Source organism: Drosophila subpulchrella, chromosome 3L, assembly GCF_014743375.2.
Source record: "Drosophila subpulchrella strain 33 F10 #4 breed RU33 chromosome 3L, RU_Dsub_v1.1 Primary Assembly, whole genome shotgun sequence".
Taxonomy (NCBI): domain Eukaryota; kingdom Metazoa; phylum Arthropoda; class Insecta; order Diptera; family Drosophilidae; genus Drosophila; species Drosophila subpulchrella.
Window position 1 is genome coordinate 15,095,732 of NC_050612.1, and position 123,560 is coordinate 15,219,291.

The 123,560-nt window shown below is 40.5% G+C and overlaps 4 protein-coding genes and 1 long non-coding RNA gene across 11 annotated transcripts; 2 read left to right on the top strand and 3 right to left on the bottom strand.

The window, feature by feature from the left end:
* Positions 1–2,798: 2,798 nt before the first annotated feature.
* LOC119553012 (protein bric-a-brac 1) lies at positions 2,799–70,386 on the top strand. 4 transcript variants are annotated; one of them, XM_037863057.1, is made up of 4 exons: positions 2,799–5,299; positions 66,339–66,396; positions 66,474–66,898; positions 67,627–70,386. In XM_037863057.1, exons 1-4 carry the CDS (start codon positions 3,749–3,751, stop codon positions 68,587–68,589), a joined length of 2,997 nt encoding a protein of 998 aa, XP_037718985.1. In that variant the 5' UTR covers positions 2,799–3,748; the 3' UTR covers positions 68,590–70,386. The 4 variants fall into 4 exon arrangements, with proteins under 4 accessions (XP_037718985.1, XP_037718984.1, XP_037718983.1 ...); XM_037863056.1 differs by having other exon boundaries at positions 2,802–5,299; positions 66,471–66,898; XM_037863055.1 differs by having other exon boundaries at positions 2,802–5,299; positions 67,609–70,386.
* A 108-nt stretch (positions 70,387–70,494) lies between these two features.
* Positions 70,495–71,651, bottom strand: LOC119553013 (oxysterol-binding protein-related protein 11). Its single transcript, XM_037863058.1, has 3 exons — positions 71,253–71,651; positions 70,800–71,196; positions 70,495–70,741 (listed from the first exon to the last, which is right to left on the bottom strand). The coding sequence occupies exons 1-3, from the start codon at positions 71,338–71,340 to the stop codon at positions 70,552–70,554; spliced, it is 675 nt and encodes a 224-aa protein (XP_037718986.1). The 5' UTR covers positions 71,341–71,651; the 3' UTR covers positions 70,495–70,551.
* Positions 71,652–72,276: 625 nt separating this feature from the next.
* On the top strand, positions 72,277–116,015 carry LOC119554948 (kalirin). 4 transcript variants are annotated; one of them, XM_037866058.1, is made up of 17 exons: positions 72,277–72,404; positions 72,999–73,420; positions 79,058–79,601; positions 80,452–82,554; positions 82,615–84,507; positions 84,627–84,830; positions 101,148–101,442; positions 101,511–101,568; positions 107,219–107,312; positions 107,384–107,638; positions 112,442–112,507; positions 112,574–112,669; positions 112,731–112,846; positions 112,907–113,023; positions 113,090–113,279; positions 113,376–113,756; positions 113,819–116,015. In XM_037866058.1, exons 2-17 carry the CDS (start codon positions 73,242–73,244, stop codon positions 114,017–114,019), a joined length of 6,792 nt encoding a protein of 2,263 aa, XP_037721986.1. In that variant the 5' UTR covers positions 72,277–72,404; positions 72,999–73,241; the 3' UTR covers positions 114,020–116,015. The 4 variants fall into 4 exon arrangements, with proteins under 4 accessions (XP_037721986.1, XP_037721987.1, XP_037721988.1 ...); XM_037866059.1 differs by lacking the exons at positions 72,277–72,404; positions 72,999–73,420; positions 79,058–79,601; ... (1 more) ...; positions 82,615–84,507; positions 84,627–84,830 and adding exons at positions 86,322–86,539; positions 90,481–91,195; XM_037866060.1 differs by lacking the exons at positions 72,277–72,404; positions 72,999–73,420; positions 79,058–79,601; ... (3 more) ...; positions 101,148–101,442; positions 101,511–101,568 and adding an exon at positions 103,127–103,628.
* On the bottom strand, positions 109,407–109,921 carry LOC119554950. Its single transcript, XR_005219849.1, has 2 exons — positions 109,630–109,921; positions 109,407–109,566 (listed from the first exon to the last, which is right to left on the bottom strand). It is a non-coding gene; the product is annotated as an uncharacterized LOC119554950 (long non-coding RNA).
* A 1,528-nt stretch (positions 116,016–117,543) lies between the features above and the next one.
* On the bottom strand, positions 117,544–119,368 carry LOC119554949 (divergent protein kinase domain 1C). The gene is made up of 5 exons (XM_037866063.1): positions 119,219–119,368; positions 119,012–119,164; positions 118,807–118,944; positions 118,349–118,557; positions 117,544–118,282 (listed from the first exon to the last, which is right to left on the bottom strand). Exons 1-5 carry the CDS (start codon positions 119,366–119,368, stop codon positions 117,709–117,711), a joined length of 1,224 nt encoding a protein of 407 aa, XP_037721991.1. The 3' UTR covers positions 117,544–117,708.
* Between the last annotated feature and the right edge of the window lie 4,192 nt (positions 119,369–123,560).

A 123,560-nucleotide genomic window follows, 5' to 3' on the forward strand; every position in this document is an offset into this window, starting at 1 on the left:
CATGTGTGTGGGTCAGACGGCGACCTCCGCCCCTCCCTTCCGCAACTTTGTCTGTTTGGCTCAAATGTTGTCATCTTTCCCCGCACACACACACACTCTCACTACACACTACACCCCCTTAAGCCCCCAAAAACACCCCGGCCCACCCACTTTCGGCCTTTCGCAGAGGCTTTCGTCGCTTTTTTGGACATCCGCAGCCAGTGGATTCTTCCTATCCTCCGAACCACCGCATCTGCGATGTCCTTTCACGTCCGCGTCATCGTTTTGCTCGTCAGCGTCGTCGTCACCAGTTAAATACATAAATTTTCGTATAAACGTGTTCTGCAGTCGCGAGCCTAGCAGCCATTTCCCATTTTCCATTTCCCAGGGCCCGCTTTCCCCGCCTTTCGCCTCCCCCCTTTCACTAGATGGCGAGCAACAACAAACAACTTAGAGAATGCGTGATGCATTTTCGTGTTCCTGCGTTTGATCCAAATTTTGTTTGCTGCAATTCATTTGTTGCTATAAGCCAAATACAGTGGGATCTAATTGGGATGGTTGGATGGGAAATTTAACCAGAAATAACAAATATAATAAAGATGTTCAAAGATAACACGTATATAAGAAAATTCATAAATTATAAATGCTTTGAAAATCAACACACAAAATAAAAAGCAGAAATATAAACTTGTTCAAGTGATTGTCGGGAAAAAACATAATATAAGTTTCTTAAATCTATATTATAAACAAAACATGGATTTAAATATTACACAATTATAATAGGTAAACAATATATCATTTATCCAGCTGTTAAATAATGTTCAATTTACCAGTTGGATTATTATTAATCATATTCTTATTGTATCACAGTGAACACAAAAATCGGACCTGGTAAAATCAAAAAGACTGTTTAGATCTAGATGTATCTCAAAGTATCTGTTATATACTCAGAGAAAGATCTATTTGGGCTATTATTAAAATTAGACAAGTAAGATTTTTGTACCTGGTACTTAAGTAACATGCTGTGCCAATGCTTTTTCCAATCAAATTACTGGATTTATTACCCTCTATATTTAAGAAAACTTATCCCAACCGAATACAAAAAGACCCATATGAATAATAAATTAGTTAATGACACATATTCATTGAAATAATAGCGATACAACAGTACAAAGACACAATTCCACAAAACAATTTCGAGGGCTAGCCATTAATAAGCAAAAGTATCACTTAGCGTCATTAAAACGGCGGAAATGAGTGAGTAAAAGGCATTAAAATCGCATTCGGAGTTGCCAGGTGAATACTGAATACTGAGCAAACCGATCGAAGGAGAATACCTGACGATCGCGTATTTTTTCCCCTTTTTCGCGATTCGATTCATGGCCGATGTTTATTATAATGTAACCGAACTGAAAAAGCAGCCGCCATTTGCCAGTCACGAAAAAAATTATGCATAATTTATGACTGGCTGTGGTGGACACCCCCCCTCCTCGACCCCTCTCGCTCGCTCACCTTGATTGTACCGCTATAGCTTCGTCCCGCTCGCACTTGTGCGAATTTATTTATTTTCGCTGGATTTGTATTTCTTTATTTTATGTTTTTGCATATTATAAATGCGCAAGGCAATAAAAAAATACGAATAGTCGTAAACACATATAGGGGAATCACCCACACAGAGGCGGAAAATCGAGGCTGACCAGTCTCAAACGCCAGTGCCCCGCCCTCCGCCCCTTCGGCCCCCTGCCACCCCAAAAAACCCCCTCCCCCCAGAGAGAGAGCGAGGAAAAATAGTGGAAAACTGCAGGTGCAGCCAAAGGCTGAAAGAAAGAGAAACATCTCTTAAGTGCCGTCTCTCTCGCGAAAGAGAGAGCACGACTCGACTTTCCAAATTCGCCGCACATCTTGTTTTCGCCTAAGCATTTGTTTACAATGCACGAGCGGCAGCGACGTTGGCAGAGGCGTCGACAGCGAAGAGAGTTTTTCAGGGGGGGGCTATGGCCGAAGGAGGTGTTTAGTGGGAGGGGGTAGGATGGGGTACCCCTCGAACGGAACTAATTAATGAAGCATCTTTCAGCCGAGTTTTGTTTCTAGTCGGAGGAGAAATGCGTGAGGGGAGGAAAAAAAAAAGGGGGGGGGGTGTCTATTGGAGAAGAACAGAAAGAGAGGGGCTATAATTTGAAAGAGTGATCACTGTTCCTGGACTTTTTTCCTAATAACTATCAATATTTTTTAATAAAAAAATATTTTTTACTAAAAAAAATTTATATATTGAATTAAATTGTGTATAATTTTAAAAAATATTCCTATAAATATTCCTTACTATAATCTTAAAACATAGAAATTATTTCGATTTCTTATATAGCTTCCCCTATAACATCCTTGCTTACTCAAACTCCTTGCCGATATCAACCATATTTTCGCCGCTTTCCCACTTTCTGAAGACCCCCGAAATTTCGGCCGGGGTACTGGTCGGCGGGCCTGGCTCCACCCTCTCCTGCCCAGCGCCTCTGAAAAATATTAGGCCTAAGCCCGCACTCGCACTTAAAATCGCAATCGCAATGGCAATCGCCGTCGCTCTTCGCTGCATTTTCGGGGCAACTTCCGTTTCCTCACGCACGCACACACTTGCGACGCATCCTTTTGCACGCAATGGTAGTGGTGCAGTAGCGCCAAAGCGCCAAAATATATTTGGGGGTTGCAACGGCGAGAGGCCGAGAACGAGGACGAGTTCGAGCATGTCGAGATACGAGATGGGATATGGGAGATACGAGGCGAGGACGAAGGACGAGTCGTTTGCCGATTTCGATTTTGAGTTCGAGGAGAGCCAAACCAAAACGCAGCGCAGGAGCAAAGGAATGCGGTGCCGTCAGCCGGCGTTTTTTGGCGCCTACAGCTCGCCGTTTTCAGCCATTTTCCCACTGCCGTTCGACTCTGCCTCAGTCGAAGTCTCTGTCTCTGCCGTCGGTTCTCAGTGCCCAGTTCCCAGTTCCCAGTGCCCAGCTCCCAGTTCTCAGTTCTCAGCCGCATCGCATTTTCCTTTCGCAAACGGAACGCAACGAAACGCCGGCAGAGCAGTTCGCGAACTATTCGCAACTTCGTCGCGAACTCAGTCGCCGCCTGAGAGCAACAACTACAAAGCGGCGGCAGTGGCAGTGGCAGTTGTTGCCTGCAACATCGGCGCTGCCCCTCGGCGGCCCTCAGTTTTCCACAGCCATCGCCAACGCCACATCCACATCCACAGCCACGTCGTCGTGGGCCTTCGTCGTCGTCGTGTGTTAAGTTTGTTTTGAGTTTTTCCGTATCAAAATGTGCAAAACGATTTCAGTCTAATTCAGACGCTCGTGCTGAGAAGACTTTTGGCCCTGTTTGTTGGCCAACATAGAGCCATATCACACTGCAACGGAACTGAAAGCACCACTCACATTGAACACGACGACGAAAAACGAAACGAACTGAACAGAACTGAATTGAAAGAACGAAAGGCGGGCTAATTGCCAAATGACCACGTAGTGCGCGTAGTAACGTAACGAAAACGTAACACAGACACACACACTGACACCCACACACACACACACAGAGACAGCACACACACAGATACTCACATGTACATGCCCACTCTCAGTTAAAAGCGTCGTAAATGTCGCGGTTTTCATTCAAAACACTTTCAAAAAACGCTATGTGAAGAGCGAACGTCGCGTGACGTAACGTAACGTTTAACGACCGATCGTAACGGTGATCAACGATCAGCGATCAGCTGTAGCAAAACAAAATGGCGTCGGCGCAGGCGGAAACGAAGGTTGGAATGGCGCCCGAACAGGGAGCAGTGACGCAGAGGCAGCGCAAGGGCTCGGGATCGGGAGCGGGTTCGCCGAAGAGCAGCCGCAGTTCGCCCAGCCAGCAGGAGGAGAAGCCGAGCAGGAAGAGCGAGGATCGCACCTCACCCACGGGCGGTGGGTCAAAGGACGAGGACAAGGAGGGTCAAGGTCACGCGGCCGGAGGAGGAGGAGGAGGAGGCTCCTCGCCGGTGAGTTCGCCCCAAGGACGCAGCTCCTCGGTGGCCTCGCCCAGTTCCACGTCCCAGCAGTTCTGCCTGCGATGGAACAACTACCAGACGAATCTCACGACCATCTTCGATCAGCTGCTCCAGAACGAGTGCTTCGTGGACGTGACCTTGGCCTGCGACGGTCGCTCCATGAAGGCCCACAAGATGGTCCTCTCGGCCTGTTCGCCCTACTTCCAAACCCTGCTGGCCGAGACACCCTGCCAGCATCCCATTGTGATCATGCGGGATGTGAACTGGTCGGATCTGAAGGCCATTGTGGAGTTTATGTACCGCGGCGAGATCAATGTGAGCCAGGATCAGATTGGCCCGCTGCTCAGGATAGCCGAGATGCTGAAAGTGCGCGGCCTGGCGGATGTGACCCACATGGAGGCGGCCACGGCAGCGGCGGCGGCGGCCTCCTCCTCCGAACGGATGCCCTCCTCCTCCCCCAAAGAGGGGGGCACTTCCACGTCCAGGACTGATAATGAGCGCGAACGCGAGGCGGAGGAGCTTCTGGCCTTTATGCAGCCCGAGAAGAAGCTGCGCACGGACTGGGATCCCGCTGAGCTGAGACTCTCGCCGCTGGAGCGCCAGCAGGGCAGGAACGTTAGGAAGCGGCGGTGGCCCTCGGCGGACACGATCTTCAATCCACCTGCACCACCCAGTCCGCTGAGCAGCCTGATAGCCGCCGAGCGAATGGAGCTGGAACAGAAGGAGAGGGAGCGGCAGCGGGACTGTTCGCTGATGACTCCGCCACCCAAGCCACCACTGAGCAGTGGTTCGGGGGCGGGGGGAGCCTCGAGACGCCTGGAGACCGCCATCCATGCCCTGGACATGCCCTCGCCGGCCGCCACGCCCGGACCCCTCTCCCGATCCTCGCGACCCCACTCGCAGAGTCCCCAGCAGCAGCAGCAGCAGGGCCAGCTTCCCCTCTCGCTGCCCCTACACACACACCACCATGCACCACCCGCCCCACATCCCGCCCAGACCTCGGGATCCACCCACCATCCGCATCCGCCATCGCCCGCTGGAGACTCCCGCTTTCCCCTGGGTCCAGCCGCTGCCATGGCCGCCGCCATGGAACTGAGTGGTTTGGGACCTGGACCGCCTGCCGAGCCACGCCTACCGCCTCCACCGCCGCACCACCACGGCGCCGGAGTGGGCGGAGGAGGCGTGGGCGGCGGTGCAGGCGGAGTGGGCTCGAGCGGAGGATCGTCGCTGGCCGATGACATGGAGATCAAGCCCGGTATCGCCGAGATGATCCGAGAGGAAGAAAGGGTGAGTGGATTTTTATATTAAACAAACCATATTTGATTTTACAAAGATTCAACACTATATTCTTTTGGATATTTTCTGACTTGGAAGTTTGATACAATAGAATCAATATATTATACCAATCTATAAGATCTTTATATCCTCATACCACCTTGTGCTCTTTGTGTTAATAAAGCAAAACATCGAATAAATCTTACAGTTTTTAAAGGCCAATCAAAAACCAAATGCTTAATACTCCAAATTTTGTTTTTTTTTCCAACTAACATCCCTCTGATGAGCAAATGGTAGTGTCAAAAATTCAATACACAAATATATTGCGTCTTAGGATTAGCAGTAAGTTTTAGACACTCGTATATTACTCAAGATAAATATTTATACACACTTAAGACTAGCAGTTTCGATTTATAGTATGATATTTGTCTTTCAAAATGTTAAAAACAATATGTCTTGAGTTTGTTAAGAGACTTATCTCATGCACAAGTCTCTTCTCTTCAATTCTTCAATCGCAATTCTACGAAGAGAGCGGTAGACTCTCTTCTGCTGCTGCCGCGCTGCAACGGCGCAGCTGCAGCGCTGCTTGCCTCTCCTGCTCATAGACTACTTATCTCTTACACTCTCCGATCTTTTCCCTCGGTTTGTTTTGATTCACGATTCGCGATCTTCAATCTTCGGCAGCGAAGAATTCTGCCGGCGGCATTTCGCCTCGTGTCGTGACGTCACAGCGCGGAATGCGGAGCTCCAGTCCCACCGATTTTGAACCCCCCCTCCAAACATCCATTGGGTCCACTCCATGGAATGATTGACAGCATTCACGTGCTCCACGTCGCCCATTGTTCGCTCTCTCTTTGCCCGCTCTTTCTCCCCGCGGAGATTTGCTCCACATTCTACTCCCCTTTCGTAGGTCAGATCCCCCGATTCTTCGGTTCTCGGGGAGCAGTCACTGGAACGCTTTGGTGACCAAGAGGTGATTGAAATTCCTGTGGCCTGCGGTTGATTTCGATCTATGGAGCATTTTGTCACTTGTTGTGGTTCGCTAAGTGTGCTTCAATTAGGGCAGCGGCGAAAGAGGTCTGCACAGGAAAAATATGGGGGTCAAATCAAATGGTAATGTGTATGGCTTCCATTATGGATAAACCCAAATTCGGAACGATTAAGATACTAAGAATATTTGATTGATAATTTTAAGGTCTCTCCTTGATCTCTGAAAGTCGTTACCATTTTTAAAAGCTAGTTATAAATATTACAGTGTTACTATTTTAGAAGCAGTTGATTTTGATAATATTAAGCCTATATATGTCATTGATGTTATAAGTTAATTTTTATTTTTAAGAGGAGTTATCAAATTTATCTTCTTACCTCCCAAAATAATGTGAAAATAATTTATAAAAGAAATCTATTTACTAAAATATTCTGTGTTAAAATATCTGTTATGGTAATAACTTGGAATACAGTATGGCGATACAATATTTTTGCCAGTTTAGCTCCTTTCAGGGGGCAAACCTAGCGACCGGTTCGAGTTCGACTGCATTAGCACTGAGCTCACCGCAGAATTCGCACTTTAATAAAAATTTGTATTTATTTATCCAATAGACGTCGACGACGTTCACTCCAGAACCCAGATCTCTGGCGGTGGAGATGGAGTTCCATTCAGAGTCCCAGTTCGAGTCCCCGTTCCTTGGCAAGTCGAAGATCAATCGGAATGCGATATTTGTTTGTCTGGAAAGAAACTGCAAAAGAAACTCCTTGTTCTCCCGCGGTCCCGGTTCTTGGCCATGTTCCATGTTCCGTGTTTATTGTCGCTTTCGAGTGCATTAATCAAATAGCCCGGCTATATGTGCATTAGCCTGCTCATGTGTTCAATTTTGAAGCCGTTTGTTTGCCCCATCTGATCGCCGCGGCGTTGGCTCGTTAGCGTCTCTTTTCAATAAATATTTTGTTTTTATGCTTTTTTAAATATTTTCCCAACTGACCGTTTGCTTTGCTTTTTATGTGCTTAGAAATTCTTTGGAAAATGCATCTGCATCTGCATCTGAATCCGCTGCGGCATCTGTATCTGCATCTTTGTTTGTTTGCCTGGGTATTAGTGTTGCCGGCCGTGTTTATGCTTTCCTGCTGTTTGCCTTTCCGATTGTTCTCCGCACTGCCCCCGCCACCCATATCCCATCGCCCATCATATATTTCCCAACGTTTATTCACACATTTCATTTATTATTAAAAATTGATGCATTTTTCGTTGCTTCGCGGCGATCGCATCAAGGCAATGCCATATAGGCACACGGAAAAAAACAGATTAATATTTAATTTATGTTATAAATCTCCCCTTAAAAAATACTGATGTTTTGGCTAAGTTATGATGTAATATTTAACATTATTTATTATTGACAACACTTTATCTGACTTCATTTTTACAATTTCTGCAAGCCAAAAAGATCACAAGATTAAAACCATTTTTCTTTCCCATGTAAAAATCAAATATTGACAGGCAGCATCCTCGGCCCCACGATTCCACCAGCTTCTTTAATATTTATAATTCCTTTCCATTTATATTTATATGGTTGTGTGGATGCATCTCCGATTTATTCCGCCTTTTCTCCCTTCACATAAGCAGATAAAGCCGATAAGTGTCAGTCGCCGTGGTCCAGGGGTCTCAGATCTCAGTTCTGAGTTCTGAGTTCTGAGTTCTGAGTTCTGAGTTCTCGGTTCTGGCCGTCTGGGCCCTCGGTTTCTGGTGATTAATTGCACTTTTATTTGTCTGCCTTCGCCTTTGTTAAAAATCATTTTTTCTCCTTTACGCGTTTTTTGTTCTTCAGTTTTTCATATTTTATTGCCAGCGCATTTAGATTGTGTGTGCGAGTGTGCATCATTAGAGGTTGTATATTATTATTGGTTTCCTCTCCAGCCTCTCGATCAGTTCACTGAACTTTTTGCGGAGCGTGGGCGCAGAGGAAGTTTTTATTAGGCACAATAAGTCGATTGAAACCCATCCAAAGGGGAAGTACGATTTTGTCTACAGTTTATAGTTCTAAGAGTCATTTATAGGTAATTTTCCTTTATTAAGCTCAAAGAGGAAAAATTTTAAAGCCATTAAAATACATTTTACTACAACTTATCATTTTGGAAAATATTGTTTTACATTTATAACCAACAAAATATCTTTTTCATTGGAATGTAAAAGTAAATTCTTTTTACATAATAAAGAAGTTTTCTAAATTTAAAACTCAAAAAATATTACAAAATGTGTAGATCAATGATATTATTTTTAGAAAATAAAACAGGTTTAGAAATTCTCCAACTCCCTAGAACAATTGAGATACATGCGGCTACTGATTGTAATCAATTCCGCATCCCGCAGACTTTTCCCTTTCGATTTCCTAGCCACTTTCCCACTCAATTAGTCCGCAGATGAGGGCCAGACCGCAGGGAGAAAAGAGGAGAGTGTCCAGAGAAAAAGGGAGAGAATCTGCGAGAATCTCACACTCATGATTAGCGTGTGTCGCTTACCTTTTTTAGCAGCCGGCAAAAACTGCAGCCGAACTGCCGGAAAAAAACGATGCAGACAAATTACCGCAGGGAGGGGGAAATGCTAAACGTGCCACATTCAAACTACTTGAACAAAACCCAGGCAAAAAGGTGAAGAATCAGGAAAAGGGAGCGAGTGGCGTGCATAAAAATTGAAAAAGATGCACACAGCTCGAAAAAGGAATCTCGCATCTCGGAGTGAAGGAAGCCAACAAGCCACTTAACCCAATCGACAAAAGTCATTACACTCGTCACTCTTTCAGACGATGAAGATGAAGCAGACGACCCCACAGCTTCCGCTGTGCACGCCAGTATCTCGAAGATACTTCTCTGTGTGCCACGGATTCCGATTCCCGCGGCTAACGTCGGGGGTTGCATTATATAAAATAATATAAATAATACAATTTATTACGTGGCCCAGCATGTTCGGTTCTCTTTTTTTTTCTCGTACCTCCAGCTGCATCTGTTGCATCTATGCCCGAGCATTTTGTATTTTCTTTTGTATACAACATCTTCGTGGAAAGTAAATAAATAAAATAAAAATGAAGAAATATATATGAGTTCAGCGCGGCCAAACAAACCCGAAAGCCAAAGAACACAAAAGAGAACGAATCCCCAGCCGAGGAATAAAAGCAAAAATAAATTGTATAATCCGCTTTGATGTATCGCCTTCTGTTTTATATTATTCAGTCATATTTTATATATGCGCACCGATCCGATACGAAGCGATCCCAAAAACCAAAGCGATCCCCACATGGAGAATTCTGAATTCGGAATACAACAACAACACAAAAGCGGGCCATTCAAGTACTCCCCAAGTAGTTTTTACAGCATCCTATGTTCGTAAAGATGCAAAGCAGATTTGAATGTGAATTTGAATTTGAATTTGAATTCGGCCCTGGTCGATTTAGTTTAAATGCTTGGCATAAACATTTAATTAAATTCGAAAAGCGGCCATAACAGAGCGATTTTAATGTTTATATTTTCAAATACTTGGCGGAAAATTTTCATTTTTATGGCTAAGCCAAATAAATCGTATACGATGTGGAAATGAAAATGGGAAATGGTATTGCGGCAACAGCTGCACAAGTAATTCGTTGATTAATCTATAAAAATAAATTTGTATCTATGGACTGTGCGCTGTGAAGTATCTTGTGGCAGGGGCCTCCTTGTAGCAGGCATTTTCTAATCGGATTTAGTTGGCCGGCTTCATTTATTTTATTTATTTTTATGCCCGTAATGCGGCATAAATAATTTATGCTGATAAATAACCCCAAATGCCCCCCTCTGAGGCATCATCATAAAGCAAAACAACACACACCGACAGCAGGAAACGAGAAATAGGAGCGGAGCGGCCGCCTTTTCAATCTCATGTATCCTTCTAAAAATATTTATTTATTTATTTTTCAACTCGCACACACACACTCACTGCTACACTGGGACTCGCAGAGGTCTGCCCACATTTATTTGTAACCCTGTATAAATTTATTATATTGCATTAGTTGTAAGTCAGACCCAGACTGCGCTGAAACCCAAATACATCTGGGGTAGGGTAGAAGTTGTGGCCTGCTGAGTGTCTTACTCCTGCTCCTCGATTTCCTGGCTCTTTTCTCGGTCTTTGAAGTGCGTGGGTCTGGGGAGGGGGAACAGGGAGGATTGGGCCGAGAAGGTGCGTGAAAAAACTTATTATAAATTACCGTATAAAATATAACAAAGTTGCTGCGAGGGAGCGGCACCTCTGCCACCTCTGAGAAACATTCTCGGTGGAGATGGAGTGTGGCAAGGAAGAAGGCGCGGTCAGGATTAGCGAGTGGAATGAAGCTGCTACACGGGGGAAAATGTATATAAGTTATATGGAAGATATTTTAGTCATTACCATTTCTAAAATGTAGTTAGTCATTCAAAACAGTTGGTTTGACCATAACATCAATAAATATAGTGCTACGATAGAGAGCCATAAAATTACTGGACAAATATTTTATATTTACGACTACTTAAGACTACTATAAAAATAAAACAAAAAGCAGTCATGATTTATTGAAATTATATTGCAGCTTAAAATCTCTCAAAATTATATTCAAATTATGAAATTAGTTTTGCAAGTCACTTAAATATTAAAATATTTGGAACTTAAATCATATATAAAAAAATATGTAGAGTTTTGAGTACATATACAATTTGTTATTATTTTCGATCTTAATAAATGACATGATATTATGATATTTTTTTCCGTGTGCTAACACTGTGAATCATCGAAAAGGACTTGTATGCAAAGGAGGGAAATAAGCGTTAAGTTAGGGAGTTGTAAGTGCATGAATGATGGAGCAACCATCGAATTAGCGAGAGCTGGAGATCGCCTCTAATTGATGTGGGGCATCGGGCACCTCGCTCCCCCACTTCCTATAAGCCATAATGGAAATGCAGGCTCTCAATCAATTATTGATGAGCCCGGATTAGATCCCGCCCGGGTGTGAATGTCTTAATCCCGTTGCCATTTTTCCTTTTTGCATTTTAAATATGCATAGTATGTGCAAAAAGCAGCGGGCCGCACCCAACTCTTTTTAGTAAATGAAAAGAACAAATCTCGAGAGGAGTTTCAAAGGGGACGAGTCGTCTGAGGAGAAGGAGGATAAGCTCCAGGTCCCTGGCAACAAACTAAAGACAAATATTTACAATGAGCGGCCGATTAATCAAACGCACAGCCAGGCAATACAAAAAAGTATTAAATAAATAAATAAATGGCAGTCCGCCGGGCCGACAACAAAGATCGGCTCCATCAGCAGTTGCCGTTGAAGGAGGCGAAATATCATGTGTATCTGAAAGATACAAGTTTGTCTTGGCTTTTGTCTTTGTGCAAGACCGCCTCTCTCTCCCCTCTGCCCCCTCGCAATTTATATCGAACGAAAATAAATTAATTAAAAATGCAGTCGAGCGGACAGAGGGAGATACATATTTTTTTACATTTATTTTTGTGTTGTTTGCTTTTGTTTTGTAATTTATTAAAAGACGACCGAGTCAACGGCTGCAGCGGCAATTTTTATAATTGCATTTATTTATTTACAATAATTGCGCGGCTGGCTGGCTTTTCTTTTCTTTTTTTTATTTATTTATGGAGCACGCACGTGATTGTCATCAGAAATCGATTGAATTTCAAATTTTGACCCGTCATTCCGGCAGTGCATCGATAAGATAGTGTTAGCTAGGGATTGGGTAACCCAAGAAGTTGGCTGAAGTGCACGGGCTGATTGATTGGGAACGGTGAAACGGGAAAGCCGGGGGAGGTGTTCAGGTGTTGGCTTTGGCGATTAGCCCACTTAAAGCGACTGAAAGATACTCGGATACCGAGATACCGAGGTACGGAGGTACTCAACCTTTCAGATACTTGCGGTCGCCCTCGTCATCGTCATCGTCATCCTCATCGCCGTCATCACCAAACTCAAACAGCTGTTGACGACGCGTCGCACCTCGCTTTCGGCCATTGTGTCTGCTGTTTTGTATCTGCGGCTGAATGAGTGACGTTGTGTGTGCCAAAGTGTGCTTGTGGCGGGCCATAACCTGCCGCAACTCGAAAGCTCACACACAGCAGCGGGACGGCTGAGAAAGGCCAAAAACGGGGAACCGATTCCACGATACACTCCCTCAAAGCCCTTTTTATACTTGCGTCCTAGGGAAATTACTAGAAGTAAGCAGCAATATATTTTAAGTGGTAAAGTCCTATTGATTTATGACAAATGACAATGTTACTTTTTAATTTTTTCATAGACACTTACAAAAATACTTTAAGCTTATTCGACAACCCTCTTAATATATTTTCTCTGATTTATTTAGGTGATATCTGCGTTTTATAAAATAACTTTATTTTATAACCTTTTATCTGCTGAATTATATAAATGTATATGATCATAAAAGCAAATGCCTTAGTGTCATAAAATTGATAAGGGGCTTTTATCAAAATGACTTGAGAAAATATCAATTAATCATTGGTAAATGTTAAAATTGACCAACAGCCATAAAATATTGTTTGTTGATAGCACTTATGGCTGAAGTAATACTACAAAGAGTAATAAAAAGTTTCGAAAATATTCTTCTAAAATATTTCCTGATAAGATTTTAGTGCGACTCAAAAAAGTGACTAGGAGAAAATCAATTAATCTAGGCTAAACGTTTTAATCGAACAAGAAGTTATAAATTATATTTTACTGCCAAAACTGATACGCAATTCGGGGTAATATTAAAAAAAAAGGTAATAAAAATTATTGAAATTATTTTTTTTTTTAAATTTATTGTTGATAAGTCTTTGAAAAGGTTAAATCAGTTAGGTTCAACTTTTCAAATGGATGAATGCGATTTAAACACTAAGCTTGTCTTATGACAAATTGAATTCAAATTTAAATTGTGAAATACTTGATGAAGGAACTTAAAGTAGAGCCTTTGTAAAATATATTAAAAATACTTTTCAAGAAATTTTAAAGTTGCTTATTTGGATTTTATATGTTTGTTTTTCGAAAAATCTCTTTAAATACATGAACCAACTGATGGACCCGGTTTTCAATGGGAATCCACCGAAAACGAGGAAATCAAAATTCGCAGCGCCGTCGACTTTGACTTTGATGCGTTGGCCGCACGCTTCATTCACATCCACATTCACACTCGCACAATGCGATTCACATTCATTCGCACGCTCTACTAACAGCAGGGGGTGGGGCATGGGCATGCGGGGGTTAAGTCAGCAACAGGGGGGTTAAGGGTAGTAAGCTGCGGCTGCGTGTTTGGAGCAAATAGCTCGCTACGTCGCTTTCATTCAATTAGACACATTTGTATCTTATGACATGTATTTTCACACCTTGTGCGCTTTCTTTAATTATTGCCGTATCTCGAAGATACTTTATGCTCTGCCACAAAATCCAAAACTCCACGGCTGCATGGTGCAATAAAAGTAAATACGTTTTGGATTTTTATAACATTTAACATTGTTCGCAGCGCATTTGGGTTTGTTATTTATGAGGGCAGCGAAGCCGAAGAAACCGAGAAGAAGTTATGGCCCCGCCCCCCTCGCATTTCCCGCTTTTATTTCTCTCTCTGTGTGCGTGTGTACCTACGTTTAAATTTTTTATGAGTTCGTAATAAAGTTTCAACATTTTTCATCATTAAAATAAAATATAAAGCCGAAATTATATTTTATCGTCTTTGCATCATTCTTTTTCCTTAAATACACGGGCGCACACACACTGGCCGCCGCGAAGATACAAAGATACAGAAAGAGATACCGAGATACGGATACAAAGTTGAAGTTATGTGTAGCAGCGTCGCCGTCGCGGCCATAATAATGAATATATATGGAGAGAGACAAGAAACCGCACTTTAAATGAAGACGGGGCTGCAGCAACCCGGCAAATACATATAATAAATAAAATAAGAAATAACAACAAAAAGAGATGTGAATAAAATACAAAAAATGGAAAGACGCTGCCAAAGAAATATTCTTTAATTTAGACCGCGCCCCTCCTTTCAGGCAAGCAAAGTGACTGGAGAAAAGGGGAAATAAAAATAAAACGAGAAGCGTAATATAAAATAAATATTTCAAGAAACTCGACTTGGTTGCTGTTGTTCTTGTTCGTGGCATTGTTGTTGTTGTTGTTGTTGCTTCTGCCGCCGATGTTGCGGTTGCTGTTGTTGTTGCTGTTGCTGTAGTAATTTATAATATTCCTTAACGATGTGCAAAGGGCAAAAACTGAGCAAGCTGGGCACAGTGGGGTTAAGCGGGGCAAAATGGATGTAAATATAATAATAAGTTATGGGGTGTATTCCGTACCTGGAGTACACACTCGCAAAACTTTCTGAAGATTTTTTATAAAACCAAATATTTGAAATCAAAAATGATGAAATTAAAACATACAAAATTTGTAGGTTGATATACTATACAAGTATATGTATTATTTAAAAAAAAAATTGTAGGTTGATATACAATATATGTATTATTTTAAGTATAAGCTTCAAATATTTCTAACAAATTTATATAAATAATGTGTCTATTCCTAATGAAACTAAAATAGAATAAATAAATCTTTAGAAAAGTTTTTAGTAAAAAAAATATTTTCATGTAAAGATCAAATATTAAAATACACTTAAAAGTTGCTCTTAACAAAAATATATTTCCTTACCCGAAAGTGAGGGAAAGCCGATGGAAAATTTCCCCCAAGTGCCCCACACCTGACTCTCCAATTTCCCAGTGAGTGTCCAATAGTGACAACATTTATTTGCCCCCATTCCCGAACTCGCAGCACTGACATATTTGCCTAACTTGTGCTTTGCTTGGACATCAGGCATCAATCAGCAGCTTGCGATTGTCCAACTGACAAATGACTTTGGGAAGGTGAAGGGGCTACACACATGGGGCTGCGGCTGGGGCTGATTTACAATATCTCGATTTCTGGGGAAGGTATTGCAAATCATGCCCACTGTGTGGAGCCTTAATTCATTTTATTCATTTTTATTGTTGCCGTTCTTTATTTTTCTGCTTTCTGTATTTTTTTAATGCGCAGCTGCTAAGGAAATGATTTTCGAAAATTGAAGTTTATGACGATGAATGGAATGATTTTTTTTTTTATTATTATTCTTATATCTCCTCCCCACACACATCGTCTGTCTGCCAGTGTATTTGTGTGTGTGTGAGCTTGCCACAACCATTTATATTAATATAAACAATAATTTTAAGCGCTGTAAACTTAAGTTGGGCATTGAACCCTGGCCGGCAAGTTAGCAATCGTGGCTGCATTTTAAATATATATTTCTTCATCTTCGGCGGCTGACTGCAATTTGGCTTAATTGCGTGCAAGTCGCCGCTGCTATCTCATTATTATCAGACGGCAGTGACGTCGCACGATTAATCAAATCAAACGAAATCGAATCAAAGACGATTTACATGCACATGCGAAATGCGAAGTGTGTGTGCTCAGTCCCACACACAACCCATCCCTATCCCTGCACGTATATATATATATAGCCATCCATATCTGTATCTGAATCTCTGCCCCTTTGCTCCGAACTGAAGTATCCAAGGGGTTTGGAGCTATGACAAAGCATTTTTAAGCCATTTGATTGACTGACGTTAAAATATTCACGAGCGGTGCATGCAGCGATTTTAATCGCTAGCTCGCCCCATTCCTTCGCCACTCTTCAGTTCTCTATGCAAAAAATAATAATTATTAAAAAACCATATGAGCACGGGGCTCGCTGTGTGCAGAGCTTAGCAGGAGAAGAAGTGCACGCAGAAAATTAATGTCGCCCTTATTGGTTAGCAAAGGAATGGTACTTATATAAAATAGGTAACCTAAGTGATAGATAAAAAAAAAATATATACTTTGAAGATGTAAATAAAGAAACGCATCATTGAAAGACATTTTTATGATTGAAAGATTGCCAGCTTTGTAAGAAAATATTCCTACGAATAAATAATCCTTTATCCTTTATTTTCAGACCTAAACTATAAAAGAACATTGTGATTTTATTATCTTTTAAACTTGCATTTTGAAAAGGTAACAGAAATTAGATCTGGTAAAGACAAAAATAATACATTTTTTAAAATATAATGAAAAAAAAAAAACCTAGTTATTTCCCTCTGTGTAAGATAAAAAATCGAGTGCAGGGACAGATGACGGTGTTGCAGTTGCAGTTGCAATGTTGCTGGGGCGCTGCCTTTGGGCCCGGCCTAAGTATCTGTATCTGCGAGCACATATATCTATATATCTGCATCTGTGAGCCGTGTGCTGTGGGGCATTTGTTGTTGGCAGCCAAGGAGAAGAAGAGCGAGGGTGGGGGTGGGATTAATGAATTTGATATAATGACATTTTAGATTGCATCTGCATAACATTTAATTGTGTTTGCTTGTTTGGCACCGGCAGACACGCGCTTTCCGCCTCGTCATTCCCAAAAGAATGGGCCAAAAGGCGAAAGGCATTGAAATATTGAAATATTGAAGTATGGTTAAGGGGAAGCCCATTTCCCCGTTTCGCGAGTGGGTGCAATTCGATCGATTTTGTTCCTAAACTTTTCGCAGTTGCCCATATGCAAATGGCGCGTAATGGGCGCCTCATTAAAGTTTAAGGCTTGCAACAAATGGACAATCATTTTTTCTGCTCCTGCCCTCTGTCCTCGTCTGTGCTTTCTCCCTTTTTCCAGTGCCATTTCGCTGACGGACTGTTTTCTCCTGCTCAGGGCTCACTCAATTAAAATGTAGAGCCCGCCGCACTGGGCTGCAATTGCAGTCGCCTCTGCGCTGTGTTTGTTGCCTAATTTGCCAATTAACTTAATAGGCATTTATTATTTAGCAATAAAATATGCAAAGCAATTGTTCAAAATGTGGCACACACAGAAGCACACACACACACATTAAGAGCCAGGGCCGGGGGCCAAGGGGGTGCAACAATAACTCGGCCAACTGTACCGGTGGCCACAATCAACAGAAAACTGAAAACTGAACACAGAAAACAGAAAACAGCCGCAGCAACTGGCATAATAACTTTTGAAATGACAGCGAACAAACAAAAAATATTGAGAAGCCAGGAGGAGCGAGCAGCTGGCCAAGGACGAAGTAGGAATACCCTGCAGTAGGACACTGAGAAAAAACAAATTTATTATACTGTGTATGTTGGCAAAACGGCGGCAATGCAAAGTATAAATTAAATATTATAAAAAATATAAATCTCTAAATATTTGTTTAGTTTCTAAAAGGTCGTTATTTAAATGAACCGTTTGTAATTACATAAACAATATTTATGGTATTTATTTTAAAACTAAATTGGTTCCAATAGATATACTCAATTTGTAACCCCTCCTACCCTAACCTGACATGTTTGGCTATGTTTTACCCCCAGTGCAAAAACCCCTTTCCAGGCCAAGTGCCTCGTCTTTCTTCAGTTGCACTACCAACTTCGACTTCAACTTCGATGCCTCGGCGACTGCAAAAACAGAAAACATAATTTACTTTGGGCTGCATAAACAATGCAATAAAATAAAAGAACCGATGCGAGAAGCGCGCGGAGCGAGGGGTGGAATAAAATATATGGCATTGGAATAAAATATTTGTAACAATAATAACGCAGAGCCAGAACGAGTCGGGATCTTAGAGTTGGGTATCTTAGAGACAGAGACACGCACACTCAAAACAAATTGGCCGGGACCCGGGACCCCAAGAAGAAAAGCCGGCGGAATGGAGAGCAGAGGCGGCAACTCTACTCAGTTATTAGGGGCAATCAAAATGAGCAGGAATTCAGAAATTATTATCCATACGCCATCCGCAGTTGGCAGCCAAGAAACGCAGGACATGGCTGTGGAAAAAAGAGGGGTCGGGGTCCAAATAGGTGGACTTAAAGGGGGCTAAGATGGAGCGGAGGCAGCGGTGAGGTTGGTCCGCACGTTTCGATTTTGTGCGATTTGTTTTGTGGATAAAAGTTTTCAAATGTATCTGTATCTGCGGCTGCAGTCGTATCTGTACACGGAAAGAAATAAGTGGTGTTTGGATTTGTTTAACTATTTTGCAGAGTATTGAATATAAAAGTAAAATGTAACGAATTTATGATTTTAGTATTGGAACTCAATTCATAAATCATGACAGGTTCAATTAACTTACAAAGGTGACTAAAAGAATGCAACAATATTTTTAGAATGAATACAACATACTTTTTGTTTATTTTGTAAATATCCTTTATCTTTTATCCTTTGAATATCAAAAAGATCTTGAGCCCATTTTTTATCGGTGCAGTTGTATCTGCAGCGGTGTTCTGGGTCCGCAGAACTTTTCTAGACCAGCTTCGTTACCTTTTGGCCAAAGTACAAGCAGAATATATACGTGGCCCAATAAATTTCGGGTCTGCTTCCCCATTTTCGATTTCTTTCTAGATACATATATTTGATAAATTATTACTTGTGCGCAATTGGTTTGTTATTTTAAATATGTATTTTGGCCGTTTCGCATTTTTATTGCATTTAGTTTTTCGCGTTGAATTTATATTTATGCGCTTATGAAATAAATTACGCATACGCAGGGGCACACACATCCACTCGCAGCGAATTCCTCAAATAGTTTTCGCATCATTTTCGGGTGCATTAAATTTTATTTGCAATTTCTTAACGACTTACTTGTACTTGAGGCACTACTTATATTTAATTTATTATGTTTTCCCAATTCGATTGAGAGAGATGAAGAAGGAGCAATGGCAATGAAAAATTATGAGCTCGATTTATTGGCCATTGGATGGGCGAATAACAAAGCAATCTACATGGCGATGGTTTCCTCTAAATAACATTGTAAATTTTTGTCAAAGAAGAGCTCGTTATAGTAGGTAAGACAATAAAAATAAATAATATTACAGGTGTTATAAATGGTAGATAGATTTTGCGTATATCAAAAGATATACAACTCACGCCATCACCTCTAATATCCCCCATCGCATCACCATAATTAACTCCAACTTGCGACTGAATTAAAAAAGTTTCCATTGGCACCAAAACAAAGCGACTTAACTAAATAAAAACACTCAAAGCGGGGCGCAATTGAAAGCGTTAAAATAAATATGAGATGCAAATAAATAATAAGTTAAAACACTCGGGTAAATATTGTAAATGGCACAGAGACGACGACCTCCCTCGATCTCCGATCTCCGGTCCCCGGTCTCCGAATCCGTATCTCCATCTCCGCCAGCTATTTGCCTTGAGTCTATGTCTCTAGTTTGCCATCGGGTTGATCAAATATTTGGCCCCCTAGCGTTTTAAAACTTAAAATTATTGTCTAAATAGAAACGCGGGTAAATATCATCGCACTGGCTGCGTGTGTGTATCTTTGTGTGTTTTCCTATTACGACAGCCCACAGGCCTACATTCGGTTAATGTAATGATACCAAATGGTATACAACAAAAACAAAATGACAAAAAACATCATGAAGAAACTGAAAAAACAACCTCTCGTACACGTTCGACCCATTAATAAAATGGCAAAAGTTACGGATTTCGAATTATTATTATAACAATAACATTAATAACGTTATTACTACTGCTTGCGACAGTTGAAAACGGAGCTCGAGACTGGGTATTTGAATTTCTATTTGTGTCTAGGGGGTTGGAAATCCAATACAACTTGGAAGATAATTATTATTTATATTCTAACAAAATGCATAAAGTTTTATGGCTTCTTCCTCCCCACAAAAGCCCCATCCCTTCGCCCCAAAAAGCCAAGGGGACAAAGCCGTTGACAAAACTGCGCATAAAACGAAATTACATTCTACCTATAAAGGCGATAAGCAATGGGATGGCAATATATGCATATATACACGTCTATATAGTTGCCCACATATATATAATGTATATGAGTGGCTATATAACTATAGCAAAATATTGCACAATTTATATTTTATTACGAACACTTTATGAGGCCTTCTCGGTTAGCGACGCTTTGACGTTATAAAAGAACCAACATGGGGTAAAGGGACTCAAGGGGAACGGGGTTGCAAGATGGGGCTCTGGAAAATCGATGGGAAGAAATATTTATTTGTGTTAAGGGTCCACAAAGTGAGAAATTAATAAGATGTTTTTTAAGGCTTTAAGGAAATATTTTGGAAACACCGTTGTTAAAAAGATTTTATTTTTGGTTTAATTTGGCAAATACATAATTATTACATTGTATTATATTATATTATTACATCACCTTAACCATGGACTAAAAATTTAACTCACGTTAAAAAGATAACAATTTTTCATGTAGAATATTAGAGTTGTAACTCAACCATAAATTTATAGAGTTATCAAACGTCTAAATCGGGATACAATAACTCAAGTTATGGAATTTAGAAGACAAGTTTTGGGCTCCCATTTTGAATGCTATTAGAATTACGCAAAAATCAAAATAAAATTTTGACCATCGTCAAAAAGAAATATTTTAATGTAGAATATTAGAGAATTCACCCACAAACTCATAGAGGTATCACACGTCAAAATCGGACTCCACTGACTCAAGTTATGGAATTTAGAAGTGCAGTTTTTGGTCCCCATTCGGAAACCTATTGGAATTACGGAAAAATCGAACATGAAAATGGGTTAAAATTTTAACCATCGTCAAAAAGACAACTTTTGATGTAGAATATTAGAGAATTCATCCACAAACTCATAGAGATATCACACGTCGAAATCCAATAACTAATGTTATGGAATCTACAAGTGAAGTTTTGGGTTCCCATTCTGAAAGCTATTGGAACTACGGAAAAATCAATCATGAAAATGGGTTAAATTTTGGACTTTCTTTTAAAAGGAATATTTAAATGTAATATGTTAGAGAACTAAACCACAATCTCATAGAGGTATCCCACGTCTAAGTCGGGAACCAATTATCCAAGTTATGAAATTTAGAAGTAAAATTATGGGTTCCCACAATGGTATTTTGAAAGCCATTGGGATTGCGGAAAAAACAAACATGAAAATGGGCAAAAAATTGTACTATCGTTTACAAGAAACATTTTAATGTTGAATATTAGAGAATTCAACCATAAATTCAAAGAGGTATCCCACGTCTAAATCGGGATCCAAAAGCTCAAGTTATAGAATTTGAAAGTGCAGGAGACAAGTCTGATACCCTTATTTGTATAGGTTATCCTTAAAAAATCTTGATATCTTAGTATATCGGATATTAATACACATATATGAAATAAAAAGTTCTACAGAACTCCGCAATTAATTAAATTTTCATCAAAAATTTTCTTTATAAAGAAAGCAATAAATTAAACCCATTTAAAAACGGAATTAGATCGTAATTCAAGTCTGGTCGAAGTGTCAGAAGACTTGTTGTACCCATAAGCGGATTACGCATTTCATATTTTCTCCGTTTCCGTTTCGAGCGGCTTTCGAGGGTCGTAAAAAGCAGCCCACTCCTGAAACCTGAAGCCTGAAGCCCGATAGAATGGCCGGATACAAAGAGCAAATCTAAACATATCTGGCCCATCGGCCACGCCCTTAATCAACTAAGTAAGTGATATAAAAAACGCCTCGTAAAAGTGCGAGAATGCAGCAAATGCAACATTGTTGCGCCAGGCAAGCGGAGCAATGCGAAAAGTTGTGGCTCAAATGGTAAAATGGTAAAATTGTAAAATGACCAAATGGCAAAAACAGCAAATAACTACCACAATTAACTTGCGCCAATTTTTATGTGCCACTACAAGGGGCGCCACACGGCCAAAATCCACATCACATCACATCGCCTGGCAACCACTCCACTTTGCCTCGGCACTCTTTTTATTGGCCTCAGCGCTCAGTCAGCGGCCTTATTCAAGTCGCATATAATTAGAATTAATCATTAAAATGTAATAATAATACGAATAAATGCAGCAACAATGTTGCGGCCAAACGGAGACCGCAGAGCAAGAAATTATTTTACGATGTTGCTGCTGTGTTTCTGTGGCTGTGGATGTGGATGTTGCAGGGGCAACTTGGGAACTTGGCAACCGGCAACATGCCTCCTGCAATTTTTTATGACCGCGTGCATTTTTACAGCTGGCCCGCTCTTCTAGCCAGCTTTTTTATATTAAAAGTAATAAAAGTTAAAATGGCAGAGAGTGCGGGAGAGCGGTCTGAATTTATGGTCTTAAAACTAATTTAACTTTTATAAAATTACCAAACACGCATAAACACAATTTTAATGCCGGACGCACGCTGCAAGTTCGTCTTCTTTTCTTCGGGTGTTGCAACAAACTCGACCCGCCAATGAACCCGAGATGCATTCGCATTCTCGGGCACTTACTGTGCACTGAGAGAAGTAGCATTAAATTGGGCCAGATGTTATTTATAAAATTATATTTAAAATAAAGTAACTATTATAATAAAAATAAATAAAATAAATACCATTTGTAAATACAATATGATGACAAGCATTCTAATTATATCAAATACCTATATATTTTAGGGAAATCTAATGTGATCGTGCAGAAATTTTCCTCAGTGCACAGCTGAGCCAGGGCAGTAAACTGTTGTTGTTGCTGCTGCTGATGCTTCTTTTAGCTGCTTTTTGTTATTCATATAAATTTTATTCCATGCCATTCTGTTGTTCTCTTTTTGTTTGCAATTTTTTATGGGGCCAAGGCAAGTTTGTTGCTGATTTTTATGTGAGCTGCAGCAAATGGCCGAGAAAGCACAGCGCATCTCATCAGCTGGCCCACAAGATTGGCGAAGAGCTTAGCTTTTTGGCTAATTGCAGGTGGACAGGTACTGGAACAGGTGATTCCCATCTCGCATTCCCCGTTCCCCGTTCCCGGTTCTCCGATCCTCTCTAATTACCCGGCATATTCGCAATGTATAGGTATTCGAGCCGAACTGAGATACAATTTCGTAAACGGAAGCAATTAACGTGGCCCCATAACAGCTTGTAATTAAAATTATAATAAGATGCCTGGCCAAAGATATAGAAAATAATACATGCGAATGAGATACGTGGATGTGGCTCTGTTTCTGTATCTGTAACTGAATATGTCGCTCTTGCTGTGCCAGCTCAGCATATACAGCTAAAGATACAGACACATATTCGTGGAAGTACATTTATCGAACTGTGCAAGTCAGCAAGTCGCTAGACAATTATTTCAAACAAAATAGCGGCGATAAATTTCAATATCTGAGCGGTACACGTACGTAGAAATGGAGAAATAATAACAATAATAACTAAAAACGACTCGAGACGAGCGGCAAATGCGCACCCATCAGATACAAAGATACGCGATGACAGGCGGCGCAAGAAACGTAACAAAACCAGAACACAGAACAAAAAACTAAAAACGCTGTAATTAAATTCGTGTGCCTCTAACTGTTGTTGTCGTTAGTTGTATTGCATATTCCTTATACCGTGGGTACATCTAACAAATACTTGCTGGAGATGGGCGCGTGAATCATCGTCATTTAATACAATTTATTTTATTTTTCTTTAATATATAAAATTGTTATAATTTACTAAATTTGATGTAGGTATATTGTAAGAGATGTGATCAATTTAGGGATCAGCTTTGACTATGGTAAGTGAGTAATTTATTATAATGATGTAATTTATAATAAGATATTTTAACCATAGTTAATTATCATTATTAATAATGAGAACATTTTGGTTGAGATAAGAAATAACGGAAAAACACTCTGTAACCAATAGTGAATTATATCAAAGATCAATTGTTCAGCTACATGAGCCTTAGCCTTAATTTATTAAAGCAAATAAAAGTTCCAAGGGCTAAAATTCCCTTACAATCCCATCACGAGGTACCAAACCAGCTGGCTCCCTCACGCAAATACAGATGGAGATACATTGCATTTAACTAAGTGCTGCACTTCGTATTTAATTTTATTTCCACTTGTAAGACAACAAACTAAAGTAGGCTAATTGTTTTTGTTGTAGGAGCTGCGGCACAAGTATCTGCAAGATACGAAAATAACAAAAGAGCCCCACAAAAGCGCGGAGAAAGAAAAACAAACTCGTACTCAAGATACAAAAAAAAAAGAAATAGACGGCTAAAGGAAAGCCTGTTCTTTGCTCATTTATTTGCTTCATTTCTGTTTCTGTATCTGTATCTGGATTCATTATGGTTATTATTATATGATGTTGCCGTTGCCGCTGCTTTCTTAGAAATAATGTACAACGAAAATTAATATTATGCAGCATGTTGCGCGATGCAAAGATACAGAGATACACAGATACACAGCCGGAGATACATTTGGCGTAATTAATGTCGGGAAATGCAGACGAGCCGGGCCATAAAAACTACATCGAAACGGAGGCGGGGTTATTATATGGGGGCAGAGGCATCAAGAGAAATTGTTGTAATATTTAATTGAATTTTTCCAAGTCAGCTTTATCCGCTTCATTTGCTGCCCCTTCTGCATTTCTGTTGCTCTTCCCAGTGAGTCATTAGAAAACATAAAATTTAATAAAAATCATAAGTGCTCGGCGGCGGCGGCGTCAATTTGATGTTCAACTCTCGAGGCCATGGGATCGTGGATTGTGGACTGCGGAGCGAAGACCATGTGTTGTAATTTATAAAATGCATCTAGATGCAATTAAGTAAAGCATAAAAGTAAATTACAAACAAATGCGGAAGATGCAGTGCCCCGCCGCAGCGGAAAGCCAAAAGTATTTATAAGTTGATTTTGATATTAAAAAATATCTCTCTGCCACATCCATTCGGCGGGGAAATGATTTACAAATTAAGGCAGCTGGCTTAGGGAGTGGCTGGGGTAGGGGATAGGGGATAGGGCCTAGGGCCAGACGAACCAACCAGACCAGACACCACATCTTTATTATTTTTAGATAAATATCTTTCGATTTCGCCAGCTGCACTTCCTCCTTTCGGCCGCCATTCAATTATTTATTTACTTTACTTTTAATACATTTTTAATGCGCGGGAAACCCTTTTTGGCATACGCGCAACTCATCTGGCACTCGATTTATTCCCGTCAGATATCTGGATGTAGGTATGTTTGTGTACATAGCGATTTAGATGTGAGAGGGGTATGTTGCAGCGGATGGGATGCTGCACCTCATCATCAATTAGATGTGCCACGAGCTGTGGCAGCGTTTGAAGTTGGCATCGCGATGCTGATGGGAAATTAAGAGTGCAGCTCCTAGAAGGTGCAAAGATGGGGAAATAATGCGGATAATTCGCCCGCAGATCCATCAGCCAGTGGCGAATGGAAACAAGCATGTGGTCTAATCGAAATCTGAATTTATTTCGTTTAAAGGTCGGACTTTAAGCAGGAGTCATGCGACTTAGTTTAAAAATAATTTAAAAGCTGAAGACTACAATTTTTCTTCATTTTGAAAAACTCAGTAGAAAAAATTAGAAATATTTAGAATTATTTTATTTTAAGACATTTATTGGCATGTTAAATTTCCACTTCAAAATATTTAAAAATATATTTTTCAATTTGGGACGTGGATTACTGACCATTTCACCACTCATTTCCCATTTTCTCTTCTGTTCCCAACTATATTTGCCATCAAATATGCAGCTGGCTAAAATGCAACTAAACTAAAGCAAATTAGGCGCAGCGCACATATTTGATTTAGTTACTTGCATTTAATATGCGCCGGGCCCCAAATGCCAAAGCCTTAAAAGCCCATAAATGTCAGGCCACGTCACAGAATCGCCTGGAAATTCATAGATGTGGGGGTTTTTGGGGGGGTTCCTCTGCCGGCTCGTCGACAAGTTGAAATGTCGAAAGCAATTAAAAATGTAGAAAATTCAATCGGAAAAATCTAATTCGATTTCTATGCCGCGTTTTTGCCATTGCCTCGTAGTCGTTCGCTTTTCCAACTTGCTGGAATGTTCAACACTCTGGCAAAGCACACACACCCACACATTGATGGATAGAGAGGCAATAACTGCCATTCTGTGTAGGCCAAGAAAAAATATGGATTCAGCTCGGTCAAGAACGGCTCGAAAAAAGAGCCGCTCTTGGCTGGGCGGATTTAGAAAAATACTAATGAAATTATATGCCGGCGGATGGCATATATCCTGTCCAGGACGAAGGACAAAGAGTGCAGGCCAATAATAGAATTTTCCAAATGGGGAAATTAAAATTCTCGCCGTCTTTTCAGACGATTTATTTTAGATAAAGTGGAGATGATCTTGGCTTGAGTCTGGACTACTTCCGATCGATTATCTCTTACAATTAACTATTAGAAAAATATTCGAAACTCAAAATAATGAGTAATGGTATTAATTAAATTGACAAATAGTATCAAAACAAAAATTAATAATTAGTTAGTCTTCAAACGTTGTTAGATTAATTTTTTGAAAGGAGATACAATATTTAAATAAATTCGTTAGGTATTTATTATCCCTAAGTTGTTTGTACAATAATAACGTGTTTATTAATTTTAGTTTTATGAGAACATATATTTTTCTTTATTTTTTTGTAGTTTTAAAATAGTGCGAATTATCTATTAATAATGCAGCTTTCTATGAATATATGGAATATATTCCTACTTAGACTTTATCTTCGTAAGGCAATTTTCTTTTCAGTGTATTGTTAGCTATTGTTAACGGATCTTCTGTTTCCCTCCACATTTAAGTCGGCTCCGAAAGAGGGAAAGTTGCAGGGGCCACCGGTGGAGAGTGCTGTATGTTTTATGGCTCTCGAATGCGTTTCATTAACACGTTGGCAAAAGGTGCGTAGTAAAGCCCTCCGCCAGGAACCTCCCTTAACCCTTTTAGCCACCCCACCCAAACTCATCCCGCAGGCCATGTGATTTAGCTTTACAAATGAATGCGTCTGGCTAGTGCGAGAAGTTGGAAAAACCCGGTGGGGAAACGGGCAATGTGGGGGCAACTCCTCTAGTCTGGTCAAAGGAAAAAAGCTGAACGAACAAAACGTTGCGCCTGTTATTGGCAACTTCTGTATCTGTAAAAGGGTATGTGTTGTGCGGCAGTGTGTGTTTGGGCCACCCACACACAGGGCTATTTGAACATGGCCAACAGGCATCGCCAGGTCCTGGATTCTCCATGGCTTCTCTTCTCTTCTCCTGCGCCTTTTGCCAAAAGCCTCGAGTTGCACATGCACCTAATGCAAATACACACACACACACACGCGAATAGGTGGGGGGGGGGGGTGAAGGGGGTGGAGGGGAGGTGGCTCAAAGGGTGTGGGTGGTTTAGGAGCCATCGCCTAACCAAATCGAGCCGTGTGTCTGCTGCGGTCGCCGTCAGCAACGCGTTGTCGGCGCTGCGTTTTCTATATACAGTGAACTCCCGTCTTAGCAGACCCTTGGAAAATAATCTTGAACATTTTTCAAAAATCTTAAAACATTAAAATGGGATGAGAAAGGGTCATGAAAAAATCTGACTTTTATAAAGATTTCCCCAAGACTTTCATTTACTAAGAAAATATTTCGACCCTTGGAAAATAATCTTAAGCTTTTTTTGAAAATATTAAAAACATAAAAATGGGATGAGAAAAGATCATGAAAAAATCTGACTTTTATAAAGACTTCTCCAAGACTTTTATTTACTAAGAAAATATTTAGACCCTTGGAAAATAATCTTAAGCTTATTTTGAAAATATTAAAAACATAAAAATGGTATGAGAAAAGGTCATGAAAAAATCTGACTTTTATAAAGATTTCCCCAAGACTTTTATTTACTAAGAAAATATTTCGGAAAATGTACATAAATAAAAACTTTAGAAAATAATGATACTAACGTAATCAACTTTGTTTTTAATCCGAAATTTCGAAAGAACACTTTGATTTTTATTGCATACTTTTGGACACCTGTTATAAAACGATATTTATTAGACGAGGCAACTCTAATGACTTTTTTGCAACTAGAAGCATTAAATGCAAACAATCTGTAGTAAACAGCTTACTCGTCATAAATGAATTGATATAAGTTCTTCACACATTACGCAGATACCACTGTACATATATTTGATAGCGTACACGTTAGGAAAATGCATTTATCTCGGCCTATTGCCTGGGCACGAATTTGCAACTTCAGCTGAGGGTGGGAGTTGCTTCTGTCTCGTTTTTGGCAGGCGCGCAACGAAAAATTCCGGGGATTTCCCCCCCGGCGAGGGGAAAATCGGGGAAATTCTACGGGGAAAGGGGGTGGTGTATGTGGAGGGGCTGGAGCTCAAGCCGCAGTTGCCCGTAGACTACAGTCTGAAGTATATAGTATAGTAGCGACTGCAGCACAACGGCATTTTGTTCGCATTGCGTATACGCAACATAAAATGCACACACACACAACAGCCTCACACAAGCACTCACACACACACATGAACACCCGAAATTCGCGCCCAGAAATAGGCAGCAATATTTTCCCATTATTAAAATCCTTCTTTTCGTTTCTCTCTATCGTTACAGGTAAGTTCCAGTGGTGATTTTACCTTGGGTAACGTAAGTACCGAGCATTTGTATTAATAAACTCTAATTGACGACAAGTCTGCACACCTCAAAAGTAAATTTTTGACGTGCAAATTGGTTACGTTAAATATGGGGTTCCTGAAAAAAGGAGGAAAATCCCGAAAGGGGCACCAATTAAATGCTATGTAAAGTGCAAGTTAATGAACAGCGGCGCCAAGAAGCAAGAAACAAGAATAATAATAACAAATCACCGACTGAGGTCGATGGTAAATGCAACAAACTGCACAAAACCCTCGACCATTCCCCCCTCCCATCCAACGATCCTAACTGCCCGTTCTATATGCGATATGTAAATGATTTCAATGGAAGCCCAACACAGTCAACACTGCGCTTTGTCCGCAAACTATAACTACATCTACAACTGCAGAAAACTAATAACAAATTACAACAAGCGGCACAGCGGAAAAGCCAACTGGAATCAAGAAAATGGGACTAGTTTCCGTTAACGAAGATTGCAATGCCCTTAAAATATACAATTCTTTCTAGACTTTACTAAACTAAGAGAACAGGATTTTTTTGCTAGTGATGCACATCTTTAATATAATAATTGATTGATGATTTTATTATTATTATTATCGAATTTACCTTTCATATTAAAAGAAAATATGTTTTATAAGAACTAAATGAGGGTCTCATAATTGGAAATAAATCCCTGAAACAATAACGATTTTCCAATACCCTAGCAATTATAAGCCCTACGAAGCCAAACCCAATGACTGTCCACTTTCCGCACCCCTCCTGCTTTTGAGCCACTGCAAACAGGAAAATAATTATACCCTCTCTCAATAGGGCAGCTCAAAGTAGAAATACCAAACTGTGGAAGGGGCGAAAAAAAATTAATTCATATCCGGTGCATGATTATGCACCAAAACTCTAAGAAATCTATGTGTAATTTGCGTTATTTTTCTGCTCCTCATTCCGCACTCGCAGTGAAAGAAATAACCATGTGTAATTAGGTGGACGGGGGTTTTTGGGCCATCGGTTAGGGGTGTGAAATATGTAAAATATGAGAGGTAGAAATCGCAAATAAGCCAGCGTAGAGTTGACAGAGATACTCGGGGTTTTTTAAAGAAGGGATGGGGGCTGGACAACCCCTGAAAACCGCCACGCAACGGGGATCAAAAGCCCTCGGGGTATGGTCTTTGAGCTTTGGTATTAAGAATATATAGAACATCCACACTCGTGTCAACACCAAAAAAAATATTACAAATCAAGGTTGATATTTTTATATATTTGACATATTTGATAGCCAAAAAAAAATTGTTTTTATAAAAAGTAACAAAAACTTATCTTTACTTATCAAGATTTTGAGTTTTTCTTATATAAACATTTTTTTAATTTATAAATTTAGACGATTGTTTACAGTGCACGAAAAGAATAAAATATTTCGATATAGTAATCGCCTGCGAAACAAATGCCGGTGACTCCTCACAGATGGCTGAGAGATGGTGGATACGATATAAACGAACTCGGTCGGTGGTTGTACTTGTGAATTTATTATGTGTAATATTTAAATGTATTTCGCATTCACAATCATCAAAAGCAACCCGATCCTCCACTTTTGGTGTGGTCTGGATTTCCAGCCAGTTGGGCACATATTTCTGCCACATGTGTCCAGTTTTGTTATTTTTATTTAATTGCATTTTGTTTGATACTTTTAAGTCTTTATATAGGAAAGTGGGAGAAGCTTACAACTTTTTGCTACATTTTCTTCTGCCAGCTCGTAAAATATCCCTCGTTGACCTTCTCTGAACCCATGAGCTCATAAAGTGCATTGCCTTCAATATATTCTTTTCTGCTACCCATTTGCCACCCACTGAGACAATAATTCATAAGCAAAACTTTTGCAAATATAATAATTCAACTTAGAAAAATAACAAAGAACTATGATTGGTTTATAGGTATGAACATTAAAATACCCTGGAAAAATGTACTTAAAATAAATTTTAATATGTTTTGGTGCATCTAAACCACGCAATTTTAAATTACAATGTATCTATTTAAAAAAGCTTAGACCATTTAGGTACTTTTTAAAATTTGTATACACCATTTATTTGGGTGGGGTATTAAAAACCTAAAGAAATTGTCTGAGAAGTAAACAAAGAGCAGCAAAAATAATTTGCTCAGCATCTAAAATGCAACTTTTCGCAAAACTTTCTCACACATTGCCCCTCGGACCAACTACTTCCACTTCCCCCGCCAAAAAAAAACGCATAAATTTGAAAACGCGCACTCATAAATACAAAGGATTTCAACAACTCACGCAGAAGCAATTTTGGAAGGGAAAACTAAGAAAATAAATGGGGAGGGGCGGCACCTGCAAGTCGAAGTAGCGGATAAAATCGATACTTACGCAGGAGCTGCCGAAAAAAAGGAAATCAGCAGTAACTGGCACTGCATCCTTACACTCGTATATCCCTGTTCCCCTGCCCAATTCTTTTTGGGCAATGCATTTTTACGCCAACCCCTCTGATGTGCGAATTTTTTGCTCCCCCGCCGAGCGACTGCATTTCGCAAAAATGCAGTCGAATGCACAGACTGCGCCGGGAACAGGCGCCCAGAAATCGCAGACGGAGAACAGCGGCTTTTGCTGCACTGGCACTGCATCTTCAGGTTCCGAGTTCCCATTTCGTGGGTCCCAAGTTCCCATCCCAAGTTCCCCGGCACAAGTACGATAGCAAGTACAAGTACAAGTCGAAGTCGAAGTCGCTGGGCCCCGAAGATGTGCGCCAAAAAGACTGAGAAAAGCGCGCGCAAAATTCGCGTCGCCTCTTTGTGGCTGTGTGTTTGTGTGTGTGTATCTGTGTGAGTGTGCCCCAAGTTTGGGGCAAGTTTTCTGACTGACTGCGTTTGCGAACGGAGGAGGTGGGGCAGGTTAGGGGTCTCTGACGCACTTGCAACGCACAAAGAAATGGGGAAAAGTGAGAGCTTACACAGAACCACACAGGCTCGTTTTCACTTTCTTAGAATTTGCTAAGGGGATTACACATATTTTCAATATGACATAAGAATTTAGATTTTAAGCCATGTTAATAAGCAACCATACACAATCTGAATCTTATTTATAATATTTAACTAACATAAAATCTCTTTAAGAAGAAAAAGATACATATTTAAATCGATAAATCTATCTATAAGTTTAAGTATTCTATACTTATTAATAAACCCCATTGAATGCCTTGTATAAAGTGCCACCGGTTTATGATTCAATTAACTTGCCCAAAAATCGAAACCATAAATTTTTAAAAGAACGTAACTTGCCCCATTACATCACGAAATTAACCGAGAAAGCAATTTAATCTACAAACTTAAAAGTGCCACCGAAGGGAAATCGACTTGCCCGCTCCCCACCTCAAATTACAGCCCCTATTTGTCCATGGCCATTATTGCATGTCGTGTTCGTGTGCTGCTGTCCTATACAAATAATCAATAAATCTAATTCAATTATTATTATAATTATATTTTGAACATTCATAGACATTTGTATAAGGCTGACTAAGCATTTTCTTGGTAAATAACATATAATATTATTATGTGCCATAACGTGCGTACACCCTCGCCCACTTGGCGCCCAATCCCAATATATGTGCATGTGTAATGGCTGAGAGTGGCACCCTCGTTAATTATTCAAAAGCCAAGCACCCACAACAGACCCACTAATGGTGTATGGTATAGAACCCCCGCCCCCTATAGGTTCCCCCGTCTATTGTTCCACCCAATATCGAATAGATATACAGATAGCCAGTAGTCCGTGTGTTGGGAGGAAAATTCATTAGTCTGCATAATGAATAAACATAAAGACAAATAAAATTATTCCAATTAAAATAAATTGCGCACCAATATTAAAATAAATTTACGTTCAAGGCATGCTCCTACCCGAAGGCCACCCACTCTGCATGTAATTAAGGGCAGTTTGTACTGAATGTGTATATCTACGGTCCAAAATAAATAAATCGGACTGCAAGTATATTAAGGGGAAGTTGCGGTAACTCAAACAAAATTATTATCAATAATAATGAAGCGACTTGTATATATTTTTTAATTTATTAGATACATTTTACACCTGGGTATTGTTAATCACAAACTTAAAGGAACTCATTTATTTTCCAAATACAACTTCTCTTATCAATCGGAAAAATGTTAGGATAAAGGCAAAGTCTTAAATACCCCTTAATAATAATATAATTGGATTTTCTTAAAAATAGAAATAGTAATCTTTTAAAATACCTTAGAATATATTAAGATGATTTTATTTATCTGGACCTGTCTCGTGTAACAAACTATCCAATTTCTGCTGCATTCCAAGTGCAGAGACCAGTTTCAGACATTGACATTAGGCGCAATAAATCCCAATGAAATGTGGAAATGCTGAAAGTATATCGAAGACGTTTAAGTGCTTTTGCCCATCGGGGGGAACCAACAGGGGGACTGGGAAAAGGAAAGGGGTGGGGCACATAGTTGGCTGTAACTTTGTGGCAGCTGCACCTGCCCCACATCCACAAACCATCTTTACCAACTCGACTCGGCCCCCATGACAATTAAACTTTTACAATGCAGTGCAGAGGCAGCTTATGGCCTTCTTTCCACTTCTAATGTTGCAACTATAAAACATACTTTGTTGCTGAATTATATTTAATCAATTTTTATTGCACGCCGACTTCATTAAAGTATAAAAACATTGTGTGTGTGTGGTGCGGAGTGCCACACATATTGCATTTGCAACAAAATACCCACCCAGCACTGTAAACCCGAGCAACTGGCCCCCCAGTTGGAAAGGAAAACTCGGAAAACATACAAAAGACACAGCCACATCGTCATTTTCATTTGGCGTCTTGGCGGCCATAAAAGCATTTCTAGCTTGTTTAATGTTTATTTTATAGTTTAAGTTTGCATTTATTTGGTCTTTTGGTTTTTATTTGTCGCCGCTGCAGTCGCATTAAATGGCAAAAACAAAGCTGAACGAGAACGAAATGGCACACGGCAAAAAATAAGTGCTGTGAAGTTAACTTTATGGCTTATAGAGAGCGTTTAAATTTTTAATAGGCTTATCCTTCAAAATAAAATTTAATATTAAGGAATAAATTAAGTCAGAACTTTTTGATCACTTTTCCTACGCAATTAAAGAGATATTAAAGCACTAGGGAGCATAATGAAAATTATTTAGTAAATTCTGATCAGTTAGTTTATAAATTTAAAGAGAAAGGCATACCTTTTTGTGTAAGAAGTGTTCCTTGAACCTCTTCAGAGGACTTGAGTGTCCTCTAATTAATCGTCTTTAACTGGCGTCTGCTTTCTCCGAATAGCATTTAATTTTATTATCTATCTAACCAACATCCCCTGCACTTTCCCCACAATTACCACTAAGAAAACCCAGAGAAAGTGCAACAATTTGGGAGGAAAACAAGGTGGAAAATGTCGAGGGGGCGGAGTCAGCCGAATCAATGCGCTGCGTAGGCAGAATGACTTTGCCTATGGCTGGCAATTAACTATTTGCCTTTGAAACAAATCAACGGAAGCACTTTATTTGCTCAGCCCTAATTACAACAAACAATTACACCGAATAGCCGGGGCTAAAGTAAAACACACGGGGAAATTGGAAGAAAAGAGCCAACCCCCTGAAAAGCGAACAGACAAACTGCATAGTGGGGCAATAATAACAATAACCCACGGAAATGACAGAAAAAAAACATAGGGAAATCAACCAAAATGCCGGCATTTAGTTTAAATACGGGGACAATGCACACAGCCACAAATTGAGACTCATTTACTATAAACATTATACACATATTTGAGTTAATTATATTGCAAGAACAACAAAAGCTGGCAGCGGGCAAATGACAATCAACAAACGGCAAAAAAAATCAACTAAGACGAGCAAATAGAAAAGCGGGGAAAACTTAATTTACAGGCGATTTTTACCTTGTTCTAGATAGTGAAAAAAAGAGGGCCACACTCGCCTGCTGCCTCAAATTACAATAAATTATTAAACGTGCCACACGGTCACATGATTGTTGTTATTTATATTTTATATTCGAGATGGAACGGTGAAGTAACGTGTCACGAATATTTTTTATATTTAATTTTTAAATATAAATGGAGATCTATTTGCATGAACAAGTTTTCTGACCATACCAAAAATATTAACCGCCAATTAAAGTCACTGAAAATATTATTGCTTGTAACAAGTGATTAAAAAAATCCTTAAACAAAAATGAATAAATAATAATTATATAAAAATAATATATTAATAGAATCACATTAAAATAAATACTTTTAAAGTTATGATAGACAGGTAGATGTACAGAAATCATTAATTCACCAAAATATTTTTTGGAGACATTTTGTTAAGGTCCTTAAACATTCCAATACGAGTCCACCCCTACATTTTATTACAACTGGTTGCCTTCCTTTTGTATTTGTTTTTGGCACATTTTATTGTATTTTTTTCGTTTCGTTACTGTTTTTATCGAGTCAATTTTAACATTGTATTTACCCTGTCTGGGCTTTTGGTAGCAGCGCGGCTCATTTGGCTTAAATATCTCGTGTCAAGCAGACATTTGACATAAATTTTATGTTTGCATTTAAATACACATATTGAAGGCGGGCAACGGAATCAAAAGGTCCACAAATGCAGCCAAGCCAGACCATTTAAATATAATAAATAAGTAAATTATTTTTTATCTGAATGGAAATCTTTAAGAGGACCTCCACTCACCGCAAAATGTGTGCCAAAATTAAATTTCCTCAGCTCGTCAGAGAACATATATATATAAGTATGCATGAAAGGAAAGCAACTTTCTCCCGAGGTCGGGCAAAAACTGAGACAGACTGGGCGAAAAAGAAAGGAGGGTGCTGCATATAAATTATTAGCAGTCATAAATATGCCATAATGTCATTTATTATATACGTTTTCATTTTATTTTTTGTCGCGCTCTCTCGCTCGTCGTTTTGCATTTTTCCTGCGCTCGCATGGGGAAAAGGCGAAAACTTTTATTGCCAAGTTTAATGAAAAATTATAAAAGGCGTCGCAGCCGCGGTCGGGAAAATTCAAATTGAAGGCAGCATAGTTCACCTTCCTGTCTAGTCCCTTGCACAAACCCCGCCCCTTTTGTAGTGGGTATTATTTAAATTATAAATTATTGAATATTTTCCGCGTCGCATTTTGGCAAGTCGCAATCGCAGGGCCCTTGGCCCAGCGTTCTGGGTTCTGGGCTCGCGTCTAGCCCGGGAATCATTATATTTTATATTACGTATATAAATATTAGATGATGGCGATGTCGGCAATTTTTCACCGCGCCCCAGTCAGCCAGGACTTTCTTCTTTTTTTAACCGGGAGTCAGGACTTTGGCATTCGGTTGGTAACCTAAGAAAGCTAAACTATATAAATCGATAAATTATGATCGGTATTGCAACCTTACATTTAAGTATTATTATGATCTAAGCCCTTTTAAAATTGTTGGTTAGACTATACTTATACACACGAATATTTGAATTATAGAATTATTTTACATTATAATATCTCCTGGTAAAATTGATCCTCAAGATTTAAAATTATTTTATAATCTTTACAATCCTTATTAATTTAAATATTATGCATATAAAACAACACCCTAAATTGTAAGCTGAGCTAAGTATCCTCTTCCTGAAACTCTTTATCGTTAATGAAGTACACAACATACACCGATTTCACAAAAGATAGGCCTTTTTCATAATCGGATTTTTTGTATTTAGGGGTATGTTGATATATATTCATCACCTTCCTTTTTGGCTCACAGCTCTAATTAAATGTCCTAGATGTAAACACTTTTATTTATGAATGTGTCTCAACAAATTTGTTAATTCTCATATGCGACAGTTTAATCAGAGATTTCCCTCGATCGGATTTCGTTTTCCCGCCCATATATACAAGGTATTACGAACCAAGGGTATGTTGAATTCTTTGTCCGCGCTCGATCCCATTTTATTCCCATTTTTATTTTCATTTTTTTCATATTTAAATAATAGATTAAGCCGGGGCAGGAGACTTTCGACTGTCGACGGGGTGGTGGGTAGGTATATTCGGGAAAACGGCGACGCGGTAGTAAGTATCTGTATAATCAGGGGTTGATTTCTGTTTTTATGTATTTGCATTATTAATAAATTCCTTGCCCGTGCATTTGGCCATAATTTTTCGTCGGCTGCGTCCCCATTTCGTTTCGTTTACTTATTGTTGTATTTTTATATTTATTTTATAAATTGCATAAATTGATGAAACATGAGGGTGGCTCCTGCCGCGTTGTCTGCCGGCCCTTGGTTCTTTGGACCATGTTTTGTTTGGTCACTCAAGTTTTTCACTTTTAATTAAAAAGCAATGGCGCTGTCTTTGTTTGCTGTTGCTGTACTTGTAGTTATAGCTGCAGCCGGAAGTGGAAATTGACATAAATTGATTTTATCGCAGCAGATTTAATGACAACGAAAAACTTGCCAACAACAAAACAAGCACACCCCCCCTTGGCAATGCAATTTTTGTAATGAAAATGTTTAAACGCATAAAAATCGCCATCGCCCAGGGCCAAGGATTTTTATGCACTGCTGTCGCATTTTCGCGTTTACATTGTAAACTGGCTGACAGGCCAACAGGGGGGAGTTGGTATTTTGGGGGGCTTTGGAAGGACCCGGCCTGAGTCATGCCCGGCCACATGGGCTTGTCCAGGAAGGACTCCTCGAAAGTAAGACCCAGCACGGCGAGAAGACTCCGCCACTTGTACGTGGGCACTCGGCAAAAACGCAAATATTTTATTACGCTTCAGACCTGAGTAGTTGCGTTGTAAATTCTGCAGTTTTACGGTGCCCGAGTTGTGCTCACCGCTCCACTGAGAAATAAAAGGGCAAAGAATTGGAAATTAATTCCGGAAAATCGAAAAAATATGTTGGATAAAGAAAGGCAGAAATATGAGTACAATATTCTACATTCATTAATGTTTCTTTGCTAAGAAAAACAAGTTAGTGCCTTAGAAATATCTGGGGTTTTGAAATAAAATCAAATTCACAATTAAAATTTCTATCCTATATTATAGGTATAGTTATATATAGTTATTCTTTCGCCTTGTGCATAATCCTACTCCGCTTGTCAGTCGAAGGCATATGACCATGCATATATGTGCGAGGGTAAACAGTGCCCTCTTTCGCCCTCTCTAAAACTTCAGACCTTCGAATCCTACATTTAATTAGATTGCAGCCTAATCCAAGTGCTTTCATTTGTTTGGCCATCCCAGGTGGCTCTCGAGAGCGGCCCATTCTTCGAGGAGCTGTATTGATTTAATTAAACACGAAATAATTGCAGAGCGAGAATAGTTATTGCCGGCTGCAGACGCATTAAATTGCATAATCTCCCAAGAAATGTGTGCCGAAATTTGCATTAAACCGGGCTTAAACACACATAGATTTACATCAATTTTTGGCCGTGCCATAATCGACACGTGCGGGGGTCCATAAATATTGAAGACATTTTAAAATTTAATACGCCACTTAGGCACGAATTAGCATACAAAGTGAATTAATTACGAGCGTTATACAATTAAGTAAATTTCATTATATTGAATTTTTAAATTTGTATCCCCGCACACACACGTGGACATGGGACATCCAGGCAAAGTGAATGTAATTAGAAACACAAATATAATTATGGACAACACACATTCACAGCAGCGGAGAAAAGGTGAACGGTTATAGATATAGAGACACACATTGTACCCATATTGTATAAAGCATATGGCACGCCACATTCTACACTCGAAATTCGGTATTCAGATGTTCGGTGGTTAAGAGCTCAAAACACGAAAAGCTCATTACGAAATGCCAAGGGCCAGATGGAGGAGACGGAGACACCATTTATAAGAGCGTTGAATGAGAATCGAGAATGTTTTGAGCAGCCCGGTCAAGTAGAATCAATAAATTAAACAATGAGTGAATTTTAATAATTGATTCCCGATTGCATTGCCGGGCGATTTGGGTACAGTCCAGCTCGTATAAAATGGAAAGCTGCTAGATAGGGGCTTTTGATTTATTAAAAAACCGATCTGTAAGGACAAAAAATATTTTTCCTATCTTTAAAATACGTTTTGTAGACCAAACTTAGGGGATTTACATTTTTTTTATAAAAATAAGCGCCATGAAAATACACCATGCTGTTGGGAATAAATCCTATGAAATTCCCTGCACAAAATATGTTGTTGCATACTTTTAAACACCTTCATAGTTGATTTCACCATTTTAATGATTTCTTCAGAACCATTTACATTTACGGATTATTCCAAGCCCTAAAATAATATTTATTTTACATAAGAGTCTGAGCTTATACTGCGTTCCTCTTAGGCAGCTTTAACTGTAAGCAATCTCCACTCCTTCGATTCCCTTTCTCATCCCCAAGGACCTGCTCGTCCTGGCCATCGCTCGACCTTCTTTATTATTAAAATACAATTTTTATTTTTAAATACTTCAATTTCTGGTCTGTTTCAGCCATTCTCTCCATCCATTGTCTTTCCCGGTGCTTTGCCACCTTAACCCCCGACAGGCCAACTGGGTTGACTTTAGTCCTTTGGCGCCTTCCATTGACCTTTCGCTTTTTTTCCCACTGCGCTGCTCTGCGCACCGAGCTCAATTATAATTTATTATTTTCCCTTTTTTGTAGTAATAATAATAAGAAGACGAGGCGACGGGCAGCAACATCCGGAGCCGGCTTTCTTATTCCTTTCTTTTTATATAATTTTACAGCCTGCCGGCCACGCCCACATAAATTATGCCTTGTGTAATAATTAATATGCCATCACTCTGACGCCCCTCCCTCTAATTTTGCACTTTTTCCTGGGCCTTTCTTTGGATATAATTGTATTTATTTTACATTTAAGCGCATTTTAAGTCGCAAGTAAGTAGGAGAAAGAGGGGGAGTACTGGGCAATTTAAATGACAAAATTATATATTTAGTGCCCCGGCAACCTTCTTCTAGATTGGCGAAGCCCCCGGTTTTTACCCCGACTGTCTCCGGGCTTTCTCCGTCTTTCCGTCTCTCCGTATTGTAAATGTAATCAAAAATATCGATCGGTTTTATGCAAATTGACTGCGCTGCCCCCCTTGGCCCTCCTTGGTATATATTTTTCTTTTTGTTCTATTTCTATTTATGCCTTAATTTAGCAAGAAAATGGCGGCGAAATCATAAAATTACATTATAATAAAAAATACTTATTATGCTGGCGTCAGTTGGTCGCACCCCAAAAGACCCCCTCAATTAAATTGCATTTCCTTTGGCTTTTTGTCTCGCTGCCTGAATTTATACATTTTCCTCTCCCTGTGGCTTTGTTTCTTCGCGTTTTTTCTTGTTTTTTGCTGCAATTTCTAGTTGATTGGAATTCAATTAATTTTATTTGCTTTACTCTGCAATTTCCTTTGCATTTTTTATTGTCCCCGTATTTATTGGCACACACCGCAGCAAGGAGAAGGAAACGCGATGTGAAAATGGCGAGGGTTTTCGTTTTGGGGGTGGGCGTGGAAAGGAAAGAATAGCCACAGCAAACCCCAACTAAGCTGGGGACCTAACAACAAAACTGCAGTTTAATGGAGATTTCCTTTCTTCTGTAAATACCCTAAAAACACTTGGAAATTGAGTCTTACTTTTCAGATCTGACAGATGTCAAAATATTTATTTTCAAGCCTGAGACATCTTTGTGCCATTTTAAAAATATTATAGTACAAAGTTTAATAAAAAATTAAAGAATTTCAAAATCGAAAAGAGTTAACATAAACCGTGAACCATTTGTAAGAAAGGTAAAATAAATATATCTTAACACTTAAGCTATAACCAATTATTGTCTATTTTGCAGTTTTAATATGGTTATTATTTTTAAAAAGGAGCTTTCAAATATTTTCTTAATATTTTAAAATCTTATTTCAAATGTTATATTTTTTCAAAGCATAAGTAGCATTATTTTTCGGCCTAGTTAAAGTTTAAAAAAAACGAAACTAATATCTGTATAAAAAGATTTATCTTAGAATGTTCTGGAAAGCTATTCGTATTTTTCAAAAAAATAAATTCTATCCCTATAATTTTTAGGGAACTCTTAGTTTCGGCTTTTCACCCGACCTTTGTTGCCTTGTTTTACTTTTGCTTTGCATTTGGCGCCAATTTAGTAAATAATAAAAATGGCAGTCAGAGCTTGCACTTCGCACTTAGCGGCGGTCCCAGGGCCACGCCCCCTTCTCCAGGGCCGCCCCTTCATTGTCGTTTATGGTGTTGTTGTTGTGGTTGTTGCTGTTGTTGTCGGTGTTTTTGTGGTCGCCGGTCGTCACTGCGGACACTTTGTGGGCTTGCGGACTGTGGACTGTGGACTGCGGTGGCCTTTTGTTTGCTCCTCGTTGACTTATTGCCCGACTGCATTAGTTGTGACCCAGGACACCGGGACAGCCCGGACAACTCGGACTGCCAGGACAACCAGGACAACGGAGAAGCAGCCAAGCAGGAGTCCTGATTGCCAGCCAGGCTCAGCTCACCGCGGCGTATACGTAATCTGCATTTGACCTGCCCGGCTCTGCGATATTTAATTGTATTTCATTAATAACAATTTGTGTAATGAAAAAAGGCAACCCAAGAAATCGATTGAGGACCAGGTGCCCAGATGCCCTGCCTACGGGATAAATAAATTATTCAGGGAATTATACAAATGAGGGTACTTATTTCATTAAAAAATATTTTATTTCTTTGAAATTATAGATCGATTTTGATCAGTTAAGCTAAAAGAGCATTCTGTTTAAATTTAGAAATCGATTTTAATATACAATTATTGTTGAAAATATAATAACATCAAAGTATAAATAATAACAAATGCCGTAAGATATTAGGTCTTATAAAATTCTAACAATTTTTGAAAACGTTTTAAAAGAAAATCCCAACTATCTGGAATTATATACTATTTCTCCACTTCGGTGGTCAACTACCAAAGCAGAGTATTTCTTATCGCTCATACGCCCTGTTGTGCTGACCACTATTGTGGCCATAAACGTAAATTAATTTAGCTGAAAGCTGTAAAGTTAAAGCTTTGTTCGTAGTTTGTTCGAAGGACTAGGAGTCGGACTTTTTGCCAGGACTTGTGGACTTCTTAGTCCGCTGATGGCGCCAACTGCCGCCACTTTGCCCGGTTTTTTTGCCCTCCATGTATATATGCAGTTGGTCGGCCCTTCTTCTTTCTGTTTAACCATGGATTTCACTTTATGCCCGCCCAGTGGACCGTGTCATGTGACAAAGTGGCCTTAACAGAGCGAGATAAGACCCGGTATTGAGGTAGGCCAACAGGAAGCGGCCAATTAAGTGTCATTAAGGTAAAAATAAGTGAGTTAAAATAATATTAAATATAGTCGGCTTGGCTTTTGTGCGATCGCTATCACATGTGAAAAACGGTGAGACACTTATTGTTTGCCTTTCAGCCCATTTGCATTTTCAATTTGCATATAAATAAATTTCGTGTACAATACAATAATAAACAAAAACTCCGAAAACGCCGAGTCAAAGGCAGCGTTTAAAAGTGCAATTCATGGCAGAGTAATAATAAAAAAACACAAAAAGCACATATAGCGAACCTACTAATAACAATTTCCGGCCCTGCATTATGCAAATGACTTTTTACAGCGAAAATCTCAGCAGCCGAGGCAGCTTTTCTTCGCATTGTCAGCGAAATACGAAATACGAAATATAAAAAGACGGAGAAACAAACAAATAATTGCATACAAAATGTGTGCGATTTATTTGGGAAATAACCGCAGCATTTTTTAATGAAATCAAAGCAGCAGAGGGGCACAGATTGTTGCATCACATCCTCGTCGGCTAAGTAGAAATTATAATGCAATAAAAACAGCGCTGGCGAACTGCAAAAGGCCAACTCGACGAACAGCCGACAAAGCAACGCACAGCCCACAAAATAACAAATAACCATTAACAATAAACAAGAAACGGCGGATATATCGAGAGATCGAAGAGTGGAATACCCTTCATCACGGACACTCAATCAAGTGCCGCAGCCCGCAACTCTGACTCACTCTACCCGATCTCGGTAAAATAATAACAAAGATACAAGTTGGGCCTGCACGGAAAACATTTATGACACTTTTTTACGGTCGCATTTGAATCAAAATTATATCACGCAAGAAACCTGTTTATATTGATAGAAAGTAGTGTTTAAGTCTTTAAAAAGAAATTGAAATTGATAATATAATTACAACACTTTATTTAAAAGCATACTTAATGTATATCATAAAAATCAACCATAAATATAAATACTTAATAAATATCAAAAAAATATCAAAATAAAATCCATCTTAAATACATTTTTTAAAGATTGACATTACAATCAGAACTTGTATAAAATCTCTACTGATCCCAATTTTTCCCAGTCTTTGTCTTAGTCATAAAATATTAACTAATTTCGATTTCTCCCAGTGCCTTTCGACTTTAACTCTCAACATTGACGAATGTTTCTGCTGCTGTTCGGCTGTATTTTTAGTATAATTATGGCTGAAAAAATGGGCCAGCCAACTGCAAGCATTACACACACATATAATTTAAATTTAGTTTAATTGTTATTCTCCGGTAGCCCGATTGCTGGGGTCTGCTTCTGCGGCAAGAAATAATAAAGCAAAAAACATGACAATTGCAATTGCGATTGCAAATGGAAATGGGAATGGGAATATGGCCACGGAAAATTAAAAAATGTACGCGGGGCGTACATGCTGCAATGGCATGCGAGGCGAAAATTAAATAGATACAATTAAACATCCGCTAAATAATAAAATGTCCGAGTGCAGCTGCAAACGACAAACGCAAGCGGACTTGGGGGAGATAATTAAGTATGCAGAAAACACTAAGCAGATGACGCTGGACAAAGTGACGAAGCAGTAAATTTCACGAATGATTCCGAGAATGTGTTGCGTGGGAAAGTTTTGCGATAAACACGGAAAACCCTTAAAATTTTGTCGGCGCTTTCTGGGGAATCGCCCAAAATCGGATCCGTCCGGACTCAGAGGCAATCGTTGAGGCAACTTTGTTGTTGGCCAGCAGGAACTTACTTGCCTTCATTTACAATCAAATTTACAGCAACTACACTAAAAGAAAATGTTATATGCGAAAGTATTAACAAAGTTTGATACCGCAAGTTTCGAAGTTTAGTACGAAAAAGCTCCATCAAAAATCCAGTCTTCCAAGTTCATAAAAGGTTTAATTTATTATATCAAATCAAATCATCAAAAAACGAAAAATAATCTCATAGCTTAAAAACAGCAAAATTCACAAGAGTAAAGGTGTCTAAAAGTATGCAAAAAAAGTATGTAAAAGAGAAAGTCGCCTTTTGGGACGTCGTTAAGAACATATAATGTTGCCTATTTTTAGGCACTATAAAGGTTATTTTAAAACCTACAAAATTTCTATAGAGTCATCAAAAGGAACAAACAATTTCAATTAAATGGTATATTTTAATAATTCAATTATGGTTTTAAAAATTGATAACTTGGGTTTTTCTGTCATATTGGCTGTTTTTAATATGCCTTCGTTATATATCAATCTTAGTTCTCTCAGTGCACCATCTTCCACCTGGCTGCTAGTGCAGCCGTAAAAAGCGAACCCGGCTTTTATATAAAATGCATGCTAACCATAAAAATGCAGGCGGACGAAGGAAGCCCTACGCTCATGCCATTTATTTATGTTATTCCTGGGCCTGGCCCAATAATAAAAGTCCTTGCTGTGTTTTAACTACAATGTTGGTGGCTGCTGCTCAGAAAATTGCATTATTTGCATGGGTGTGAGTGCGGCACGGGGGAGATGATTTCTCCACTGTTTTGCGCAAATTTGATTAATCAGAGCCCGCCATTTCCCGGCTGCTCCTCATGTCCCTATCTACTCGACGCGAGACGCCTTGTCAAGAAGTCATCGATACTTTTGCGCAATCAGCGCAATTTGTGTGCGACGACGTCGAAGCGCAGTGAAGTTCCCATATTCGAGTATTCGTATATTCGCCCACCGCAGTCCTGAGCCTGGAAATCGAATTTAATATTATTATGATACACTTGTGCGCCAAACGGAGCAAGTGCTTCGAGAGACCGAGTGCAAAAAGGGTGTCTCGTACCCCCCGATTCCGGGACCTATGACTTACGAGTCGGTACAACCCCCGGCGGCACTTGATTATATATTCCAACATATTCACGGCTCAATAGAGCCGGAGTGCGTCGATTTCCTCTGCACCACACCACCATATTTTTTATATGTATGAAAATAATAAGTGAAAATATTCATGTTTGGTTTTAGCGCACAATTGCGCACGTATGGATTTTAGGGGGATGAGACTGGCAAACTGAGATCGGCAAGGGTTGGCCCTGCATTATTTATGGAGCTCACACTTCGAGCCCAAACACTTGGCCGGAATTTACAATGGCAACTGTTAGGAAAAAAAACCAAGGATACCGCCTGAATTTTGTCGCAGGCAATTAGGAAAAAATACATCCTTTTCAATAGCAGTTTAAAGAAAACCTTTTCGAGGGTGCACAAGAAATCAATGCATACTTTCAGACACTTATTAAGATGTAGCATGTATGTATTCCAAAGCATTAATATTTTTCCAGAAAAAATATAAACTGATATGTTTCTGCTATTTTTCTAAAACCAAGAAGGTGTCTGGGTAATTTCTCTTATACTTTTCCCCCTTTTTTCACTCAATTAGCAGCTCTGAAAAAGAAAGCACTTCTGGTTCTCGGTTCTTTTCCTCTCATTCCCCTGAACATTTGTGTGTTTGGATTTTAGTGCAGATTTTTAACATTTTATATTGCACGTCATTACAGACAATTAAATGCAAAGTAGTTTCCTGCACTTGCTGCTTCTTCTTCTCGGCGCTTCTCTTACATTACGGCCACTATGCAACCACCCACCCACCTGCCAGCCGCCCACCCACTTCCCCGCCCCCTTCATCCGCCCACACGCGGTCAAAATGCAAAAAAGTTGAGAAGTTAAATGCCGACATCTAGTGGCGTGTAGCAACAACAATGTAGGAGCATTCATTCATATGTGGCACAGAGCAACAACAAAAATAAAAACAATAACATAAAAAAGCAACACTAGCGGCAGCAACAACAACAGCAGGCAGTGATTATTGCCGCAACAGAGCACATTACACTTGTTTTTGTTGCCAGTTTTTGTAATACACTTTAAGGGGGTTCCTTCATTTTTGGAAGAATTTTGGATCATTACAAGAGAAACAGCTCTTTAAAATATAATGTTTTTTAAAAATTAATAATCTGCATATCTAGAGCGACATGTAGGGAGAAATGGGTATTACTCGCACTTCCTTAAATATATTCTTAAGTTCTTCGGACAAAATTTAAATGTTTGGTTTTATGTTATAATTATATTTAAATTTTTAACATTTTAAATTAAGTAAGCATTGGCACTTAATTAAAAAAATATATATTTCTATTGGTAAACATTTTTTTAAAATTTATTAACCCATAAATAAGGCCCACAGGTTACCTACCAAGTGTATGAAAACCTTCGTTTTCCGGAGGTAAACATTTTTGTTGTTGTACCTTTTTGTTTTAGTTTTTAGTTTTTTATGCTTTTCATATGAGCGTTTTGTGTGTGCGAGCGTACCATGTTGCTTTCCTCACTTTTTGCTGTTGATTGCAAATCTACATACGGACAAACGGACATACGGACAACGGACAAACGGACGGCGGAGGAACTCGTCTTACTTACTTACACTCGTATGGAAAAGATAAATATCAGAGGCTCTGACGTTGGGTTTTTAGCAGAAGGCGACTGCAGAAACAACGGGCTGTAAGAAAAACAATTATTATAAATACATATAGCCCAGTGTACCGGGTACCGGGTACTGGGTACTGAATACCGGGTACTGGGTCTACGCAATTCAGTTTGAGTTTGGCCCACGACTGACGACAACTTCCGCCTCGGCCTCGAATCGCTTGAATGAGGTTGCAATTTATGCCACTTGCTACTTTGCCACTTTATTATTATAATACAGAGAGAAGCAGAAACACTTTTTACTTGCTGCCGCAGCCGTTTGCCGCCCATTATTTTTGCAGTGTTTTGTAAGCGCTTTTTTCATCAGCATGTTGCAATTGATAGTTGGGGAGTTGGGGAATGAATTATTCAAACGTTTTGCAGGAAGTGCCTTACTTTTTCAGTTGTGCAATCCGGTGGGCGAAAAGAGTTGCTCCCGCCTATGTGGAAATGTATTATCTTGGATGAAAATCTATTGGATCTTAATTGGGTTAAGTCTTATTATATAGAGAACTAAAATTTTAAATTTTTTATTCAATCAATAAATTCAAATATCATTGAGTGAATATTTTCCTAAAAGGTTAAAAATGTTTGAAACTCGTTGAAGATTTTAAACAGTTGAAGTCTCTTTAAAGCTGTTTTCGAATTACATTGCCAGTTCTAATATCCTTATCTAACTGAAACACAAAGGCACGATAAATATGATCCCCATATTTTGTATAAACACAGTTTATAAAATTTCTATATTGCACCTTTTTTTTTGGCACCCAACTCGAAGGTGGCAAATAAATAAGCGGCTATCAGTTTCTATTAATTACATTCGAACCTGATCAACAAATCGCATTAGTCTTTGTGTGACAAATTGGCGTAAATAGCAAAAACCATAAATGCCAAATCACAGCCCCCGAAAACAAAAGTCAAATGTCGCATTAGGCCAAATGCAATTGCCGGCAATTAGAGGGGAAAAAATCGGATTACAAAATTAATAAAACTCGGCCCACGCACGGTTCGCATGAAAACAGGGCAAAAACTAAATGCTGGCAAATTATTTAACATTGACAAATGGCAGAGGCCGCAGAAAAAAGAGCCCATTAAATATGCATAATAACGAACTATGGCCGGGTTTTTTGTTGCCCGTTTTTAATATCATCAGTAAATCAACAAATTAAAATTTCTGCAGTCTGTTGAAAAAGCAACAAGTTACGGCAACATGTTGCCCGGATTCAATCTGCTGTAGCCGCTGGCAGAAAAGCCACAAAAACCCGGAAACCACAAATATTTTGACACAAACACACACACAGAGAGGGATGGGAAGGATACTTTAAAGGGACAATTGTTCCATTGCGTAATTTTCACATAGGCCCAAAAGCAGGACGCACACGCACACAGCAAAAATATGCCGAAATCAACGCAAACAGTTTCCACCAAGGCAGCAGGATTCCCCAGCAAGGATGCTGCGAAAAGTCCAAGTAACTCGAAATTTCCTCCGCCCCAAAATGAGGCAGCCCCGAAAAGTGTGCTACACACAGACACACTCGGAAGTTGCACTTGTGTGCGGGCTCAAGGTCAAGTACAAGCCAAGCAGCCAAGCCACCCCAAAAAAAGGAAAAGGAAGAGGGAAATAAAAAGCCAGCAGAGTAGACAGAACGCAGGACACGAAAAGACATCGCAGACATTTTCCCACCGCCCCCTTTAAATACCCCCCCCCCCCCAGGATTTTTCGGCGGAAAAGGGGGCGTGACTGAGGGGCTTCTAATGTGGCTGCCACCCAACTTCGCCTCGTCCTTTTCAAAAAAGGTTGACTTTCCACAGTCGACATGATATTTTCACGCTTTCATTGTTTGTGTTTTTTTCGTACTTCTGTTTCGCCTGTGTTGTGTCGTTTCTTCACCCCGCATACCACAGGAAAACCCCTCGGAAAAACACTTGTTGAGCTTACTTTTAGCGGGGCTTTAAAGTCAAGTCGAGTGCAAAAGTGGCAGGCCAAAATGGGGAAGCTGAAATAAGTAAGTGGCTGCTGGAGCAGCTGCATTCCTCTGCAGAACCGAACAAGTCTTGGGAAAACTCTGGCTTGGGGAAGCCATTGCACACTCTCTGGGGGCGGGAAAAGTGGGCGGTAAATGGGGTGGGGGCGAGAAAAATAGGGGAAAATGGGGGCTGCACATTTGCTGCACTCTCGACTGGGCGGCCAGGAAAAAAGAAAACTGGTCAGAGGAGAACGGCTCCTTGGGAAAAGTTTCAGCCTTGAATGCACCAAAAAGGACTTAGAAATAAGTATTTAAAGTATTTGTTTAGCCTTTACCCTTACTGAATATTGTAAAACTAAACATTGATATTTTTGCTGGTCCTAACTTAGTTGTAGTGCTGAAAAATGCATACTTATCACAGAAACTAATTCTGAAGGAATATAAACTTTACTATATTGAACAAATATAAACTGTAAAATGATGGAATATAAACTTTAATATATTGAACAAATAATATATAAAATAATGCCACAAAAGAAATCAATATTGTATAGCCGTTCAATGGTTATAGACACTAATTAAATTGAAAATATAAAATGTATTTTAATTAGGTATTACCATAAATAACCATGTCCTAATTAATAAGAAAACTTTTTGTCTTGGACATATTAAACATTAAATATTTTAAATTTTCAATGATTGATTTTCAAAAACCGACAAGCCAATATAAGCTTTAGAACCAATTAAAAAATTAATATTTCCTAAATATTTTCAAAATATTTTAAAATAAATTAACCCCTTTTTACGATGCCTTGCCAACGAGAACCAGATTTCCTGCCAGTGTAGAGTTTCCTCCACTCAGCCCGTCTGCTGCCATTGTCCTATATGATTATTATTTGCTTTTGTCGCGCATATGCATAAGTTTTTCCGAAAAGAAAAGCAGAACTCGCTCACTCGCGAGCTGCAGAAAAATATTAAAAACTGAGACAGGTGAGCGGGCTGGGGCGGGGAAACCTTTGGCACCTTTGTGTGCTCGCATTTGTTTCTCACTTTTAATTTGGCACGCCGTTCCCTTTTCCCGCTTTCCCCCACTTTTCCCAGCCCTCCTCCGCCCCTTATCAATGTTTTAGACAAAGGACAAAGTTTTGTTTGATTCCTTTTGTGTGTGCAGCCAACGGCGACGAGGCAGAAAAATAATTATCATTGATACAAAAGCGTGGAAAATACTTCGATGCGTCGGCGTGCAGGTGTTTTCACGGCGCATATGTTAATATACAACATATACATTTGCCTGATTAAAATGCAACAAAGGACAAGATGCACTCCCGGCTTCCCATTTCCCAGCGAACTCGCATTCGGGACCAGACAGCCGGAACAGATCCATCAATGTGAGAGGGCACGGCGAATAAACAAATTATATTAGTCATCTAATAATAACCGCACACAAAAACTGGCCAGGACTCATCAATTTATTATAAATTTGCTGCGGGCGAGGGGCGGCAAACTCCCATCAGTTAGTGATTTATGCATTTTTGCTGCAATGTCGCATGCAAATTTCGGTGTGCCGGAGGTGTGCGGGTGTTGCTCGCCGTTCAATATTTTATTAATCGCATGTTATCAATCAAACAACAACTACAAACTGCCACTGTCACTCCCACAAAGTGTCCAGAGACAAAACCCGAAACTGAGCAGAAGCCCAGCCAAAGGCAGGTGCAGTGAGCCCTGCCTGGGAGGGAAAACTAATTGGAAAAGTAAATGAATTTGAAGATACATTTTCCGTGTGCCTAATTGAATTTTATAAGTAATTGGATTGGAAAATTAATTATTTTTAAATCAGTAAAGCCTTAAAAAGGCTACAAAAATATTATCTATTTAAAGTTTGTCAGAAATCACTGAGGTTTTTAAGATCGTTAGACATATCTCTAAAAGTATGCAAGCAAAAACCACATCTTTCTGAACGAATCTTTGACCTTGCGTACTCAAAATAATTTGTTGCCTACTTTTAGACGACATTAAAAATGTTTTTGAATTGTTCCCGAATTTCGCTTTTTGTTTTAAGATTTTAAGGTCCAACCATTTTATCTACGCTGTGGTTCTCCCCAAAAAAAGAGCTCATCTTTTATAGTTATATTTTATTTTAAATTTATTAAATTCCACTTAAAATCCTAACTTTAAAAACCGGAAACCACTATTGTTTTACTCCCCGCAATGGCGCCATTATGCAGTCTGACCCGTACAAACACAAAAGGGGCAGGCGAGGCGCACTGGACAGAGACCACATGCCACACACACGGCGTATGCGTAATGCGCAAATCAAAATCAGAAATTCGAGACCTCCAATTGCCCCTGTGAAGGCCCCTGTGGAACCCCCCCCGAAGAGATGCCCCTTTAAGGCTGCGGCTACTTAGCAACAAATTCGATTTGCGAACCCGGATTCTGTCTACGGCTTGCCACGCGCACACTTAAGATGGGTTCAAATCGAGGTGGATGGAGATGGCGATGGCGATGGCGATGGAGGGGAGTCACACAAAGCGCCTTTGAGCGGGACAGGATGTTCGAAGGGGTCCTGGAGGATCCTCCTGCCGACCGAGCTAGTGTCAGTTATTAACGCAATTAATTCAATCATTATTGAATCATGCAATGCGCAAATGCGAAACGTTGCAGCTGGATTCGGGACGTAGGATGCAGGATGCAGGACGTGGATGGGGTTCCAGAGTTGCCCGTTAGTCAAAAGCACCATAATCATCGCTCGGGCCCTGGATAATGACGATAATCACCGAAAGATGATGACGATGAGGATGATTATGATTCTGTTTTTGGGGGCGTGGGGCTGTTTTGAGCCCCCAACTGTTTGCCATCGCCCAAACGCACATATTTGTCATGTCAAATCGCATCCAAAGTGTTACGTCAAAATCAGACCACCTCGCCCCCTTCCGGCGCACACACACAGTTCGTGGAACCCATTTGGCAACATTTTCATTAAATATGCCCAAAGTGAAGTTGCCATTCCCTGACAGTTTATCAAATGCATACCCAGCCCTTCCAAAATTCCTGACCCCCCCCCACCCCATCGGACGCATAGCACAAATTAGCTAGCAAATTGTTTGGCACATGGCAGGGCAACAAACTGTCAGCTGGGGGGTTTTCCACCCATCGCAGTGGCGGGGCAATCCCGTACGAGGGGGCGGGAAATTCGATCAAGTACAAAAGCCAAAAACTAAAACTATTCCGAATCTGCGTTGGATAATTGTCGGCCGTATGCATGATGAATACTTTTGCCTGTAATTTGATATTAAAATCGTTTTCCAGGGTCCAAACAACGAAACTTAGACGCGTTCGCAATTACCCTGCCGCGAAATTTTGCGGCCTTTCTTTCCGGACAATGGAAAACCACTGGAAATCGAGGTTTTTCGGATTTCACTATGAGCTAAGGTAAAATTTTAATTAGTGATGAGAGGAAAATGACAGTTGTTTTTCGCAAATGATGGGCCAAAGAATGTTCTATACCTTAAGGCATTACATTTTGCGAATTTGAACCGTATGCTGCTGCATACTTTTAGACACCTTTATAATTTATTTGAAATATCATAATGCTTTCAATAAAGATTTTTAGGGATTTTAATTATATAATTTAGTCTTTAAAATTCCAAAAAAGTAATAATATCCCAGCAGCACGAAAGTGGGCAACCCTTCTCAGATTTCCAAACCGAAGTAAGGGCAGGCTGTCTTCATTAAGTAATAACACAAATCAATTGCATCCGCTGCATTGATAATTCGCCGATAAATATTTAATTAACCTCCTGTCCCCGGACACGCCGCAGGACAGGAATTTTTTAATCATCCGCCGCATACTTTGACACTTGAGGCATCCGACACGCGACGAATTTTCCACGCCAGCCGAAAGTGCGACATTTGACGCCAGACAAACTGCAGGAGATCGCTGGAAAGGGAAAACCGGGCGGGGAAAATCGGGCGGGCCAAACGGAAGAGGCAGAGAGATGGCATTATTATAATAATTGCATTCCCCACCGAGGAAAGCCAGTTTCCACTGACAATCCGCAGACGATTAAACAAGAATATTGCCATCGCCAAGTGAAACCATTTTTCATTTCGGATATCAATTTGTTGTTTACATAATTGTAAAAAATGTTTTCAATAAACAAATTATTTGATTATTATGGCCGCCAATTAAAACAAAAGACAACGCCAATGCGAAAGCGACTGCGGATGCGAATTCAACTCGGTTGCAGAAAAAACAAAAGGGTAGAAAATGAGGAGAAGCTGGCATTTCTTGGCTTCAACGAATGAAAAATACCCCGTAAAAAGTGGACTAATTATGCTTAATAGTAACTTGATTTTAAAAATAATCCTACACAAACGCTTATGAGAACTGGAATTAATATTAAATGTTATTTAAGTATGGAAATTAAACTTTTGGGCATTATCTTGTACTGGTCTTTTAGGCACGTGAATTGTTTTAAAATCTAATCCCTTACAAGAAATCGTATAATCTGTGGAAAACATGTATTCAAAAGCTAAATATATATACAACCAATAATTTATTTACCTTTATTACAACCGTTAAATCCTTTTTCTTTTCGAATTCTTCACAGAAAAATCAATAATAATTATATACTGCTATGTAAAATTCAATATACCTTCGACCTTTTTGCATACCTCTTACAACAGCAGGGAAAACAAAAAGATAGCGACAATCAGATGCAGATGCAGATGTCGGATGGAGTAGAACAGAACTGAACTGAAACAGAAACAGAATTCGACCACTGGCAGCCGGGGCATGGTAAACTGTTTGCTGTTCGCGTTTTTCACGCCGCCAGGCATTTTCCTGCCTCACTTTGAGGGCCGGAAAACGGTAGGGGAAAAGCACCTTCTCTGCCTCCGCTTCGAAATATTTAATTGCCTTGTATTGCGGTTGGATGCGACGCGTATTAAAAATATTTACCCGCAAACACACACATCTGGAAAATGGGGAGACGAAGTGAAATGACTTTCAAGGTGTTCGAGTGTTTTATTACTGTGGCTCATGGTTTTCGCGATGAATATATAATTAGGGTGTATAATAGAAATGATTAAGATTTAGTAAAGATGTCTAAAAGTAGGCAATGGAGAAATGCAATGTCCTTTTGGATTGTACATTTTTGTAGCATACTTTTAGTCGCCTTTACAGGTGATTTAAAATTATCTTAGCTTTAAAAAACCATTTAAAACACCTTCGATCAATTACATCCTCCACAGTTAAGCCTTAAATAAATTGATTTCCCCGAAATTCGGGTTCATTATTCCACAATTTGTCTCCCCTGGCCCCAATTATATTTAAATCGCGGCTTAATTTTTATGAAGTCACTGCGATTATGGAAATTCACCGCCAGTCAGTCCATCATCAATGGCCCTGTCCGATGCAGCTGTTGAATTATTTTCATTTTATTTTATATTTCCTCGTTTTTTGTTGTTGCTGGTGTGAGTCGTTAATATTGAATTTTAATTTGTAAGCCTGGCGGAGGTCAGGCTGTATCTTTGAGCTGTGACAGATTGCCAGGCTGGGTCTTCAGAGCCCCCTCGCCTCCCCGCTGGTCAATGCAACAGTAAGTTGTCAATTAAATTTGGTCAGCCACATCAAGCAGCCGACGTCAGTTGAGAACCCCGGCCTCCCAGCATCCCAGCCCCCAACCTCCAACCTCCGACCCCAAAATCCACCCACTTCCCCCTTTCAACCGATCTGCCGTTTGCTTAATTTATATGTATCGCCCGTGTAATTGTCAATATGCCAATAAGCTGCGTGTGGCAATATATATAAAAATAATCGAATGCCGGGGAGGAGGAGATGACCGACCAACCTGAGCTGCAAAAAAGTGCAGGGGAATAAAAGGTTGAGGGGGAAAGTGATTGTTTGTTTCAGTTTATTGAAAGCAGAGAAATCAATCGGAAAAGAGTCAGCGGTTCAGGGATGCAAAAGTCCAAAAATGTGAGGACAAAAAGCGGAGATTACAAAACTGAATGCATATGGTATAATAAATATTGGTTTAGATAAACCTTAAAAAATGTAATCCATTGATTTAAAGTATTTGTAATTAAATAAAATTGAATCTATTTTAATTTACTTTAAGGGTTAACAATCACAGTGAATTTAATGTATAAAAGGTGTAGATAAAATAATATATTTATTTATTCCATTGTTTCTGACTGTTTAATTGATATTGAAAAAAGCAATTGTAAAAACGCAACGGAAACGGAATTAAAAACCATTATAAATAACCCCTTCAACTTATAAGATCCTGAGGGATAATCCCCGAGCAGAAAGGATTAACTGACAATACAATTTATTTAATTTTAAGTCGTCGCAAAGTGTTTGCCAGCCCTAGATCAATGGCACCAACAATTCAGGCGGCAATAATAACAAGTTACGCATACGCAACGTGTTGGACGTAAGTAGCTCAAAAGTGTTAAGGATTCAATTAAAGCGATACAAACACACACACAAAAAGCCAAACACACACAGGCGCACAGAGCAGGGAAATGCAGATACAGTGAGATGGTAAACAAAAGAGCCGCAGAGCTATAATTCGATTATGGATTTTCCGCCATATTAATGCGAAATATTCGCAGCGCAGTCAACAACAATGTAAGGGGCAGCAGTGAGAAGGAGTCGCAACCATAATGGCAACAGAAATTATAAATTACGCGACAGATGAAATGTCAATGCGTGCGACTCCTACTTATTGCATTTATTTAATTAAATGGGCTCAGCAAAAAAGCCCCAAAAATCCACCGCCCTTAAAGTCGGCCCTTAAATGCAGGTGAAAGAAATAACCCTTTTGGTTGGGCTATACAAATAGAAATGCACTTGGAAAACTTTATCGGCAGTGAGCTGAAACTTAAATATGCAACAGGAAATATACGCCAATCAAGTGCCAATCTCGGGGGCTGACAACAACATGAAATGTCTTTAAAATAGAACGAAATGTTGGGCCCTGCACTGCCAAATCACCCGTGGGGGAGGTGCGGCGTAACGTCTTATGACCTGAAAAGTGGCTTCGAAAGCGGCCAACCAACTAACAAACCGACTGACGGACAGCCAAAGACCATCAACAACGATCCGCCTTTCCCCGTATGCAAAATACTTTCCCGCCGCCTGCATAGATTAACGAACCGAAGTTTTTGTGAATGCCCTCCCCGGGAAAATCGGGCCTAGAGTGGGTTACTCTAAAAACTATATCAACACGGGGAGAAATCGTAAAAGATGTATTCATGTGTAAAGATATAATAATATAATGAGATATAACTTTATATGTGAGTAAATTCACTTTCGAAAGGCTCAACTTCCCTCCAATAAAAAAAAGTCTTTTTAAAAAATGTTGACCCCTTTCTTTAAAGAATATAATCTGATTTAAGAAAAAGAAAATCTATATCAAAATAATTTATCTTCATAATGTTGCTCAAGTGGATTTAACTTAGTTAACAATTTTTTTTGGTGCTGTTTAGGGTCACCTGGGGGATATCTTTTCTTAGCACTAATCTACCTTATTATAATAATATTTGGTAAAAGTTTGGACACAGTACCTACAGTGGTTGGGGCTAAGCCTTGATTCTTGAAAATTATTAAGATAAACAAGAGCCTATTTATTTAAAAATTTTTTTATTTCCCGGCAGTTACCTTCACAATTTTTAAGGAGCATAATATTAACTTAAAGATATATTTTCTCTTAGTGCAAAACAGTGCACACTTCACAGAGCTGAAAACTTATTGAGCTGCGCGAAACTTTAAGAAAATCTCGGCTCGTTCCCCCGGTTGTTTCCACTCTGATGATGCAACAAATATGCATTTTGCCAGCGTAAATAATTTATTAAATTTTATTGCTGAACGACAGGTAGAACGAGAATGAGACTGAGACCGAGAGCTGAAATGGGCGGAGAAATTGAGACTGCCAGTGTCAGTTTTGTCTGCCCTTCGTTGTTGTCTGGTGTGGCTGTTGCAGTTGCTGTTTTGGTTGTCGTTGTTCGTTTCGTTTTATGGCTAAATTGCAGCAAGTGTCTTGTCTCTGCCTCTTTGCCCATTTTCCAGGTGAAGTTTCTGCCGCGCTGTCTTATAAAAAATGCAAGCCGAATGTTGAATAATTCATTATGAATTGAAATACATAATACTCATTTTGTTGCAGCATTTGAATGTTGCACTGGGAATGAAAATGAACCAGCCCGGAGCCACTCAGCCAGTCAGCCGTTTCAGCCATTTCAGCCATTTTCCTTGGCCACCCACTTTAACCCACCCGAATTTAGAGCCAGACGGCGGCTTAATTGTTTTTCATATTTTAGGGCCACACAACTTTCTCGAAAGCGGGTAGCACCCCGCCAAGGATTTTTTGATGTGCGCACATAAAATATAAAATTAAATTTAGCCATGCTCCAGAGGAAAGCAGCTCAGGGTAGACATTTTCCCGCAGACGATTCGCCATTTCTCAGACATGAAATCGAGGTGAGATAAGGGCGAGAGAGGTCTGGAAGAGGTCCTTAATCAGAAGACTAGCGGGAAAGCAGCCCCGAATTAGGGCTTTCCCTTTCGCCCACCCCCCAGATTTATGTGCATTTGCATATTTTAATTTATTTATATAAATAAAGTTGGCTAAAGACGGAGCTCAAGATAAAAATATAAATGCCAAGAGGTTTATGAACTTCAAGGGGGTTTTCTTGTATGCGATGGCATAATTAATTTTAATTGTACTTTATGTACCTTTTGGTGTTCTTACTTTTATTATATTTTTGGGTACATTAAATTAAAAAGACCTCGCAGCCTGCCAGAGATCTTAAATTAAACTTTCATTTACTTTTATGTTCAATGCTATACTTTTATTACCTATTATAAATATTTGATTACTCAATTGACTTTATATTTATTAAAAATAAAAGGTTTAATACTTACTTTTATCAGAAATATTATTTTGTTTACTATTCTTTATTACTTTACAATCATAAATCATTGTTTGTGTGAATTTATTTATTATGCGAACCACTGGGACTTTTAAATCACTTTTAAATGTAATTTTAGGGGTCTAAAAGTATGCACTAGATAAGGGAATATATATTTTCATTGTACTTGTGGGCCTACAATATATTGTTGCATACTTTTAGACATCTAAAATTACATTTAACAGCGACTTAAAAAACCCTAATATACTTCGGCACCCCTCTATATTTATTTTTGTTAAGACTTCTCTGTATTATATCTATATTTTTTCAAAGAAAATACCTTGCTAGATATATAAATTACCTGAGCTTCATGGACTTACCCTCCATTTACTCAATTACTCTGCGAAATTCCTCACCTTTTTTATTTATACACCCAACTAAAATGCGCACGAGGCCGCGAAGGGACTGCAGATCCTGTTCGAAGTTATAAATCACGCATCTTTAATGGTCGCTGGCCATAAAAAATATGCCAAAGCCCTGCGAAAATATTTGGCCAATATAAAATGTTGCTGCCTATTTTCGGGCGCACAAATTGCAACAGATGCAGGATGGTGTGCAACTGTGTGTGTATGTTTTTTGCACTTTTCCCGCTGCCGTTGATGTTGATTGCGGTGTTGTTGGCAGGACATTACGAGCAGGAGGCATCGAAGTATCGAAGCACGTGCCACGAGCGGAATAAAATAAAATATAAAAAAAAGGGAGCGAGTCAGTGGCGCGGCTTATAATCTAATAAGCAATCAATGATGTGAAAAAATGACTGGCAAACCATTTTAAACGCTGTGGTGCACCGCAACTCGACCACAGCAGCCACCACACAACAGCAACAAAAATAAGGGGCAGTGGTGCAGGCGTCGCAGTTGGAGTTGGAGTTTGGGGTGGATTTTGCATTTTGGTCGTTGGTCTGGTCTTTTTTTCATGTTCGGCTGCACACACAATTGTTGCATGCCACACACACACAGAGAGCCTGCCAAAAAAAAGCAGGGAGATGGGTCACCAGGGGAGGGGTGGGGTCACCAGGGGGTGCGAACACATACTATAAACTGTAAATGCCGCACAATGACAGAGTGTCAATTTATTAGGTGCCACAATTTATGACGGCCGAAACGAATCGGAAACCAATAGCCAGAACTGGCTGCGTTTTGTTTACATTTTAATTTGCCCATAATTGAATATATATTGTTCTTTATGGATATTCGTATTAATTGGCATTTAGTCGCTATTGGCTATTGGCAGGGACTTGATTTCAAAGTTTGGCGGGTTTTATGGCTCGGAATGTTGAAAATATTTTATGAAATCTGAGGGAAATATTCTCAGAAAATATAGGGGCTTACCAAATATTCATACAAAGGGATACCAGACTTATAAAGGTGTAGAAAAGTATGCTATAAAAATAAATGCAGTTCCAAATAAAATGTTGCATACTTTTAGACACCTTTTATAATTTCCTGTTTTTGCTCTTATTCATTAAAAATTCTTATATCATTTTGTGGTAGGGATATTCATACATAGGGATAACAGACTTATAAAGGTGTAGAAAAGTATGCTATAAAAATAAATGCAGTTCAAAATAAAGTGTTGCATACTTTTAGACACCTTTTATAATTTCCTGTTTTTGTTCTTTTTCATTAAAAATTCTTATATAATTTTATGGTAGGGACACCAGACTTACAAAGATGTAGAAAAGTATGCAATAAAAAATGTGCAGTTCAAAATAAAATGTAGCATACTTTTAGACACCTTTTATGATTTCCTATGTTTTTTGCTCTTTTTCATTACAAATTCTGATATCATTTTATGGTAACTAAAATTTAAACGCAGATAACCTTTTCCACTGCAATTTAAGCCCTTTTAAAATAACTTCCTAATAAAGCGAATTTGCCAAAGTTCAATTCGCAGCAAACTATAAAATGCGTACCATATATCTGCGTGTAGCTAAACTTTCAGCGATATTTTAAACTTTTGTTCGTTTTCTGTTTTTTGTAGCGCCAGTTATCGAGGCCTCCGAGTATGCAATAATTTTTTCTAATCGCTTTTTCCGCCTGTTTTGAGCTGCAGAAAGTTGTTTCCTTTTTGTTTTTCTGGTCTGCTGGAAAGTTGCGTGTGTTTGTTGGCCCTGTTGTTTGTTTTACGTAAAAGTTAACGCATTATTTTGCCGATTGATCGCCGGCTGCCATTCCAAAACCAATTGCACTCCATTTTTGCCTGCGTGTGCGAAACTTTTTCTCTATTTTTCTATGCCCGATGTATAAATTACTGCAGTTTTTTAACAAAACAATGATAAAAAATTGTGCGCACAGCAAAATTAAAGTTTATGGAGTAGTCAGGGGGGCAGTAAAGATTGGCTAAACATGATTGCGGCAATTAGTCTGGAAAGTACAACAATGGAAAGTCTGAGCAACCACTTTAATTATGGGAAATAACAGGCTAAATGCCTAATTACCTTCTAAAAACACCTTTAGTATTCTTTATTTAAGACAAAGCCCAATTTATTTATTGTTTCTACCTATCCTGTATACATTTACTTGTCCATTATTTTATGGCTATAACAAACCATTCTGTTCTGCATAGTTTACGACTTACAAATATATATTCAACTAAGCAAATGCCAATTTAAAATCCCCCTCCCCAGTCGTGACTGCTGACCCCTTTACGGAGTTTCCACACCCCTGCTTTCCATTCAAGCTTAACTCAGCGGTAAAAATTTATTGAACACTTCCATGCTCGGCATTCGTTGATTTTTCCTTTATTTCCACTCACCCAGAGCGAAACGCTAAATGCAACAAACATATGAGCAAATACTATCCTAACCCCGGTTCCTGTCCCTTCGGAATAACCCATACCATCCCTATCCCATATCCCATATCCCCTATACCATATCCCGTTCCCAATGAGCTGTATTCCTCATAATGTAGCGAACGATTTGTATTTTGTATAAATTTTACAGGCAACGTTCGCCGTTTGCTGTTCGTGTTGTTGTTATCGCCGGGTTATATCCGTCGATATATATATATATTTGAATCGGGAAAAGGGGAGGGAGAAAGTGGGCGGTGGAACGGGGTAACAGTTATGTATGAAATATAATAAAATTGTACAGGAAATGACGAACAAGTCGAGAGCGGAGAAAGCTCGATGAGGGAACTGGAGAGCGGCTCGAGGAACATTTTAACCATCGAATGGTTTGATTATTAAATCCATGAAGTTTTTCCACATGCAGATGCACTGGGAAAATAACTAGTGAATGAAATAAATCTAGAAAAATCTACTAATTATTATTTTATAGATATTATATATATAAGGATTTTAAAATATTTATATTTAAAAGATCATTTCAAGAAGAAATTTACTATCTGAACACTGGTAATAATATGTAAATGATGAAGATAGCACTTTAAAAGTGCAGTGTGCAGATGCAATTTACTTATCTTAAGCCTTTAAAATTATTAAAATATCTATAAGTAATTCATGTTTTCTTGATTTCTCTCCGTGTGTGTATATATATCAAAATTCACTTGATTGCAGTTTTCAAGTGAAATCCTAGCACACTTCACAACGACTCGTTGGCTGCGCCTAAGGGCTGAGCATTGCAGGATATCGCCAGGATGGCTGGGGAAGAAGTGGGGCCGCCAAGAGGATATAGGAAATATATTCCTATAAATGGGAACACCCCACCGCCGCCCCCGCGATGTAATTGATGTTTCAAGTAGCAAAGTGCGCGCCAAAAACTACGAGGCCCAAGTTGATTTTGATTCAGTTGCTGCAGAATTTTAATGAAGTCGAGTATTGGCTGCAAGTTTTGCGACTAAATCAAATTAAACCACATGTGCTCTCCTTCCTGCTTTCAAGGAAAAGCCTAGGAAATGAGCCCGACTCTGGTTTTAGACCGAAAAACTAATGCAAGTTTTAGCCCCCACCCAGCTCTTCACTTGTTTTTGGCCTATTTGACTTGGCTTTCAATAATGCTTTTCACGCTAATTAATTTTCGGTTTTACACAAACACGAACCCAATCACACCCCGCACAATCGCAGCCACACACACTTTGGACCGGCACTCGACAATTTCCTGAGCGTCAAAAGATTGGGAAATTCTTGAAAAAATAAGCAAGGGTGTTTCACGGAAAATCTGTCCAGTCTAGGGGATGAGGCAGTAGATTCTCCCCAACAAACCAGAGTCTTTTTTAAGAGGTACTCAACAAACACAAGGGTATATCGTCTTTTTATGTGGGGAAACGTAAGATAATTTAAAGCATTAAAGCACCTATTGGTAATTAAATAATTAAAAAAAAAAAAAACGAACCTTTTTTAGATAATAGTAACAGTATACAGAAACTACTAAATAGTTAAAGTAATGAGTAAGGCAATGTGTGTGTTGGATTTCAGAACAATTCGTTTTATTCTTTTTAATGGTAATATTTACAATCATAACATTTTTTGTAGAATTTCAAGGGAATTAAAATAAATGTCTAAAAGTATGGAATCAAAATTTATTACACCAACACACTAGATCTTTTTTAGGCATCCCTTAATATGCTTAAATAATATTCCACTGTATTTAAGGGGTGTATTTTCTTCGGTACCCTTTCCACCAGGGTGTTTTTTTTTTCTGGCACTCTGCTCACATCAGACATTAGAGAACTGGCTGCCCTTGCCTTTCCTCTGGCGTTTCCTGCTGTGAATTTGGCTAAATTGCATTGCCACGACAACTGCGTCTGAGGCTTGTTGCTTGGGCGAATCAGAAATTGTGGCAGCCACCCCGCAGTCGAAAACCTCAGAAGAGCCGCACAAGTGCCGCTCGAATAGGACTATTTTCCGGGGTCATGGCAAGGGAGTTACATCTCCTTCACGCCCAATTGATGCGGTCTTAACGCCTGACTAGAGACCATAATTCTGGCAGAGGGTTTAGCTCGAAACCTGCCTCAAAAAGGCCGAGGTTGACTTAAAAAATAGAGGTTTCGGTTTCGCACGGAACGCCTTCTTCCCGATTTTATGACATGGGGCGTTTCCAGACAGAAAATGGCGGAAGATGCGAACGCCCCAACGTTTTTAGATAATCCAATTTGGGGACCACCCGTAAAGTCAGCCCCAAAAAGGGGGATCGATGGGAAAGAGACAATTTCTTTATAGCTTTGAACGGTTTTCAATTTAAATCAACCCTACCTGGTATTACCAAATCTTGAGGAATTTCTAGGCTTTCGAACTTTGGTTGTATTTCAATTTTACCTAAAGTATCTGTTTATAATATTTTAAAAAGTCTGCCTGTCGTTAGTTAAACTTAATTTGCAAAGCCTTATCAATAAAGCATTCGAAAATAAAATTATAAAATTAGTTAGACAGCTGTCCCATTTATTTTTTTAAGCATAACTTAAATGCTGCCATCATTTTAAGTCTTGACCAAATATGATTTAATATAAGTTTGTGTGAGGCTTAGCTACTTAGAATAGTATCGATGCAATCACCACAAAATGTTATGCATTTTCAATCAAAATTGATTCAAATTTAAACTTAGACTTAGGCTTTTCCCAATTAATCTTTCGAAAATACCTAGGTCTCCTAGGTCATTAATTTAACAATTGCAAAATTGTGAAGGTGCATATTCTAATGCAGAACATTAATCCTAGCTTTAAGAAACTAGTTTTACTATTGATTAAATTCGCTGCCTGTCCGGGCCATCAAACACAGTTGAGTGCCGTGGATTTCGGGGCCGATTGGAGGAATCCGCCAAGGCAAAGCAATCGCTAAGCCGCATAATTATATATAGAATACATAAATGCAGATGCCCACATGTGGGTGGGGCTCCCCTCTTTGTGGTGTTTCAGATATGCCATATAGACATATAGACATATAGACTGGGCCCGCATCAGGCGAAACGCAGCGCAACTCAACTCCACGCAACTCAACTAATGGTCCATTCGTGGCACTTGGTTATTGACGTTGGACTCGAATTGTATTAACAATACATGCAGCAAGTGCACCGGCAAAGGCAGGGGGCGTGGCAGGGGCAAGGGGCGGGGGGCGGCAAGGAAGGCGTGGCCAAGGGGGGCCGGTTGGGTCAAGCAGCAAGCGGTAACGGTTCGCTTTGATGCCAAAATCGAAGCGTGGTCAACTTCATTTCGCTTAATTTCGTGTTGAGGCTCACAAATGAGGTACAGTGAAAGTTCCATAGGTGGGAAAAATGCGTGTAGTTGGGACTTTAAGATGAACATTTTTTCCGAATTTTGGGGTACCACCACCTTTCAAAGAAATTTTACGTGTCAAAAAGTATGCAACAGTTTATGTTAAACTCAGAGGTACGATGAATTCATTCAGAAAGGTAATTTATTTTTATTTTATTTTTAAAAACCTAAAAAGACCTTTAATAGGGATCTCAAAACCCGTTTTAGTATCTATACAGATATCCATTCCCCGTAATATACAAAAATATTGAAATTTTAGCTGTATCAAAAGATTTAAATATAAATTTAAAACATATATTATAAAATTTGATTATTATTAAACACATAATGGCTTAATAACTTATAAAGGAGTCTAAAAGTATGCAACAATTTATTCTAAGTTAGAAAATCGATGAAAGATATTGTGCTGCATACTTTTAGACACCATCAAAGGAAATTTCGAAACCCTAGATATTTCTGAACTGTTAATATGATCTTAAAATAACTTTTTTTTGGCTACAATATATGTGAGTTATGGAAGTTCAACAAATAGAGTTCCTACTGTAAAGAGAGTGGGTGGTGTAGGAGCAGTGCGCGATGCGTGTCCGCTAATCCGCTGGATATGGGATCGGGGGATCGGGGAAATCGGAGGATTTGGGGAGGGGTGGGCGATGTTCGATGGGTAACTCCCTGTGCCGGCACCCCGCTGCCCCCTTTCGGTGCATGCCACTCAGCTATGACATTTTGGCAGCGTCGAGTGCACCAAGACTGTCAAATGAGTTGTAATGAAATCTCACTCAGGACTCTGGATATATATACCTCCGACCATATGTTTGTGAGTGTGTTTGTGTGGGCTCCAGTCAGCTTTGGTCAGCTGCACATATAATAAATAAATTATTTGGCATTTGGCGTGGCGTATTATTGAAGGCAACTGCAGCTGGATAACCACACACACACACACACACTGACATTCGGGCTCACACGGACGCACAGCAGCGCCATCTGTCGTCCGCGCTTTGAGACAGATTTGGGCATTAGCGTGATTAGTCTCAATAGTCGCTAGTATTTAGCAGCCACAGAGTCGCAAAACTAACTTAAACTTGGCCAATTTAAACTTGAAATTCCTATAATTATATAAAGAGAGATTTGAAACCTCTTAAAGTATGCTATAAAATAAATCATGGCATACTTTTAGACAGCTTTTTATAAAAAAGAGTTTAAACCTCTAGAAATTTGTGAAACAAAACTTTATATAAAGATATTTTTAATAATATTAGCATAGCCTAAGCTACATTCCAAAGGGTAGTTGACAACATATATGTGCTGTTTAAGAACTAATAGTGACGTTCAGGTCTAGCGGATTAGTCACCCTCCCCAAATAAAGCAATTTTAGCCGACGAAAAAGAAAAACTTGTGAATAATATATAATTTGCGGCGTAATGAGCCGAAAAGTAAATCCATCCATTGCATGTCCTGGGCCCATAAAACTAGGCAACGATTTCTGAGAACATCGCCACGTTGTCTGGCCTGTGGAAAAGTGCAGGGGAAACGGAAAACGGAATACGGACGAAGTGGATAGGAGCACTCTCAGTCAGTCACATGGCAAAAAGTTACAAGTAATACTTAACGCTAAATGGGCACAAGTGCCCACCTGAGCCAGTACCACTACAGTCTGTTGTGTTTTTTTCCACACTCCACGTGCATGGAAATTTTTGTAATGAAGTTATCGACAAGGTGGATCCGAATCCGAATCCAAAGCCAGCCACTAACATATGTAGAACAATATGCAAATGTTACTTTGTTATGCAATTAGTGAATTCGATGCGAGCCACTCGACAGTCGGCAAACAGACAGCCGCAGCAACGACAGCCAAGTCGCCACTCGAAGGTTCAGTCAGCCAGTTAAATGTATCGTTGACGTTGCAATTCGAATTAGAGCACCGATCCATAAAAGTCACTGTGGTTTGGCCAGAAAGCATCCCCTTCGTTAATAAGATACCGACTTTGTGACGTTCTAGTGATGAAACTTACGATTAATAATTATAAAAAGGTAATTATCAAAAATGCACATTGAAAAATGGAACTAAATAATTAGTCTAGAGTATTTAATAGGGTAATTTAAATCTTGGTAGAATTTGTGTGTTAAGACTTAGCTGGTATTAAATAAAATCGTTAGAGGTTTGCAATTACTTGAAATGGTGTCTAAAAGTATGCTACAATAACTAATAAGTATGGTAACACTAGGCAAAAGCTATTTTATATTTACAACAGCATACTTTTAGACACTTTTTACTCTGAATTGATTACTAAAACTAAAAAAGGCAATTCAGAGAATTAAAATTCCTCCTATTCAAGGAAAAACTATGATTTTAAAGTAAAATATCTTAACATATTCACAATACCCAACTACAATCTTTGGCAAACCCACCCCAGAAACAATAAACCCACATTACACATGGATATCAAGGCACAAAAAATGAAATTAAACGAAAATAGGTCGATTTTGCATGTCAATCAAAAGGCAAAGGTGGGCGGGAACTCGAACCAAGACGGGACAAGAGGGGAGGGCGCATCGAGCGCCAACCAAAGCGATTCTCACAATTAATTGAAGCACCCCTCTCGACCAGGCTAAGGCTCTTTCTTCCATTTTCCCCACTTGGCTCATACCTGAATCTCTGTACTTGCAGGCCAAAATGATGGAGAACTCGCACGCCTGGATGGGGGCCACCGGATCCACGCTGGCAGGTTTGTAGAGCAACCCAGTCGACGGGGTGGAAACCATCTGATCGTGGGCTCTTTCGCCCCTCCTGATCTTTCAGCAGACAGCTACCAGTACCAGCTGCAGTCGATGTGGCAGAAATGCTGGAACACCAACCAGAATCTGATGCACCACATGCGCTTCCGCGAGCGGGGTCCGCTGAAGTCCTGGCGACCCGAGACCATGGCCGAGGCCATCTTCAGTGTGCTGAAGGAGGGCCTTTCGCTGTCGCAGGCCGCCCGCAAGTACGACATCCCGTACCCCACCTTCGTGCTCTACGCCAACCGGGTGCACAACATGCTGGGACCCTCCATCGACGGCGGGCCGGACCTGCGGCCCAAGGGGCGCGGCAGACCGCAGAGGATCCTCCTGGGCATCTGGCCCGACGAGCACATCAAGGGCGTCATCAAGACGGTGGTTTTCCGCGACACCAAGGACATCAAGGACGACAGCCTGGCGTCTCACATGCCGCCCTACGGTCGGCATTCGGTAGGTAATTACTGCGGTATAATTCGCTGAGTGGGCATATTGCTGGAATCAAATGAATTTGAAATTCGCAAACTAAATTCAACATTTAATAGAAACTATTAAAATTAAATCTGAAGTAAAAGCTCTTATCTATGCTCATCTATTCTATTCAAACTATTTAAAAAGATAAAAGGCTTCCAAAAATCAATATAAAGTAGGAGAATATCTGAGAACATTTAGTAAAAGTTAAAATCCAAGCTAAATATTAAATTTTCTTAACAAGACATTGCGTCTAATTATCCTGTATATCCTAGGATTTTTAAAGGATAACAGCTAAATTAACTTCTTTAACGCAACTAAAAAAGACCAAATATTTATTTAAAATATTTAATTTTATAATAAATATGGATTGATTTATGAATATTAAAAAAATTGATTTCGTAAAAAATATGTATTGATTTATAAAAGTAACCCTTTAATAATAAATTAAATAATTATTTATTGAACATTTAATTTTTTACCTTCCAAAACCTTTTGTCATATATTTTTCGTGTTGATTATATGGTTTCTCTTAAATTCGGATAAGCTATATTTTTTTAAAACCCATTGTAATTCGAGGAATAACTAAAGCCATAGTTATCTTGTTTAATTGAGTAGGCAATGCAGCTCAGGGAATTATACCGCAATCACAGGAGCTGCCCCTCGAACTGAACTAACTGCCCTCGGGTTAGCCCGCGTTTCCCTTGCAGGACATGCCCCTGAGCTACCCCGGCGCAAGTGGCGCCCTGGCAGGAGCGCCCAGCTCGCTGGCCTGTCCGAACGGCAGCGGTCCGCAGGCCGGGGTGGGCGGAGTGGCTGGTGAGCAGCACATGTCGCAGGAAACTGCCGCTGCGGTGGCCGCAGTGGCCCACAACATCCGACAGCAGATGCAAATGGCAGCGGCCGTGCAGCATCAGCACGGGGAGGCGGGACCACCGCCCGTTCCGCCCGGCTTGTTCAACCTGCCGCCCCATCCAGGAGTGGGTGGCGGCGTGGGCGTGGGGGTGCCAGGAGCGGGCGGAGGCAGGGCCAGCATATCGCCGGCCCTGAGCAGCGGCTCGGGGCCCAGGCATGCACCCTCGCCATGCGGTCCCGCCGGCCTCCTGCCGAATCTGCCGCCCAGCATGGCCGTTGCCCTGCACCACCAGCAGCAGCAGCAGGCGGCGCACCACCAGCAACAACAGCAGGCGGCGCACCACCACCTGCAACAGCTCCACCTGCAGCAGCAACAGGCCCACTTGCACCACCACCAGCAGCAGCAACAGCAGCAGCAGCACCATCAGGGCGGCCACCAGGTGTCCCACAAGTCCGGTTTCGGCGCCAGCTCCAGTTCCTCGGCCTCCTCCTCCTCGCTGGGCCAGCTCCATCCCAATCCCAAGGCCAAGGGCAGTCCCCTGCGCAGCGAGACTCCGCGTCTTCACTCCCCGCTCGGCGATCTGGGCCTGGACATGGCCGGCTACAAGCGGGAGTTCTCGCCCAGCCGCCTCTTCGCCGAGGATCTGGCCGAGCTGGTGGGCGCCAGCGTGTCCTCCTCCTCCTCCTCAGCGGCAGCGGGCGCAGCGCCTCCGGAGAGATCGGCCGGAGGATCTTCAGCAGCCGCGACCACGGATGCGGCCGCTTCCTCGAGCAGTGGAGGCATCAAAGTGGAGCCCATCACCACCACTAGCGAGTAAAAGGGGATGAAATGAGGAGAATTATGAGAGAAAGTTATGAAATGATGATGGCTTAACCAAGATCAGAAGCTCCTGCAGCTTTACTTGACCCTTGTACACCTATACCTTGGTTAATTGACTAAATAAAAAATCCACATTTTAATTTAAGTGTCTATCAGATAATCCTATATAACATCCTTAAAATGTACAAAAGGTTATTTTATTCCACAAAAAATCTACTTTATTCGAAGGAATGTAAATAAAGCTAGCTTTAAAAGATACATTTTAAAGGTTTCCCCCAATATCCTGGTTTTTCACTTTCCAAAAATCCTAAAACCGATATTCAAACGAATTTAAATGTAAGCTTTAATCGTTAATTTTGTTTAGTATTTAATATTTAAAGATGTACATTATCTCTGAGGTTAACCAAGGTATACGTGTCCATGGGCCAGTCTTACTCTAGTTTCCTCCACGCGATCTTCGCCACCTAGTTTCTATTCCTAGCGTACTTATTGAATCAAAATTGAAAGTATTATTATGTTATAGTCCATCAGTCTAACTAAATAAATAGCGATCGATCTCTTTAGTTGTAAGCTACAGCTGAGGTGGAAGGAGAAGAACCCGGAACATTCCACAATCCAACCGAAACAGATATGAAACTTAAATTTAAACCGAAATAGAAACGGAAACCAGCCCCAGCAGCATAATATTAATTCTATGTAAAAGAAATCAAAAGAGTTTAAGCGGATTTAACTTGGTAATTGTGTGCCCGACTTTGGTTTAGACTATAATTTACAAGAAGCGAGAATGAAACATGTACAAAATTACTAAAAAAGAAAAAAAACCGAAGCACTTGGCTTCAAACGCAAGTGGAATCAACTAAATTTAATGTTTAGGCTTAACGAAAACAAAAAAGAAATTCACAAAAAATGCCTTTCGGAATTAAATTCAGCGATGAACACACCGCAAACAAAATTTGTAAAAAGAATGAAACAAGTAACAAAACAAGTGAACTTTTTTAAACGTATTTATACAAGCGAAATTTTTAGACAAAATTTAGAAGCAAAATTTTTTATAACGACTACTGCTGCGATCCGGTCGAGCCTGCGGCCCCTGATTTGAGATTATTGGATACCCGACCCGAGTCCCGAGAATTAACCCTCTAAGCCCCACTACATTCCCTTCTAAAGTGCCTTTTCTAGCCTTAATTTGGACTCTGCTCCACTTCTGTCCCGGCAAAAGGCGAGATTACGGATTCGCAGCAGAACTCGTGGGTTTATTTGGCAAGTCTGGCGACATTACGATGGGATGGAATATCGAGAGAACACACTATACTGCTTTTGGTTTAACCCCTTTAGGCGTACTTTCGGCAGCGTTTCGTTTGGCAAGCACACAATTGATTAATCGGACAGAGTTAATTACGATAGCGGATAAACACAACTATTTTTGCAGACGCAAGAACATCTACCATAGCCATAGCCCGTATATAAACACACACGATATATAAGTATCTATGTAATCCCCGGTCCCCCCATAGACTTTGATGTTCCACACGTATCGAAACTTAACGAATTACTTTCGGAATAGGATGTAATATAAACAATGGCAAGAGTTAGCGGTTAGATATCTCCTGGATATTGTGTATCTTTGTACGAATCCAAGTCCAAAACTCAACATTTTCTATAAACTTTAGTGCAAACTTTATGTTCAAATTAACTTTAAATGTCGAAATGAATGTTCTAATTAATCCAAGAAAACAAAAAGCGAAAAATGGAAAACCGAAACGAACAAAAGTATTTTATAAAAACATTGAAAAGTAACCCAAACCGGAAAGTCTAGTCATTGCTTTGGGGTATCATATGGCGGGCACAGGGAACAGAGGATCATCCTTATTGGAGGGGATTCTTCCTCAATCATATAGCGGAATGCGGTTTATCTTAGGGTTTATTGGGGCGTATCATAGTGGAAACTATCTTTTGGATCTCAGAGCACAAGGGGAACGGACTCCGCCGGCGGCTGGTTGATCTCCTGGTGGCGTTGCAGCAGCCCCAAGCACTGATGCAGGCACTGGGTGCTGGCCGTCGAGATGGCCTTGAGCAGGAGAAGATCGGGATCCGTGGGCGAGAAGGAAGCACAATCGATGCTCTCGATGGCCCTGGCCAGAGAAGCGTTGCTGGAAGGTATTTTACAATAGTAGATCCCTAAAAAGCACTTAAGATTGGAAAGCATACCATTGCTCGGTGAGGAACAGAGCTTGGCGAGCCGAAACCATGGCATCGGAGGCGGCCAGCAGTTCCCGCGGAGGAAGTGGCGACGAATTGCTGATGTCCATGGCCTTCATATGGCTCTCTACCACCGCCCGCAGGCCATCCACCCACTCCTGCCTGGCCCGGGCATCGTTGGCCCTTAGCTTTACCGTATCGCCAGAGGCACAGGCGATGGCGAAGGTCCTGGAATCCTCGTCACTCGGATAGACCACAGCGCCGGCCAACTGCACCTGACCGCGGGGCGCACTGGCGAGGACGTGGGGCGAGGGAGCGATGTCATCGCCGACCGTCGAGGAGTCGCACAAGTAGTAGCTCAGCGAGCCCGTCTTTGCGTCCACGGTGAACCAGCGGTACTGCCATCCTGGAAGAAAGAACCGGGATTAGCTTATGTGATTATACTATATATTTATGGTATACCCTTCATAACATTCGTGTATTTGCTGAGCTGGCCGCTGAGCTTCAGCTTGGCCGATTCCCGGATGATCCTGTTCAGGTTGCTCTCCATTCTGGCGCCGTAGTCCCTGGAATCCTTGGAACTCTTGGCCTCGGGGTGCTCCGCCCGCGGAAAGTGGGTGCTCCGCGGGACAAAGTTCGAGGAGCAGCAGGCGGTGCTTCCGGCTGAGGGGGCGGCTGCTAGAGGGGGCGTGGCCTGCCGCGGTCGGTTCTTCTTCTTGCGCTGGCGGAACGAGTTCTTGATTTTGCGTAAAATGTTTGCAGATATATTCTATTTGTTTGAATTGACAACAGATATTCTATTTATTTTAACGGGGAAACGTAACAAACAAAACCATCTGACCGAATTCGTTTTACAAATACAAAAACGTAAGCGTAAGCAAACGTAACGTAAACGGCAAAACGTAACACGTAAGTGTCAGTAAAAAAAGGAGATAGCCTCAGCGTAAGTGTCAGTAAAAGAGGGAGATGCAAGATGCGACTGAAGTGTCAACAAAACGTAAGCAACGTAAGTCAGTAAAAAAGGCGAAAGACGAAAAGTCAACATAAGCAGAACAACAAATAGAAGTAAGACCGTTGCTTACTGTTATGGCACAAAATACGGTAACACTATGTCCCCTCATGGATATTTTGGTAAATGTATGAATTAACAAAAATGAGGCGGTAGTTGTTTTCCTTTACTTTAAATTAAAGTTTTTTCTAGAAAATATTATTGAAATTGATAATAGTACTTTTTATTTACTTATGTTATTTCCAATGTTAATCAGTTAACACTGTTAACTTAACACCCAAGTTGGCAGTCCTGTTGGACTCAGCTGTTTTGGACTGTTGTCGATGGTTAGCGAGGACACGAACCATTAATTGAACAGAAAAAGCCCGCGCAAATTTAAATGTACTAAATATCGATACGAACTGAGTGCAAATATCGATAACATTCTGTGGAAATCGATTTTAGAGTGACCGCTTGGGGTATAAATTGTGTGAAGTATGTTTCTCCAACAGCCCCGCGGTCATACTAATCCAATTTGTTTAAACAAACAGCGTCAGAAAATCGCGGTTTCCTGAAAAATGAAAAGCGCCCAATAGCGCGCGCCAATTCGCGAACTGCGTGCAACGGTAAACCAGCGGTTTTCCCAGCGGCAGAGGCGAGTGGAAAAACAAGAGCAGCGCGAGTGAAAAAAATCAATTTGTGGCACAAGCAGTGGCAAGAAGAAGAGCCAAGACGCAAGAGAACTGCTTGCGGATGATGTGATGATACAGATGTACATATGTACACATTCTATATATACATCTGGAGTTTGTGTTCAAATCGAGGCAATTAAAAATATTTTGTGGCTTTTTGACCAGTGCGAAGTGGCGAATGTGCCAGTGTGTGTGTGTGTGTTTTATTTGATGTTTTTATGTTTGCGTGTGATTTATGGCATTTAACGGGAGTACATGTGTGTATATACCCTATGTGCACCCCCTATGCGCCTGTATGTGTGTGTTTGTCTGTTTGTATCTCCCTCTCACTCCCACTCGCACTAAATTGCCAGGGTGACTGAAGAAAAAAACTCCACTTTTGCGTCTAAAAATAGAAAAAACTACACGAATTATATGCAAATATTGGGCAAAATGTAGAAAACCCAGTGAAATACCCATTGCTAATCGGTATCCACGCTTTTCCACTCATTTTCCCCACCCACACAAACAAACAAACAACAACAACAGAAGAGTGACCATGAAAATGCCAGCGAGAAATTCGCGAAAATCAATGAATAACAAAAGCAGCGGATCATAATAATAACTAATAATAGAGCCGAACCAAGTGAAATTCGAGGCTGGAATTCGTTATGCTGCAGTGCATCCCATTGTTGGATTAAAAAAAAGTCGGGTGGAGGTCCGGTGATTAACCCTCTGTAGTGCTTAACCCCTGGGCGCAGAGCCGCCCCCGATTTACCCCCCCTCGCCGAAATGGATGGTCAGCGGGCCAGGGATCTCTTGACGCTCCTGCAGGAGCGGGTCGTCTTCCTCACCGGCGGACGGGATCGGCGCGGCGGACCGCTCCTCTGCTTCCCGGCCACGCCCCGCAGGGATCGCCTCAAGCCGGAGGATCTGAGGCGCCTCCTCAGCTACCTGATCAGCATTCCCAGGTGAGAAGGGAGCTGGCGTCCTGATTAGAAATGATTATTTAACCAAGTACTACTGGTTTCTAATAGGACGAGCGTCTAGATTGTGTGGCTTATTAGATCACTTAGTTAGGATCAGTGTCTAGATAATGGGGTTTATGAGATCCCTTGGTTACTATATTTTAAATGCTAATAATAGAATTGTTTAAAAATAAGACCTGTGATCCTAATCTTGAATAACGACTAGTGGTTACTTATGGGATGTGAATAAACATTGGGTGGTTGGTAACATATCTAAATTCCGGGGTGTAACTAAAAGATAAACAATAGATTTCTTTTAAAACCCATTGGTAAACACGAAGGATTGGTGTAAAAATAAAGACTTTTTATAGAGGATTTGTTTTCTTTTGAATACATGTTATATAGAATCAGTAAACATTTTACTAATTGGAAGTAATATATTGCGTTGGTCAATATTCGTATTGATCAGACCGAACGGGGATTTAAATATATGTTTTTATCGTCTTTAGTAAGAAGTTAAAAATAAGTAACTGATAAAGAAGAAACAATTAATTGCATTTCCAGTGCGAAATCACTGGAAAGCTTTACTCTTTTTATTACGTTGAATAATCATTAGTCATGATTTCTGATAAATAATTTAATGCACTGATTACGTTATACAGATTAGAATGCAACAGTCATATTTATTGGGTAATAAGTCTAGTGGGTGGTTCGTACTAAAGGAATTATGGGGCAGGCCTAATATCCCAAACTATTTAAGCTATTTCGTAAATTGTAATATGTTGATTTATGACCTTTTTTATTGGTTTGAGTCCATATAATCTGTAGCATATGCATTTAGATTTACATACAGACATTTTTCGTCACGATGGGGATTTATGACCTATAAATAGAACCCAGAAAATTCGTGGAATGCATAATGATTTACCCAAATCATGTGGCACCTAACAAATATGCATATTACTCACTTTATACCATTTTAAAGAGATCAAATTGGCAATTTCTGTGCAAAAAGCTGGCATTTTAATGATCACGCCTTTTAAAAGTTCCATGCTACAAGGCCGGTTAAGGTCAGAGGACGTCTACTTGTAGATGACCTCTGAATTCTCGTTCATTAAAAAGATTCCTCAATCACTAGTGGATGGAACCTTGGCTCCACCATTAGTCTGAAGTTCTTCCCTAGAAGCTGACGCAGATACTTGTATTTCATATTAGATCACGCTTTTCTTTATAGAAACGTCCATCCTGAGTGCAATTAAAGTTTGTGCTTAAATCGTATTGCATGATGGCAAGCTTTAGTTTCAATCTACATGAATTGAAAACGTCAAGTTCCTAGATATTTATATTGCAATGCTGCCTTTGGCGGCACTAGTCAAAATTTCTCCAGCCTCTTGCATTTTGTATTTATTGTACAGGGGTCTCTCGATATTGTAATTTAATTACTTTCCTACTTTATATTAATTGTAATGTATTTATCAAATCTGTATCATATTTTAAATGTTTTTTTTTAAGGGATATTTGTTGTATTTTTTATGACTTTAGTTTGGGAACTGTGTATAATGGCTAACGTTTTAAATAGTTTCTCTGTTAATATATCACATTAAAATATGGATCCGCAGTAGTTAATTCCAGCTATGAGCTTGAAATGGACCCAGTTCAGTTCTGGCTAATCCCAAGACCTCACAGCAGGGGCTCATATAACTGGGGCCCACTGTACCAGCACAATGGCAACCCATTGTGTCAGCTGACGTCGCGACATCGCTGGCTGCGCTTCGTTTGCAATTTCGGTAGAGTCGCGACGTCGTCGCCTCACCCGCACCTATACATCGTATATATATATATATATTCTGAATAGGGGGAGGATGTGGGGAGGGAAGGCGGGGGCGGGGGAAGCAGCTGCTGCAGCTGCAGTGCCACATTCCACTTGATTTTCCTGTTATAGTCGTCCGCCTGCAGTCGCATTTTTATGAATCATCATCGTCAGACGATTGCAAGAACAGCACGCACATTGTTCTTGCCTCGCCCTCTCTTTCTCCCCCCAGTAAACCCCTCTCTTTCACTCCCTGTATGGCCATCTCTTTCACTGCGGGCTGCTGCTGCTGCCGTTGACATTGAATCGCAAGAGGGCGGGTTAAGATGGGTGGCACGGGAGGGTCAGGCCGGGCCAAAAAAGTCATAAGAGTAAACATTTTTAAATAAAAACTAGCAGCAACAAAGGTTGCATAAATCCGTGCGATAAAGAAAGCACCAAGAACCAAGAAGAAACGCAGATACAACCTCGCATACATATGGATATGTATGGACAAAAACCGGAGACCGGCTTCCAAAGACCTTAAGATCCGAGCTCAAAGAATGCGAATATTTTTTGCCGCTGCCCCAAACACTAAAAAAACCACAACAAAAACCAAAATGAGCCATAAAACAAGAAAGAAAGAAAAGAAAGGGTAATTTGGACGAACAGTGGTGCCTCGATAACAATGAACATCGGGTCGAATTAGCTTATATGCTATAAAAGTAAGAGTCAAAAGTCATTATTTGGTTCATTAAATTGAAAAATGATGATGACAAGATGACTGAGGAATTTTCCGAAAAGATTTAATGTGCTTATTAATCAAAAAATATGATGCAAGATTGGAAGCATTGGAAAAATAACAGAGAATTTGTTTTTTTGATTTTTGATTCAGTCTTAGTAAATGTAACATGAGAAATAATTTAGTTAGGATAAAGGTTTCTAATCTTAAAGTTGAAAAATATTAAGAGTTATTATAAAATCATCTATAAGTGAAAAATGGTAAACTGAAACATCTTGGATTTTTAAATTGCTTCAGATAGAGATATCATGATATATCAAAAGAACCCTTAACAGACCGCAACCTATATGATTTACGTGGCTTAAATATTTTAAAGTAAGACTATAAGAACTCATAAATATAAATAGAACAAGAAAGTTAATGGACTTGTAGCCCAGACTAGAGAGTCCCCGCAAACTGCCATCGAGATGGCTGCCAACGGCAACAAACTCGGAATGATAATCAGACCTTCGAGTTGATGATGATGGCGACCCGAGATTGCGACACACGACAAGAGTATCTGATGAAAAATAGTATCTGCCGAAGAAGTAGAAAAGCTGAAAAAAGCAGCTACGGCCGACATTCTCCAATCATCGAGAAACAGGGAGAAACACACGTTCCTCGCTTATTTAGTCATGCTCATTGGCGCAATCATAGGAAGATATTGAGTTGTTTCGGCCAAATTGAAGAGCTCACAAGTTTTCGCCGGCCATGAATCACTGGGAGGCGAATTCCCACGCCGTATCATCCCATTCATTTGCTATCAGCTAACAAGCAAAGCATTGTACTATCAGTGTCCCACATTTCAGCGGATCCCCCGCCCAGAAACGGGGAAAAAATAAATAATGGAGCCATGGCAGACACTTCAGGTTCGGCCGATAAGCAAATCGACGCTGGAGTCCATATTCCAAATATACAAAATGGTACTGGGGTTCCCTTATCTCATCGCCGCCATCCACGGAATTTAAGGTCCGTTCTGGCAGTCTGCCCACTGTGCGCTCTATCGGCTTGGTTTCTATATTCTGGGTTCTTTCGCTGCTTGCTGACTTGGTTTTGATTTTTTCATACTCTATCATAGAGTTTTATATATTAAGACCAGCGCTCATTTTATTATAAATCCTTAATTTATTCAACATAAAATACCTTTATTAACTGATATATTTAATAGGTTTTGGAATAAGTTGATAGGTCATTTTGATATGGTCTGTGTGTCGGCAGAGCTCCAGCAGAGTTTGTGATGTGGTGACCGTCTTGATAGAGTCACTTAAACAAATACTGTTTTATTTACCTTTTTTATTTATTAAACTTGTATGTTTTCAATACTAGACGTTCTCAATATGGTATAATATGGCTGCTTTTCAGGTCATCTAGTTAAACCTAACCATTTTAAGGGTATTTAAGACTTCGTTTTCCATAGTATAATTTCGCTTTTGTTTTGCTTTGCCTTCGTTTATGTTTCGCTTTTGTTTTTGTTTATTTGCTTTGGCGTGAAACACTTTTTGTTTATTTCTGGGCCTGCTCGTTCCTTTGTCTCTCGGTTCCCGAGACTCGGCCAAATTGGCAACTGAAGTCAAGGCGTCTTCTTACTGCTGTCGTCAATGCAAATTCCGTGAATCGAGTGAATCGAGGGAGTTCTCAGCATTTTAGACACGTTCGTTCCCTGAGCTTCCTTTGGGGGTATTTCTACACCCCCGCTCCCTTAAAAAAACCTCGGATTTATGGGTTAAATAAACGATTTTTGATTGGACTTTGTGTTTGGTTTTCTTTTTCGGTCGATTTTGAAATGCCGGCGACACTTTTACCCTCCTGTCGCTCCGTCTCGGCTTAAATTTCGATTTTTAATAGCCCGTTTCGAGGGTTTTATTAGTCATCAAAAAAGTTGCCCATGCCTCTCTTCAGAAAAAATACACCAAATTTCCAGATATGTAGCACGATAAGGAGTTGCGGAAGGGTTTGAGAACTTTTATGGGGGAGTTCAGGCATTGGGAACACCGATGTTCTGGGTTCCCAAAGACTTTCGTGTTGGAGGAAAACCTACTTGAATTTAAAATGCAGTTGAAGAGACGCCTCTTCACTTTCGCATTGTTCTTGGGGGCAAAACCCCTAGAAATGCCCATCAAGCAGCAACCGCACGACATATGTATAAACACGAGAAGATAACGTGGTTAAAACCGGGAACCGAGAACCCAGAACCGGCCGCAATCGGGCCAAGAAATAGCGGCAAAGCAGAGGGAATAATACGAATAATGGGCGGAATCGAAGGAGGCGGAGTTGCGCACACATCAATGAAAGAAATATTTATAGTTAATGGAGCGATTAAAATTCGAAATGGAATGCAAATCAGAGCGTTGGGCGGTCGGGCTGTTGGGGGGGTTGAGGTGTGTAGGAAATTATTAGCTGAAATTGGTGTCAGAGCAATAGAAACCGACCTCAGACCATATAGAAGAAGCCGTGCTCTCATAATTTATGCAGGCGACGTAAACAGAGCGACGAGCCATGAGCGATTCACGACACTCTCACTCACGTACTTCAGGGAAGACGCTGCAGTGGAAAAAATATTGGACACTGTCAGAAAAGAAGTGTCTCAGAAAGTCATCATGTGTAGGAAAATAATATTATTATTATCAATTAACTCTTTATTAAACGCTACATTAGAATTATTTAGTAACATTTTAACACTATAGCTTTACTAGTTCGAGCTCTGTCATGGCTCATTTTTGTGAGACTTGTATATTCACATAAGTCTTGGTAGAAGATTGTATGAAATAGGATACCTTAAAACTCACGAAGATTAGTTAATGATGTATGAACTGAATTCTGTAAAGAGTAAACATAAAAGAAAACATCTAAAATAGTCTAAACCACTTTTAGGAATAAATATAAGCAGACTGTTCTAACTATGCTAGCAAATCATATTTTAGTTTTAAGGGTTTCCTTGAAGTGTTGGATAGTTTTTGTTTAAGACACTCTAAGTAGCAATCGTATTCCCCAGTGTAAACTCCCCGTTTTAAGGTTCTCTTCCGATCGCTCTCTCTAACCGAACACACCTTTCACCTGGCTTATTTTGCAGCGACGCCGCCAAGAACCTCGGATTCACAGTCATCATCGATATGCGAGGCAATGGCAACTGCTCGACCAACGTGAAGACGATATTGAAGGTGCTGCAGGAGCACTTCAGCGCGAATATCCACAACGTGGTGATTATCAAGCCGGACAACTTCTGGCAGAAGCAGCGTGCCTCGATCTCCTCGCACAAGTACAAGTTCGAGACGACGACGGTGTCGATCGAGTCGCTCAACAAGATCGCGGAGAGTCACCAGCTGACCGGGGACTTTGAGGGCCAGCAGCTGTACGACCATCAGCAGTGGACGGACGCCCGGCTGGCCATCGAGGACTTCTTCTGGCAGGCCGGGGACATGGCCGATCGGATCGACGACCTGCAGGAGGACCTCAATCGCAACGACTTCGCCGAGGACGTGCCGCTGGCCAGGCACGCCATCGATCACCACAACGAGATGCGCAAGAAGATCACCAAGCTGCCCATCGAGGACCTCGACATGCAGGGCAAGAAGCTGCTGGCCAAGATCAACGCGATGGCCCCGCCAGGTGGTCAGGTGAGCAGTCGTTTGAAGGGTTCTATTCAAGAAATTGCAGATTATTTTGAGCTTTGAAAGATCACAAACACAGAGTGAAAGTATACTTACAAAAATGTTTAATTTAAACCTCATTCTCCTTAATTAAAAAAGGTCTGTAAATGCAAATATGGATTTATTAAAGCAAATATTTATGGTGTTTCTGTAGGTGATAAATCTCTGAATCGTTAAGATTTAAACAAAGAACTTATTTTTCCTGTTGGATTCTTACGTATATGGTTACGAATAGCATTCTACCGTAAATATAACTTGTAAACAAATAAAAAAATTCGTACAAGATTTTTATTTTAAATACATACATATTTATATGCCCATAATAAACATTTATACGGATAACAGAAGAAGTCAAAAGCCTCTGCTAGCATTCACTTTACTGAATTTTATGCCAAAAAAAGTCTCCATCCCAAAAGTTTCGGACTATTATATGGAAATAGGTTGCTTTGTCTGGCAGCAGGTTAGAAGAGATTTACATTTGCATTTAATACGTTTACTTTTGTTTTATATAAAAAGGTTATTTTTATTGGAACTCGTAAAAATTCAATCCGTCTGAATTATTTATACATTTATTGCGTAACAACAAACAATGTGATCTATTTTCCATTCACAATGATTATAAATATTTAAAAGCTTGCTTTGTATCCATTATTGCAAAAAAGTGTTGCTCTATTTAAAGCCAAACCATCAAAAAAAATAAAAAAACAATTGATAGCCTTTTATACGAAAGGCTTTACCAATTAAAAGCTGCGCTTCATTGAATTTGAATTTTGTTCACCCCTAAAATCACATTTCTAATCGACAATATTTTTTACAGGCCTCGAGCTCTGGAGGTTCGGATATGGACTCGGGCCCCTCCTCCGCCGGACAGCAATCTCAGCCCTCGCAGCAATCTCGTTCGGCGAGCGGCAATCCGGACATGTCGGCCGCCGTGAACAAAGCCCTGCGGCAGATCGACCTCATTCACACCGGCCAGGAGAAGCTGCTGATGCTGTGGCAGCACAAGAAGGTGAAACTAGACCAGTGCTTCCAGTGGCGCCTGTTTGAGCAGGACTGCGAGAAGATGTTCGACTGGATCCTGCACAACCGCGATGTGTTCCAGATGAGCTACGTGGAGATTGGGCACAACTACTCGGTGGCCAAGTCTCTGCAGGATGAGCACCAGAAGTTCGCCGTGGCCTCCATGAATGTGTCGGTGAATATCGATAGGATTCTGGCCGTGGCAGCTCGCTTGATTGAGAGTCAGCACTATGCAGCTCAGCACATTAAAACGCTGGCCCAACGCTTGGACCGAACCTGGAAGGACTTTGCCGCGGGTTTGGATGAGAGAACTGCTGTCCTGCAGTTGAGTGTTCTGTTCCATCACAAGGCTGAACAGTATTGCAACAGCGTGGCCAGTTGGGCAGCCGCTTGTCAGGCCTCCCAACCGCTTCCATCGGACATCCAGAGCTTGGAGACGGCCATCCGGACACACCAATCCCTGTACGAAGCCATGTGCCAGGCCTATACGGAGGTTCACTCCACCAGCAAGAAGCTGCTGTACCAGTTGGACCACTTGGTGCAGGTCTGCAATCAACCTCCGCCGCCCGGTGTCCCGGATCATCGAAAGAACAGCAACGGTGGCAGCTTTAACAAGTACGAGAGACAGAATCCAGCAGCGGATTACAGTGAAGGCGCCAGTCATGTACTGGCTGTAATTCACCAGATACTGGGTCACCATCGCACTCTGGAGGCCAAGTGGCACCAGGAAAGGCTACGATTGCATCAGACCCTAGCTCTAAGACTCTTCCAAGAAGATGTGAAGCAGGTCCTGGATTGGCTGAAAAATCATGGCGAAGTTTTTCTCAGGAAAAATACGGGTATAGGCAGGAACTTCCACAAAGCCAGGGTTTATCAGACCTCGCACGATAACTTTGAGAATGTGGCACAGAACACCTATAGTAACGCCCAAAAGCTTCTGGCAGCCGCGGATGAATTGGCCAGAAGTGGCGAGGCCGATCCCAATGAGATATATTCTGTGGCCAGGGAGTTGGAACTCCAGGTGGGCAGCTTTGCGGAGAGAGTGGAGCAAAGGAGACGCCGCCTGGAGATGGCTGTCATTTTCTACACCCACGAAAAGGACGTGACCGCCTGGATAGATAAACTTCGAACGGATGTGAGCACTGATGAAACGCGTCTCTCGCAGGAGAACCTCGAGGGCATCGAACGCATATTGCAGCAATATCAGAGGGATCAGCAGGAGAGCTCCGTGAATGTTTGCCTTACAACCATCGCCCAGGGCGAAGCTCTGCTGCAGGAAATGCGATCCCTGGAGTATGCCGACAATACGGGTTCTATTGCCGCTCTGGAGGCCACCCTCGAGAAGTTGAGTAAACAGAAGCTGGAGCTAGAGGAGCTCTGGTCCGCTCGCAAGTTCCGCGCCGATCTCATCCTGCGTTTGCGCTACTTCGAGCGGGATGCCATGGAGCTGTCCTCGCAGCTGGAGATCTGGTCTGAGGAGCTCCAGCACGCTGACCTCTCCAGGGACTACCAGAAAGCCGAACAGCTCATTCGCATGCACAACGAATCGGTGACGGACATTCAGAACGCCACCTACGAGGTCCTGCAGCAGGGTCAGGACCTGCTGCAGCTCTTCGAGAACGCTGGCTTCATCTCCATGGCGGATGCCACGCACACGGCTCAGGCTAGGATTGAATATCTGCTGGACTTCTTGCGGGAACGCGAGATCGATCTGGAGGAAATGTCCGAGGCTAAGCGGGCTAAGCTCGAGCAAGCGGTGCAGCTATGTCAATTCCAGAACGATGCCAACCAGGTGATCTCGTGGATCCGCAATGGAGAAGCCATGCTGGTGGCCAGCTTCGTAACACCCAACAGTTTGCAGGAGGCCGAGCAGCTGCGCAAGGGTCATGAGCAGTTCCAGGTTGGAATTCAGTATACAAAGCTATTGCTTCATAATTATTATAAATTTATTTTCCTGCAGATTGCCATCGAGAAGACGCACACTTCGGCGGTGCAGGTTAAGTACCGAGCGGACGCCCTGATCAATGCCAACCACTACGATCCGCAGTCCATCAGGGAAATCAGCGACGATGTGACGAAGAAGTGGCAGCAGTTGGTGACCTACGCGGAAGAGCGTCACAAGCTGGTGACCGCCTCGATAAACTTCTACAAAACAGCCGAGCAGGTGTGCTCGGTTTTGGACAGCTTGGAGCGGGAGTACAAGCGGGAGGATGACTGGTGTGGCGGTGGCGGAGGCAGCGATAAAGCCCAAACCATTGTCCAGCTAATCTCGAAGCATCAGGAGCAGAAGGAGGCTTTCTTGAAGGCCTGTACTTTGGCGCGTCGCACGGCCGAGACTTTCCTGAAGTATGCCAACCGATCGCAGCAGTGCTATCAGTATAAAGGGAACTGTGAAGCCCATGTGAAGAGCAAACTGGACAAGCTGTTGACTCAGGAAAATCAAGTTCTCGACTACTGGACGCTGCGCAAGAAGTCTCTGGATCAGTGTCAGCAGTTTGTTCTCTTTGAGAGGAGTGCCAAACAGGCGATCGAATGGATTCACAACACCGGAGAAGCATACCTCTCCTCGAGATCCAACTTAGTGGGCATAAGCAAAGAGGAAACGGAGGGATTGCTCAAAGAGCACAATGAATTCCGAAGCACGGCAAAAGAAACGCGTGAAAGGGTTAAGCTTCTGATCCAACTAGCCGATAGTTTGGTGGAAAAGGGTCATGCCCATGCCAGCGATATCAAGCAATGGGTGGCGTCGGTGGATCAGCGGTACAAAGATTTCAGCAACCGCATGGACAGCTACTGCGAGCAGTTGGAGAAATCTCTGGGCATGTCCCAGCAGCAGTTACTTTTAGGATCCGATGGAAACAGCTCGATTAGTTCCTCCTCCGGGGTGAGCAGTGGGGATCGTCATTCGGATCCCACGCTGGAAGCCAAGCTAAACAGCAGCAACAAGGAGAATAAGGAGATCAACGAGGAGAAGCGCAAGTCGGCGAGAAGGAAAGAGTTCATCATGGCGGAACTTATGCAAACAGAGAGGGCCTACGTCAACGATCTGGCCACTTGCATCAAGTGTTTCCTGGAGGAATTCAGAGCTGGGAGAAATGTACCCCCGGCACTTATTGGACAAGAAGATGTGATATTCGGCAATATCAGGGAAATACACCACTTCCATCAGAAGATTTTCCTGCGAGAGCTGGAGAAATACGAAACCATGCCGGAGGATGTGGGTCATTGCTTTGTGACCTGGGCCTCCAAGTTCGACATGTACGTGCACTACTGCAAGAACAAGCCCACATCGAATAATCTGCTAGTCCAGCACGGCGGCAGCTTCTTTGAGGAGCTGCAGCGGCGCCTGGAGGTGGACCATCCCCTGCCCGCCTATCTCATCAAACCCGTGCAGAGGATCACCAAATACCAGCTGTTACTTAAGGATCTCCTGTCCTGCTGCGAGGAGAGCCACGGCGAAATCAAAGAGGGACTCGAGGTGATGCTTAATGTCCCCAAGAAAGCCAATGATGCCATGCATCTTTCGCTGCTGGAAAACTGTGATGTATCCGTAGACAAACTGGGTGAAGTTGTGCTGCAGGACGCCTTCCAAGCCTGGGACACCAAGCAAATTATCCGAAAGGGCAGGGAGCGACGTGTATTCTTGTTCGAATTGTATCTCCTGTTCGCCAAGGAGGTCAAGGAGTCTAGCGTAGTCAAGTATCAGTTTAAGAGCAAGCTCATGACCACCGACATGGGCATCACGGAGCACATCGAAGGGGATGAGACCAAGTTCGCAGTGTGGACAGGTCGTTCCCCCATGCTCTCGGATTGCAGGATCGTTTTGAAGGCAACGAGCTTGGAAACCAAGCAGGTTTGTGCTTTGATATATATTTTTAAGAGTCTTGGATATATTATTTATGTTTCTTACCTTTCTAAAAATAAATTTCTGATTTTATTGATATTTGTATTAATTTTTACCTTATCTTTCAGATTTGGGTGAAGAAACTGCGTGAAGTGATGCAGGAGACGTGCTTCTCGGGCACCTCATTAACCCTGCCCAAGTCGCCAGCCAAACACTCGGGCTCCTCGCAGAGATCCTCACGGGATTTGGATGAACAGCTCACGGAGAACGATCATGATCGCTGCTCTCTGGCTAGTTTCGGATCGGGTAATACCACAGATAGTGATAATAAGGTAAGTTTCTTTTATAACATTTATAATGGACTGCGTATATAAAAAATATTTTAGGGTTTTATTTAAACAAATTGGCAAATTTATACAATTTTGACTCTATAAATTGAGAATAACCATTATTTGGAGTGCTCCCATTATTCTGGTTGTTCATTCTTCTCAGTGAGTTTTCCCCCTATTTTCCAAGTAGCTTAAAGCTCCCAAAACAGCTTTCCCTTCGGTCCTACCTCACAGTTAAACAGCGTGCACCTCATCATCCCCATCCAATGTATCCAACTCTCCCCAGAATCGCGGATTCTGTTGCCATTTGCCAGCTGAACTAGTTTTCCCACTCGCCAGGACTCGGATCCGTTCGGTTCGGAGTCCTGCAACTTGTTTAAAATTCATAGCAGGGCTTAATGAGATTTTCCTCGCTGGTGCGTGGAACTCTTCGAGTTCCAAGTTCCCACTTCCCAGCGGCAGTCTGTATCTTGTAGGTCGAGTGTGTGCCGGATTATATATGACTGCTTTTAGCGCTGTTTCGTTACATTTGCTTAATGTAAATTTTATGTGACACTTCTTTATAGTTAGGTCTGTCGTCTGGCCGCGTCTTCCAACTGTCAACGGGCGCACTTTCTTCATTCCCAACCAGATTTCGCCACTAAAGCTAAGGAGCGCGGATTTCGAGCGGTTTTACGACCGACATTACCGTTTGTCCTATGTGTAGGAGGTTGCTGAGGCTAAGGGTTTCACTTTGTGCTAGTTTTATGTTCGCCTTCAGGATCTTTTCAGCACCCAACATCTATTTCCAGAGTTTATTTCTTCCTAATTGTATTTTACGGTTGCCATATGATGGTACTAATCTGGAGATGGTCAAAATAATAAATACTAAAAACGAAATGAAGCATTTTGTTACTAAGTTTTAGGCCTGACCCTAATAATATGATAACAAACTATTGGAACAAAGCATTTCTTTGAATATTACTTCGAATATTTATAGTATTTTTCCAAACTCCCCTTATTTTTACCTTTCTTAGTAAAAAGCTTGACTCAGGCTATATAAATAAAAGGGTATAAATGATGTTCTTTGTTGTGATATGACATTATTTTTATTTTCATTATTTTCCTTAAATGTTTTCTGACCTTATATTATTTTTATAAATAATATTTTGAAAATTTAAAAAAATATTCTTCCATTTTTTTAATACAAAGGTAATCATTGTTATAGGGAAATCGAAATTCCCGCCCATTTGAAAACGCAAAGAGCCCAACAATAACAAACTGCGAGAGTGAAAGCTCTCGGGGCAGAAGCGCTCTCTGAGTTTCCGTGGAAAGCTTTTCGGTTTTCTTTTCGCCAATTTGAACCCCCCTTGCGGGTAGTGGGTTAAGGCAATTGCCATTGCGAATGTTTTCGGTGCGTTCGTAGCTGCGTGAGCTCGTGGACTCACATGCGGATTCGTTGGACTCGTGAATTCGTGTGGGGCAGCTGCTCCAGTTGCTCCGCAGAGTTTCAGCCAAGAGGTTCGTTCGCTCACCGCCGGGTCGCTCGGGTTTTCCTCAGTTTTCCTCTCGGATTTTCCACCGCCTGCTGCCTGCAGATGCGCGCCGCCCGGCCAAAAACGCCAATCGCAGCAGCAGCAGCCTCTTCTCTGAAACTCTGAAACTGCACTTACATTCTCCTTTTCTTTGAGTGAACCGACTGCAGAGGAGCCATAGCGCAACATCCATAAATTGTATGAAGAAAAGCAGCCACCTTTTCGCGTCAAGTGATTGAAAATCGCCCATAATCACAGTGATAAGAACAACCGTGATAGCACCGCACTATAAAGATAAAGATTCTCAACCACAAGCTCCCCTTCAAAAATAAAAGAAAGTCAGCTGCCCGCGCATTAGCAAACAATAATACCCGCAAATGCCCCAAAAAATTAAACAATGCTTAATATAGAAGATTACATAAATGACAGCCCCTTGTTTGGGCCTAAACTGTCCCCAAAAAAAATTGTTGTAAACAAAGACCTGGCTTATATAAATAACTAGAAACAAAAAGTGAAACAACAATCCGAGTAATGCAAATAAATATGATAAAAAGCTGTTTCTGCTGCCGAAAACTACACGAGCAAGGGGGCTGGAACCCTTTTTAGCATTTTTGCGAGGGCAAAATACAAAAAATAAGCTGAGGATGAAAATGTCTGCAGCAGCCGCAGGCGAAAATCCCACCATCCCACCCCCATTTCCGCTGCCACTGCCTTTGACCTTTTTCACGCCTTTAGTCACTTGAGTAGCAGTTTCATTCCCCCCATTTTTAAACGTTTCGTTGCCCCCAAAAAAGCCCCTCGAGTACTGCTGTCAACTGCGAAGCGATCGCACCGTATCATGAGCAGAATATCTTGAGTTGTTTAAAAATCGGTAGCACTCTGAAAAGTCATTTTTTAGTGGTAAAAATTTGTATCAACCTTAATAATAATAGTGTACTTATTTCTTGTGGGGAAAACTTTATAGTTGTGTATACTATTATTAAATTTATTATCTTTCTTGTCAGTTTTTTTTACCATTTTAAATATTTACTTATCAGTCTGTCAGCCTATCAAAAAACATAAATTCTTATGTTGTTGACCTTCATAGACATTTTTTGACTGTGGTATAGCTTTTAACACCCTTAATAATATATTTAAAGTTGGACCTTCTTTGTTTGGCTCCCCTTCTTTTTGTCACGCGCTTTGTGTGTAGAAATTTCATTTTTAAGAGATTCCATCTAGGTTGGTTTTTTTTGTTCCTTTCCAATTCCCTAACCACATTTTTTAAAAAGGGTATTTGACGGTAAGCGCCAACCCATGCTTTGTTCTTGCAATGCTCGACTCACCCTAGTTGGGGCCATTAATTTCACGCTTATCTATTGCATTTTAATATTTATTTCAACGCGATAGGGTTGCGGCACCGCTGTTTGGCTAATGCGGTTTCTCCCCGTGTGTTGTGGGTTTTACTTTGTATTTTGTACTTTTTCAGTTGCGACTGATGTAGACACGACATGTTTTGGTCATTATAATTATCGAGTCGATGCATTGCAATTTAATTTGAGTGCCAGTTGGTTGGACTGCAAACAGGGGGAGCGAGTGCAATGTCCAACCCCGTGCCCTTTCCAATGTGTATCCATCAGTTGTCACCGGCGGTATTCCTTGTTTTCCTAGTTTTTCGCCCCCTCTAACCATTTGACCATTTCCATAATGGACCCAACCCAACCCAGCGGAACCCAACCCTTTGCCAAGGGCCAGTTTGGCCTAATCTAATCCAATTTGCAGCCGGAAGCAATTAAAACAGCATACGAACTGCACAAACATTAGCAACTGTGGTCGATCAAAACCGCTTAGTTGGCCCAACAAAACCGAACAAAGGAAAAACATTTGCAATGCAGTTGGATGCTTTTCCATTTAGAGTTTTCCCCACATTTTTTTGCCATAAGAACCAAACTTTTTTGTTTGTTAGCAGCCAGGAATAAATCTGATTTTGGTTTTTAAGCCTTTAGTTAAGTATCCTTTTTAAAAGGATTGGAACTAACTTATTATTTTCAAACTTCAGTTCAAACTTCACTTTTTTACTTGTTAAAAAGGGGTATTATTATATTCATAGCATCGAGGGTGTAAGCACAAGTTACCAAGACGAGATTAAATTAATTTAGTTTTAAATCCAAGCGTTGCTCTAACAACACAAAATCACTCACTCTTCCCCCATTTTTCCCTCCGTGTGCATTCATTTGCAAAAATTGAATTAGGTTGGCTTTTTGAGTGAATGAAATGAAAGTATTGGGTCAAAATGGGGGAGGCAGGGGAAGAAAATGGGAAATATTTCTGGCACTTTGTCAACGCCACAAAATGTCAACGAGTCCTTACAGTGGGTGTGAATACACAGACCCTCCTCCGCCAAAGAAAACTTTTAATGTTTTTAAAGAGCGAAAAACCGAACCAGCAGCATCTGGCCTAAAGTGATGGGAATGCCACTTAGCCAGCAGCTGTTTGTGAAAAAAACCCTCGAATTTCCTCGAACGTATGCAAATTTTCACGGGCAGCTCATGCCGAACATTCGTAAATACCCTTACCTTTGCGGTTTAATGTTCCATACCAAAGCCAATAAAAATATCTGAATAAGTTGAGCAAATCAAAGTATTTTGTTATTGAGCCAAAAGAGAAATTCTTATTGGGGACTCAACTGGAAAGTCTTATATTTATGGGATTTGGGTGCCAAAAAAATTTTAGAATATAAAGTATTGAAAGTGTGGATTGAAAACCAAATAGCTTTCTATTATATATATTTTTTTTATCTCTTACCAAAAAATAAAGTTCTTTTTAAAATGTTACAAATCTCTATTTGGTTATTGAGCCAAAACAGAAATTCTTTTTGGGGACTGGAAAGTTTAAAATGTAAAGGATTTTGGTAGCAAAAATATTGTTGATATCTTTAAACAGAAATGTTTGGTCAAATAGCTTACTATTAAGTATTTATTTTATTATTAACCAGAAAATATGGATTTTTTAAATGTAAGAAATACCAAGTTTCCAATTAGAAAGGGTCTCCGATTCACGATTCACTGGCGGTTTTTTTTTCTCCCTTCTCTCGCCAGCAATTTTCGCAAATTGTCTTTCCCTAAACTATTGTAGAGGCAAGGACTGCGATGGCAAAATTGCGAGAAAAGCAAACAGAATCGGGGAAAACGCAGTCATAATTGCTCGGCCGCGATTCCGAGATCGGCCGACCGGGTGGAGTGGCAGTCGCTATGGCGCACCTGCCACATCTTCCGAATCTGGGGAATTCTGTTTCGGTTTTCGGAAACACGCGCTAAACGCCTGGCAACGTCCGTCGAGCAACAAACAGAAATGTGTAAAAATAACAAACCCATGTGCATAGATATAGGCTTAGATATATATACGGACATATAGTTCGGGGTAAACAAACGTGCGCTAAGAAAATTCAAGATAAATTATTCGTAGTTTTGGCGAGGGCAGCTCTTTATCTATGCAAATAAAATAAATAAAATATATATGTGTGTATAACTAAACAGCGAAATCAAAACAGAAGCGGGAGAAGTGGTTCACATTTGAGAAAAGTGGCGGTGGAACGATGCTCCATGACAAGACAAGGGCAAAGTCTTAAATTTACTCAATTCAGTTTAGTTCAAAAACAACAATCAACAAAATATAATAATAATATAATCATAATCCTTAATTTCAAGTCAAAGAAAAACCATCCCTAAAACAAACGAAATACAGCACTGAAATAAAACTATCAAATCATCAACAAATAATTCAACTTTGATAATTATCAATTATATTTTTTGTTTGCTTACCTAAGTACGGTTTAATCTCTTTAAAAAACACTCAATCAAATTAAAGTCATAATTAAATGCAGCACAGCCTGCGCAAACATGGCCATTAATTAAAATGCAAAGTGCAGGCTGTGAGCTTAAAATTGATCATACGCCGTGTTGCACTAATTGAAAGTCAAAGACAGCGAAAACCGAGACCACAGCAAAACTGTCACCGCCACAAGTGAAATCCATATAGATACACAGTTCATGTGAGTGTGTGCGAGCATCCTGCAGGATGTAAAATCCAACCAGGCAGCCTCGCGCACACACACACACTCGTTCTTTCGCTGGAAAATAAAAATAAAACATTTCGTCTAGGAGTCGGAGAACTTTATCGATTTGCGGCTGGCTGCTAACAAAAGTCCCGAATTTGTTTTAAAAATAACAGAGCCCACCGCCCCGCTTTTTTCATTGGACTGTAATTTAACCGAAAAATGAGAGTGATTGTGTAGAAAACGCGGGGAAACAAGGAAGAAGGAGATTACAAAGAAGCCAAGGAATCATGAAGAGTGTTAAGAAGTTTCTCAATGAGCGGATGAACAGCGTGGACTCCGCCGATGGCGTTGGCGGCGGCGGGAAGAAGAGCTCGCTGGAGCGGCTCAAGTGCGGCGAGGATAAGGATACTCCGACCAAGGGCTACGTCTCCCTGCCCAACACTCCGCTGCCCATGAGTGCCCCCATCGCCATGGGCGATCCCTCGCCATCGCCGTCCATAGCGGACTCTGCTCAAAACACTCCACTCTGCACGCTGCAGGAGGACGACTCTACTTCCCCACCGCCGGCCGGATCCGGAAAGAACGGCCACACTCAGCCGGAGCAGTCGCCCTTTACCTTTCCCGCTGTGGCCAGCACCTCCTCCAGTGATCCCGCCCCCAATCCAGCTCCTGTTCAGCGCAAAAGTCGCCGTAAGATCTCGCTGCCCTGGTTCCGGCAGTCCAGTGTCACGGGCCATGGAGTCCTGGCCCGACAACACACCATCGATACGCCCAGCTCATTCCGATTCTTTCGACAACCCAGCAGCAGTGGTCTCAAGGTAAAAATAAAAGAACTGAGCAACCAAAGGTTGTCATTCATAATGCGGATATAATATAAGTATATTGTGTTCAATCAACCAGGCTAAAATTGGTTTAAATTTTTTTAGTGTGACCTTACGAACTGCAGCACAAAGGGGTCTTATAACCCCAAGCCAAGTGTTACCATGCTTATGATAATTAAGGCAAAATAAGAGGTTTTTTAAATTATCAAAATTATTATTCAAAAGAGGGAGAGCTCAGTTTGGATTTTATTGTTTCAAGACATTTCTCCTGGTGATTTTAAGAAATCATTTCTGACAGCATGGTCATTTTTCTCAATGCTTATCCTCTGATAAGGGTTAGACTGATGCCACGCTCGGACTGACGGGTTTTCAAATATTAATGCTAAACATGGCAGCGATTGCCTTGACCTTATCGGAAACTTACTTGCCCAGCTTATCTTTTATTTAGCTGTGGCAAAAGTTTACCACCCCGCCTCCTTCGCGACCCAAAGTGCAAAGGTCACCAGCTTGCGGCATGGATTTCCTTGTGGACGAGATATCCTTGGCTCAACGGCCCCAACCTCCCACTACAAATCATGGGACAGTTTACACAGTGACTGGGGTTTGATAAGTGCGCCGTGACTTGACCTGCAATTTATGTTGCTCAAAGTTATTCTTTCTGAAAATAAAATCACCAAGGAACATGTTTTGCTTGGAATAGAAATAAACATGTTTGAACTAAAAATAAATCCAAAATAAAGTAAAGTTGTTTCATACAGTTAAAGCGGATTTCTAGGGTAGATAACTTTAACATGGCTCAAGGATAGTTATGCTAATATAAGCAATATCCCTGAATCTTGTTTAAGATTACCACTATCCCATTTCTATTTACAGTTTCTGTCTTCGGCTAGGGGTCCTTGACTTTTTGTGTGTTTTGCTATTTATTTTGATAAGTTGTGTAAGTGCCAGCGTTGCCTGTAAACTGGTTGTTGACCCAAGCAGACAGCAGCGACGCCGTTTAATAAGCCCATTAATCATACGCAGTGTGGCGCGCTAATTTATTTGTTCGCTACTCACCATTGTCACTGCTTCAATTACCGCCCCCGCTTCCCTGTGGCCATTTCCCAACTAGTTCTTTCCTTTTTGCCCACATCACATAATGTATTTATCACTTCATCAGGCCACGAAAGCCTTATCATCATCGTTGTCTCCCCTGTTTTATTCCCAGCTTCCCCCTTAAGCTTTCTGTGCTGCATTGTGTCGTGTGCTGACCTTGCCCCTGCCCCCATTTGCTTTGCTCCCCTGACTTCTTTTGTCAGTTTCGGGGTTTGAGTGATGTATCCGAGAAGCAGACAGCTTCCTGGTCTCCTCATAATCGCATTGCCCTTTCTACTCAATTTACTTGATGCTGATGCTGTCGGCCTTTCATAAATTTCTGCTTCATTTAAGTTTTCCTGTCGTCGTGAGAGTTCATTTAAGAGCGATGAGGAATATATTTTACACGTAAAAATATCTTCTTCGTAAATTAGGAATATGTGTTTAAGATCTATCAGCTATTTTTAAAGGGTAGTGTGACCTTGCACATTAAATACAAGTCAAATTTAGTTACAATTTTTCTAGAAGTGCACATGCTGTAAGCTGCAAGATTTTAATTTGGTGTCACGAAAATATTTATGCGCTCGTTGAATATTTCCCAGGCAAATTTGTTCGTTGTGCGGGGCGTAAACTTTAGAGCGCCATCTCCGTGCGAGCAGCCATTGAAAGTTGCCCAGTTGCAAGGCGCATTCCACGGGGCGTATACTTTATGCATTTTGTTATGGCATACTTTCGAGCGCACTCGCAAAATAAATCGCAGGCAGCGAAGTGAAGCAGTTTTCCAGTTTCCCCCCAATTTTCTCAGCTGGCGCGTTGAAAAGGAAATTTGCTGCCACACGAAAATGTGTCTCATGATTCTGCTGCTGCTGTCAGCTGCAGTTGGCGTACATCGTCAAGCACTCCTTCAGCTGGGTTTCTTTTATTTTCCTAGTATTTTTCCTATTTTCAAAAGCCCCAAGAAATGCTGGCACTCTAACAATGGAAAATGTATTTTGTAGTCGGATGAGAAAACGTTGAGCAGACCAAAACCGTTGAAAAGACTTGCAGTTGAGGGTATGTACAAAACATGCAGGCAAACAAAGTGCGGAAAATGTAGAACAATTTTAATAAATCTCATCATTCTGCAAACTTGAGGACAAAGTTACCTTCGGACAGCAACTACTTTCGCTCCTCAAGAACATGGCAAACAGACAAAGCCAGGAAGCTCTGTTCTGTGGCCCCTTGTCGTTGTTTCCTCAATGGCAGCACACTGATATGCAAATTGCGATGGAAATCCAGCTAAAAAAGGTAGAAATGGTAGAGAAAAATAGCAGACAAGGCATTGAGAAGCTGCTAGAGGGCAGAAGGCCAAACAAATTTGTAACTAAATTGTCATCAGAAGTATGCTATGACAGCAGAACTCGAGATGTGGGCTGCAGGACCACAAGATACTTGATTCTTGACATTGGGAGCTCAGAGTAAATACAACAGGAAAGCGTTTAAAGAGGATACTTTTCCAAGAGTGTAGATTTAATCCACATAAGCATTTATAGAAAATCCTGCTGATAAACCAATTTCATTGAAACGGTTTAAATAAAAATCAAATCTTTCCCATATTCAGGGAATTCAAAGTGCCAATAAATCAATGTTCACAAAAATATGCATAAATTCTCGCAATTCAGATTCGAATGTAAAATAACAAACAAAACTCCCGATTTCAGAGAATTGAAAAGGCAAATGTATCTGTTTTGTGCTCGAATGGGCATAAATTACAACAAAAAATCAAATTCGTGTCACAGACATAGAATTATGAATATTAAATACAAAGACTTAAAAAGCTCAATCAAATGTCAATTTTAAAGGGAAAGGCTTTAAAAACGGAAACCCCTAAAAATGGCATTGTTTGACAAGCGATCAAATGAAATCCAATCAATTTCTTAAATCAGACTATTGTAAGGGGAGAACGAAAGATTTAATCGATTTTAATGCTTTCTGTTTTATTTGAGATCCCGATGTGGTAGGTCGTAATCCCAATAAGGCTTACTGCACATGCCACTAGAAAGGCCATCAGAATCCGATGCTTTAGGCTTGTTTTTCCCCACTTTTCTTTTGGTACAACGCCTCGCATTTTCGGCCATAAAATCAATGGCAAATGCTGTGACACGCCCACCGATAGACATCGTATTTTTTTAAAAACCAAAAGCCTCCTCTCGCACAATTGCTCCCCATGGAGGCGGGAAAGTGGGAAAAGTCGGGGGAGTTTGTCCATGTCCCATCTGTCATCTGCAGTTCCCGCTGGCAATCCAATCCAACGGACATGAGCGAGTCTCTGCCGGCCACAAATTGCCGATGTCCTGGCTCTTGTTGTCCCCCAAAAGTTGGTGCCCCTTTCCCCCGACTGATTGCTTTCTGGGTTTTCGAGAGGGGATCCGTTAGGGGGGGTCTTGACATGGGGCCAACTCTTTTAAAATCCCAAACAGCAATTGGGCTGGTCAAGGCTGAAGGCCTCGAAGTCCGAGGCTTCCGGCAGTCGGTTGTTGGTTGTTGGTTTTTGGCTTTGTTTGCCTGCTGTTCGCACCAAATTTCTGGTCCTTGTGGCATGGGAATCGAGAACAACGGGTTGATTTGTCCAGAAGGAGAGAAAATCCCAATGCTGCATTCAGGCTCCTGCCAGAGTTCATTAATGACTGTGTTCATCAGTCATTAAGTGTCCTTTGACTTTTTGGTTTTATACATACAGACAAAAATACACTAAGCAACTTCTTAAAATCATCTCCTAAGGCTAGAAAATAAAATCAATAAATAAACTAATCTCTCACACAAAACACATTAAAATTCTGTTAGCTTTGAATAATGTGCGTTGTGATAATTTTAATTCTCATTATCAAACTAATATTTCACTGATTGCCGATTACGTTTGCATTTATCAATTTAATGTATATATAGAATAATGTCTATCAATAGATAATTGAATAGGTGCAAAATAGGTACGCCTCATAACGAACGACTTAAGTGTTTGCCCTGAAACTTTGTAAATCAATTAAAATCTTAGGCAGCTATCAACTAAGTTTCTTCGCATTTGATGCAAGGCGTGCTTAACTTTTCCCTGCGCTGGACTCCCTTATCGATCATGTCGTAGTTGCACGTAATTGATTTAGAATATTATTCGATTTGCGCTGTAAATGACTTTCATTCAGCACTTACACCCACTAGGAGGCCACACCTCCACTGCCATCTCCACCCAAAACCCATGAGGCACATTAGCAGGCGGACCAGACAATGGGCCTATCGATGGGTGGATGTGGATGTGGATTGGAGAGAAATGTGGTTGCTTTTGGTGTTAACATGTTGTCGTGCAATTACTAGACCGCAGAGCGATAGCTACAGAGAGAGAAAAATGTATTTGCTATGATAATGCTTAAAATAATATAAAAGGCAGGATAAGTTTTTAAATTTGTATTAAAAGGTGGTTAAAAGTATTATATAAAAAAGAAGTAAGTTTTTGAGAACAAATTCATACATATTTGAAATGGTAACAAAATTTGTGGCATTCTTTGAGGCACTTTTATAAATGATTTCAAAACCTTCACTTTTTCCAAGGAGTCTTTTAAACCATCTTTTTTTTCTGTACACTGCTCCTCATCCTCCCCAATAGAAGCCACCTCCTTTCCCCTGCTCCTGTTTTGTTTGCCATCTTGTCGACTGGATGTTTGCCACAACGTAATTGATGTCGGGACCCGGGAACGACCTCTGACCCCTGCTGCACCTGCTGGCGAACCCACTGTGCAAGTTAATTGAATAATAGACGTTTATGTTTTATGTACCCCAGAAAACACAGCCAGTTTGCGGCTATCTATAAGTACACACATTTATTTTCACACAAATGTGTATAGTATATATGTATATATATCCGAGGGTCTCTGCCTTTCCATATTTTTGTATGTGCGCTGGCATATCTGTGTGATTTATGGCGCCCATGAGGGCATTTAGGCGAACAAATTCCAGCAAAGCAACAACTGGCATACAAAATCTGTCTAAAATGTCTTTCTTCCACTCAATATCTCACTTCAAATCGAATGGATCGAAGGGGGAAGTTCTCTTCGCCCGCTGCAAGCATCTTACTGATTTTTTTTCAGTTTAGAGCTTTATTTGATAAATGCCTTAAAAATTGATTCCACTTGGAAAAAAACTGTATAGAACGTTTTGATGCTACTTAATTCTTCAAGGCGTTGACCTTTTCTTCAATCCTGCCCAGAAAACCAAAGCACTGACTCAGTAATGCATACGATACAGATATCCTCTACTTAAACATTCAATGTTCAATTGTTCCAGACGAGAGTTTTCAACGAACTGAATTTCTGGATAAGATTGGCTTAAGCAAATGAAGCTGACACGCATTCACCATACAATCTTTCGAGGATTGGGTGGCTCATTTGCTTTTATTTTAGGTCCATTATATTAAAGTGATGACATTATTAAGCATCCGTTTGTGTGAACTTAGCTTAAAAATAAAAGAAGCCGAATTTTATAACCTAATCGGCTTTGGGGAACCATATTTTCTCAGTGCAGAGAACAGCTTGCTGGCCCATTATTCCAATCAGTTAAATGATGTTTGTAATTTCACTTGACAACCCTGACGTTTGCTTTTATGAGCCTTTCCTCCGAGTCCCCGCCGTAACCTAAACATATTTTTTAATGACTTAACAATTGATGGCTTTTTGGGTCGTCGTCGCAGCAATTGCGTTTTTACGATGCCTCTCGAAAGGCGGGGTAGACATGAGCTTGCGTTCCCGACATGTCGGAAAAGCTACACCAACGCCCTTAATCCAGGGAAAAACGAGCAAGGAAGCCCATCAATAATAACGTTACATTTTGCCAAATCGCTTTACAATTTGCCCAACAGAGAGAAGAAAGGAACAGAAAGGCGCACATTTTCCGGCTGAGCCTTTCCGTTTTTGCGAGTCTGTTTTCCGACTCTGAGCTATTATTGTTATCAGCATGTAATCAGCAGCGAGAGCAGGAAAATTCCCTGGGTAAGTTTGCCCTCGAAATGCGAGTGTCGACTGCAAAATGTCCTGGCTGTCAGCGAAATTCGTCCTTGGACTTTCTCCCAGGACTTGAATCTGCAAAGTTTCCCTCAATTTCGGCTGCATTCGAGGCTTGGTTTTCCCATTTTGTTTGCTTTCCCCTTTTCAACTATGCAAATCCGCCTTGAAAGTCTTCTATTGCCCATGGAAAATAGATGAGGTTTGCGACTGCCAATTTATGGTCCACGATTGCTTTAACATTTGAGTTCTCAGGTTCTTTTTTTTTCCTGAAGAGGGAATTCTAAATTTAGTTGGTAGCCTTGCTATCCGCTATTAAGTATGCAAATGCGCAAAGGAAACTGTACGCCTTGTTAATTATTTTTATGCAAAAACGAAGGCGGCGGTAAAGACGAAACCCAACAAGGCAGCGCTGATTGCATTTTGCAGCTGGAAAAACTCGTGCGATTTTCCTCTCCGTTTGCTCGATTTTCCCTTTGCCTCACTCTGGCCGGACCATCCCATCATTATTTTAATGAAAGACTCGGTCAGAAGGCGAAACAAAAGCGAACATGAACTTAATTTGTAGCTACAATAAAATGGGAAACTCGGTAGGAGAAAGCCGAGTTCATTTTCGGTGAAAGTTGAGACGGAATAGAGCTGCGCTCAGTCGGTTTAAAATGGTAGCATTAAAGAGCTTCTCTAGTTCAGTTGGTCTTCCTGATTCCTGGCAGCTGCTTTCACTTTTCCCCCGCCCATCCACAGGCTTCAGGAAAATGAGGGGGAAAATTCTGCCTGATGGCAGCTTATTAGTGGGATTGTGGGTGTGAGTGAATGTGCGTGACGGCTGCAATTTGCAGTCTACAATGTTGATGATGATGACGATGACGACGGCAGAGATGAGTCTCACATTGCGTATACGCCACCGCTTGCAGCACAACTTTTGACTGCAGCATAAAAAGCAAACGACATACTCAAAGTCAGCTTGAAAACATTTGCCTCTGATTTGATTTGTTTTTCTTTATTTTCGGCCGCCAATCAATTTTCATTGAGGCTGAGTGGCAATTCAAGAGCCTCGGATAAATAAAAATAAAAAAAAAATTTAGCCTTCAGCCACGCCCCCCAAGGAACTACGCCCCTTGTCTTGGGAGAACTGTTGTCCAAAAACTTTTTCAAACTTTGCCTCGAAAACTTTTCAACTAATTGCATTACAAGCGGAAACGTGCATACATACGAATACACACTAATACAAACGCCTCCTTACCGCACGAATACATACACACCGCCCGCACTAATACTCGCACACAGGAGCGCGGCACGTTTCCGTGTCAGTGCTGCTTAATTAACACAGCGAACTGGCTGGGGATCCTAAAAGGAAACTGAGTCACTGTGTGTGTGTGCCGGTGCACTGTAAATATAGTTTTACCAGTTTGCTTGTACTAAAGTAGCTTCATCTGGTCTTAATCTAGTTGTATCTAAACCAGTGGTCGGCACACACATACCATCACAGATTGCCTTGCATTAGTGTAAGTGTAAAAAACACGAAGTTGGCGCGCAGCGCTCTGACGCCTGACGTTTCTCTGTTTTGCACTGAAATTCTCTGCCGCAGAAGCAAAAAAACACGCCGAAGCTGAGAAAAAAAAGACCCGAAGACTCATGCCGAAGTCAAACGCACATCTACGTTATACGTGAGCGAGCAGAGGATGGGCAGAACACTATCCTATGCTCACTAGATAGGCCGCTGCCGACCACTGATCTAAACCAATGAGACATTGAAAGGAGTCACTTATAGTAGGTAATATTTCTTCTCTATTCTATAGGTATCATACATTTTTAAGATACCAACGATACCTGACGAACTCAGCACATGTATTTAAAATTGTATCTTAGTACGCATCTTCGAATTATTACCTAATTTCGGTTTTTGATTTTAGATTTATAAGTTAAACGGTTTTCGCGTAGTACTGGTCCTCCAATAAAAAGTTTTCAATTCAATAAAATGTATATGGTGCGGATGCATGATTTCTAAAATGAATGATGATATTTGTAACATTGATTTCTTCCAGTGTATAAAATGAACAGCTCTTTCCTCACACACACAGGGGCTAAAGGCAGTGAGGCGAGCATAATAAACTAAGCTCTCCGCCGCTGCTCTTGCTCCTGTCCGCTGATGAAGTTGATTTAATTGCGCTTATGAGCGCCAGCCCCCTCCCGATGCCCTCCCCCCTGTTTGCCATTTGCCATTTCCCATTTTCCACACCCACCGCCCCCTCGTCACCCACCGCTTGCCTTGGCGACATCATTTCGCCATTTGGCCCATGCCCCAGACCCAGGCCCACCTGACAGGTGTTTCCTCGCAGCCTGCTCCCTCAGTCAGGTTATAACGCCTCCCACATAAATAATGTATGTGAAATAAATATGATCCCTCGGCGCTGGGGGAATTTCATATACCGCTCAAATATTTCAGCCTTGCGCGTGCACAGCACTTCCAGACTTTTAATTGTCTAGTCGGTGGTTAAAGTTGTATTCTAAAATGCAAACTATTGATTGAGCTTTCTGCCAACCTCATAAGGGTATAAACCCCTCAAAAATCAATTTATTGGTTATTTTATTTTTCAAAGATAATGATAATATAAAAAACCAAACTAGTTGTGTTTTTTTTGTTATTTTAATACTCACGTTATTCATTCAATTAAATTTTTTATTTCGCTCTGTGCACTTGCCAATCCTCTGAGGAATCCAATGGCATCGATTGGCGATTAACCACAATTTTCCCATGGAGCCATCCTCCCCGTTGGGATTTAAAGACCCGATAGACGCCCACACATCGACACCCTTGGCAAGACCGCATGTAAATTAATAAACTTGTAAATTTTGAATGCACACAGCCACACGGGCTCGGGTTGCGGGCGGAAGGGTTAAAGCTGGGGATTCTGTTCCGGGCTGATTAGGTGGGTTGTTCTGGTGGCCTGCCGCCAATCAAAACGGACGGAAGTGCTCCTCCTTCCGGTTCCTTGTGCTCCTTGTGTTTTCCGGGGCACAATGGATGTGTGCTGGGCTCGAATAGCTTTCTAATTAGTTCGTTCGCTTTGCCGATGATCCTTGAAGCCCTCAGAGTCCTCGGCCTTTGTTCTGGCGGTCAATCAATAAGGTTCTGACGCCTCATCCACATCCTCCACCTCGACCTCGACCCAAGCCTCTTAACCCGCTGAAGGCGTCTTTGGCACAACGGGTTTTTCTCTATTGTGGCTCATAAAATCTCGTTTAATCATTAGTATGATTATGGTCATTATATGTTTTGCCTACTACTAGCTGAACTTTTGAAAAATTGTACTTTCTTCATTGGAAATCTTTAACTTACTGACTGACTTTAAAATACTGGATAAAATGCATTGTAAATTTTTTTTATGTTGGAATAATGAAGCTAATTTTCTAAATTACAAATATGTTGAACATGTTGATAACCTGCCTCGTACATGTTCATTGGCATGAATAAGGCATGTGAATAAGGCATGTTATCTGAACTTATTGTTCATATTATGTTCATGTTCATATTATAAATACTTCACAATTTAAGGAATAAAATGAATTATTTTAGAAAGGGAATATAAAATAAATTCCTTGGTCGAAACTACATTATAAAAATATTACTATATGTTTATAAATATAAATTATTAATATTTGATATAGTTTATAAATAACATTGCCAATTTAGTTTATATTGCTACTTCTTTTCTTGATGTTTGCTTATTACAAGTCCATTATGAACCCTTTGACATGTATTACTTGGCCCGAAAAGGGTTAACTGCCGAGAACTAAAGCGTCACCCGATATCCGATACTCACCCTTCATCCTCCCTCTTATCCTTCCAGCTCGGCAACCAGGAGGCCACCTGGGTGGTGGCGGACTACATCGCCAGCTCGGGCACCAACGAGCTGAGCGTTAGCAAGGGACAGCAGGTGGAGATTGTCGAGCCGCCCACCGCCGGCGAGCCGGACTTCTGCCTGGTGCGCCTGAATCCCCAGCACGAGGATGCCGCCGTGCAGGAAGGACTCGTCCCTGTCTCAGTGCTCAAACCGCCGCCGGGCTCGCACAAACACGGTTCCGGATCCGGAGCGAATGCAGCCGGAGCAGCGGGTTCGCAGAAATCCGATATGCAGGATCAGGGTAAGTCGTTCGATTTTATATATATGCGTGATTTCCCTTTTAAATTATTAATAATTTGTTTTTTACAGGCAATCGCAGCAAGGCGGATGCCCTCTCATCGTCCACCAAACGCCGCGGTTTTAGCGGGTAAGTAAATAAACGCATCATCTAGAAATGTAGTAAATAAGTTAGTCATTATTACAATCGAACTTCAAGTAGCCCCTAGAAAGTCATTATTTTTTAAATTATTGCCAGATTTGGGCGTTTGACGTAGGTTCGGCTTTATCTTGAAAACAATTATGCTGTGTGGTTCCAAAGGCATCCCTAGAGATTAAAGAAAAAAAAAAGCAATTCTTTCAAAAGTTTTCAGAAATCGTTGTTTGTGCAAAAAAAGTTGCTTAAAGATAAAACACTATTTTATTTTTAACCTCATGGGTGTATTTTGTTTTAATTTTCGGTTGGACTTGCGTTGAATTCCAATTTTAGCTCCGCTTAAAAAATAATAATTAAGATAATTTGTTTTAAATAGTTCTATCTCTTCAACTAGCTTGAACATAGTTCCCTGGGTGTTATCTTTATTTTCTGACCATTTGGTTATTAGCCGAAAACAAGCTCATAAATCGTTTTTACAATATTAATCAAGACCGCAGAAAAGGTAAAAATTCGTGGTTGCAAGACCAAGCGGAGGAATCATCAGTTTCCTTAAAACATATCTCAAAATTGTCCAACGTTTAAAAACATTTTCTTATTTTGGCTTACATTACACTGATCTAATGAGTCATGTAAGGGTATGATACCAGAATGGAAAGTCATGCGGGTGGAGATAAATGGAGGATGGAGTCGGAATATACGTAAATGGGATTTTCCATATTATCTTGAATAAGTCGATAAGAGCAATATTATGAGAAGAATCAACGTTATATGTTATATTTATTATTTATAATAATAACATAAGTTGAAATATATATTTCTTAAGCCAGGAATTAGGGAAAAAAGGTATACCAAGTAAGTAAAGGTATACCAACTTTTTCCCACTGGTGTTATTAACCGCGTGTCGTAGAGCTCAGGCGCAAGTCATAAAGATATAAACACATTTACACCGAACAGTGACAAACAGCAACAACAATATGAACAGCTCTTATGAGAATTTCAGCTGTGAGCGAAAAAAGCTCGATAACAACAATAATCCCAAGAAAACGCTTGGCTGCTCCCAGTTGTTGCTCATTGTTATTGTTTTGACTTTTGTTTTTCGCTCTTTGAATTCGAGTTTAATACACTCGAGGAAATAAAGTTAAAGTAATACAAAAATCGGATTATAGATACACAAATGGTACATAAAAGTTTCGCTTGAGAGTAAGGAATCCAGGTAGATCATAAACCAGTAAAGCATTGGGGGTATTTTAACTTTTAAAATATCATATATCAGTGAGTTGCCTAATCCTATATAGGACAAAATATGTTAATTGATGTAAATGAAAAGTATTACAGAATCTTAAGGATATCTTAAAATTGAACAAAACCTCCAATGCAATTTTTTTTAGTGTACTCACCATGTGTTCCCTTCCCGAGTTTGAGTTTGTTTTTGTGGGTGTGCGAGTTTGCGTTGCCGTCTTCTCCAGAAATCGAAAGCCCCATGGGGAGAACCTTTTCTTCGTTGCTCGCATGGGAACTTTCGGCTCAGTTTATGATTAGACGCACTACTGGAAAGGTCTCTCGATTTGCGGTGCCGGTTCTTAGCGGGCTAAACAATTAACGCCACAGTGTTTGAAGCGCTCACCTCGGCGGGTCGCTTATCTTGGCATGTGCAACAACAACAGCAGTGACTACGGCCACTACAGGCAGTTAGATAAGATGGCCGAAAACGGTTTCCAATATGAAAATGCCACCGCCGAACCAGGAACAACCGCCGCCGGTTTTTGCGATAATAACAATGTGACTTCGAATCCTAATTCGCAACCCAAGTACAATACGCTAGAAATGAAACGCAGTTCGGCGCCCACTCATTCGCGACCCAAATCGATGCGCAAGTTGCTGAAGTCCATTTCACTGAGGGTCACCGATAGCGGAAGCGAATCCTCCCCGGCTCTGCATCACCAGCAATCCCTGGGCGGATTCACCTGTGTCTGCTGTGATAATAGTGATAGTGCCCAGGGAAAGCAAAAAACCTCCGAGCGACGCTACTCCTTCTTGAAGGAAATCAGAAACCGGTAAAATATTAACATGGAATGATGTATTCCAAATCGCTCAAATATTATAAAACATCTAGTTTAATGCAGTAAATATATAATATTTTGGCTCAAGGTCTATTTGAAATTGACCTGCAAAACTCGGGGTTTTTCCCTAATAAACCGAATATCTTAATAAAACAAAGAAGTCTAGCCTTACGTTCAATTAGTCGCCCTCGGCTCAATTGCAATAACAAGCTCCTTGGATATCATGTGGCTCATGTTTTTGTGCGGCTCATCAGCTTCTCAATTGCCCAACTTAAATCAGCCTTAATTCCGTTTTTGTTTTTGCTATATACCCTCAATAGAGGGTATAACGATTGTCAAGCTCAACTGTTAGCATAAAAAGTAGGTTTAGACTTGTTTGTTTACGATTTCTTAACTGCAAACTAATGTCAAATGGCCAATTTAGCTCAATGTTTATGAGTTTAAAGTGGCTTTTAAGTCATTAAAGCAAATAAATATTTTTCTTTTGGAGGTTAACAAGGTATTCCAATTGTTTCCGACAGTTATTGGCTATAAAGTTGTTGGTTTGTTTAAATACACCTTAATTCAATTGTTTATTTTTATTATGCTTTAAGTTCTGAGTAGTTCTGTAAGAGTACTGAAAGGTTTGTGTAGCTACTTCTCGAATTTTGCTTTCCTTTCCTCAAATTTTGTTTGCTCTGTCATGACTGAGATTCAGAAGTTGGTTTGATTTATCGACACCAACGTGTAATGGAGTATATTGCTCATTATGCAGCTGCAGTTACAAATCCGGCACGTACGTTGGCCGTAAAATAGATACGTTGATTGTTGTTTGTCCAGCGGCAATTGAGCTCCATTTAGTTTTTGGGCGAGATAAATTTGCTCATTTATTTGTCCTCCACAGCTCAAAACGCTTTTTGAATATTGTTTGTTTGTTTATTTAAGAACAAGCAGACTGCTCTGTTTTCGGGCAGTCCAACATGTTAATCACCGAAACAAATAGGTAATACCCATAAATATTCTAAGGCATGACAACCGGTTTCGTTTTTCCCACCGGCATTTACGCTAAGTGCACAATTATCCAATACATCTGCGATCGAAACCTGTTGTGCAAAGCTTTGTAACCGATTGAAGTTTACTTCTATCTGGCTTGGAAAAGAAAGTTCTTTAGAAATGTAACCCTTTATAACACGATACTACAGTCTCTGTCCTTAGTCTTAGTCAGCACTGGACTTCGTCATGAGCTGTGAATACGACAGAGATAAGTGTCTGAGGAAAGAACTTCGATAAAGACCATGCGTATTAATCATACGCCTCGTGGGACCCGCAACAAAAGAAGAGAAAAGGGGTACCGATTGGTTTTTGATTTGTTTTGATATCTCGTAACCACTCTATGCGGTATTACTCGCCAGCGATATCTTATAATTGCGTTTTCATTCGAAACTTTATTTTGAATAGCTCTCTTCCATTAAGAGCGGTCTTATCGAGGGGAAAAAAACAATGGCAAAGTTCTCCTGGGAACTATTTTTCTTTTCATTTTTGTTTCTCTGTGGAAATTACACAATAACACTTTCAATATTTGCCCTCTAATTGGGCACTTTGTTTGCTGCTGGCTCACCCGAGTGAGCATTAAGTGATGGTAGTTCCTCCTACCCATATTCCCGCCGAACATGAATATAGATTATTGTCCGGGTCACCCACTATCCTGCATTCCCCTCGAACTTCCCAGCTGTCACTTTGCTCAGGACTCTTTGTCTCAAGCACTGTGTCAATATGCGCGTGTGTTTGTCCAGGATATATGCAAAGGATCGGGGGACTGTCGGGGGTAAAAGCAGGATCCTGCTCAGCAGCGCGTGCTGCCAAGTCCAATGAACTAAGTGGTATTTGTATTCCACCCATACTCAAAGGCACTGCAAAAGTATTTCACAATTCAGGGAAGTATATGGGTATATGTTCAGGGTTCAGTTTAGGGAAATGCGCAAGTAACAAGCAGATAATCGCAAATGTATTACATTGCAAAAATGCAAAATAATTTATTATTATTATTTTATTATAGAATTTTTTTTTTAAGTAAATGCAATATATTTCATAAAATTATAAATTTTTTAAAAATGTTTTTCTTCTCATATCCAAATATTATTCACTAATTAAATTAAGAGAAAAAGCTATTACTAAACATGACCTAACTTATAAACAAGTTGTATTATTTTTTAATTTCTTAGGCATTACTGTTGCTAATCAATTTTTTTTTATTGTGGTGAGCTGTCACCCATACCGCAAAATGCCTACGCTGTGAGGAGTTAAAAATAAATATACATTTTATAGAACATCTTGGTGAAGTGAACCGAACTTTAAGCATATCTGGAATGCCTTCAAATAGCTTTTAGTCAAAATGACCATCAAAATATTTGTTTTGTTTTATTCCCTTTTATAGCACTTAGCAACAATATTCAGACATATTTTTGCCGTGCACAATTTGCTGTCGAGCAGCAGGAGACGGAAACTGCAAATTTGCCGGCTAGCTTTGTTGCATACTTTGCGGCGGCCCAGTTAATACACACCCAAGCAAACATCGAGTACTTTGCTCATGGCAGGAGACACTTTGGCTATTTGCCTAAAACATTACATCAGCCGAATGAATTTTGAATGCGGACAACACAGGCGCATAATAAATTAAATACAATTCCTGGAACCGAACTGGTATCTCGTTCAATTTGACCGGTCGAAAACCGCGTCCCTGTTCTTTGTCGTCTGTGTCAATGTTTATTTTTACTCCGAATTATGTTACATGCCAATGGGTTCCTGAGATCCCCACCGACCCCCACCATTTTCCTCTACCCTTTTTGTGTTTTCTTCGAGTGATATCGATTTTGATAGCGCTTGAGGCGACTAGTTTGCCCGTTAATTAAGCTTTATTAATATTTTATAAATGGCATATTTAAACAGAGCTTAGTTTGCGGCATTGCGGTTTTCACTGCTGCATTTCCACTGACCACAGGATGTTACCAACCCAGTTCGGCCCGCCTAAATGAGCTGTTGAAACCCAAGTCCCCTTCTGACAGTCTTCACTGTGGCTGATTAATGACTTGGCACACTGAAAAGTCGAAACTTGACCCATAAACTTTGCCCCGGACTGGAAATTAATCAAAGGAGCGTTGAAAGAAATATATATTCTTTTACGGTCAATGCGGTAAAAACTTGATGCATAAAAAGTGAGAATGATTAAAACGCAAATTTGGCCCTTAAATTGTGGAATCATAAAACCAATTGTGCGGGGGAGCCCTTAGAGAGGCAAATGGTAATGGGAAAATGAATTGTGCCCACTGTGCGGGCGGCGACAAGCGAACAGCAGGCGGCTTTTGGCCAAGTTGGCAGTCGATGCCTGGCGACAGTCTGATGTTAGCCACGCAGCTGGACAGCCATCAAGCATCTCTTTGTTTTATTTATTTCGTTTTTTATTTGGCCCGCCATGAGAGATGGAGGAACTCGTGCAAACCACAACGTCGATTCGCAAGTTCCTGTAGGCCATCGTCGAACTAAAGTTCTGCCCCAGTATACAAACTGTCATTTAACTGTCGAATTGTTTTGTATTCCGTGTCTTACAGGCGCAACTGGCTGCCGTTGATAAATCGCAAGGGAACGGACAAGCCGCCAAACAGCAAACCGCTGGTGAAGAAGCCCTCGGAGAAAAACCTGAGAGTGAGTGTTTCCATTTAAAGAGCGTTTATTTATATCACTCGACGTTTTTCCATGCTTCCACGTATATCTAGACACCGCAGAAGCACGCCGAGGAGCTGGCCGAGCAGCAGAACCAGCAGCCAGGTGGCAGTCCCGCCACCGTGGTGCCATCCCCGCAATTCCCCAGCTCCACAGCCCAGCATCCGGGAGCGGGCGGGGACTACGAGCCGGACGAGGAGGCCGGCCTGGAGCTGCCGCCGCCCATGAAGCCCATCCAGGAGCCGCACCTGATTGCCAACGGACCGCCCACCTTTGCCAAGGACGCCAAGGAGAGCTCCGGCAACATGGTGAGTACCCATTCGCGGCACGGATTTCTTCAGATTTCCCACAGGAACTGCAAGGGGATGAAATAGCAGGGAGGGCTTGAACAATCTGTTTCTACACCTCATGTAAACCCCATGTGATTCATAATAGCTATTCGATTTATCACAAGGATTTTGGTTAGCAATCAACCTGTCACGGTTACGGGAAAATTTAAAAAAAAAATAACTTAGAAGGAAGTTTGTAATAACCAGGCTCTAGAAAAGAGGTTTAAGATAGTAGAAAGTGTTTGAAACTAGTAGGAAAATCAAAACATTAAAAAATACTGTAATCTGAAAAGACTATTAAATTATTAACTACAGTGGAGGAAAGTTATGTTGTGCAAGAAAAGAATCAAGTAATATTCTCTATATTGTTTAAATGCAAAATTACCAATTAGAATAATTTTAACTTCTTTACTTTTTTTCTTGTAGGTATTTTCCAATTATATACGTTCAAAAAATTAAAATACTTTCAAGCTGACTGAAGCGGGTCACCCTAACATAATATTCCTTCCTTTGTTTGCTTAATAAATTCCAGTGTTCCTAATGCTTAAGTATACACAAAATTAAATGTGTATCAAGCTGACAGAATTTCCCAACCAATCCGTCTGAAACATTGACCCATCCTAACGAGAGTGATATTTTCAGCGTCTCTCTTCCAATCATACACCCAGTCGGGGCTAAAAGTTAGTTGTTTCCAATATTCCTAATGTTTAAATATACAAAAAATTATATTTGTATCGAGCTGACAGAATTTCCCAACCAATCCATCTGAATTATTGACCCACCCTAACGTGGGTGATATTCGCAGCGCCTCTCGACCAATCAGCCGCCCATTCGGGGCTCGAAGTTTGTTTGCTTAGCACGCATCCCCTCTAATATGTGTTTCCCACACAAATCAAAGCGGTTTATTGTGACTTTGGCCCGTTCGTTTCTCCGCCATCGACGTCATCGGCAATCCGAGCACGGTTTTTGCTCAATTAGACCGAATAGGAGGCGCACACACATTCTCTTGATTCTCTGGGGGACTGAGAATCCTCGATTCTCGGGGCAGCCACCTTTGCCATAAATGCGCCACTTTATTTTGTTTACACTCGGAGCAGGAGAGTAATAGACCACCTCACCACAGATACAGATACAGACACAAAGCGGCAAGATACTCGAACTCGCAGATACGACTCATAAATTTCGACAGTCAAATTAGCCCACGACTTGTCGGTTGAACGTGAATCGTGCGTGGGGGCGGGACTTCCACTTGACTGCTACTTTTGAGAGCAAATTACAGGGAAAGGATACAGTCAATGAGTCTGGCTGGCTGATTCATGGCTACGAGCGTGGCCTTAAATTATGCAGAATTCGTTGCACTGTCTTTGCATTTGTGGCACTAAACCAAATTAAGGAGTATATACTATACACTATACTATTCGCTTCAATAAATTAGGGTTACTCAAACATAAGAGGATAACTTATTAAAAGCCAGGCCAGTTTTGCCTTTTTATGTAATTTAGTGTAGGTTTTAGATAGATTTTACCTTACCTTTACTTAAAACTAAAGACAACTCTCTAGTTATGAGGTATTATTTCCCACTGCATAGATCCAATCCAACTGAATTTGTTCATTCTTCTATTTTTCCTTTTTCGCATTTTAGTTAAGTGCGGAGCTGTGCTTTCACAGAAAAGAGAAAGTATGCCAGAAGCCATTTTCATTTGAGCTCTGATTTCACCTCTACTTGTTGTTAAAAATGCAGACATAATTGCGCTTCCATCAAAGCTTTATTCATATTTTATTAAACTATATGGATTCCTGACCATCTGTTGCAATTTAGTTTTATAATGCTGATGATGATAAGTATTTAATGTGCTTTAAAACCGTTTTTATTCTATTAAAACACACTTTTTCCAACTTTACCTTTTCTAGAAAATGATTAATTAGGGAAACCTCAAAAAACTCAAAAATTCAGAAAACAAATTCCTCACCACTCTTATTGACACTTTCGTAATCCCCCAAGTGCTGCATATTATTGTGTCAGATTTTTATGTCGCCATGCACTTAGGGGATTTTAAAGATTGTCTTTGACTCTCTCCTTCAATTTGATTAATGATTCGTTCCTTTTCGTTTCTGTTTGAAGAGCTCCCCAATTCGGCTGCCTCGCATCCATTTCGAGTTTTTCCATCCCGATGTGTCCGTCGCCAGAACGTCGCCTTCTCTATAGCCACTTTGTCCGTCAATAAATTGAATGTCGTCTGGTCTGGTCTGTTCTGCTCCGAGTTTTCTATTTTTCTGATGATGATGATGGCTTATTAGCTGAATTCGCTACACAGAAATATAATTTTCGTGCTATGATCCATATAATGATTTTTATTTAATCTTAGATCATGTAACGATTCTAAAAAATAAAACTTTTATCAGGGTTTTCTTCTACTATATTTCATAAACTGTGATACAATGATATATATATATATGGCTCTTTTTATGTAATCTTGGATCAAACAACTATACTTTTCAAAGTAACAATTTGAGAATATAATAACATGATACTGAAAATGTCCTTATAATAATATTATTATCAGGGTTTTCTAGATATATTCTCCTTCGGTTAGAAATGTTTTTGATCTGAAAAAAAGAGTCAATATAAACTATTTGATACAATTGATTTTTTTCCGTGCTGCCATGTAAATTTTGGGCTGCCTCGAACAAATTGTTTCGCCTTGATGCGTCAACATTTAATTGTATTCTTTCCTGTTTACAAATTCTTTATTTTTTGTATCGCCTGGGTGCGAACTTCTTAACCCAGTTAGGCTTGTGCCAACTTTTTGGCCTACTTGGCATTCGGGTCTTGGCCTTATTCCTGTGCCACCTTTGTTTAGTTCGCCTATTTGCATTGTCATTAATTTTTAATAGTTCTCCTTGTCGAACTTCGCGCCCTTTGCGAGTGCTGTATATGTGTGTGCCTATATACGTTATATATCTGTGGATATATGTGACATCAGCCGGTGCAAGCCGACTTCCTCCCCCTTTTCAAACGGGCTAATTAAATGTCACACCACTTAAATGTGGGTACGTCATTGCGTGGGTTGTTGTTCCTTTGGTTTTAGCTTTTATTTCCCTTTAGTTGTTGCTTTCACTGCTGATGAAATTCTAATGTAGAACCTAATGTCCGCTGATATCAGACTTCCTTCACAAAAGTGGGAGAGCTGGAGACTTAGGGAATCCCCTGAAATCCGCTTGCACTAGTGTAGTTTGTGTTTCGCAAAGAAACCAGTAGCAAGATTAAATAAACTCTAAGAATTCTAATGTAGATTAAATATATACTTCAATTAAATCTTATCTTGGTTCATATATAAATATTGAATCTTTAAAAACTAAAATATTTATTACATTTTATAAGGATGTATTCAACAAGAACTAACTCTTTCACAGCAAATCGGAAATTAAATTGCTAATATAGCGTTTCCGTAAAATCTATTATTTACTATTAAAATATTTTTTAAGACCTTATAGCCGGAGGTATTTCCTTTTCGATCAGTCGCACCCTCTAGAACATTTCGCCGCGAAATGCGAATTAATTTATGTATTTAAGAATTCATAACAACAACAGTGCCGGGCGAATCTACACACACTCACGGGAAACACAAAGAGAGTTCCCCCCGAAGACCGACCGACCTACCTATCTATCTATATCTCTCTGTTTAGCTTTCGCTCACTCGATATACTGTGTGCCACACAATTATTTCAACGCTTTTCCTCAAGTGAGTGCGACGAATTTCTTGGCGGAGCGTTGATTGAGAGTTTCTTTTGATGTCGCAGGGGGAACCACTGTGTGTGTGGGTAAGTGGGTGGCTGGGCAAGTGAGTGGGTGGTGGGTGGGGTGGTGTGGTGCTATGCCTACATATGTAAAACATGCTGGGCAACAGGCGAAACTATTAGGCCAGCCAGTCAGCCAGTCGCTCAGTTCATCGCACGGCGTTCAGTCGCCTTTCGAGATTCTCGCTCGGTCTTCGCATTGCCAAAATGCGTCGCCGTCGCAAAGTCCTTATAAAGGCCACAATTTCGAAAGACAGTTACCCATAGACGGTAGCCGAGAAACAAAAAATTAATAAAAATCCACACTGTGCGCTGGGAATTTTAAGCAACACGTGCCATGAGCTGTTTCTTCCGCTTATTTGTAAGCCGCATTCGCTGTTGTAATTCGTTTTCGATGACAAATTCCAAACAGCTGACCGTTCTTAATCTTATCGCGCAAAAAAACAAGTACATAGAATGAAAAGTTGAGCACTGGAAACACAATAGTTACCCAATGTTATCTCCGCTGACTGGGCAAACTTTTCACCATATTTAACCGAAGGCAAATTTTGGTTATACATTTGGGGTAGCGTGTGTTTAAGTTTGTTATTTATGCAAGTGAAATTAATTCTGGGGGCCCTGTGCGCGAGTGGGAAAACAAAAATAAGCGAGTGATTCAATTCGAGCAGAACATGCAATCGTCTAGAATGTGTTTATTTTGAAAATTGCCACAAAATGATGGAGGTTTTCCCTGAACTCTATTTGCGGCCACGCAGCGTATGCGCAATATACATAGTTTATCCAAAGTTTGTTCAGTTTCAATAGAGATTGTGTTGGCCTTAAAAAGTTATTGAATCGAGAGCCGCCCGGGTGGGAAGGGAACTTTTTCAATTAGCCGCCTGCTGCACAAGGGGATAATGCAATAATCGCTGCTCAAACTTTTTCATTATGCATTTGGCCCGACCATCACTGATTGTTTCCCTTCCTTTTTCTCCACTTTTGCAGGCCAGCACCGGCAAAATGGATGGCAATCCACTATCGGAAATAGAAGAAATTGTCAAGACGACAACGGTAAGTGGTGAGACGAAGGATGCCGTGCAGGCAGGACCTAACCCAAATCTATTTTCCCATCTGCAGGAGCAACACGAGTCGAACAGTCGCGTGGACGGAGGTGGAGGAGCGGAAAACGCCAGCACCAATGGTCATGGACGCTCCCACGACAACAATGATGAGGTGAGTGGATGGTAGGGGAGTTTGTCTTGTGGGAAAACCATCAAATATATGATCTATACAGGGCCACGCTGCGCTCTCGGACAAAGCAGCTGCTCTGAAGAAGCGGCAATGCGTCTTCGCGGAGCTGATGTCCACGGAGGAGACCTATGTGCAGGACCTCAGTGACGTCGTCAATGGGTATGTAGTTTCTCAATTTGTTTGAAAACCCCTAACCTCTTTTCCCCTATTCATATGCAGTTACATGACAGAGATCAACAACGCGAACAGTGATATTCCCATGCCCGAGGATTTGAAGGGTGGCAAGATGAAGTTGGTCTTCAACAACATCAAGGACATCTACGAGTGGCACAAGGAGTAAGTACAGAGAACCCTAGATTGTGCAGCAAAGAACTTAAGAAACAAATTTTGTACTGCTTTCAGCTTCTTTTCGAGGGCCCTGCGCAACTGTCAAAATTCGCCTGCGGATCTGGGACCGCTCATTAAGCGGTCGGCCACCAAGTTCGCTCTGTACTACACCTATTGCAGTAACAAACCGCTGTCTGAGTATATAGTCAGCGCCCACTATCAGTATTTCGATTGCATACGCCAGAAGCTGCGACATCGGCTGGATGTAAGTCGACATGGTCCAATGAGCTTTCCTAATTGGATGTGGCTGTTGAATGTATTATCTGTTATTAACATCTTCCCTTCTCCCTCGAATCCCCAGCTGAGCAACCTGATCATCAAGCCGGTGCAGCGAATCACCAAGTACGAGCTGCTGATCAAGGAGATCATCAAGGCCACAGAGGCAGCCGGGCTGCAAAAGGAGGTGCCCATGCTGCAGGAGGCCTACCAGCAGATGAAGGTGGTGGTCAAGACGGTCAACGACATGATGGTGGTGCTGCGCAGCCTGCAGGACTTCGATGGAGAGATCACCGCCCAGGGCAGCCTGCTGATGCAGGGACCCATGAACTGCCTGGTGGATGCGGCCCAGAGGCAGCGCGAGCTGCAGGTGTTCCTCTTCCAGCAGATCATCATCTTTGCCGATATCGAGAAGACCAGAAACCAGTTTGCCAGTCCCATATTCAAGTACCGATCGCACATACAGGTGAGATGAATAGCTGCACTCCTGCTTTTGAGTACCTAACAATATGTGATTTCCCCCGCCAGCTCAATCACATGCAAATGAAGGAACTGGGCGACTGCCGCTTTCAAATCCGGTCGACCGACCCAAAGATCCCCGAGATGACGATCATCTGCGAGGCGGGGTCGAACTACGCGGCGTGGGTAGACATGCTGAACAAGATCCTGCAGCAGCAGAACGACCTCATCTTCATGCTCTCCAATCCCCTGTCAACCAAAAACAAGTAGAAGTCCCCCGAGGAAAAATTCCAAATGACAAAGCAGGAATGCTTGAAAGCTTGAAAGCAAGCGAGAACAGCAAACGAAAGTATGATAAAATGATATTGTAATGTGTTTTGGGCACAGGGGTTTCCCGTCCGTGCGTCTGTTTTGCGGATCGTTTTGCTCACACCCAGATACACTCGCAACACTCAATCCTAATTTGTATGTAACTTGTAATTGTAATTTATTTATTCGTCATCGCCTGCGTTTCCGTTCAGTCTGCCCTTTTGTTTCTTTTTTACTATTCTGTTTTCGCTTCCGTTTCCGGATTTGTGTGTATGAAACGCAAAGTATTATATGCTCAAGATTACCTTTGACATGGTGTGCATTTTTAACTTAATTAGACTCCTTTGCTGTTAGTTTTACGTTCCACATCTGACTTCTCAACGATCGGCAGTCGAAAACTACTCAGAATCAAAAGCAATTTACATTTTCGTTTCGTGTTTTTATTCGCATTGAACGCAGAGTAAGAGTATAACTATTCTAGCCTTAGTTCGGTACATAGTTTTAGTTTACCTGCTAAATGTTAATAATAGTTTAAACGTAAAGTAACTTGATTTGCTTTGGACAAATGGAGCAGAGATTTGTGTAATGGCACTCATTCGAGTGCGGCATCGTGAAATAATTTAGGCTAACTTTAGTTTATGAATGCAATGCAAAGCGTATTTGCATCTTATGTTTAACAAATAAAATATGTAAGCTTTAAACGTAATCAAAACCAGAAACGATAAGTTCTTAATTATTCTAATTATAATTTATGCCCCAAATAAATCAAATGCCTGCTCAGATGTAATTATTTTTGGTTTCTCGCATCCTTTGCCCACTTTTCAGTTGTTCTTTTCACCAAAACAAAGACAAAACACTTGCAGACAAAGCTGTTATCAAAAATGGTCACCTAACACCTTAAAGATACCACATAAGCGAATCCAAGCTGTATACCCAAGCCAATTTCCGAAGCATGTTTCTCTGTTTGGTGTCTGTGCGTTTATGATGTTAGTTGGTAAGCAGGGGGCGATAGGGATAATGTACAGTGTAGCATACGAGGATAAGGCAGAGTCACTCGGATACATGTGTCTCTTGCAATCAAAGTACTCGACCAGGACCAGGATTTGATTAAACGATTAATGTATAGGACATGAGACGAAGTTACTAAGCGGTTGTTCACACGATACTTTCGAATCGATTTTGTCTCTGAAAAGCACCCACACACACACGGATACCCGATACAGTCTGGAAAATGAATATGATTGCAGTTTGAATATATCAATGCGATGAATAACAATAATGATTTAGCATAGCTAAATGTAGGAAGCGAACATGAAATGTATTTTTTTACAAAAATTGTGAAACGAACCTCCGGCATAATTCGTAATTAAATGTTAAAGTCAGATCAGATTGGATCGGATCTTGGGATCTATGGATCGAAAAGATCGATAGGACAAGCAAACGCACAGTGAGAGGAACTCAAATGGCCACAACATTTTCTACATTTTTGCACTTAACTCGTAGAGCTCTACTCAACTCACAACCGATCGATCGCAACATGTAACATACTGAATTCTTTTCGATTAACTTACGGCACCTGCTGATTAACTAATTGTTGTACTTAAGCCCCCAAGTCGAAATTCTAGATAATTGTGGTAATTAAAGTGTGTGTTTAGTTTATCTAATTACTCTGACTAAATATAAATATACTACATGCAAATGCAACATCAAGTACGCCAGTGCAAGGCGAACAGCATAAAGTAATCGTGTTAATCTGTGTTTTAGCCAAGTAAGCACCAGCTTTTCCCTCGGAAAAGGCCAGTCGAGATCAACAGTTGGCCCGGGCGCAGGCTGCAAATATAATATAAATATATCCAGAAACCAATATGCAAATTGTATGTAACCAACAAAGCATGTAATCTGAATTTAAATTTTCAAAGTGAATAATAATAAAGCAAAAGTAGCTGAATAAACTTAACATATTCAACAGAATCGTTACTAATCTTTCGGCTAGTGGTAGTAAGTGAAATAATATTTTTTTGTTATTTATATGTTTATTGTTTTATAATAATGACATATTTTTCCACATGGAGTCGGCTTATTGAGAGTTCTTAAAATTGAATTGGGCGGGCTTTTACAAGTTCCGATATGAGCCAGCACGACTTAAGAACCAGCTCAACTTCCAAGTCCATCTCCAGTTTTTTTTGTGCATCGATCCCTGCTGCCCCTCCCAAACCCACGTACGTACTTGATCTTTTGGTTCGTTTTTGTCAATTTAATGATTATTTTATTATTTTAAAACAGGTTGATCATCTTTAGTACACACGTTTCAAGGTTTCCTTTGAGATATTATTATCAAAAATGCTAAAGCTGGCGTATTTTTCTGTGTTCGCCGTGTTTGTTCTGGAGTCTCATGGATGCTTGGCGAATTTAGAAGACAACGAATACTGTTCCAAAACGCAGCCATCCAGTTTAGATCTTCTTCCTGAAATGAATTCCAAATTGCAAGCGATTCTGGCTAAAATAGAAGCAACCGAACCAAGTCCTCAGGAAACTGACACGAAAAGTTATGAGAAATCCATCCCTCCGAATTTTCATAAAATTGGTACAAGGTATTTCTATATTGAAAATAATCTTACGCTTCCTTGGATCGAGGCTGCGGGCACTTGTCATCAGATGGGTGGATACTTAGCGGGCATCAAAGACCAAAAGGAATTATATGCCATCCAATTGAAACTGGAAGAAGGTGTTTCATACTGGCTTGGCATCAACGATCTTATCAGCACAGGGAATTTCGTATCAGTAGCCTCCGGAAAGGAAGCGAAAACATTAAAATTTGCTGATAAAATAGACCTTCAGCACATTAAATATACTCATGGAAAGTGCCTTCATGTAAGGGACGTATTAATGAGTCGTGTCAGCTGTGAGGAAAAACACCATTTCATATGTCAAGCCGACAGCGAAATATAGGCCCAAAACAATTATAAAATCACTTTTTCAATTTATTGTACCCCAACTGTAATTCATCAAAACATTTTTATAATAAATCAATATAAATTGGTCACAACAAAAATGTTATAATTAAAATTAAAGGGTAGTATTGGTTTTAAAATGCTGTATGCCGTTTAAAGTGATTTATATGAAGTGCGTTTTCAATTAGGTATTAAATTACAAGGTCAAGTTTGAAAGAGAAGATTTTATAAAATGTTCTGGCGCATCTAACTGCGATTGGGAATGCGCGCTTAAGAATATGTCAACTTAGTAGGATTGGAAAAGCATTTTCTAATTGGTGTTGTGAAACACTGTGCTGGGGTTGATAAATAAGCGGTCCCCAATAGGTGTTGCATATTATAATTAAAAACGAATTTTTAGAGCAGTGAGGAAAAGAATAAACAAATAGATTAAATGTAATTGAAAGCGAATAGTGCCAACAAATGTGTACGTGTTATGTAATGTTAAACCTGAAATTTAATTTGCAAAGTACATAAATCGAAGAGATCTTTAGATGTTTGTAGTCAATGAAAAGCATTTTCTGATTTATTTGGGTTTAATAAATTAAGACTAGTTATAAAAATGCTATCAGTGTTGAGCCAGCTGTGCGCCAATTGATCTACTTTCTGCCGATTGCCGGACCTAAAAAATTCCTGGGCTTCCAGGACACCCGGGTGCTTTCAGACTCCTCGACGCGCCTGCCCCTCGTCGGGAATCTCGGATCCTGCGGACGCAGCCGCTGCCTGGTGCAGTTGCTTCAGCTCGTTGTAGAGCCGCAGGGCGAGCTGCATGTTGGGCGCCCACTGGCGTCCTGGCATTTGGTGCTCCTTGGGCGGCTGGACGCACATCTTGACCAGCTTTTGGAGCGCCTTCGAGAGGCGCACTCCACTGAGCAGGCCGGGCTGGAAGGTCCCACCGCCCAGGAGGATGTGCTCGCAGAATATCTGGAAGTTGTTGTTCTGCTGGATGTGCGTGCAGGACTGCTTCTCCTCGTCGCACATCCCTCGGCAGGAGTGGAAGTGGCAGTCCTGGTGGGCGTGGCACTTGACGCCCCTGGACAATCGCTTGTCCAGTTGGCTCTCCACATAGACATGCTCCGCGCTCTGGTACTTTAGTCTTCTTTCGGAGGCGGTGCCGAAGCGGTTCACCTGCATCTTGCACATTTTCAGTGGTTCCGGCTTCATTTCATCCAGCCGGAAAATGTATTCCATAATATTGAGGGCGTGCTTCAGGCGCTGCAAGCGATTCGAGGCGCTGAAAGGGTGTTAAAAGTAAGCTTATAAGTAATGGGCTTAGTTCAAGGAAGGGCAAATCACCCACAGATACTGCATTATGCTGGGGTTGGACTGCACGATCTGCAGTCCCTCTGTGGCATAGTATGGCCCACAGGAGCCCAGAACAGCCGGGAATATGGACTCCTCGTCGAAGAGCTTGCCCATCATGTAGTTGTTGTCCTTGAACAGCCTCCAGAAACTGACCATCTGCTGTGAGTTATCATCCGCTATTTCCTGGTTGACCAAAGCCCGGATCTAATGGTGAGTTAAAGAACACATTAGAATTGCAATAATTAATCGAATTGTTCTCTTATCACAGGTTCTACCACAGAAATCTCGAGAGATCTAAAAAGGTGCCTTCAAGTGTGCTCTAATCATAGGTGACAACGAGTTTTGTTGAAAATTATTAGGACTTTTGGACTAAATGGATTATTTGCGTTTCAATACTTTTTTAATATTTCAAGCCTGTATAAATTTCCGTGTACAGCTTTCCCCGAGCCTTACCATATTATCATCCAGCGTAACATTATAGGAAAGTATGATGTGCAATTTAACGATCTCATGGAATTCCTCTATCTTGGGATATATGGACTCTCCCTTGTTGTTCGTCCAGCTCAGTTCGTCATCATTGTGCCGGGCCAGCTAGAAAAGGCCATAGATAATCGTAGTCTTGACAACCAAAGCCGGAAACCCGTAAAACCCGACCTACCTTCACCGCATACGTATCTCCGTTCTTCTCGGCCGTAAAGAGTATAGTTTTCATATCATTTAGGGGACACTGGAAGTTGTCGAAGGAAGATTGGGAACCACAAAGCTCTTCACACAGGGAGCCGCTGTACTCATGCTTTTCAAACTTCTGGCACTATTGTTCAAAGAATTAGTTTTTAAGCTGCGAATACAGTTGCTTTCACTTTACCATTAAGTTGAGGCTCCGGTGGGACATCAATTTGAAGCAGAACTTGAGATTGAGGAAGGCGTAGCTGAAAATGCCCACCGCCAGCAGGACCGCAATTAAAACTGTGCGCTGCATTCCAAACCGAATTTTCCGACGCAGGGCGGTCAACATTTTAAACTCCTAGGAATTCCATTTTTTAGCCAATTCGTTTACACACCCCATCGAAGGTACGGGTACATACACTTGACTGTCATTTCAAGTTGACACATCCTTGACATGCGCACAACAATCCTGCCTATCGATGAGTATCGCGACCAGTACTGCCAAGTTATCCTTTTTCTGTAGATACTTTTAACAATATTTTAATGTTCTCATAGTTACCAGTTCACCACATAAAAAGCAGCATGGTTTTTTCACTCCACAAACATATGTATAAGTTCAGATGCCACAGAAGCCATTATTGTTTTATCAAAGGAAAAAAATGTAGGGATATAGTATATGCCCAAAAGTTAAACACCAACGCCGTTATATATATATTTGAATGCATACACAAGATTAACTTTATTGAAAATAACTCAGTCATACATACTAATACGTAGAAATCCTGCTACGAAAGGGACGTCGATTTGAACCCAACGGACTTCCAGACTCAAAAGCTATGTTGCATGTTCCCTTTTCCCACTCCCAAAAATAAGTCAAGTTCGTATTTTGAAATTATTACTTAACGTATAATTCTTTATTTATACTCTCTGCTAAATTGAGCAATTTACTTTACTTAATTCATCAATTTTTATTTGTATTTTTAATAAGTTGTCTTTTAATTTCATTCAAGTGTTTAGAGTTTCCGTTTTTGCATTTGTTTCTTTGTTCTGCCTTACTAAAAATTATTTAAATTCAGAATCATATACCTAGGTTCAAGTTTATTGTTGTATATTAATAATGTAGTTATTATTCCGCGTTATTCCCTCCTCCGATTATTCTCAGTGTATCAGAATACGAATTTGTCTGTCAAATCTGTATCAGTTTTGTTTTGTGTGTGATTATTCGGGGGTCTGTCTAGTATTCACCTTTGCGTGTATTTAAATACTTAAGATAACCATTCTGTATGCACAATTTTAACTAGTTATGTACACAACTATATGTGGCTACGACAAATGCTAGAACATATCCGAACCACAAACTGAAGTACAAACAGGTAAAAAAAATCGCTAGGGTTTAATGCCATTGTTAATTGTGTTAATTCAGCTATATATTTCAAATGGCATCCCACTAATTCTTGCTGGCTTTGGTTTTTTGTGGTTTGTGATTATCCTGGCCCGAGAAATCTCATCGATTTGGGGGTCTTTGGTTTAAACTGGTAAGTTTGTGTCCTTGCTACGTGAACTTTAAAAGGTCTTGCCTCGGTTTTGGTTTTTCTCATAGTCGTTTCCTATTGCTGGATAATGTGCCACAGAAATCGCAAAAGTTGTGAAATCGCTTATGAAGGTGTCTAAAAGTATGCATTGAAATATGCTCAATCAGAGAAACCTTCGATTTATACTGCATACTCTTAGGCACCTTAATCAGTGTTTTCCAAACCCTAGTAATTTACGTGGCTCGCGTTTTTGGGACATTTTTACGGCTAATTTTTACGGCTTCTGATCTGTTATTTACAGTTCGAATAGTGCACACAACTCATGACCAGTCCGTTTTTTACTTTTTTCGCCTTTTTGTGGTGCCTGTTTTTATGTTTATACTCGATTTAACTTTACGCAATGTTAACATTCTGTCTTTTGATTTTGTTACAAAATCGTTCGGCCGCGTGGCTTTTTAATTTTTATACCCTTGCAGAGGGTATATTGATTTCAGTCAGAAGTTTGCAACGCAGTGAAGGAGACGTTTCCGACCCCATAAAGTATATATATTCTTGATCAGCATGACTAGACGTGTCGATCTAGCCATGTCCGTCTGTCCGTCTGTCCGTCTGTCCGTCTGTCCGTCTGTCCGTCTGTCCGTCTGTCCGTCTGTCCGTCTGTCCGTCCGTTTCTACGCAAACTAGTCTCTCAGTTTTAAAGCTATCCGGCTGAAACTTTCCCAAAAGTCTTATATCTTTTGCAGGTAGTATATAAGTCGGAACCAGCCGGATCGGACAACTATATCTTATAGCTCCCATAGGAATAATCGGACAAAAAAATGAAAAAAAATTATATCTTTGGTGTTTCTTAGCATATAAACTCCTAAGCTTGGAAATAACAATTTTTAAATAATTTTGAATTTTGAATTAAATTTTATCGAAATCGGACGACTATATCATATAGCTGCCATAGGAACGATCGGAAAATTTGTGGAAAAATAATATGAAAAAAATTATATCTTCGGTGTTTTTCAACATATAACCTCCAACGCTTGGAAATAACATTTTTTAATTAGTTCTGAATTTCGAATTAAATTTTATCAAAATCGGACGACTATGTCATATAGCTGCCATAGGAACGATCGCAAAATTGGTAGGAAAATAATATGAAACAAATTATAGCTTCCGTGGTTTTTTAACATATAACCTCCTACGCTTGGAAAAAACATTTTTTAATTAGTTCTGAGTTTCGAATTTAATTTTATCAAAATCGGACGACTATATCATATAGCTGCCATAGGAACGATCGGAAAATTGGTAGGAAAATAATATGAAACAAATTATAGCTTCGGTGTTTTTTGACATATTATCTTATACTATTGGGAATATCATTTTTTGTGTTTTTAAATTTAATAATTATAGCTGCAAGGGTATATAAGCTTCGGCTTGCCGAAGCTAACTTCCTTTCTTGTTTCCTTTTATTTTTATACCCTTGCAGAGGGTATATTGATTTCAGTCAGAAGTTTGCAACGCAGTGAAGGAGACGTTTCCGACCCCATAAAGTATATATATTCTTGATCAGCATGACTAGACGTGTCGATCTAGCCATGTCCGTCTGTCCGTCTGTCCGTCTGTCCGTCTGTCCGTCTGTCCGTCTGTCCGTCTGTCCGTCTGTCCGTCCGTTTCTACGCAAACTAGTCTCTCAGTTTTAAAGCTATCCGGCTGAAACTTTCCCAAAAGTCTTATATCTTTTGCAGGTAGTATATAAGTCGGAACCAGCCGGATCGGACAACTATATCTTATAGCTCCCATAGGAATAATCGGACAAAAAAATGAAAAAAAATTATATCTTTGGTGTTTCTTAGCATATAAACTCCTAAGCTTGGAAATAACAATTTTTAAATAATTTTGAATTTTGAATTAAATTTTATCGAAATCGGACGACTATATCATATAGCTGCCATAGGAACGATCGGAAAATTTGTGGAAAAATAATATGAAAAAAATTATATCTTCGGTGTTTTTCAACATATAACCTCCAACGCTTGGAAATAACATTTTTTAATTAGTTCTGAATTTCGAATTAAATTTTATCAAAATCGGACGACTATGTCATATAGCTGCCATAGGAACGATCGCAAAATTGGTAGGAAAATAATATGAAACAAATTATAGCTTCGGTGTTTTTTGACATATAACCTCCTACGCTTGGAAAAAACATTTTTTAATTAGTTCTGAGTTTCGAATTTAATTTTATCAAAATCGGACGACTATATCATATAGCTGCCATAGGAACGATCGGAAAATTGGTAGGAAAATAATATGAAACAAATTATAGCTTCGGTGTTTTTTGACATATTATCTTATACTATTGGGAATATCATTTTTTGTGTTTTTAAATTTAATAATTATAGCTGCAAGGGTATATAAGCTTCGGCTTGCCGAAGCTAACTTCCTTTCTTGTTGTTTTGTAATTTCGTTTAACTCATTATTGTTTTGCTTAGTTCATTAAAATAATGTAAAAAATCTGCAAATTGCATGCTCCTCGTTAATTAATGTGCCTTTAAAAAATGTCTATGATTTCTCTATATGTATTCATTCTTATATTTACAGCAGTTTTCATTTTCGATTTGGTTTTGCGAACTTGATCCTTTTGTGTTCTCTCTATATATTTTTTGAGTCTCCAATCGGATCTTGTTCTTGTTGTTCATTTATTTAAAACCTTTGTTTTTGGCAGTGCATTTATATTTATTATTTTCGGTTCACTAATTCATAATGATTCGCCTCGGCTAATGACTACAAATGAAGTTCATTTAGTTAGTTGCTCGTAAATTAGGTTATTAATTAATCAACAGCAGTTATTTACAATTTTATCGGTTTGTTCTCACGCAAGGTACGTCTGATTCAACGGCCATTAAATGAAGTTGGTGCTTAGTTATTTGAGTTTTCGAAAGCAACTGAGGCAGAGAGATACGACTAGAAAGTATAGTTGGAAGACAGTTGTTGGGGATAGTACACTTGAAACGAGTC

Bases quoted from the DNA above. Each gene is read 5' to 3' on its own strand.
- LOC119554949 (XM_037866063.1), bottom strand. From the start codon at position 119,368: ATGTTGACCGCCCTGCGTCGGAAAATTCGGTTTGGAATGCAGCGCACA. The intron at 118,945-119,011 runs GTAGGTCGGGTT...GGCCTTTTCTAG, and splicing joins GAGATACGTATGCGGTGAAG to CTGGCCCGGCACAATGATGA. The intron at 118,283-118,348 runs GTGGGTGATTTG...ACACCCTTTCAG, and splicing joins CCCAGCATAATGCAGTATCT to CGCCTCGAATCGCTTGCAGC.
- LOC119553013 (XM_037863058.1), bottom strand. From the start codon at position 71,340: ATGGAGAGCAACCTGAACAGGATCATCCGGGAATCGGCCAAGCTGAAG. The intron at 71,197-71,252 runs GTATACCATAAA...TCTTTCTTCCAG, and splicing joins ATACACGAATGTTATGAAGG to GATGGCAGTACCGCTGGTTC. The intron at 70,742-70,799 runs GTATGCTTTCCA...AATACCTTCCAG, and splicing joins CTGTTCCTCACCGAGCAATG to CAACGCTTCTCTGGCCAGGG.
- LOC119553012 (XM_037863053.1), top strand. From the start codon at position 3,749: ATGGCGTCGGCGCAGGCGGAAACGAAGGTTGGAATGGCGCCCGAACAG. The intron at 66,397-66,470 runs GTTTGTAGAGCA...CTGATCTTTCAG, and splicing joins CACCGGATCCACGCTGGCAG to CAGACAGCTACCAGTACCAG. The intron at 66,899-67,608 runs GTAGGTAATTAC...CCCTCGGGTTAG, and splicing joins CGCCCTACGGTCGGCATTCG to CCCGCGTTTCCCTTGCAGGA.
- LOC119554948 (XM_037866058.1), top strand. From the start codon at position 73,242: ATGGATGGTCAGCGGGCCAGGGATCTCTTGACGCTCCTGCAGGAGCGG. The intron at 101,443-101,510 runs GTAAGTCGTTCG...TGTTTTTTACAG, and splicing joins ATCCGATATGCAGGATCAGG to GCAATCGCAGCAAGGCGGAT. The intron at 107,639-112,441 runs GTGAGTACCCAT...CCACTTTTGCAG, and splicing joins AGGAGAGCTCCGGCAACATG to GCCAGCACCGGCAAAATGGA.